This window comes from Panthera onca, chromosome A2 (assembly GCF_046562875.1).
Source record: "Panthera onca isolate mPanOnc1 chromosome A2, mPanOnc1 haplotype 2, whole genome shotgun sequence".
NCBI classification, from domain to species: domain Eukaryota; kingdom Metazoa; phylum Chordata; class Mammalia; order Carnivora; family Felidae; genus Panthera; species Panthera onca.
This window is the reverse complement of record NC_138340.1, coordinates 2,449,490-2,571,385: the sequence shown is the minus strand read 5'-3', so window position 1 is coordinate 2,571,385 and position 121,896 is coordinate 2,449,490. Positions and strand designations below refer to the sequence as shown.

General features: G+C 58.9%; 4 protein-coding genes across 19 annotated transcripts in view; all 4 read right to left on the bottom strand.

The window, feature by feature from the left end:
* Window positions 1–15,030: 15,030 nt before the first annotated feature.
* Window positions 15,031–63,141, bottom strand: CELF5 (CUGBP Elav-like family member 5). Of its 14 annotated transcripts, none has more exons than XM_081791207.1 (13): window positions 62,767–63,140; window positions 43,680–43,762; window positions 33,364–33,412; window positions 30,872–31,000; window positions 28,890–28,969; window positions 26,632–26,778; window positions 25,885–26,026; window positions 25,644–25,790; window positions 24,051–24,113; window positions 23,394–23,477; window positions 20,585–20,728; window positions 18,237–18,404; window positions 15,031–16,936 (listed from the first exon to the last, which is right to left on the bottom strand). In XM_081791207.1, exons 1-12 carry the CDS (start codon window positions 63,023–63,025, stop codon window positions 18,277–18,279), a joined length of 1,455 nt encoding a protein of 484 aa, XP_081647333.1. In that variant the 5' UTR covers window positions 63,026–63,140; the 3' UTR covers window positions 15,031–16,936; window positions 18,237–18,276. The 14 variants fall into 14 exon arrangements, with proteins under 14 accessions (XP_081647333.1, XP_081647332.1, XP_081647349.1 ...); XM_081791206.1 differs by having other exon boundaries at window positions 33,361–33,412; window positions 62,767–63,139; XM_081791223.1 differs by lacking the exon at window positions 23,394–23,477 and having other exon boundaries at window positions 62,767–63,141.
* A 13,832-nt stretch (window positions 63,142–76,973) lies between these two features.
* Window positions 76,974–92,631, bottom strand: NCLN (nicalin). Of its 2 annotated transcripts, none has more exons than XM_078443642.2 (15): window positions 92,321–92,631; window positions 87,780–87,970; window positions 86,867–87,011; window positions 86,100–86,194; window positions 83,357–83,437; window positions 81,388–81,491; window positions 80,966–81,054; window positions 80,719–80,858; window positions 80,279–80,457; window positions 78,851–78,938; window positions 78,719–78,757; window positions 78,447–78,610; window positions 77,405–77,458; window positions 77,228–77,306; window positions 76,974–77,103 (listed from the first exon to the last, which is right to left on the bottom strand). In XM_078443642.2, exons 1-15 carry the CDS (start codon window positions 92,502–92,504, stop codon window positions 77,044–77,046), a joined length of 1,692 nt encoding a protein of 563 aa, XP_078299768.1. In that variant the 5' UTR covers window positions 92,505–92,631; the 3' UTR covers window positions 76,974–77,043. The 2 variants fall into 2 exon arrangements, with proteins under 2 accessions (XP_078299768.1, XP_078299769.1); XM_078443643.2 differs by having other exon boundaries at window positions 78,447–78,607.
* Window positions 92,632–96,018: 3,387 nt separating this feature from the next.
* Window positions 96,019–98,990, bottom strand: S1PR4 (sphingosine-1-phosphate receptor 4). The gene has a single exon (XM_060629827.3). It carries the CDS (start codon window positions 98,770–98,772, stop codon window positions 97,615–97,617), a length of 1,158 nt encoding a protein of 385 aa, XP_060485810.1. The 5' UTR covers window positions 98,773–98,990; the 3' UTR covers window positions 96,019–97,614.
* A 6,944-nt stretch (window positions 98,991–105,934) lies between these two features.
* GNA15 (G protein subunit alpha 15) overlaps window positions 105,935–121,896 on the bottom strand; it is a 22,257-nt gene continuing 6,295 nt past the window's right edge. Inside the window, exons 2-8 of one of the 2 annotated variants that reach the window (XR_013554368.2) lie at window positions 121,179–121,363; window positions 116,290–116,444; window positions 115,275–115,403; window positions 112,050–112,179; window positions 110,807–110,960; window positions 107,966–108,320; window positions 105,935–107,249 (exon numbers count right to left, since the gene is read on the bottom strand). Coding sequence is in view for 1 of the 2 variants with exons in the window: in XM_078443644.2 (XP_078299770.1) it covers window positions 108,094–108,320; window positions 110,807–110,960; window positions 112,050–112,179; window positions 115,275–115,403; window positions 116,290–116,444; window positions 121,179–121,363 (980 nt within the window). In the remaining variant the exon portion in view is untranslated. Of the gene's footprint in view, window positions 107,250–107,406; window positions 108,321–110,806; window positions 110,961–112,049; window positions 112,180–115,274; window positions 115,404–116,289; window positions 116,445–121,178; window positions 121,364–121,896 lie in introns of those variants that run through there. The other variant, XM_078443644.2, reaches the window with a different exon arrangement.

Below are 121,896 nucleotides of genomic sequence, written 5' to 3'. Positions count from 1 at the left end.
TGGGGGGGGGGGGATCCCCACCAGCTGGGGCTTGTTTGCCTCCTGTCTCAGGTGCCTCACTACCTTTCACCCACTTAGGAGAAAGTCTTTACCCTAGTGGAGCTGAGCCCGACAGACGCCAAGCTCTGCCCTCTGGGTTGTGCGGACCCTCCCGCCGGCCCTGCCCGGCTTCCTGCGCCCAAGGGCGGTCGGCTCTTGTGTTTGGGGGCTCCTCGCGGGTGGGGCTGGGGCTGGCCTTGTTTGGGGTTCCCGGATGACCCAGCTTGGGGCTGAGCCCAGAGGCAGGTTGAGGAGAACATGGCGAATTTGACAGAATTTGCCCGGCTGGCTCGTGTTCTGGGCGGAGGCCCTGACTCTCAGTGTTTCCCTGCAGGCCGGTGAACCCCGGCCTCTTTCCTCTTCAGGATGTGTCCCCGGGTGACACCTGCCCTGGCTCCACATCCCCCCTGCCTCGGCCCTCCTACCTCTGTTGATAACACCGCAAGTTTGTACAAGAACGCTCTCAGTCTCACAAGGCCAGTGCAGCGTGACTTTCCGGGGACCCGGGAGCTGGGCGATGGGGACTCGGGACTCGCTGCCCTCACCTCTGATCTGGGGCCGCAGGCCTCTTCTCCCGTTCCCAGCTCTGCCCTTCACTTGCAGGGGGGACTTTGAACACGTCACCCCGTTATCTGCGTTTTCAAGTTCATTGTGAAGTTCCCGCCATTCTTTCCGCCACCCCCGGGTCCCCATCATCACTGGCCTGACGCTGTCCTAGCCTCCCCCCTGGTCTCTGGCTGCCACGTCAGCCCTGGAGGACTTCTCCCCCACAGAAGCCCAAGGGAGCTTTTAAAAATGTGAAACAGGCCTCCTCTGCCCACAGCCCTCCAGGGCTCCCACCTCCCTGGGGTGGAAGCCCAAGTCCTCCCTGGGCCCCCAGGGCCCTGCACAACCTGGTCCGCTCCCTCCCTGCCCTTCCCTCCTCCCTCTCTCCCCCTCCATAGCTGTGTTCCAGCCACACGGGCTTCCTTGCTGTTCCTTCAACAGGCCAGGCCCAGGCCTGCCCCACGGCCTTTGCATGGGCTGTTCCTGCTGCCTAGAATGATGGTCCCCCTTCTCGTCTAATGAATTCTGTCTCATTCAGGTCTCATCGGGTCTCAGAGCAGAGGTCACCTCTTCAGTGAAGCCCTCCTGGATTGCCCAGTCTTATCGAACGCCTCCGGATCCTTATAACCCTTTCTACATTCGTGGTTGTCTTACTTTGCACTGCCCCAAGGGGACAGGGATCTTTGTCTGGGTCACTGCTGTGCCCCCCCGCACGGGAAGGCGGTAGGTGTTTAATAAATGTTGGCTGAATGGGGAATGACACATAAAACCAACGTGTGCCGCTCCCCAGAAGCGTGGGGAAATCTGCCCTCGTGGATCCCAAGATGGCGACACCCTGACCTTGAGGAAGGCGCCCCCACTGCCCCCAACCCCGCCCAGGTCAGATGGACCTGAGAGGCAGCGGCTCGGAGGGGTCGCGGAGGTCACCAGGCGCCGTCTCCCCTCCCACCCCTCCCGCAAGGCCCGACTCTCCCCAGGGAGCGGCAGGGCCCCCGGCAGAGAAGCCTGAGACATCCAGGCCCCAAACCGTTTTCCCGGTGGCGGAGCCTGAGAACCAGAGAGGGGAAGCCACTGACCCGAGGTCACAGAGAACTTCCAGTTCAAACCCAGGGCTGTATGGCTGACGGAAGCTTTCAGAGTCTGGCTGTGGGTGATGGGCCAGCTCCTGGGGGGACTGAGAGACCGGCGAGCGGGACGGTGGAGCGGACAGCGGTGTGTTGGCCTAGTGGCCTCGGCCGTCCCCCCCCCCCCCACCCCGCTGGATCCCGTCTCCGGGTCCTGGTCACACTGCCTGGAAGCTTCTGGAAGGGTGCTCGGTCTTAGGGGTGGACGCCGCAAGGCATCCTCTCCCTCTCTGGGGTCAGGGGGGCCCAGAAGCGAGGCCAGGGTCGCCTTCGGTTCACCCACCTGGGGGCCCCCCTCGTCCCCCCGGCCCCCAGCCCTCTCTGCGCTCAGAACTTCGTGCCACAGGCCCCCGGGGCGCGGGGGGGGGGGAGGCGACAGGAGTCACGGCCGCGCCAACACCAGCTCTGCACCCTGGCTGGCTCCCCGCCGCCCGCCGTGCCCTCCGCGGCCACCAAACGGGAGCCTTCCGGGGCCAACTCCGGCAGGGTGCTCGCTCCGTGGTCCGGCCTCGGTTTCCCCGCTCTGACCACCTCGCCCCCTTCTGCGGACGCCCGGGGCGGGACGGCCCGGCCGCAGCCCCGCCGGACCGCCGGGCCCCCCGAGTCTCGGGTCTTGGGGAGGCCGTCGCCGCCCCCGCCCCGCGCCCCACTCACCATCCACCACATCTTGGCCGTCACGTCGTAGCACAGCTGCCACTTGACCGAGGTCTCTCCCGGCTTGCTGGACACGGGGGGCCCGGGCACCTCCATGCTCGGCCGGGGGCGAGGGCGGCCGGCGCGCGTCACTCAGAGCGCGGCGCGGGCTGGGCCGGCCGCCGGGGCTGGGGGTCAGGGGAGCCGGCTCCCATCGGGGCGTCGGAAGAGGCTGCGGCGGCCCCGGGGGGGGTGGGGGGGACGAGGATGCGCTAATCCGAGACCCGCCGGGCCATCCCCGCCGAGGGGCCACCCGCAGCCGGAGGAGGCCGCGCGCGCGCGTGTGTGTGCGCGCGTGTGTGCGCGCGCGTGTGGCGGCGACCCGCCCGAGCGTGGATTTGTGAATGAGGCTCCGACTGGGCATATGCCCCCCCCCCCACCCCCCGCCCGCCCCCGGAAGGCGTGTGTGGCTTGTCCGGGCTGCCCCCCGCCCCTCTGCCTCCCCCGTCGCCTCCGTCAGGGCAGAGCGCCCGGGGCCACGGGGAGCCCCCTCCCACCCGCCCACCGCCCCATCCCGGCCGCGCTGGGAACAGGCCCGAGGCCTGAGGCGGTGGGACCGCGGAGGGTACGTCTTGAGGGGCTGGAGGCGCCGTGGGGGACGAGGGTGCGCCCTGGATTTGGGGGGCGGCGAGGGCTGTTCAGCTCTGGCTGCGCGGATCTCTGAGCTCTCTCGGCCCAGTCGCTGTCCCTCTCTGGGCTCCCCGTCTGGAAGCGTCTGGAAGCGGGCAGGGAATCGCCGAGGTTGGGGGTCGGGGTGGGGGGGTGCAGAGAAGGGGCTGCTGTTCTCATGATTTCGGCTTTTCCTTCCTTGTCCCAGCCCCCGAGAAGAGGCGCGCCTGGGAGGTTCCTTCCGTTCCACAGCCTAATCGTGGCCGTGCATTTATGGAGCTCCGAGTGTGTGCCCCGTCTCCACGAGACCGTCAATGTTCTGTGTAAGTCTGTTGTCCCGGCCCCACACTGGGAGTGGGGGGGCGGGGGGCTGAAGGCAGACGGCAGGAAGGACTTCCCAGTGAGGGCTGCCCAGGCGCTCCGATGTGGCAGGGACAGGGGCTGGCTGGAAAGCGTTGGCTTTGGGTTTCCGGGTGGCCTGGCGGTGTCCCGGTCAGGACCCCGCGCAGGAAGCAGGCGGGGTTCAGCGGGTGCTGCACGTACATGGGGACCGAGGCTTGAGCCAAGCAGCACGGCACACGGGGAACGTGGCTGCCCAGGCTCACCCTCTCTACTCTGTCCCCCAACGACCTGGACCATTCTTCCTCACACGGGGCTCTGACTGGCCCTCTCATCTGCCTGCAACCCTCCGTGGTTCCCACTGTCCCCCAGTTCAGTCCCCAGGCCTGGCTTCCCTGCGTCCCCTCTGCCTGGTACACCCTTTGTTCTTTTATCACCTAGGGACTCCTATGCATCCTTCAAAACCCAGCCCGACATTCCCCACCTCCCCCTGAGGGTGAAAGTTAGAGACAAAGAGAAACAGAGATACAGAGACAAAGGGAGAGACAGAGATGGGGAGACAGAGATACAGTCATGAGAGAGTTAGAGAGAGAGAGAGAGAGAGAGAGAGACCGAGCCCTGCCCCGCCCACCATCTGGGTCACGCACTCTTAACTCCCACCCTGAGAGGCCTGGGTTCTCAGCCATATTTTCCTTCGTAAGAAGATGCCCATTGTGACCCACTCCCTCCGGTCCTCGGGCCCCACCCCGGGCACACAGATTGAGAATATCTGCGCCAGCTTGGGGGCCCGTGGAGGACAGGACGGGGAGCTGAGTCCCCGCCGGGACTCTGGCATCACCCAGGCGGGGGCCGTGCGTGCAGTGGGCTGTGATGGCTTCCAGAGACCCAATTATTGGGACCCTCGTCATTCGCAGCAGCCATTTCTTAACCACTGGCTCTGCTCCAGGCCGACGATCACACCCTCCCAAGGGCCGTGTGAGGCCAGGACTTTGGGTGTCCCTATTTTACAGACAGGGAAACTGAGGCTCAGAGAAGTCTGGTCAGGGGCCTAGGGACACACGGCGAGTAGAAGTCACCCCCGAGGCGTGGGAGGGCGGCACCTCCACCCAGCAACTTCCCTCCCCTCCTGTGGGCCTCAGCTCAGACGTCACCTCCAAAGGGAGGTGACCCCCCCCCCAACCCCGTTTAAAATCGCGCCCCCTCCCAGCTTCGCTGTTCTTTGTCGCGATTATTTCTTGTCTGTGTCCCCCAGTGGAGTGTCAGCTCCGGGAGGGCGAGGGCCTTCGCCCGTCTTGTTCCCCGCTCTGGCCTCAGTGTCGGGAACAGCACCTGGCACAGAGTCGCCGCTCAGCAATATATTTGTTGAAGGGATGAATGAGGGAATAAATAAGGGGTCAGGCCTTTGCCAACAATGGCGTTTCCTGCTGACTGTTACAAAAGGCATTTTCATCTTGCCGCAAAAGATACAGGTCTGGCAGGAGGGGTGGGGAGGGGCCAGGGGCCGGGCGAGGCCACGCCCCAGCCGTCTCACCCAGCGGAGGCCAGCGCAGCCCCGCCCAGCGGACGCGGTTCGCCCACATGCGGGCCCCCGCCCGTAACTATAATTTGCCTCAGTACCTTGTGGTCGCAGGAGACAATTACCCCACAGATGTGCGGTTGGAGTAAGGCATTCAGACGGCGGGTCAGAGCCCGGGCCTTGGCGGAAGGCAGATGTGGAAAGCCGTCTTCAAACAAGGAGGGGGGAGAGAGTGCGCGCGCGAGAAGCAGGGGGCGGGGGGGGGGGGGTGGAGAGAGACACAGAAGGTGAGGAACAGAGACACGCACACGGGGGACCGGAGGAGAGGGGGGAGTGAGAGAGAGACACACAGTAAGAGGCAGAGACGAGGAGAGACAGAGAGACAGCACGAAACAGAGAGAAAGACCGAAAGAAGGCCAGGAGACCGGCACACCCCGGCCGCCGCGGCAGGCTGGGGGGCTGCTGGGTCACATACCATCCGCTCCCAGCCCCACGGGCCTGGCTTCTCAGCTACAGTTTCTGCTCAAGGAAACTGAGACCCCTGAGGACCGGCCCAGACCCTCAGCAGCACCTGAGCTGGGCCAGGGCCTGGGCCTCTGCGAGCTCCCCTGCCCTGACGACCTATCCCCCCCATACCAAGGACACAGGGCCCAGGTCCACAAGCCTTTGCCCACTCTGTGCCTCAGTTTCCCCAACTGCCAAATGAGCAGGCTAGTTTAGGGAAGCCCTGCTCTCTTCTGTCATCCACGGACTACTCTCCCTATGTTGCCCACGTATTACTGAACATTTTTTTAAGTTTATGTATTTATTTTTGAAAGAGAGAGAGAGAGAAAGGGAGGGACAAAGGGAGAGAAAGGATCCCAAGCAGGCTCTGGGCTGTCAGCACAGGGCCCAATGTAGGGCTCGATCTTAGAAACCGTGAGATCATGACCTGAGCCAAAATCAAGAGCTGGGTGCTAACCAACTGAGCCACCCAGGCGCCACTGAACATTTTTCTTTCTTGTTTTTTAAGTTTATTTATTTATTTTTGAGGGAGAGAGACAGAGAGAGAGAGAGCGAGCATCCCAAGCAGGCTCCATGCTGTCAGTGCAGAATCTGATGCAGGGCTCAAACTCACAAACCATGAGATCATGACCTGAGCTGAACTCAAGAGTCAGACGTTTAACCCACTGAGCCACCCAGGCACCCCAAACACTTTTCTTTTGATCAAGCTATTTATATAAAAAAAGATGTAGATCTATTTTTCCTTCCCTTTTTATTTTCATTTTAGAGAGAGGGAGAGCAAGCAGGGGAGAGGGACAGAGGGAGAGAATCACGAGCAGGATTCACACTCAGCATGGAGCCTGACTGGGGGTTTGATCCCACAACCCTGGGATCACAAACTGAGCTGAAATCAAGAGTCGTACACTCAAACTGACTGAGCCACCCAGGCACCTCGAGACTTAGACGCATTTAAAGAAAAAAGGATAACTCACGACTCAGGCTGCCGTTGAGTCAAGGTCAGCTGTAAAGATAAATGTAACAAACACCTCAATCTTATCCAACTCTGACCTGAGAGCAAGCCTAAAGCCTGTTCTCTCTTCGTTAAGAAGATAACCAAACATTGGAGAGGTGTTACAGACAGGTCAAGAGCATCCAGGGGCTGTGGGGCAGGAGCAAATGATCTAACACAGGTGTAATCAGAATCCCAGAAGGAAAAAAAAAAAAAAAAAGAATCCCAGAAGAAGAAGACAAGAAGCTGAAGAATATTTTAAGAGAGAATGGCCAATAACCTTAAAAAATCAAAGACATTAAACCACAGATCCCATAGCTCAGAAAATACCAACAGAATAAATACCCACCCAAGCACATACTCAGGTGTCATATTCGAAAAGCATAAAATTAAAGATACAGAGAAAAATTTTGAAGGCGGCCAAGGACAAAAAGACACATTACATACAGAGGACCATCCATAACAATCACCGCAGATTTCTCATCTGAAACTGCACGGGCGAAAAGACAATGGACTGATATCTTGTGGATGGGAAAAGACTGTCAACCCAGAATTTTATACCCAACGAAAGTATCATTTGAAAATGAAGGAGAAAGGAAGGCTTTCTCAGCAAACAAAACAACTGGAAAAATTCGTGATTAGCAAAACACTCACGTTAAATATAAAGACAGATAAAGTGAAATGACAGGGGAAATGTATGAGAGAACACGAATTTAAAATATACTGGAGTGGATACATTAAAGCCAGACAAAGCAGACACGGTAGCAAGGTACATACACTGATGATGGGGTCAATCTGCCAATCCTGAAAGTGTGTGTTTTTACACACATACAATCAGCAAACGATCTCACAAAGGACAATTACAATACAGGAAATGAAAATGAATAGAGCTTAATGGAGAGTTTGGCGAACCTACAATTATACTTGGAGGCCTCCACACTATTCCCTCGACAATTGGGGAAAACGGACAGGAGGTCGGCAAGGCTGTGGAGGACCTGGGTAACGCTGTCAACCAGCTTGAAATGACACGGACAGAACATTCTATCCAACAACAGGACAGTGTGCATCCTTTCCAAGTTCATCTGGACCATTCCCCAAGAGAGACCCTATTCACCAAAATAGGGCATGAAAAGAACCTTAATAAATTTAAGAGAATTCAAGGCCATAACAAAACTATGTATCAATAACACGAAGACATGTGGAAAAAAAAAAAAAAAAAAAAAAAAACCTCTCCAAACAACCAACTTCTTAATAACCCAGATCAAAGAGGAAAGCATAAAACATGAGAAAATACTTTCAAATACAATTATTTATTTATTTTTGAGAGAGAGAGAGAGAATGAGTTGGGGAGGGGCAGAGAAAAGGGGAGAGAGATAATCCCAAGCAGACTTTGCACTGTCAATGCAGAGCCCTATGCGGAGCTCGAACTCATGAACTGTGAGATCATGACCTGAGCTGAAAACAAGAGCCAGATGTGTAACTGACTGCACCACCCCAGGTGCCCCGAGAAACTACTTTTAATTCAATGAAAATACAACATACCAACATTTATGGGATGCAGCCAAAACAGGACTTCAGTGAAAAATTATAGCAGTAAATGTTTATATCATAGATGGCGTGAATGTGCTTAATGCCATTAAGCTATATGCCTAAAAATGGTTCAAATGGTAAATTTTATGTCACACTTGCTTTACCACAATTGAAGGAAAAACACAAGAGGGAGAAAGTAGCCTGGCCATGAGAAGGAAACCATCACCCTTGCCATATTCTCTTGGTTGGGGCAAGAGGCAGGTCCTGCCCTTGCCCAAGGGATGGCATGATCCAAGGGCAGGTCTCAGGGGATCAGATGCGCACAGCACTCTTCTCCGCATGGGACAGACTTACCAGCTCAGGAACTTTCCCCCTGACCCTCGAACCCTACATGACCTTCCTGTTGGGTGGCCAGCTGGATTTCATCCTTTGCAATCACATGACTCAACGCTTGCTCGTTCCTTCCTGTAGCCCTTGTGCTGGCCCTTGACCCCTTACCCTCACCCTTCCAGACCCCCCTGAAATGCCACCTTCCATGGATTAGGACCTTCCATGACCACCAGAGGGCTCTTTTGTGTCTGCCTGGCTTTGTTCAGGCAAACTTCTTCCCTTCTCTGAGTCTCAATTTCCCCACCTGTAAAATGGGTCCGATGATGTTTTCTTCGCAGCTTTGTTGTGAGATTCAATGCGATGTCAGATGCCTCCTAGCCAGGGCTCTGGGCGTGAGACATTCATTTATTCATTCATCAGACTTTTATTGAGCACCTTCTGTATGCTAGGTCCTGTACTGAGCCCCGGGGAACACCGCAAGACTGAGGCAGACCCCAAGCCTGCCTTCAGGGAGCTCACAGTATGTTGGGGGAGATGGACATTAGATAATTGTCTATTGTCATATTTAAATGATAAAGGTGACAAATCCTGACGGGGGGGTTCTGGGGAGCTCTGGCCTCATCTAAGCCACACCACTGTTTGCCTGGAAGCCAACAGAAGCCTCCTCTTTTTACTCAGCTCCCCCTGCACTATTTTCTCCATCAGTCTCGTCCTGAGGAACATCCGCCTGGAGATGTCGGGCAGATTCTTGCATCAAGAGCTGGGCTCATTTGAGGCTTTGATGGAGGGCAGACAGGCAGAGAAAGAATAGGCCCTTGTTCCTGTTGGGCTGGCTGAGGGCCTGGGGTTCTTTCTGGATCCTGTCCCCAGAACCTCGCCACACAATCCACCCACCCACACAGGACCCTCCGGCCAGGCCCTGGATCTGTCCACGACCCCCGGTGCTGAAGCTCCGGCTGCACGCAGCGAACCCGGTGCTGGAGTGAAGTGCTTGGCAGGGAGTGAGCGCTCGAAACCTATCCCGGGGCTTCACCCAGGTGCCATTGGTCTGAGCCGGTCTCTATGCCCGGCACACTCCAACCTGCACTGTATAGACCTCCAAAGAGAGGCAGGCTCCCTTCTCTACAGGCGGTTACTGTACCTTTAAGGATCACTCGCTGCGTCACTCTTGACGTCACAATTACCCAGGGTCGATATAGACTGGCTCGAGTTCTGGCTGTGGATTGGCTGATGGACTCATGAATATGTAGATCACCTCCACCTCTACCTCACTCTGGTAGGCTCGGGGAAAGAGAGGGGGCGGGATGAAGGCGGGGCTGGGGCGGGGCAGGATGCTGGAGGTGCCAATTGGGAATTTTGTGCGTTTCGTTTCCTGTTGGACCCCCAGGACCTACACCGCGTGTAGCATACAGTAGGCGCTCAATAAATGCTGGCAATCCAGCAGGACTGATGTCTGAGAGTTCACTTTCCTGATTTGGAAGGAGGTTCTGTTTTGCCTTGTCACCTTACATTAAGTTGACAACGGCTGTTATTTATGTGCCTTAATTAATCTCCCTGATGGTCTCCACAGTCCTGGATGGGGCGCACTATCGTGAGTCCCATTTTGCAGATGAGGAAACTGAGGTTTGGAGAGAGAAAGAGGTTGCTCGAGGGCAGGCAGGCCCCGACTTGCACGTACTGAGAACCCAGAGGTGAGCGTCCCAGTCCGTGTCCTGGGGGTGGGGGTGGGGGGCCCGCAAGCCCCGTTCGACCACCATGCACCCTGCTTGCGTCCTCTCTGCAGTCCTGAGGCCAGCCAGGCCAAGGGCCCCCTGTTCCATCACTAGGACCTGGGAAATCCCTACCTGTCCACCTTAGCCACGGGTGTTCTCTGTGCTCAAGAGACTATGTGTGCCTCCATCCCAACCCGGCATCTCAGAAGCCAGGGCGGTGAGGAGAGAGAAGGGCTGGCAGCTGGACCACTGTCAACGTGGGGAGGAGCACGGCGAGGCGGGAGGTGGGGCTGATCCCGTTGACTTTAAGGGATAGGGTAGCCCTTGTACCCAGAAGAGAGTCCAGGGGTCCCCTCACCACCCCCTGCAGCCCGCGGAGCACTGCGTGACACACAGTGGGTGCTCAATAAATGCTTGGTGGCATTTCAAAGTGGTGACGCCAATCCTGGACGAAGGCGTGGGTCTCTGCTGCCCTCTGCTGGTGTCCTGGGAAGAAGGCTTCGGAAAGGAAACTCCAAGGGGATTGGTTTGACACCCGCATAGCGCTTGCTCTAAGCTTCCTTAACGTCAACTCATTCGTTCCCACAACAACCCTCAAAAGGTGGTGTCCGATTAGCCTCATTTTGCAGAGGGGGGACAGAGATCTGAGCTGAGGGACGGGCCACTGGTCTGACAAGTGTCATAGTTGGGATCCAAACCCTGGGCAGAAGGCATCCAGCCTTAACCACTATGCTTTTAGGACGTGTAGTTTTTACATTTTTATTAAAAAAATTTTTTTAATGTTTATATTTTGGAGAAAGAGAGACAGAGTGCGAGCAGGGGAGGGCCAGAGAGAGAGGGAGACACAGGATCCGAAGCAGGCTCCAGGCTCTGAGCCGTCAGCACAGAGCCCGATGTGGGGCTCGAACACGTGAACTGTGAGATCATGACCTGAGTCGAAGTCGGACGCTTAACTGACTGAGCCACCCAGGTGCCCCTCGTTTATGTCTTTCAATAAAATGTTATCATTTTCTCTCCAGATTCTTCTGAGGCTCATCCTGGGCATTTTGAAGCTTTTGCTGTGCTTGATGAGGTTTTGTTGATGTGTTAGCTATCATAGCTGCACAGTGACTTATCTTAACCTTAGTGGCTTAAGCCACTCATGATCCAAGTTTCTGTGGGTCAGGAATCTGGGGGTGCTCAGAGGAATTCTGGCTCAGGCCTCTCATGGGCTGCAGTCAATGGGGTGGCCGGGGCTGAGTCTCATCTGAAGGCTCGACGGTGGAAAGACCCACATCCAACCGCGTGTGGTCATTGGCAGGACTCAGTTCCTCACAGGCAGCTAGCCTTGGCCATGTGGGCATCCCCATAGGGCAGTGGAGCAGGTATGTGAAACATAGATACTGTCCCCAAAATGCCTCACATACCTGCCTCTTCCATTCTTTACAAAATATATTTAAAATGAGGGGCGCCTGGGAGGCTCAGTTGGTTGAATGTCCCGCTTCAGCTCAGGTCATGATCTCACAGTTTCTGAGTTTGAGCCCCACATCGGGCTCTGTGCTGACAGCTCAGAGCCTGGAGACTCCTTCGGATTCTGTGCCTCCCTCTCTCTCTGCCCCTCCCCCACTCTTCCTCTGGGTCACAGGGAAGCCAGCTGCCAGGTCACGAGCAGCCCCACGGAGAGGCCCACGTGGTGAGGAGCTGAGGCCTCCCACAAGCAGCCTCGAGAGGGCGTTGGCAAGAATGGCTCTTCCGGCCCCGGTCCAGCCTTCAGATAAGGCAGCCCCGGCAGGTCTGTGTTGACCACAACCTCGTGGGAGACCCTGAGCCACCCAGCGAAGTTACTCCTGGACTCCTGACCCACAGAAACTGTGACCTAATAAATGTGTATTGCTAAATTGGGGGTGGGGAGAGATTTGTTTTGAGTGACAGCGAACCAATACACCCTGGGTGTCACTTTGCCTATGCCCCTGGATGAACAGTGACATCACAGCAGGGCTCGGCCGCCCCAAGCATCCCCCTGTTCGCTCCACGGAGACAGCCAGCCGGAACGGCCGTATTGTAAGGCTGCAGGTTCCAAAACGTCCAACAACTCTGAGTTACACTTCAAAGCTTAAACTGGAGTATTATAACGACTTGTATTACAATCTCATACATTTGAATTTTAGCCACTACACATGGAAGTGAGATAGCCCAGTGGTTAAGAGACCAGCCAGAGAGCCAGGATTCGATTCCTGCTGTGCTGCCTCAGGCAGGTGCTTAATCTCTCTGGGCCTCAGTTTAGTAGCTCATAGAATGAGGCTATCATCGGGACATACCTCCCAAGGTGGTGGCAGGTGAAGTGAGTTAAGTCACATAAAACACAGCCCAGTGCTGTCCGGAAAGACACGGAGCGATTGAGACCTTGAAATGTGGCTTAACTTGGCTAAAGAAGTGAATCTATGATTTGGTAAATCAATTTAATTTTTTAAAATTTTATTTATTTTGAAACAGAGAGAGAGAAAGAGCGCTCATGCAAGCGGGGAAGGGGCAGAGAGAGGGAGAGACAGAATCCCAGGGAGGCTCCACGCTGTGGGTACAGAACCCAATGTGGGGCTTGAACTCATGAACACTGAGATCATGACCAGAGATGAGATCAAGAGTCCGACGCTTAACCAACTGCGCCATCCAGGTGCCCCTTGATTTAAATTGAAATAGCCAAGGGGTACCTAGGTGGCTTAGTCAGTTGAGTGTCCGACTTCAGCTCAGGTCGTGATCTTAGGGTTCAAGAGTTCGAGCCCCGTGTTGGGCTCGCTGCTGTCAGCACAGAGCCCGCTTCGGATCTTCTGTCTCCATCACTCTCTGCCCCTCCCCCGTTTGTGCTCCCTCTCTCTCAAAAATAAATAAATCTTAAATAAATTTAAATACCCACATGTGGCTAGCGGCTACTGTGGCGTATGGCTCAGGCTTGACACAATGCTTGGCAAATAGTAAGCGCTTAATAAATGCTGGGTAGGAATGTTATCCTGCCAAGTTATCTGCCAGGGTGCCGATTTCCATCCCATAGCAGCATGGAGGTCACCCAGGTGTCCTTCTCATACCTGACTCTGATCAAGAGCCTCTCCCCTGCTCAAAGCCCTTTTGTGACTCCTCACCGCCCTCAAGATGATGGCCCAGCTTTGCTAACCTCACCGTGGTTACGACTTTTGGCACACTCTGGAAGCACTTTTTCCTGCAGGGATGGGCACTTCTGGTTTTTGCCCACCTTTCTCCTCGACCAGGGGCTCGGGAGGATGGGGACAAGGTCTGGCACTGGGTAGATGCTTACTCACCAGAGGCTGTCTGGAACTGATTTTCTATCGCCTCTGCATCCGCTTCTCTACCCAGTGCCGCAGTCAAGTCTTAGCCAACCGTCCAACCGCCACAACATCTCGGCCTCTGAGCCTTTGCCTAGGCTGTTCCTTCCACCCAGAAAACCCTTCCAGGCGGACTCAGACTCCTCTTTCCAGCTCCCGCCCCGACTGGGCCTCGTTCTTTCTGCAGTGCTCCCTGTTTCTGAATTTCCTCAACTCCAAAATGGGATGCGTTATCGATAAGGTTAAAAGACAAGGCTACTTCCAGGTGCCTGGCAGGGTCTCAAGTGCCTCATTAGTGGGGGCATCAGCTGGGGGGGGGTGGCCGTCTCCACTATTCACGCCCCCGCCCAGCCAGACCCTGTCCCGGAGCCTGGCGTCCCCCAGCGAGGCCTCCCCAGGAGCGCGGCAGGCCCCTCCTTCAGGCCTCACCTCCGGAACACCACTGGGTCCTCAGCTGCATCGGTCCAATCGCGGGATTTGTCTCTACCGCGCAACTGGCGTGGGCGAGGGTGCAGAGAAGGCGGAGCCCCGGGCCAGGCTGGCGGGGCCGCCTCGGAGACTGGCCTGGTGGCGCCTCAGAGACCTCGACACCCAGCGACCCAGCAGGTCCCCGCGCTGTACCCAAGGGGACTCAAGCAGGAGCTTCCCCGCACACGCGCGAGTATTCACAGCGGCACGACTCACGATGGCCAAGAGGTGGCGACACCCCACGCATCCGACAGATGAATGGCTACGCGCGTCCACCGCGCACGCGCACGTCCACAGATGAGCGTGTCCACTGCGCACGCGCGCGCCACTCAGCTGTGTCCACTGCGCACGCGCACGTCCTTCGGCCGCGAGCAGGAGCGAGGCGCCCACACCCGCTGCCCGGCGTAAGGATCTCCGAACACACGACGCTCAGGGAGAGAACCGAACACGAGAGGCCACACGGGGTGTGAGTCCACATTTGTGAAATGTCCACAACAGGCTCATCCACGGACGGGAAGGGGGCTCGTGGGAACCAGGGGCTTGGGGGTGGGGGTGGGGTGACAATGGGGTTGCTTCCGCAGGTCAGAATGTCTTGGTATTAGAGGTCATGTCCGCACAACCTTGTGAATGCACTTAAGGCCGGGTTGTAAACTTACTTTAAAATAGGAAAAATGGTGGATTTTACGTTCCATACATTTTACTTCAATTTATTTTATTTTTTAAGTTTATTTAGTTATTTTGAGCGAGAGTGAGAAGGGGAGGGGCAGAGAGAGAGAGAGAGAGAGAGAGAGAGAGAATTCCAAGCAGTCTCGATGCCAGCGCAGAGCCTGACGCGGGGCTTGATGAGATCATGACCTGGGTTGAAACCAAGAGTCGGGCGCTCAACCGACTGAGCCACCCAGGTGCCCCGATTTTACTTAAGTTTAAAGAAAATGCATATTGTGTAGCGTCTCTCTCCTCCGCTGGGCCACCTCCACGAGGGCAGAAACCAGAGCCACCGGGTCTCCGGTCTGCTTCTGCGGCAGCCCTGGTGGCCAGGACAGGGATGGGCACACAGGAGGTGCTCAGTGTTTGCAGAATGAATGAGCGCGGGAACCCACGAACACAGGCACCTGACCTTCTGGAGGAGGAAAGGTTCCATTTCCTCAACTTCTGGAAGAATCCGATGGATTCTTCAGACCTCCCTTCTCGGAATATCTCCTCCCGCATCCCCTCACTTGAAACCTGGGTTTTTCTCTGGCCCCGGGGAAACTTGCTGGGGCCAGACGCGCGCGGGCTTTTGTGGACGAGAGAGGGAAAATCAGGGAGGACCCGGTCCTTTAGCAAGTAAAACTTTTATTAAATAAACTTTCAGTTTCTCCAGACCAAAGAGAGGCGTTTGGACATTAAGATGATGGTTGCAGCTTCTCACCTGAAACACAGCACAGTGCCAAGGACCTCTCCAGCCAGAAATGCAAACCCAGTCCACCCAAAGTTCCCTGTAAGTTCCTTTCTTGTCTTCCTTTTCTGTGTGTGTGTGTGTGTGTGTGTGTGTGTGTGTGTGTGTGTGTGGCGATTTGTCTCCAAAAGTCGGTTTGCAAGTTGAAACTTCATGAAATTACTCGTAGCAGAAATAAAGTACATCGTACAAATCACGTAGGTCTTCGATGTGGAGTATAAAAATGGTATTTACAGCCAGTAAACATGGACCAGAAGGACACAACGCCACTGCACGCCAGCAGGCTCTCCCAAGCAGGCCTGGCCGGGGCTGGGCAGGTGCCGGGGACGCGGACGAGGCCCCCTCGTGGCCCCTGAGCACACGCTTGCACACGCAGACGCACAGGACACAGGCACGCTAGAGTGTCTCGGAACAATTATCAAACTCTGGAATATCGAAACAAGTTGGTCATAAGATTTTTTTTTCTTTTCCTTTTTTTTTTTTTTTTTTTTTTTTTTGCTATGTGGTTTTTTTTTTTTTTTTCTGGGTCAGTCAACACATTTTGGTAGAAACAAAAGGGAAGGCTGTTTTTTCTTTACAAATTTTTTTTTTTTTTTTCTTGAGCTTACGAAGTTCTCTGGTGCCTCATTTGGCAAGAGGCCCCACTGGACGTCCAACGAACTTGACTCTGTGCTTCAAGATGGGTTTTCGCGGTTCGAGTAGCTATACAGAGGCGCCCCACAAGACCTCCCTCCCCGCCCCAACTAGGAAACAAAAATCCACTGTTGTCTGATTTTTTTTCCCCATTTTTTTTTCTCTTTTCTTCTTTGTATCTTCTCAGAAAGACCAAAATTCAAAAAAAAAAAAATTATTTGTAGAGGTATCTCTGGTAAAGGGGTGCTGGGCCAGAGCGGGTTGGGTTTGTCCAACGCGCGTGGCGATCTTGGTCATGAGATCGTGAACTCCAGGCTGGTGATCCGAAGGCAGGGAGGGCGGCTGCCTGCCCTTGGGAGGGGGCGCGAGGGGCAGGGGGGCTCCCCCGACCCTGTCTGCCCCTGACGGAAAGCTAAGGGCTATTGGTCACATGAGTAAGGCTATGACGGGGGTGGGGGTGGGAGGCCAGGGGGGGGGGGTCTCTTCTTTGCCTACATCGGGGAAGGCAGGGCCCTGGGGTGAGGGAGGGGGGTAGGGGTTCCAGAAGCTGCAGCTAAGACCAGGGACACTCGAGCTGGCCGAGCCCAAGGGCCTGCGAGAACGTCGGTGGCAGGGGCCCAATGTCCTGGAGGTATATCGCGTTGGCTGATGATTCCCAGTGCTTCTCCGTGCCCTGGTCTGACATGACAGCGGGAGGTGGGGACACACTGGGCTGCCCGGTCATCCTCAGCCCTTCTTATGTCCCTGCTGAGTGACCGGGCCAGGGTCACCTTCTCTTGGATGGAAGGAAGTCGGAAAAGTTTGGTCCCATGATCTATACTCAAAAAATATATATACTGTCTATAGCTCTATATATATATGCATATATATATATATAGGAAAAGTTGTGATTTAATTTGGGGAAGCCACCAAGGGTGGGGGCAGTGAAGCCCTCGGCCCCCAACTCAGGAGCCCCCCTCCCCAGCTGGGGCGGACCACGAAGCCCCCTTCCCACTCCGTGTGGCCCGCAGTAGTGTTTCACATTAGGGGGCGGGCGGGGGGCAAGGGGAGACGGGCGGGGGTGGGGCTGGTGTCCAAACTTGGTTGTAATTTACGGAAAAGTCCGGGGTCGGTTGGAAGCGGGAGGCCCTCCTGGGGTGGGAAGGCCTCTCACCTGGCGGAGAAGGGAGGGGCGTTAGGGTGCGGTGATGGGGGGCATGCAGGCCGACGACATCGCCCCCCACCCGCCCCCCTTGCCCTGGCCAGGCTGGGTTCCAGGAACCCAAGGGCCCCTGTCTGCTCAGAGAGAGTCCATTTCCAGGTTCAGAGGCCAGCGGTCCGCCTTGGAAAGGACTGGCCGCCGAGGCTGTTTCCTCATCTGGCAACCCCCGGGGGCAAACAGTTGTGTTTATTCTTGTCTCATCTTGTCTCCCCTGCTCCCTGCCACGAAGGCAGTTCTCCCCCAACCCCCGCCCCGTTTCTGGTCATTCACAGCTGTGTCCCCGAGCGCTGTCCCCAAACAGTGCCTAGCGCATAGTAGGTGCTCAGAAAGGATTTGCTGTCCCAGGGTGTTAAAGTGCATGGGTCGCCTGTTAGTTGTCTGATCCCGTGACCTTCGACTCTGCGGGTGCTGATTTGGCAGGGTCTGAAAAGCATGCGCAGCCCCTAACTGAGCATCTACTTCGCGCCAGACCCCAGGCGCGGCGCTTTGATGACGACGGCGCTCATGATTAAAAACAAAACAAAAACAAAATCAAAACAAATGATCAAGAGCTTTCCAGGTGGCGGGTCCTGGGCTCAGCTGGGAAAACACCGCGTCCCCGAGCGGATCCTCCCTGCTGCTTCTGGGGAGGCGACTTTCGTGAACCCATTTCACAGATGAGGCTCATCAAGGCTTGTGGTCAGTTATGTTTCCCTACTGGCCCCTTAGGCTCACTGTTCATTCCCCCAAAGAAGGTGCTTAGTTGTTGATAAAGTTGTTCTCTCTGGTGGCAAAATACACTCTTGGGGATTTGTTGGGGGGGGGTCTCTTTTGGGGGGGCATGCTGGTGAGCGGGGCAAACATTCCACTTTTTCGCCAGTTCACTGAACGCGGGTGACACCAAATGAGGAACTTGGACAGGGGTCCAGTTGGGAGAGTCACAGGACAGGACAGAAGCCCCTCCCTCGAAGCATGCCCCACCCCAGACCAAACCTGGCCTCTCAAGTGAACTTCTATTCATCCTTCAAAACCTGGAAGGATTCCCCAACCCCCCTCTACCCCGGTTCCACCCTCTGTCCCAGCCCTGATCAAAGGGGGGATTGGAGGGTGACTCTCTAGCTCTGTCCCCACCATCCCAACCTGGGGGCTCCTTGTGGTCTCCAGCGGCATCCCCCCTGGGGGTTGGGGAGGGCATGGAGAACGAGGGGGTGTTTGGCCAAGACGGGGGGTGGGGGGCGGGGGTGGGGGCGGGTGGGGCCGCCTGGCGGCTCACCTGGGCCAGGCCCGCAGCCTCCGGGCGGCTGTGGGCGCGGTCAGTAGGGGTGTCCCGGGTCTTTGGGCCGCTTCAGCTGCACTTTGAGTCTCTTCATGCCGATCTGAAAGCCGTTCATGGCCTGGATGGCGGTCTGCGCGCTGGCCGGGTTGTCAAAGCTCACGAAGCCTGTGGAGACCGGGGCGGAGCCGCGATGGTGGGCCACGTGGGCGTCCTCTGCTGGCTCCAGGGCGGCAGCCCAGGCTTCCCTGGGGTCCTGGGGGCGGGGGGGGGGGGGGGGGTGCGCTGGCAGGGGCAGATGGGGCAGTGGGGAGGGCTGGCCAGGCACGCACAGCAGCCCGGGCCTGGTCCTGTCCCCCTCTGCACTTGCTTCTGGGGATGGGAGGCTTGCTCCTTACCTGGGGTCTGCTGTGCTGAGACTTCCCGACTGGCGGTGGGGGACAGGTGAGGCCGCGTCCTCCCTCCCTCCCTGTCCTGAATGCTTGCCTCCATCTAGACCCCGGATGCTAAGCGTGTGGCCCCTCCAAGACCACTGTCCCTCTGGGGTCCTGACTGTGCATGGGACTCTTTCTCTCGCTCTCTCTCTGCGAATGTCCTGGGTCTCTCCTGTCTGTCCTTCTTTTCTCCCTCCCTCTGCCTTTTATCCCTCTTTCTCTATCTCTGTCTTTGTCTCTGACGGTCTCTCTACCCCTGTCTCCCCTGAGGCCATGAGAAACATTCCAGCCTCGGGTTCCTCAATCTTCCACCCCCCAGACCACCCTGCCCTACTCCTGGCCCCTCACCTCTTGGTCCTCGATGGTGTGGAGGCCACAGGGGCCGGTGGGCCCTCTGGGGCGAGGGTCTGCATGCACAAGCATTTGGAGGTGGGGGTCCCTGAGCTCCGTGTAGGAGGCCAGGTGGGAGGTCAGGCGGAGCTGGGGGCAGGGCTGAGCAGTCTTGCTGAGGCCCGTGGGGAGCCATGGGGGAATGAAGAGTTGGGGAGGGGTGACATCTTATCATCTCCCCTAACACCTGTCCCCCATCATATGGGTGAGGAAACTAAGGCTCAGAGAAGGCATGGGACCCCTCACTGTGGAAAGGGACTGAGTGTCCCCCCCCCCCCCCCCCCGCCATTTCCGTCTTCCTCCTGGAAGCAGGATGCAGAGGAGGCACCTAGGCACTGGCAGAGGGTCCTTCCTGGTGCGGCTGCTGGGCCACTCTGTGCCTCTCTCTCCTCCAAGGATACTGGGGCAAAGCTTCTTTTTTCTTTTTTGGAGATTTTTTATTTTTACATAATCTCTCCACCCGACGTGGGGCTTGAACTCACAACCCCAAGATCAAGAGTCACAGGCTGCAGCTCCTCTGAGCCAGCCAGGCACCTCTGGGGGCAAGTGTTCTATTTTACGGTTGGACACAGAGTATATACAGGAAGTGCTTAATAGGCAACAGTTAGCCTTTTGAATAACACAGGGTGGGATTAAGAGTCCCGAGTTTGGGGTCAAACAGACTGGTTCTAATTTAGGTTCTGTCTCTTTGCTGCTGTGTGAACTTGGACAAGTTGCAGTGCCTCTCTGAGCCTTAATTTCCTGTGTCCGGGGACAAGGAAGTCCTCCCAAGGCCTTGCACGACGTCCCCTCCCTGCCCTCCCCTCTTCCCTCTCTTCCCCTTGCTCACTCTGCTCCAGCCACATGGGTCTCCCCCTCGCTGTTGCTCCAACATGCCAGACAGGTCCTGCCCCAGGGCCTTTGCATGTGCTGTTCCCTGAAACCCTCTACCCCACATATCCCTTGGCTGGAAAATCTCCTCATTTGGGTCTCAGTTGAAACATCACCCCCTGCAGATCAGTTTCTATTTCCTTACTGATGGCGTTCTGCATTCCATCTATAGCCCCCTGGCCTATGTCCCGCTTTATTTCCAGCTCCTACCCAGAAACCTGTGCTTTTCAACGCCCTCATCGCTGACCACAGGCGGTTATTTAAATTTAGATTTAATTAAACATTCCGTTCTTTGGTTGAACTGCCACACTTAAGGTGGCTGGTAGCCATGTGTGGCTGACGGCTCGGGTGGCAGAGACGCGCAACATTCCCACCAGTGGAGAATATTCTGTTGGACGGCGCAGCGGGACTGTGAGCTTTCGAGGGCAGGAACTTTGTTGGTTTCCTTCACTGCCGTGTATCCGCACCCAGCACGGGGCCTGGCACACCGTAGGTGCTTCCTAAGCGCTCACCCTAATTCACAAATGTGATCCCTTTGGACCATACTTGTCTCATGGCTGACTGCGCCCTCCCTGGCCCCTGTTCCTTGGCAAGCGGAGTGGGGGACGGGGCGGGCGGGGGGGAGGGGGGGGGGTGCCTGCAACAGGGACTCACCAAAACATTTGCTCTGGTTGGTGGCCCGATCCATAAACACCTTGGAGGAGATGATATTGCCGAAGGGCAGGAACATCTGCGTCAGCTCCGTGTCTCCAAACTCCTGGGGGAGGTGGTAGATAAACAGGTTACAGCCTTCGGGACCTGCAGGTAGGGGAGAGAAAGACATAAAGCCCCCAAGGAGAGGAGGCGGACCCCCCGGGGGAGGGGCGCGGGACCGGAGCCCACATCCGGCATCTCCGGCGGTTGGAGGGCGGCGCCGTGACGTCAGCAGGGAGGGCGTGGTGACGGCGGGGAGGGGCGCGCGGCGTGTGCCCACGTTTGCCTGTCTAATCCCGCGCTTGGGGCCTGCGAACCTCCGGAGGTCCTCGGGCCCCGGATCATTTACAAAATTCAGCCGGTCCCTCCCCCCAAATCTGAGATAAATCCCTCAATGCCAGACCCTGGATAATCCCCAAATCCCAGACAACCTGAACCCCCTGAAAAACCCCTGAAACTCCAGACCGTTTACAACATGAGATGAATTGGGGGGGGGGGGGGGTGGTATACGGACACCCTGTACTATCTTTGCACTAATTCTGTAAATCTAAAACTGGTTTTAAAAGAAAATGTTCATTTTTTTTCCCCCTACAAGTCCGATGATCACAGAATACAGTACGACGACCAATTCCTGGTCCCAAACCCCAAATATCTAGATGTGTTTCAAAACTGTGGCTAATCCTCCAAACCTTGAATCATCTTCGAAACTCAGACGACACAAAAGTAAAATCAAGTAAAAGAAAAAAAAGAAAATTCTCTAGTCCCCGGACCCACATATCCCGAGACCGCCAGGTCATTTTAAAATGATATACTACACCACCCGGAAAGAACTTTTTAACGGCACAGCCACCTCTGCAAACCATCCCCTCTCCAAATAATCCCCAACGCATGACTCACGTAGAATCTGTAAATAATAATCCAATTAAAAAACCTTCATTGTCTGGAGTCCCGCACATTCTCCAAACCTGCCCCTAATCCCTTCCCCCACAGTCCCCACAAACCGAGGGAGAGTCCCCAAACCACCAGAATTCCCTTCACCCCGGACATGAGCACTCCCCGCCCTGGCAAATGTTAAATCCCAGATGACACATTCACATGCAAGCCCTCCTTCCTGATTGGGACCAGAGTTCTGATCATGCTTGTTTTTCAAATACAAGCGTGTTCCAAGGGGATCACGGCGACTGACGCGGATGGCACAGTTTGGACCGTGACACAAAGTTCACGTTTGCCTGGGTGCTATCTCATGTCCACGACACGGGACGTGAATGCAGAAGCCGCACCCAGCTGAGTGGGACCTCGCGGAAAACAGTGCGTGCGCACACCCCCCCCCCCCCCCACAGGTGGCTCCAACACCTACCACTTTCTCGGGCCCCCAAGCGCGTTGCGAGCCACACGCATCCCCATCTGGGGATCCGACTCCCCTTCTGACTTCAGACAAGCCTCTTTGTGTCACTTAACAGCACCTCACAGCTGCAGCCCTTCCTGTGTCCACCTCCACGCGCGAACGAACGTGAGGCCTTTTCCAAGACAAAGTGCCACATCTGTTGTATTTTTTTTGAGCCCGCTGACACGCATGCCGCCGTGCTGTCGTTTCTCTTAGGGTTCTGTCTTTTGTTTTGTTGTGTCACGGACGGAGCTTTTGAATGGTGCATCCTGACCCCATTCAAGCAGGAACCTTCTAGATTGTATTGCGAGCGTCTGCATGCTGGGCAGACGCTCCAGAACCCGCGGCTTGACCGCATCTGAACTAGCTGTTACCTCCTCGGCCCAGGGTTGGGGGAAGTTGGAGAAGGGAGACACCCAGGTCTGAGCCATCAGACCTGAGACACCTGGGCCCTTTCTGAAGCTCCCACCGGCCCTCCCTGGGGGGGGGAGTGTTGGGGGGGGGGAGGTTATTGAAAGTCATATCGGGGGTGCAGGGACTGCCAGACCCTCCTGTCTGCTGTCTGTGACTTTGACCACAGAGCCCCCTGGAGATAGAAAATCCGGGAACGGGTAGCAGCTGGTGGGCAGAGCTGGGGACCCCTCAGCCTAGGGCTCACCTCCAAAGCCCAGCGCCTGTACTCTGGCAATGCCTCCCCGCCTTTCACAGGCCAAGGGCAAGGGAGAAATGGGGCAGAGCCTCAAAGAACTCAGTCTGCGGGACTCCCCTGGCCATGGGAGTGTCTGGGGGCTTTTCTAGCTGGTCACCTCTCCCCCACCCTCACTAGCTGCATGACAAGAGAAAGGGCCTTGGGGTGCTGAGCCACACTCTGTGTCAGGACAGGCCCTGCCTACTTCCCAGTAGCGCCTCTTGACACGGATGGCTGCTTTTGCTGCAAGGGAGGAAACTGAGGCACAGGGCAGCGAGGCGCTTTCCTTATGATGGCACAGTCAGAACTGGGTGCATCTTAATCCCGGTTGTCTGACTCCAGAATCCACCTCCTCCCTCCTTCCACTTTACTGGGGAGGCCTCAGCTCACCCCAGATACCTCATCGCCACGGCCCCCCACCACCTCGAAACGAGTGTCCTTTCCAGAAATTCAGAGAACCATCCATCCCGTCTTGCGGAGGAAGGCTGGTGGGGGTGGGGTGGGAGGAGGGTCACCGCTAGTCCTAGGGGGGTCGAAGCTAGCACGGTTCCCACATTCCAGAAGAGGAACCCAGGTCTGTGTTGCCCGCGGGCCGCACTCTTAGAAAGCCGCGGTTCCCTGAGGTCTCGGGGTCCTGGAGGTGGAGGGGGCGGTCAGAGGGCTGGGCTGGCGCCCGGGGGAGGTCGCGGCCCCCTCACCTTCTCGCTGCTGCTGCTGCAGGAGGGGCGGCGGCTGGGGGACGCTGTGCGCGATGGGCGTGATGGCCGCGGTGGGGTACATGGCTGCGGAGACCGGGAGCGAGACACAGGGCGGAGGCAGGTGTAAGGCCGGTGGGCGGGGCGGCTCGAGGCGGGCGGGGGCGGGGCCACTATGGGGTGGGGCCACAGTTGCCTTGGGAGCGGAGAGGGGCGTGCCCACGACGGGGGGGGGGGCGGGCCCAGGGCGCGGGGAAGAATGGGGCGGAGCCATGATTCGACGGCGTGGGGGCAAGGCCTCCTAGCGGGAGGGGGCGTGGCCACAGCCGAGGCCGGGCCTGAAGGAGCGGCCAAGGCCACAGAAGATCCGAGTGGGTGGGGCCAGAGCTTGACCCCCAGGGCCACGGCTGAGGGCGGGGCCCTGGCAGGACCCAAGAGGCGGGGCCAGAAGCTGCAGGGGGCGGGGCCAAGACCTGGGATTGGGCCAGGGCCAGAGGTAGGAGGCGTGGCTAGGTGCAAGCGGGAAGGCCGAATGAGAGGGCGTCCGCCGAGGGGCGGCGCCAGAGGCGGGGTGTGGCTAGGGGCGTGGCTAGGCCAGGTGGAAAAGCCGGGGCCCAGGGGCGGGGCCCCGCCCGGACTGGGCTGGACTGCCCTCCGTACCTGTGTACTGCTGGACGCCGGAGAAGGCAGGATGGAGGGTCTCGGCCACGGTCGGGCTCTGAGCTGCGGGGCAAACGGAGGGACTGAGTGGGACGGGGGCAGCAGAAGTCTTCCAATTACCCCCGCAACTTCGGAGCCAAAAGGAGAGCAACATCCGCCCCAGCTTCACCTCCGCATTAACCTTTTACAGGTGTGGCCCCCATTTTACAGGTGGGAAAACTGAGGTTCAGAGAGGTGAAGCAACTGGCACGGGGCCACTCAGATAGATAATGGCGAAGTCGAACAGGACTCCAGAGAGGTTAACCATCACCCCCATCTCTCTGTCCCCATCTGGACCCTTTCCCTCTTCCCTTTTACTCTCTGGAATCTCCAGGACTTCAGGCCTCTGCTCCCCATCACCCCCATCCCTTTCCCTCTCTCGCACCCCCACATGTCACTCATCAGACACCCCTTGGATCCCTCATATGGCTGTGACCACCCACCACCCAACTGCCCCTGGGCGGGGGCGATGGTGGAGGTAAGGGGAGGGGAGAAGTTGTCCAGACCACTAGAGCTGGTGCCTCCGGGGGGAAATTCAGCCAAAAGATTCTGCTCGAATGGAGAGAGAGGCTGCTAGAGGACGGGGTGGTGGTGGGGTGTGCCCCTAAAGGGGTCACACGCACCAATCACTCTGTATTGATGGAGAAGTTTTGTATCTTGATTGTGGTGGTGGTTACCCAAATCTATACCTGTGATAAAATGGCACAGAATGCCCCCCCCAACACACCTACAACAAGCGAGGGCACGTACAAAGTGGCACACTCTGAGTAAGATCTCCAACTCCTGTTGAGTTCATTGTACCCCACCAACGTCAGTTTCCTGGTTTCAACAATGTGCTGTGGTTATGTAAGATGTTAGCATGGTGGGCGGGGGGGTGGGGGTGGGGGACTGGGTTGGAGGTACTGGGACCTCTCTGTACTATTTTTGAAACTCCCTGTGAGCTCCAATCATTTCAAAATAAAAATAAGTTCTCCTCAATGGTGGAAACACAGATACTGCCAGCTACTGGCAGATGCTTGCCTGGGGATTGTGGTCTAAGTAAGGGAAAGATGGGGCCCCTGCTTCACAAAGGCAGGGCCGAGCCTAGCTCAGGGCATGGTTAATACTGAATGAATGAATGAATGAATGAATGAATGAGACTACTGACGTCTTCCTAAACAGCAGTGATTAATAACTGAGATGGATGGTGCTGCTGTTCTCAGGACAGGTGACACGTTCAGCATTTTATATACTGAGTCCACTGTCCGTGCAACCTCATGAGATGTCTGATGTTATCTGCCCCATCTCCCGGGTGAGCAAACTGAGGCCCAGAGACTCACGGAAACTATTTAGGGCCACCAAACTGAAATCTGCACCCATAAATGCCTGGGTATAAAGTTCCCATGTTTACGCACCCTGCTACAGCCCCCTTCTCTGTGCCCACCGCTCACATCTGTCCAGCTGAGACCGCCTCTGTTTCCCAGGCACCAGGGCACAGGAACCCACGCTTGTCCCAGAGATGCCTTCCCGGCCCCACCCCCTCTCCTCGGCCCCTGGGGGAACCACTCACGTTACCTGGGTAGGGCACAAGGCCATTGGCATACACGGTCTCTAGGGCAGGGTGCCCCCCAGGGAAGGGCACGACGCCAGCGAAGCCATTGGTGATGGGAGCCACGAGCCCGGGCACAGCAGTGGAACCAAGCAGCGGGGGCGAGTGCAGTCCTGTGGGGCAGAGGAGCGCGATGGGGAGCCTGAGCCTGGCCCTGGCCCCGGCCCCGCCCTGCCCACCATCCTCAGGCCCCTGGCGGACTCTCACCAGAGGCAGGGGCGATGGGTGTGGCAGGCAGCCCGTTAAGGCTGACGGCGCCGATCTGCTGGATGTGGCAGGGTGAGAAGGCCACGCCAGGGCTCAGGTAGCTGCCCGACGTGGACAGGACCGTTGTCTGCTGCTGCATGAGCTGGGGGCGGAGAGGGAGTCAGCGTGCACAGTCGGGGTGGCACCTGCCCTGAGGTCATGACGCCCTGGGGGAGGCCTGGCCCTCTGGTAACTGGCGGGGGTGGGGGAGCGGTCAGCCTGGCTATCGTGGCTCAGGCCTCAGTTAGGAATTGTGGGGCTCAGCCTGGGATCGAGGGTCAGTCTAGGATCAGGGTTCAGTCTTCAGGTCAGGGCTGAGTCAGGAACTGGGGCTTGGTCCGGGATCGGGGATCAGCCAACACGGAAGTCAGCCAGGGTCGGGTCTCAGTTGGGAGTCAGCCTGGATTTAGAGGCTCCTTTTGGAGCTAAGCATGGGGTTGTGTCAGTCCAGAGTTGGGGTTCAGCTTGGGCCTGGGGCTCGGTTCGTGGCTGGAGGGCTCAGCTGGGGCTGGGGCTCAGGAATCAGCCTGGATGTGGGGACTCGGCCGTGGCCAGGATAGGACCCCGAGTCAGACAGACTGGGCAGGAGACGGGAAGAGGAGCAGAGAGGCAGCGGCCCTCGACAGAACGCAGAGAGAGAGAGAGAGACTGAGCTGAACCCCCAGAGTGGCCTTGGGAGACAGGCGTGCGTCTGCCGGGGTCACTCACAGCCTGGGCGTAGGCACTGTAGGGGCTGAAGGGCAGGGTGAGGGACGGCGTCAGGATGCCCAGCTGGCCCACCATCTGTTGCATGCGCCGGAGCGTCCGCTCCTTGTCCGTGTCGGCAAACTTGACCACCAGGCTGGAGGAGGCACCCTGCAGGGGCGGCGGCGAGCAGGGAGGGAAAGAAGGAGGCAGGTAGCCAGGACTCTGGGTTCCTGGAACCACGCCAGCCCAGGGCCTTGGCCGCGCGCGCGCGCAGGGTAGATGCCGGGAGGTCTCAGTCCCACCCATGGGCCCGCCGCCGCGGGACATGCACGTCGCAGCGAGAACAGCTCAGAGCTCGGCGTCCTGGGTCTCGCACTTGACCGTGCGGCCGCTTGTGCGCACAGGTGGGGCCTCTGGGCCCCGGGGGGTTGTGTCTGGGGCCCAGGAGAGGACCCGGACTATCAGCCACACTCTCAAAACTGGAGAAGCCGACTGCTGGAGAGGAACGACGGGGACCTATAACGCACTCACACCTGAGAACAGGTGAGACACCGACCATCAGAGAGGTTGCCCCCTGTGATGGCGAGCTCACTCCCTGAGACACCTCCTCACTGGTCAGCTCCCTGCAGGAGAAAGCCTGAATGAATCCTGCCACGCTAGGGACTAAAACTGATGCCCAAGTACCCAGAGAGCAAGGGACCAGAAGCTCTGACACTGCCCTGCCCTTCACACCTAGTTTTTGGGGGTTTACTTATTTATTTTGAGAGAGAGAGAGAGAGATGGAGAGACTGAGTGGTGGAAGGGCAGAGAGAGGGGGACAGAGAATCCCAAGCAGGCTCTGCGCTGACAGCACACACATGGGGCTCGAACTCACGAACGGTGGGGTCACGACCTGAGCCGAAATCAAGGGTCGGATGCTTAACCGACTGAGCCCCCCAGGCGCCCCCTGCACACCCATTTTGAGACCAGCTGAGAGCAGAGTTGGTTCTGGAAGGCCTGTCGTCCCCTGGCAGATTTGGACATTCACGTACAGTGATGGTGGCCCCCGGCACCTGCTTCCTAGAGGGCAGGGCCACTCCCAGAGCCCGGCTGGTCCTCCCCAGCCTCTCCCTGCGCCAGTCCTGCCCCCTGCCCATCCCCACCCTGGCCCAGGGGACGTGTCCAAACGACCTTCCCTCCCCTGTCAAAACTTTCCGTGGCTCGGGGCGCCTGGGAGGCGCAGTCGGTTGGGCGTCCGACTTCAGCCAGGTCACGATCTCTCGGTCCGTGAGTTCGAGCCCCGCGTCGGGCTCTGGGCTGATGGCTCGGAGCCTGGAGCCTGTTTCCGATTCTGTGTCTCCCTCTCTCTCTGCCCCTACCCCGTTCATGCTCTGTCTCTCTCTGTCCCAAAAATAAAAAAAAAAAACTTTCCGTGGCTCTCATCGCCCTAAGAAGCCGTGCTCCTCAGCTTTGGACCGCAGCCCCTCCAGCCGCCCCCCTGCTCCTCCACTGCCCCCCCATCCGTGTCGTCATCCCCCACGCCCCACACGTCCCCCTGCTGGCCTCGACAAAGCCAAACTACCTCTCGGGATCTCGCCCCTCCAGGACACCCTCTTGTACACCCACATGTTTACACACGCTCACACACACACACGCGCGTGCACATACTCACACGCATACCCACACACGTGCACACAAATGCCACCCACGCAGACCTACACGCTCACACACACGCATACACTTGCCCTCACATATTCCTGCAGATGCACACATACGCCCCTGCCCCCCCCACGCCCCCCAGGCACACTCACACATACACACGCATGCACTCAATACACACACGTGCCCCCACCCACGGACGTACTGCACCGTCGACTCGCACAAAAACACCCACTCGACACACTTACACGTGTGCCAGCACACACACGTATCCGCACATCTCACACGCACACAGCTCACGTGCACGTTAACAATCACCCACTGCCAGGCACACACACACGCACTCACACCCACGGGCATGTGCGCACACCCACGTATTCTCTCCCTCGCACACACGTGAACAGGCACACACGCGCTAGTCCACGCGCAGCCCCACACTCACTCGCACGGGCGCGTGCGCAGTCACCCTCGTGTGCGTGCACCCGCCCACGGCGCCATCAGAGGCGCGCTCCTCCTCCGCCTGTGCCTCGCTGACGACCAGCCAGAGGCCGAGGACGGCTGGGACGGGCGCGAGCGTTTCCGTCCCTGTCCCCTCCCCCCTCCCCCCTGCCCGCCCCAGGGCCCGGGACAGTCCTACTCACCGGCATGGTTTGGCTGCCGTGCAGCGCGTGGATGGCCGCCTGGGCCTCGGTGTGGGAGGAGAACTTCACAAAGGCACAGCCTGCCCCAAGAGAAGGAAGGAGAGTGCGTGAGGGCAACGGGGTCTTTCGGGGGGGGGGGGGGGCAGGGGCCGCAGGAGAGGGGACCGGGAGCCCTGGACGGCCAGTGTCAGACACAGGCAGCCGGAAGGCCGGACAGTCAGAACAGAGAGACAAGCAGTCATGTGTCCAGACAGACAGCTGGACAATAAAGGATCAGGCAACAAGACAAGCACACAGCCAGCCACAGAGGTCGACATCAGCCAGTTGGCCGTCCATTCACTCAGAAAGCCAGCCAGCCACACAGCTATTTGTCACACGCACAGTCAGACGGGTGTCGCGAAGCGGTGCACAGTCGGGGAGGCAGGCCCTGCCCGCTGGAACAAGGGAAGGGCACGGGCTTCGAGAACACCCACCAGCCCCTGGCACCATGAGATCCAGAGCTGAAATCAGATATGCAGAGTGATGGTGACAAACCTTCAGACACAGGCACAGAGATACAGTCCTGTGGGTACAGTCAGGCACAGATACATTCAGACCCAGACAGATATGCCCATGTCACCAGAGTTAGAGAGATGGGGACCAGAAAGGAAGGAAGGAAGGAAGGAAGGAAGGAAGGAACCAGACAGGGCAGACCCAGCTGGCTAGTCACACAGGACCAAATCAGAAATCGGGCAGACAGATAGCCAGGGACCACCAGACATAGGCAAATTCAGACACACAGTCATAAGGAGAGACCACTAGACATAATTCCGGAGACAATACTATGGAAGAGCCAGGCAGGTGGGGTGAGACAATGGAATGTTCTGGAATTAGAGAGTGGCAATGGTTGCACAATTTTTTGAATATACTGAAAAGCACTTCACTGTACGTTTTAAAAAAGAGGAGTTTTTACAGTATATGGATATCAATTTTTTAAAAAAGAGAGAGAGCCAAGCAAATAGGGACCATGGGATACATTCAGTCCTAGAAGATTAAAAGTTGCAAGAGCCAGAGACAGGCAGGCTGAGAGTTGGTGCCAGACAGATGGACTAAACGGGTAGAATCAGGTAGACAGACAAACACCACCAGACTCATGAAAACTCAGACAGCAATAGTCATTTAGACACTCAGGCATAAAGAATCAGAGCCTAAGAGAGGCAGGCGTCCATAGTCACATACAGCCACATGGGCAGACAGGGAAACATTGGAGACCATTAAAGTCTTTCCTGGATGGTACAGCCAGGATCAGGCCGACAGTCCACAGGAAACTGTCCCACAGAGCCAGGTGGACACAGGCAGCTTATCGGGACATGGCACACAGTTAGGACCCCGTGGGACTTGACAGCCCTGGTCACCCAGTCCGCGCCCCCAGCCGCCCTGCCCCACTGCCTTCAGGAGTCAGTCCCGGCCCATCAACTACCTGTAGGCCCCACCCCCAGGAGCCAACCCCGCCCCCTCACGTGCCTGGCCCCGCCCCCAGGAGCCAGTCCCGCGTTCTCAAGTGTCCAGCTCCACCCCCGGGAACCAACCCCGCCCTCTCACGTGCTCTCCTCCACCCCCGCCTCCTGGAGCCAGTGCCCACCCCTTCAAGTATCCTGCCCCGCCCCCAGGAGCCAGTCCCGCCCCCCCATGTGCCCGGCCCCGCCCCCGGAGCCAGTCCCGCCCCCTCAGGTGCCCAGCCCCACCTCCTCAAGTGCCCCGCCCCCGCCCCCAGGAGCCAGTCCCGCCCTCTCACGTGCCCGGCCCCGCCCCCGGAGCCAACTCCGCCCTCCCACGTGCCCGGCCCCGCCCCCGGAGCCAGTCCCGCCCCCCTCAAGTGCCCCGCCCCGCCCCCAGGAGCCAGTCCCGCCCCCTCAAGTGCCCAGCTCCGCCCCCAGGAGCTAGTCCCATCCCCACCTACGCGCCCAGCCTCGCCCCAGGGCCAGTCCCGGCTCGCCGGTCACCTTTGCTGCTGCCGTCAGGCCCGCGGAGCACGGTGCATTCGTCGATGACCCCAAAGGGCTGGAACAGCCGCAGCACGTCCTCTTCCGACTGCTGCTTGTTCAGCATCCCCACAAACAGCTTCCGGTCCCCTGTGGGCGGAGACGCCCCCTCAGCCGAGTCCTGGCCTCCGGGAGTTTCTCGGTCCCTCCAACCGAACGGAGGCAGCAGCGCCCGGGGGGGAGCACTGCCGGCCCCTGCTCTGCCTGTGAGCGGGAGGACACAGCCACGAGCTTCCCCGCGCCGGGTCTGTCCCCCCTCCCACGTGCGCTGCTCGGGCGCATCTCGGAGCCTTCGCTCACGCGGTGCGCCCCTCCTGGAATGTCCTCCCTTCAATCCTCAGGGCCACCGCTCACTGCTCCCACCCTCGGGCAAAGATGCTCTCTCCCTCCTTGCCTTCAGAGCACCCACACACAGTGCTGGCGTGAGAGCTGCCTGGCCTGGGCCCCTGTCTGTCTGTCTGTCTGCCATCTAGATTTGCCCGTGGCGGGTGAGCGCCGCTGGCTCCCGCATCCCCAAAAGGAGCCGGGCAGGTGGCTGCCGAATGAGTGAGGGCGTGTGTGTGCGCGCAGGACCGGGTGCCTGGAAGCCCGGAGCCCCCGTCTGGAGGGGTTGGGGTGGGTGCCCGGCTGCAGGCCTGGCTGGGCCAGCGTCTGGCTGCCGTATGAGGCACCAGAGTCCTGCTCCCTCCGGTAACTGCGCTGCCCCCCCTGTAATCAGGAACATGGCAGCTCCGTCTCCCAGGAATGCCGAGCTGGGTTACTCTGGAAACCTGTTCTCTGGCAGCTGTCACTCATGAGGGTGGGAGGGAAGGAGGGACAGACGCGGAGAGACTGAGAGTCAGGGAAAGAAACAGGTGAGAGAGAGAGAGAGAGAGAGACTGAGAGAGACAGTAAGAGACAAAGCGAGACACAGAGAGAGGAGTACGGAGAGAACCAGAGAGACAGAAGGAGAGAAAAAGATAAGGAGAGAGAAAGAGGTATGGAGAGGGAGAGAGGGTGAAACAGAGAGAGGAAGAAGGAGGAGAAGAAGAAGAGAGAGGAAGGGGAGGAGGAGGAGGAGGAGGGGAAGGAAGAAGTGAAAGAGGAGGGGGGAAGAGGAGGGGGTAGGGAAAGGGGGAGGAGGGGAAGGAGGAGAAGGAGGAGGAAAGGGAGGGGGAGGAGGGGAGGAGGAGGGAAGGAGGGGGGAGAGAAAGGGGGAGGAGGGGAAGGAGGAGAAGGAGGAGGAAAGGGAGGAGGAGGAGAGGAGAAGGATGGGGAGGGGAGGAGGGGGAGAGAAAGGGGGAGGAGGGGAAGGAGGAGAAGGAGGCGGAGAAGGAGGAGGAAGGGGAGGAGGAGGAAGAGGAGGAGGGGGAGGGGAGGAGGAGGGGAGGAGGGGGAGAAGGAGGGGAAGGAGGGGGGAGGGAAAGGAGGAGGAGGGGAAGGAGGAGAAGGAGGCAGAGAAGGAGGAGGAAGGAGAGGAGGAGGAAGAGGAGGAGGGGGAGGAGAGGAGGGGAGGAGGACGGGGAGGAAGTGAAAAAGGAGGAGGGGGAGAAGGAGGAGGAGGAGGGGGAGGAGAAGGGGAGGAGGGGGAGGAGGAGGGGAGGAGGAGGGGAGGAGGGGGAGGAGGAGGGGAAGAATTACTAAAAGAGTGAGAGAGAAGCGGAGAGATGGAGATACACAGACCCCCTCTCCAACCCCTGCCCTACACTCGCAGCCAGCTTGGAGAGTGTGAAAACAGGCCCCAACCCAGATGGGCTGTCCCAGGCTCCTACACGCACACAGGAGTCCTAACAGCCCTGCCCCGCACGCCACCCAGTCCACCTGAGATGGGGGGGGGGGGGGCGGGGAGGAAACTCTCCAAGAATGACTAGCCCCGATGCCACTGGGGACAGCCGAGCACGCCCCCGTGGGCAGGTCCCCAACACGGTCCAGACCCGCAGCCGGAGAACCCGCTCGCCCAGCCTCGAAGGTCAAGCACACACGCTCGAACACGCACGCCCACGCACAGACATGCGCACCGGCAGGCAGGCACCCCCACCACAGGAGCCGCAGAAACGCGCGTGCACATGTGCACGTGCTCACGCACATCTGTACACGGGCGTGCCAAGGCATGCGTGCTCACACGCACACGCACACGCACAGAAAAAGCGATTCCCCTCAGGGACCCCTTCAGGGATCCCATCCCCTCTGCGTCGGAAGACCCCCCGTTTTGCACCCTAGGGGAGGGGTGTATTTCAAGCTCTAGGGGGGCCGGCGGCGGGACCCAGCCAGACCCCCTACTCCTGACTCCTGGGCTTGGAAGGGAGGGCAGAGCCCCCCTGCTCGCCTGCCCCTGCCCTAGCTAGGGGACTCTGCCTCTCCCACCACCATTAGGCGTGTGAGCGGAGAGGTGACGGCTACATCCTTCTGATCAGAGATTCCCCTCCTTCCCCGGCTCCTCCGCCGACCCCCGGCCACGGACAGATGACAACTACCTCCGCGGCTTTCACTGTCCGCAGGTTTCACCTGGATCGGCCGCGCCATCTGTGGACAGAGAGGGGAGGAGGAGGAGGTCAAGGCTGGCAGTGCGGCGTGGCGGGGCGGGGGGAGGCTACGTCCGAGCCCCGCCGGGCACCCTGCCCCCCTCCCCGGGCTCAGCACCCCACCAGCTTCCAGCAGCAAACCAGCCAAACTAAACGGACACACAGTCCCAGGTACAGGGCTTCACTCACGCTGCCTGGAAAACTCTTACTTTACCTTCAAAACCCAGTTACAATATTTCTTGCTGCAGGAAGCCTCCTTGCCTTCCCAAGTGCTGTATGCTCCTTGGAAAGATGCCCAACTCCTCTGGTCCTGTGTGTGACGTGACCTTGCAGTTTCTGTCATCAAAGACTGGAGTCTATGTCCCCACCCTCTGCATCTGGACTTGGCCTTGTGACTTGCTCTGGCGAGTGGAGTGTGGTGGCGGGGAAGTGGGGGGAGTTCCAAGCCCCGGCCTCGGGAGACTTTGCAGCTTCCTCTTTTGGGACCCGCGCGCTGCCAGCTGGACAAGCCGAGGCAGGACAGGAGGACGGGAGACCTCAAGCACTGAGAGGCCCAATGACAGGCAGCCTGTGGGAGGAAGGCTGTCCTCTCCCGGCTTGCCCCGCAAGCCCTGACTGACTGCCACGGCACGAGTGACCCTGGAGAGACCAGCAGAAGAACCGCCCAGCTGAGCCCCGTCTGTGCTCGCCGACCCGTGGAATCATGACCAAATAAGACGGTTGAGTTGGTTTGTTACTGAGCACTAGCTGACTGCCACCAAGGCAACTCCTTTTAGCCAGCTCTCTGAGCCTTGGGTGGGAGGACTGTCGTACCTGAGTGGGCCAGCTTTCAATGTGGACTCGGTGTTCTGGACCCTCCTGTCCTCCACCTCCAGCACCGAAAATGATGTTCGATGGAAGAAATCCTCCTGTAAGCCCCACCCCCAAACTTACCCAGCCATGGGGAGGAGCTAATGTGGATATCTGAGAACCAACTCAAGGGATGTGGGAAGTGGGTGACATTTGCTTCTCCACTGGTCTGAGAATGGGATCCTCCTCCAAGCCTGGTGCTTCTGGCGAACTCTTACTCATCCTTCAAAACCCCGCTCAAAAGCCCCACGCAGGCAACCCTTCCTCCCTCTGCTTCGGGGCAGCGAGTGCCTGTGTCTTGCGTTCTCGCGGCCGCAGGGAGAACCAGAGAAGCTTGCCGAACTGAACGGACCAGGAGGAGGCGGCCAACACACAACAGCATAGAAGGCCACCAGGCCTGGGGTTGGAACACGTGCCCGTCCCAGACCCCCTCCAAGGTCAGACAGTCCCCACGGCCATTCGGAGAAGGTGCTTGGGGGACGTCAGCCCTCTGGTCACTGTGCAGCTGCCCAGCGAGCTGCAGCTTTCCCCAGGTTTTACAGATGTCAAAACCGAGGCCGGCAGAGGTTGTCTGTCCAAGGTCATGGTGGGTGAGTGAAGGCACTAAGCCTCCCTAGACTTCGACTCTAAGGATCTTTCTACCCAGTCCCGTGAGTAGAGACCCCTCTCCAACTGTGAACCCCCAGATCTCCTTCCCCTTCTCTTAGACCCCGAACTGCCCCACACCCCCAGTCTGAGTCCCCTCCCTCACCCTGCACCCTCTTTCCCTGCGCCCCCTCCCCCTCTCCAGCTTCCCTACCCTCTCTGAGCCCCTCCCCATTCTGCGCGCATATGGGCGGCCTCAATTTGAACTCAGCCTTGGGAGCCCCAGAAGCAGAGAGGCCTTCCAGTGTCCCCAGTTCCTGCCACCCACCCAGCCACATCCTCAGAGGGACCCTGACCACCTGGGAAAGGCTCTCCCTTCCCCCACCATGTCCACACACACACACACACACACACACACACACACACCCCGTGCCCTCTCCACCTGGGTACCACACCCAGCTAGCTGGAGGCGGGAGGAGAGATTTTGTTCAACCAGATGGGACCAGGTTCTGGGCTGCGGGCAGACTGAGGTTGTGAAGGGAGGTGGGGGGACAGGGGGCACCTGAGCTCCGGCCTCCTGTTCGCCCCCACCCCTCCCACCCCGCCTCCGCCGGCCCTCACCTCCCCCCCCCCCCCCCTGCCGCCCAGCACCTTGGGCAGATGAGGATGGGGTTGCCATGGCAACGCTGATTCACCACACGGAAGCTGGCAATTGTTGTTGCCATGGAAACCGCCTCTTAGGGGCGAGCCCAGCTCCTGCCTTGCACAAAAGAGATATTTAAATATAATCTTCTGGAGATGGATGCGCTGAGGGAGGGAGCGAGGTGGGGGGGCCACGGGGAGGGAACCTGTGCCCATCCCCGCACCCTCCACCCCCGCCCCACTCTCGTGGCCTGGATACCTGCGCCCCATCTCCCCTACCCCCCCACCAGCCCGGTTGCGGAGCCTGGGACCTTCCGCCTCCTGGGAGGCCCCTTCCCCCTCCTGGGTCAGCTCGGCGCGGGGCAGCCGCGGGGGTCTGGGTCTGGTCCCGAGAAGCCAGGCGGGCAGTCAGTCCCCTCCTCCCCGGTCCCCCACTCGAAAGCCGAGGCTCCGAGGCCTGGCCGTCCGCACCCCGCGGCCCGCCTTACCCACCGGCCTGGAGACGCGCGCCAGGCTGGCCTCGTGCCGCCGCCCGCCCGGCCCCGGGCGCACAGGCGCGCACACGCCGCACGCACGCACCGGCCCCGCGCCTCGCTCCCCGCGCCCGACGCCCGGCGGGCGCTGACGATCCGCCCGCCAGAGGCCGGGCCCTGCCGGCGTTGCCCGCGCGAGCCGGGAGGAGGCGTGCGGGGGGGGGGGGGGAGGGGGGGTTGGGGGGGGAGCTGGGTCTCCCCACACCCCTCCTGTCGCCCCTGCCCGCCCATCTGGCTCTGCCCACCTCCTTCCGGCTCCCTCTCTCCATCTGTCCCACCGAGGTCTCTGCCTAGTGCCCTCCCTCCCTCCTCCACCTTCTCTGGCTCCCCATCGCTGCGTCCCTTCCCTCCCCCGTCCCGTCCCCCTTTCATTTATTCCACAACATTCCCAGCGTGCCCCATGCCGAGTCAGGCTGCAACCCCAGGGAGGACCCCAGTAATCTGGCCCAAGGGGAGACACAGGCAGAGGCAGGCACTCCCAGACCTGAGAGGTCAGGATTGAGCCAGAGCTAGGGATCAACGGCTCCTGGAGACCCCAGAGCTCAGAGCAGTGAAGAGCCCAAGGCTACTGGGGCCGCACTGGAGATGGAATAGTGCAGTGGGTTTTGAAGTATGAGTAAGAGTTTTGGGGGGGGGGGGACACAGTTTCTGTAGGAGGAATACCTACACCCCCTGACTCATTCAATCTCCAAACAACTTTATGAGATGGAAACATTCGCGTTTTACAGATGGGCAAATCAGAAAGGGAGAGGAGAACGTCAGAAGCAGAGTCCGGGTCTCCTGATGGTTTCCTCAAGGTCCTCTTAGGATCCAGCCAACCCTTCAGCCAAGGGTCCTGTGGGCCGGGGCTCTGGGGGGGGCGTCTGTGTCTCTGGGGGCGGGGGGGGGCATACATCACGTAGCTGAGGTCCAGTCCTTGCTCTGCCCCCAGCTTTTGCTGGGTGACTTCAACGAAGTCATACGCCGTTGAGAAACCGGGGTCCCTGTGTCTGACCTGTGTGTGTTACAGATGGGGACACTGAGGCCACTGGGGGAGGGACTGCAGGAGGTGCCTCTGGTAGTCAGGCTGGGGCCCGGAAGACGGTCCTTTAGAAGACATGGGGGCCCGGGAGAGGCCCCAACCGGGTTGTTTCTGGGTAGTATGGAGGAGAAGAAAGCAAGGTGGGGCCCAAGCCACCATTACAGCCTCCCCTTCTCCCGCGGGGGCCCCCGCCAGCTTCTGTCAAACACCCAGAGCAAGCCTCTCTCCTGCTCTAGGCGCTGCTGTGGCTCCCTACTGCCCCGGGAGTCGCATCCTGGCATTCCTCCTCTGCCTTCCTCCTCTGCCTTCCTCCCATGCCCCCGGGACATCACTGCATCTCACCCCCCCCACACACACACCCCATCCTCAGTGCGAACAGGCCCCTCCGAGGCCACCTCTCCCCGAAGGCCACCTCTCCAAGTGCCTCTGCTTCAATGCTTTGTCCAGGCATCACCTTGATTGTGGCACACGCCCCAACACACACACATTGTCCCTCTTGGGTGACTTCCTAGGGGCAGGGGCCGAGGGGCTGTGCGCCCCTTCCGCACCAGAGGCCCGGCCCGGGGTCCCCAAATGGCAAGTGAAATGAAATGAGACAAAACCTATGGCTTCCAGACTCCCCAGAAAGTGAAACCCAGTCCCTGTCCCCGTGGGCAAAGAGCAAGCTGGACCCCTGCTGGGCCCAGCACCCCGTGCGGGGAGTAAGTCAAGAGCTTGTGCCCAGCTGTGTATACGCTTCAGGGGGAGAAGCCGGGCTTGGGAAGACGAGACTGGCCCAGAGTCCTGCAGGCTTGACTTGCCTGCGACAGTTCATTCATTCGTTCGTTCGTTCATTCATTCGTTCATCGTGGATGTGCCAGGCTCCTGTTGCCAGGCTCAGCAGCCGGCAGGTGTCACGCCCAGGGCCCTCAGTCCCATTCACACTTCTGCAATCCCATTCACAAATGAGGAAACTGAGGCCTGGGAAGGTCAAGCCACCGTGGGGCCCCTTGCGCCTTCTCAGGTTCGGCTTGGCTCTGAGCCAAGTCGTGGGATGTGGGAGGGGGTCTTGCGGGGGGGAGGTCACCTCAGAAACCCCTGTGTGCATAGAAGGGGTGTCAGGAGGGGTCCGTCGGGGGGATCCGCAGCCAGACGGACAAACCTATCCCTTTCCAGGGTGCACACAAGAACAGGGGGGCAGCCGGCAGAACTGGGGTGTCCTCCCCTCGAGACCTTCACGAAGAAAGGACGGATGGTGTCGTCTCTGATGGCACGGCCCCCGAGAGACCCAGCTGGACCCCCTGTCCCCACGGCCCCCCGTTCCAGGTCCAGGAACCCCATCCTGGGGTCGGACGGCCCAACGGAGAACATCAGCTCGATCTGCGGCATTTGCCCAGCGTGGACTCCCGGGTCCTGCGGTCCGTTCCGGGTCCTATTCTGGGCTTCTGTGATTAATTTAGGATCCTACTCCAGAATGCTGAGATTTGATTAAACCGCATCCCCCACGGACACCGCTGTCACACGCGACACGGGAACCCGTCTGCTGCAGAAGCGGCAGCGTGGTGTGGGGGGGGGGAGCACAGAGCCAGCGCAGGACCCGGCGCCCCCCCACCCTCCCCGTCACTCTTCCTGCAACCCGCGGAAGAGGCGTCAGCTCTGGCTCTGAAAGGCTGCCGGTGCCGCTGCCCTGGGGGGAGGAGGTTCACCCGCAAGTCAACCCCCTTCATGGCTTGGCAGGGGGGGTGTCGGCCACAGAGGCCGCAGGCCTAGGTCCTCGGGGGTCCGAACTCCCGAGTCGGCGCCCAAAGGAGACGCGGCACGTGTCCATCGGAGACAAAGCACGGCAGGATCTCTCTCGAAGGTAGAGATCTCTCCGGTCGGTAACGGCCCACCCACAGGACCGTGGCAAGTTGTGTGGGCCCGCTGTGGAATACTACACGGCCACGAAAAAGCACCAGCCACTGAGAGACCTGGTGCCGACAGGGGACACTGGATCTCAGCAGCAGCACAGTCAGTGACAGAAAAAAAGGCAGGTGGTAAAGACTACATATACTATGATTCCAGTCGCTTTAGGTAAAAAGCGAAACGGGAAAAGGTTACCCGGTCTTCTAGAGATATATTTATCAGCACGAAGACCGTGAGGAAAAACAGGGGTTGGTTACCGTGAATGTCAGGATGGTGATTCCTCCAACAGGAAGACAGGGGCTCAGGCGTGGGGACACGACAGGCATGGTTTCTGGGGACTGCTAGAGATCCTCCCTCCCCCCAACCACGAGCCCGTATCACAAAGAGACCCCCAGACTCCACAATCTAGACATACGATGACATTACATCATGTTGCTGGGTCTAGAACATTCTAGGTCTAGAATGCCCTGTCTAACGTGGTAGCTGATCCCTGGTCTAGAACATTCTACATCTGTGCTATCCAAAACAGTGGCTGGCTCCTAATCTAGGATATTCTAAGTCTGAACGCTCCCATACAGGAGGTGACCCCCAGTCTAGAACATTCTATATCTGCTGCCTAACACAGTAGTTATTCCCTGACCTAGAACATTCTAGGGGCACCTGGGCGGCTCAGTCGGCTGAGCGTCCAATCATGATCAGCTCGGGTCATGATCTCACAGTTTGTGGGTCCGAACCCCGCGTCAGGCTCTGTGCTGACAGCTGGGAGCCTGGAGCCTGCTTCGGCTTCTGTGTCGACTTCTCTCTCTCTCCGCCCCTCCCTTGCTGTGCTCGCTCTTTCTCCCAAAAATAAATAAATAAATGTTTTTTAAAAAGAACATTCTAGACTTGGGCTGCCCAATGTGGTAGCCACTAGCCACGTGTAGTGGTTTAAGTTTAAAACATTTTTTAACGTTTATTGATTTTTGAGAGAGAGAAAGAGAGAGACAGAGCATGAGCGGGGGAGGGGAAGAGAGAGAGGGAGACACAGAATCCGAAGCAGGCTCCAGGCTCCGAGCCATCAGCACGGAGCCCAATGCGGGGCTCGAACTCACGGACCTTGAGATCACGACCTGAGCTGAAGTCGGACACTTAACTGACTGAGCCACCCAGGCGCCCCCCAAGTTTATTTATTTTTAATTGGGGGGGGGGGAGAGGGTCACAGAGGGAGAGAGAGAATCCCAAGCAGACTCCATGCTCAGTGGGGAGCCCAGTGCGGGGCTTGAACCCGCGAACTGTGAGATCATGACCTGAGCCCAAATCAAGAGTCAGACACTGAGCTGACTGAGCCACCCAGACGCCCCCTCGTGGAAACATTTAAATGTTAGATGTGGCTCGCGTTCTAGACCAAGGCGCACTGCTCTGGAACCTTCGCTGCTCCTTATTCTCCTGATCAGTGGATGCCAGGAGCATCTCCCAGTCATGACAATCACAAGTGTCCCCAGACGTCACTCAGGGTCCCGCGGGGGCAGAATCGCCCCCCGGGCTGAGACCCCTCCTCTGACCTAACGTAAACTCCTCCACGAGACAGAGGAGGCTCCGCTGTGTCTCCCGCGCTCAGCAGCTCGCCTGGCACATTCCTACCTCCCGGCTCGGCCCACGCCGTCCCCACGCCACCCCTGTCTCCATCTGCCACAATCTTCCCCACCTCTCGAGACACGGCGTGGCTCAGATGCCCTCTCCTCCGAGAAGCCGCCTTGTTTGCCGCACGAAGTCACCAGTGCGGGGCCCCGGCACCCCCCCACCTAGGGCCACCGCGATGCTGTCCCGGCCGCCACACATTCGCTGCTCATTTGGTGCTCGCCCGTCAGAGTGGGTTGAACGGGGACTTCCCTGAAATATGTCCAAGTCCTAACCCCCAGAACCTGTGAATCTGGGAAAGGTGTCCTTACAGATGCGATTAACTCACGGATCTCGAGATGAGGTTTAGGGTGAGCCCTAGACCCATCGACAGGTGTCCTTATAAGAGAAAGAAAGGCGGAGGGGGAGGGGAGACGTATCAACACAGAGGGCGGCCACGTGGCCACAGAGGCAGAGATGGGGGTGATGCGTCCACAAGCTGGACAGCCACCGGGAGCTGGAGAGACGTGGAACACAGTTCCCCACAGCGTGGCCCTCCTGCCGCGTCGCTTTCAGACTTCTGGCTCCCAGAAGCGTGACAGCATAAATTTCGGTCGCTTTCAGCTCCCCAGTGCATGGCGCTTTGTTACAGTGGCCCCGGGTCACTAACCCGCCCCCCCCACCCCGCCCCGTTCACTCCGACCCGGAAAGCTTTGCTCCAAAAACATCCCGAACCTCCCATCTCTACCTCCGCTGTCCCTGCCCGAGCCACTTGCCCGAACGACCACAGCTCCCTGCGGTCCCTCTGGCCCCTGATGCTCAGAGAAGGTCCCTGAGCTCCCTGTCGAAACAGAACCCCCATCCTGAGTCTGAAAATCGCTCTGAAAGTTGTCCCCCCCCCCCCCGCCCCCGTCGCCTCTGGGCTCCGTGGTGTCCTCACCACCGGAAGTCCTTTCATTGGGTTGTTCGTTCAGGTGCTCAGTAAATGTCTGTTGAGTGAACCCATGGGTGTTGAGGACTCGAGGGGCCCCCACTCTAGGGAGAGACACCCCCCCCCCCGCCTTCTTCTGGCTTCCCTCCCGGCTGCTGATGGAGCCCAGAGCCCAGCTTGGGCCCCCAACACAGAGGGCGCTGCTTCCCAGGCCCCCAGGGCCTCAGGCGGTGGAGAGGGAGGCTGGCTTTGGCTCTCAGTGATTCCATCAGTAAAATGGGAGCAGAAGAGAGCTAAGAAGGACTGAGCTGGGGGCACTGCTAGAAATCTTAGCAGATCTCCAGGTGGGTACGGATTTCTCCGGACAGATGGTGCAGAGCCCCCAGCCAGAACCTGGTGCCACGCGCCAAGAAACGGTCCACCGGACACGGAAGGGCTGGGCGCCCACACAGGGTCGGCCGTCAAGTCCCCATTCTGCCGTTTGCTGGCTGCTCGACCTTGGACAAATCCACTACAAAACCGGTTTCTTCCCCTAGGTTCCCAGTGCCCCCAGAGGTTCCTGCCAAGGGGAGTGTGGCAGACAGCGTGTCGCTCCAAGACGAGGCGCGAGGTGGTGCCCTCCTTGCGCCCTGGGGGAAGCCGGCCGCCATGCTGTGAGGCTGCTCAAGTTGTCCCCCTTGAGAGGAACTGAGGCCTCTTGTCCACGGCTGCCCCAGGGGCCAGCACGGAGGCGGATCCCTGAGTCACAGTCAGGAGAGACTCTGAGCCACGACCGTGCCGCAGACCCATTCCCTAATTCCGGCCCCCCGGCCACTGGGACCACTAATGCTGGCTGTTTGAAGCCACCAGGTTGTGGAATAATTGTTAGGCCACAGGAGATAACTAGTGGGGTCCACAGAAACTCCACTGTGCCCCCGGGGGCCAGCCTGCGCGGATGCACCTGCCCTCCAGTCCCCAGTTGGTTCGGGGAGGTGATGGCAGAAGGTCCAATGGAGGGAGAACTGTGACTTCTCTTCTCGGATGTCACCTCCTCCGTGAAGCCTTCCGTGACCCCCTTCTCTACAGTTTCCTCCCTCCACCCCACCCCGTTATACTCTTCCGGTGCTGAAGATCAGAGAGGTTAAGTCACTGGCTCACTGCTGCTCAGCAAGGACTGCTTGCTGCCACATCTCCTCCACCCCTCTTGTCTTCACCCAAAAAGGGGCACTTTGTTCTTGACTATGAGGTTGAGGCCAGACCCTGGGCCATTTCTGGTGCTTGTTCAGACCCAAGTCAACCCATGCCATGATGGCATGTTCCCGGCAGGTGCACCCAATCAGCCCTGTTGCACCCAAATTCCCAGCACGTGTGTCTGCAGATGTCACCCAAGCAGCCCCCAGATGTCCCTGATGCTGAAGAGTCCACGAGAGTCCCAGAAGGAAGGGTGAACACCCCAGAGCCCATGGGATGCCAGGGGTCTCACTGTGCTTCCTTCGATTTCCAAGAACAGACGCTGCCTGGGGACCGGGCTCAGCTGGCTCAGGCCGACCACCCTGCCTGCACTGGGGACAGGGGCTTCCTGCCCACCCCAAGAAGGCAGGGCTGACAAGGGAGAGCCAGCGGAGACGGAGCCTGGGCCAGCCTCCCCTGGGGGTGGAAAAGCTGCCCAAACACCCCCTTCGTTAAGGGGCCGTAGCTCTATTTGCTCGTAAGGATGAGGGATAAGAAAATCCCTTTCCTTTTCATATTGAGAAGCAGGCAGCGTCTAAGCTCCTCCTGGAGGCCCTTAAGGCCCTTAGGACTTGCCCCGTCCCCTCGCTGCCCTCCCCTCCTCCCCCTGGCTCCCTCGCTCACTCTCTCCGGCCGCACAGGCCCCCTTGCTGTTCCTGCAACGTGCCAGGCACAATCCTGCCTCAAGGCTTCTGCACATGCTGTTCCCTTTCTCTGCTAATGCTTCCTCGTCCTTCAGGTCTCGGCACAATGACACTTGCACGCTGGGCCGGGCCTCTGGGCCGTGTGCAACCTGCACAACCACACACAACCGCTCTGGTGTGAAGCAGGCAACATGACAGGCAGTAGGCACTCGAGAAATGCTCTCTCTGGTCATTTCTGCCCCTCCGCACCTTATCCCTCTTTCTGAGTCCGGAGGCACGCGGGCCTCACCGCTGACCCCAGGCAGGGCCTCAGCCTTCCCCAGGGTGAGAGCGTCCCCTCCTTCCCCACACCCCAGACAGCACCCAGGACTCACCCCGGGCAAGGTCTTCTGTTCGTGCAGGGCAGTCTGAGCTTTGATGGCGGAGTCCCTGGCACAGTAGGTGAGAAAGGCACAGCCTGGAGGGGAGACAAATGGGGGCGTTAAGAGAAAAGGAGATCGCAGACCCAAGTTCACAGCAGCCTTAATCCCAACGGCCAAAAGGGGAAGGGAGCCAAGTGTCCACCAATGGATAAACGAACACAATGTGGTCCGTCCACACCCCGGAGTATCATTCCGCTTTGGAAAGGAAGGACGTCCTGCCACCTGGCACCACGTGGATAGACCCCGAGGACAGTATGCGGTGACAGGAGCCGGACACAGGACACGTCCCGCGTGACCCCCCGCGCAGGGGTCCCCAGAGGAGTCCCGTCCACAGGGACAGAGAGTGGATGGTGGGAGCCAGGGCTGGGGAGTCCGTGCTTCATGGGGACAGAGCCTCAGTCCGGGGAGATGGAAAGTTCTGGAGACGGGGGGTGGGGGCGGCTGCACGACAGTGTGAGTGTGCCTGATGCCGCTGAGCTGTGCGCTTGGAAAGGGTGAGGAGGGTGAATTTAATTGTATTTAACCACATTTTTTAAAAAATGGAAAAGAAGGAAAAATTGAGGTAGATTTTATGTTCTTTTTTACTACAAGCCCAAAATAAACAGGACACGGGAGCCAACGGTATTGGGGGGGGGGGGGGAGGACAATAGCCGTGGTCCAGCCGCCCCTCCCCCTCGGTGAGCTAGGGAAGGGGAGAGCAGAGTAGCTGCTAATTAAATCCGCGTCCGACGCCAGATGAACAGATAGGCAGAGCGCGGGGTGAGGGCCGGTGGGGCAGCGAGGCCGCGGCTGCCCGGGGAGGACGGTGCCCCAAGGATGCAGAAGGTGCTCCAGGACTGGGAGGAGGAGCACAGCGGCTCTGCCACGCACCTGCTTCGTGGCCTTGGGCCCGGCGCCGCCCCTCTCCGGGCCTCAGTTTCCCCGCTCCGCTCCGAGAGGATGGTCCCAGAGCGTACAAGGATGGGTCGGGGCGGGGGCGGGGCTAGAGGGGGCGTGGTGCGGCGGAGCCAATCAGGAGAGGACAGGGGGCGGGCCCTCCCTGAAGTGGTCCAGAGCGAGGGTGTGATTGGTTGGACGCCGTCCGGGCCGGGTGGGGGCTGGGGAGGGGTGCGAGGCGTGAGAACTGCAGAGACCAGAGACACAGAGAGAGACGGAGAGAGGCCCCCAGAGAAAGATCGATGAGACAGATCAATGGTGTTTTGAAAGAGGTCTGCCTGAGGCGGGGTGTGGGATGCAGGCAGGTGTCAGGTCCCCTGAGATGGACCCAGGGGGCCGGGCCTCAGCCCTGGACTCTGCCTCTAACCTCTGTGTACCTCACCTTCACTGCGTGTGAAACGAGACCATCGTCGTCTGCTCTGGCGCCGTGGACCCTGTGCCCACCACCCCCACCTCCCCCCCGGAGCCTCTCTGCCTCCTCCGACCCCTAGGTCCCCCTGTGCAGAGCCCCTGGGAACAGCCCCGTGGAGCCCAGTTGTGCTCCAGGCAGGAGCTAATTAAGGCCGCGTCCTTCCCTCTGGGATGTGGTCACCACGCTGCCATTCCCACCGGCTGGGCCGGTGGCTGGGGAGGGGTCTGCCTCAGGCCCGAGGGGTCCTCTGGTGCCCTGGGGAGCAGGGCTTTCTAGCGTATAAAAACCATTTGCGGTGAGCACGTAAAACGGTGAAGCCCCCGTGGAAGACGGTTTGGCCTTCCTCAGAAAAGTTAAACAGAATTATCGTAGGACCCCAGCAACTGCACGTCTGGGTCTCTACCCAAAAGAATTGAAAGCAGGGACTCGACAGATATTTCAAACAGACATTACGCATATTCACAGCAGTATTATTCACAACGGCCAAAAGGCGGCACCACCCAAGTGTCCATCAACAGATGAATGGAAAACACAATGGGGTCCATCCATACGCTGGAATATTATTCTGCCTTAAAAAGCGAGGAATTCTGACCCCCGCTGCAACGTGGATGAACCTTGAAGGATGTTATTACGCTCAGCGTAATAGGCCAGACACAGAAGGACAAGGACTGTCTGGTCCCACTCACAGGGGGTCCCTACTGGAGTCCCGTCCCCAGAGACAGAGAGTAGACGGTGGGAGCCAGGGGTGGGGCAGGGGGCGGGGAGCCCGTGCTTCAGGGAGCCAGTTTCCATTTGGGGAAATGAGAAATTCCAGAGACGGATGTTGGGGATGGTTACACAACAGCGTGAGCATGCCTGATGCCCCTGAGCCGTGCACTTAGACACGGTTAAGACGGCGAATTTAATCTTATGCGTATTTTACCCACAATAAAAAAAATTGTAATGGAGATATATTAAAAACAACCCCCCTCCCGTGGGGCGTCTGGGTGGCTCAGTCGGTTGAGCTCCTGACTTCGATTCAGGTCATGATCTCACAGCTCGTGAGTTCGAGCCCCACGTCGGGCTCTGTGCTGACAGCTCGGAGCCTGTTTCGGCTTCTGTGTCTACCTCTCTCTCTGCCCCTCCCCCACTTGTGCGCTCTCTCTCTCTCTCTCAAAAACAAACATTAAATATATATATATATATATATATATATATGCCAAAAAAGTGCAGAACTTAGATTATAAATCACGTAATATATAATAATTTTATAATTATAAAATCACGTAACCATTTTCCAGGTTGAGGAATAGAACACAGACGCTCCCAGAAGCCCGGGTGCTCCCATCCCATGACAATCTCCCCCAGAAGTCACTGCTACCTAGCTCTTGTGATAATCACGTCACTGTTCTTCATTATGGTTCCCTGCCGCGGGGGGGGGGGGGGGGGTCACTAATCAGTGTAGCTGAGCCCTTCCTGCCTTTGAACTTATATAAATGGAATCATAGCATATGTACACTTTGTATCTAGCTTCTGCCACTCAACGACAGGTGGTTGTGTGTATCAGGGGGTTAATTCCTTTTCCTGGCTTGTAGTGTTTTGCCCTGTGAATATACAGCAAGGCTATCCATTCTCTTGTGGATGGGCGTCGGGGCTGTCCGCTGTTAAAGGCTATCATGAATAAATGTGCTGTGGAGCGTTCTTGCACAGGTACTCTGATGCGCAAAGGCATATCCGGAAATGGAATTGCTGGTAACAAGGTAGGCTTATGTTTGGCTTTAATCGATTCTTTCAAACAGTTTGCCAAAGTGGGTTGTACCAGAGCATTCTCCAACCAGCGGGTCTGACAGTATTTATGCTTCGTTTTCCCCAACCCTTGGTTTTGCCAGCCTTTTAGATGTTAGTCATTATGGTGGGTGTATCATTGTATTTCATTGAGATTGGAACATACATTGCTATAGTTATTAAAAAAGCTGGGCACCTTGTGGCTTTGTAGGAGTTCTTTATGTGGTGTGTAAATAAAGAATACTTTGTATTCTTTTATGGTTACATCTGATGCACACACATCTTCTCCCAGCCCATGGCTGGTCTTTCTACTCCTTTTTTGGTGTTTCTATTTTCTGAATTTAATCCCCCAAGGTCTTCCGGGAAAGGAGAGGCGCTAAAACAACTAGCCTAGGGCCTGAGAGAAATTAGGCACAGCCAGAAAGAAATTGGACTGCAGGGAGATGTCAAATAGAGGCAAAACCCTTCCTCCTTGGGTCCTCTCTTGCCCGTGGGGCCTCATTTGCAGAACATGGAGTGTGCTGGTCCTGGGAGGGGAGGGTGGGACCCCCGAGCAACCTTCAAGGCCATGAGCCTGTGGGTCTGGAAGGTTTGCAGCCAGAGGGACGCAAACCAGATTGCGTGCCGCTGTCCTCGGTGCTGAAACGCTTCCCTGTTCTTTTGACCCGCTCTCTTCCTGGCCTCTTTCTCTGTTCTGGTTGGTGAAAATGTGTGATGTTTACCCCTTTCTGGCTAAATACAGCCTTGATTTCCAGTTCTTATTAGGGCTGAATTGTATTCCCCTCCCCAAAACTCATATGTTGCTGTCCTAAACTCCCCAGGACCTCAGAATAAGACCCATTTTGGAAATTGAGTCATTGCCGATGAAATTAGTTAACCTGGACCAGATTCTCCTTTAGTCTCAGAAGGAACCAACTCAACCAACACCTTGATCGCAGACTTCTGGCCTCCGGGGAGGTGAGCAAACACGTTTCTGTTTTTGAAGCCCCCTGGTTTGTGCTAGGTTGTTTCTGCAGCGCTCGCAAACTAATACAATCCCCAGTCAGCACAGACTTGGTAGTGATGTTAATAAAGCTCACTGACTTCTAATCCGAAGAAGCTTGTACTCCATAGCGACTACTTAGTCCTTACAACAAACCCACAAAGTAGCTGCTAGTATTGTCCTATTCTGCAGATGAGGGGCCAGGGCACAGAGTGGGGGTGTGACTTGCCCAAGGTCACACAGATGGGGAATGGAATATCCAGGCCCCATGGGCTGTGCTAACCACTGGGGTGCACTGCCTCGAGCTTGCATCTTTTCTAGAATTTTCCCCAAGGCCTAGGGGAGGGTCACAGGCACCTGACCTGCCTCTCCGTGAAAGGAACTTTAAGATAGTGCCAGGATCCAACGCTGGATCAAATGCCATGAGCCCCATTTCAACTGTTACATCCTGGTCCCAGAGGGACCTTCTGACAGAAGTCACAGCCCTTGCAAAGCCTACGCTGGATGAACCTCTCATCTCAATTCCAGCCCTGGCCACCCCTCCCCCCCCCCCACCGGCCTCATCAATGACAAGGGGGCCGGGTCTTGTGTCCAGCAGCTCTCTCCCACGCTGGCCAAGCCCTGCGTTCTTCCCAGAATGCTTGGCTCTTGACCATCCCTTCACACCCACATGCATTTTCAAAGCCTGGGCCAGGGTTGATCTGGGGGGTGGGGGGGATGGGGTCAAGGCCTGCAGATCTCTCTAGACCCAAGGGCAGAGCAGAGGCCAAATCGAGAGAATCACCGTATATATGAAAGTTTCCTAATAACTAGATCTTTCTCATCACAGCTCCTTTGGCAAAGGAGGGAGTTCCCCATCTCTGGAGGTAAGCACCAGTAGCTCCCCAGACAGGAAACCTCCTTGCCAGAGACTACTGAGAATCCCTGCTCGTGCTGAGATCCCCTGCTCTCTGCTCTCAGTTCTGAGCCTTTGGGGATCTCATGGCTCAAACCTGTAATAATGACAAGAGTCGATGTCCCCCCGAGCACCAGGAATCTTGCAGGGGCTCCCCACCCATTGCAACCCTTTGCATCCTCAGACTAGCCCAAGAGAATGGCATGATTGTATTCATTATTATCCCCGTTTCACAGATAGGGAAACTGAGACAGCACCTAGTGAGGAATGCGCTTGAGGTTAGTTACATCGCATCGGGGCCAGAGGCGGGATTTGAACCCCGGAGGACTAACTCCAGTCTGTGCCTCCTCTGCCAATATTCTCCCTCTTATAAAGATAACAGTAGTAGTCATAACAGCTGATTCACAGAGCACTTCGACAGGGTGGCCATTCCTGGGAACTTGGCTCCAGGACCCCTCCTCTCTGCAGGAGCCCTACCAGGTGGGTATTATGCAGAGGATGCAGGAAGCAGCAGGTAAGGGTTGAGCTGGAATTTGAACCCGGGAGGGGGGGGCTGGAATATGACATCATGGGCCTCCCTGCCATCCACTGTGCTTGGAGGCTTTGATCCCCAGGGTGTGGAACCACAGGGGCACCCAATCCTGCCATCGTCCCTGAAAGTCGAAGCCTTTCATATTTTAAGACAAAGGTGGCCTTAAGAGCATCTACGAAAAGACAATCGTACTCCACCTACAATCTAGTGTAGACACCGACTGTTTGTATCCAGATAGACTGAATCAGTAGGGGGCTACTTAAAGATACAGGCCGCCCAAACGTGGGGCCCTGGGGTAACTCCACAGAGCCTTCAAGAACAGTGCCCAACTTACAGACGAAAAGTCGGAGGGTCACAGTGGCCCAGGTCACCCACAGGTAGCGACACAGCTAGGACTTGAGCCCATACCCGCATGACCCCCTTGCACAGGACTCTTTCCCCAGCCCACAAGGACACTCCTCTCTCCAGCCTTGGAAATGCCGTCTCTGAGGAAGGGAGCAAAGGTGGCTGTATGGTCCCTCCATTGCAACCCGTCTCTGCTCCTTCTGTGCTCTGGGGACAATGCCCTGACTGAGTGACGCTGACAGCTCCCAGGCTGGGAAGAGGCACATCGACGCACCCCCATGTGTGGTCAGCATAGAGGGAGGACTAGAGCACAGGACAGAAGTCAAGGGGGGGCAGAGCTGAGGGCAACATGGGGCAGGGCAACGACTGAGCCCGGGCCAGGCGGGGCAGAGAGGAAAGACGGATGGGACACTCCAGGCAGGGCTCGGACGCCCTGGCCGTCCCTGGGAGGGTGTCGTGGATTGTCTTGTCCCCCCGGAAAAGTCACATGTGCATTCCACACCCTGTGCGGGGGACCCAACTTGGAAAAAGGGACCGTGCAGATGTAATTAAGGATCTGGAGATGAGGTAATGAGGTGGGTCCCAGATCCACCTGGAGGTCTGGGGGGCATCAGGGGAAGGACCCCCCCCCCCGGACTGACTAAAAATCCCCCAAAAGGCCCAGCAAGGAAGTGCCACCAGCACACAGAGCCAAGTCCTGGGCCAGACCCCCCCCCCCACCCCTTAGCTGGAATCCTCACTCCTGCTGGCAGTTATTTTTATCGCGCGTTACAGATGCGTGAACCCAGGCTCAGAGAGGCTTAGTGCTTTCCTGAGGTCACACAGCAAATCAGAAACAAGCCCTTCAGCTGAACCCAGACTCAGGGTTTGCAGCTGGGGGGCAGGGGGAGGTGGGAAAGAGCTTTTGAGTTTCAGAAAATCCCAGAGTGCAGGAAAGAGGCCTTAAGGGGCCTAAAGAAAAATTTGTTTGCAAATGAAATAGAACAACAGAAATTGTTGTTGTTTTTTTCCTTCTTACTGTTCACGGTCGTCATTTACGTGGGTCAATCTGGGATTTCTGTCACTTGCGCGGAGCTGGCCAGGTCTGGGGACCGGCCATGGCCACCCGCCTGGCTGCACCCCGTCCCCCTCCCCTGCACCCCACGCTCGGCATGTCCCCTCCCCCAACCCTGCCCCGCACGCGGCGGCTCTACCGCTCTTCCCGAGCCTGTGCCGGGCGCTCACCGCCTATCCTGTCCGGAGTCATTCTCCCCACGGGACAGGGAGCTCCCTGCGGGTGGGAGCCAAGCGTGCAGGCCACAGACGTGTCCCCAGAGCCCAGCACTGCGCCCAGCGCGCTGTGTGCGCAGCAAGCACTTGGGGGCAGCTCACGGCCTCCAGGCTGGTCCAGTGCCCATCCACGTCCTCCTGGAGCTGCGGTCCCCTCCACCCGGGTCCCCCCTCGCTGCCGCCACCGTCTTCCCCCCCCCCCCCCCAACAAATCAGCCCTGCCCCAGGGGCCACAAGAGGGCGCCCGTGAGCATTCCTCTGCCCCCAGCCTTCAGGGGCTCCCACCTCCCTGGGGGTAAAAGCCTCAGTCCTCTCCGTGGCCCCCAAGCAGGACCTGCCCTCCCCTACTCCTCTCTCCCCCTCGTTCACTCTTTCCCAGCCACACATGCCTCCTCTGTTCCTCCAACACTCCAGGCCCAGTCCTGCCCCAGGACCTTTGCATGGGCTGCTCCAGAATGCGCTCTGCCAGATCTCTGCACGGTTCACTCCCTTCCTTCAAGTCTTGGCTCAGATGTCACCTCCTTAGTGAAGGCTCCTTAAGCACCCTGTTTAAAGTGACGGCCCTCAACCATCCGCTCACCCTGCTCTGTTTTTCCAGGGCCCTTACATGCCGCATACAGGTTTCCCTCGCCATCCAAAAGCACAGCGTTCCTGTGAAACTTTCCGTAACCCCAAATGGCATAAAGCAAAGAAGCAATTACGACTGGTTTATGTGGAAAACTTTTGAAGATTCCCAGACCCCCGAATTGGCCTCTCTTAGGCTCTTCTGATAGGTTAGGACACATCTTGCTAATGGAGGCACAGAATTAAACGAGGCAAGGCCCAGACGCTTGCAGACACAGTTCAGAGCTCCGGCTGCAGGCATGCCCGAGTGTGGTCCCGGGGAAGGCGCCCCGTGGGGCTGCCCTCGCTGCTGGGGGCTCGCACTGCCTCCGTAAGCCTTCCCCGAGTGCAAAGCCAGCGCTGGGTGCTGTTTTAGCGTTTTGCCTTTTTTCACAAAAGCAAAAATCTCCTTCAGATTTCTTTCGGTTACCAAAAAAGGTACTCATGTAGGCCTTTCATGAGAGCAGAGGGACTAGCATAATACGACTTTCCAGGAGCAGAGGTTACCTGTATTATATTTATTTCTGTCTCCCCGCCTCCCCCAGCCCACTGAAATGTCCTGTCCACAAGGACAGTCAGTTTTTCATGTTTTTTTTTTTTTCCCCAGGGTTCCCAGGACCTAAATAGTGCCAGGTACACAGTAGGCGCTCAATGAATACTTGTGGACTGAATGGATGTGTTTTCAAACTGACCTGCTCACATGGAGACAATCTCTCTGAGGGCAGCGACATTCGATCCCTTTTAATCCTTCCCCTTTCCTCCCCCACGCCCAGCACGGGGCCGATTCAATATTTCCTGAACACCTATTATGTGCCAGCTGTACCGTGGAAACAGATGCAGGAAAGACCCCCTTGTTCGTCTCTGATCGCCAACAAGGACCGCACCACAACAGGGCGAATCCCTTTGCTCCCAAGCCCCCTGCATGCCAGGCGGCCCACCTTCTTGGCCTTTAACCTTGGCTCTGGGATCTAGCGGCTAAAGAGGGGCTCAAACCCTGCCCGATGCCCCCCTCTGCTGTGTGATCTTGGGTCACTTAACCTCTCTGAGCCTCCACTGCGGATTACGGAAGACATCTCCTTGTGCTGTGGGGCCACCCTTCAGCCACCACCTGCCCCCCCCCCACACCTTCTCTCCTCCCCCCATCCTCTTAGCCCCAGACTGTCCCCACTTTGCTAAGAACAGTGGGGCGGACAGCCTCTCCCGTATTCATCGCCCCTCCCCTCACTTACAAACCCACTGGCTCCTGTGCACAGGGCATGACTTCATGCGCATGGCTCACACCCCTGGACCCCTCACCCCAGCGCGTCATCTCTGGGGTGACCTTCTGCCTCCCTGGCCGGGCTCCTTAGCCTCCACTGCTGAAACCTCCTCTGCCCCAGACTTACACATCGGGGCTTCTCAGGCCTCGTCTGGACACACCCTCAGTCTCCTGCCCCCAGCCGTCTTGACTCCTCCCACAGACTCTCACCATTGCTGCACCACGGATCCATCCAGAAACCACCCACCCATCCACCTGTCCATCTGCCTGTCCACCCATTCACCTGTCCATCTGTCTATCCCTCCACCTGTCCATCCCGTCATCTGTTTTCCATCCATTTATCTACCCGCCTGTCCAGCCACCTATCCACACATCAATTCACCCGTCCACCTGTCCATCCATCCATCCACCCACCCACCCACTCACTTGTCCATCCATCTGTTCACCCACCCACCTGCTGTGTCCCAGGCACTGTTCTAGGCCCTGGGGACACAGAGGTGGACACAAAAGGCAAAAAGCTTCTACCCTCATGCTGTATTCACTCTAAGGGGGGGGGGGAAGGGAAAAACAAATAGCATAAACACAAAACCTATGAGGAGTCTTCATTTTCACAGGAAAAAGAGGAAAGCAGGGAAGAGGGGCTTGGAGTGCTGGAGGGTGGCTGTGATTATAAGTCATTTCTGCAGGGAGGCGGCACTGAGAAGGTGAAGGTTGAAAGGCAGGAGGAAGGAGGCATGTGCGTATCTGGGGGAAGAGGAACATCCACCAAGTAGGTGACATCTGAGCCAAGACCTGAAGGAAGTGAGAGAGTGAACTCTGCAGAGATTTGCGGGCACAGCATTCCAGGTAGCAGAGACAGCTGATGCAAAGGCCCTGGGGAAGGACCGACCTGAGGAGCAGCCAGGAGGCCCGTGTGGCTGCAGCAGAGTGAGCGAGGGGGCGAGAGGGAGGAGGGGCGGCCAGGGCGGGGATGGGGCTGTGTCCCCAAATTGCGGTAGAATGTACATAACGTAAAATGTGCCACCTCAACCGTCTCTCGGTGCGCTGGCAGCAGGCACGCTCACGCTGTCGTGCAGCCGCCCCCACCACCCGTCTCCAGAACTTTCCATGTCCCCAGACCGAGACTCTGTCCCCATGAAGCACGGACTCCCCGCCCCCTGCCCCACCCCTGGCTCCCACCGCCTGCTCTCTGTCTCTGTGGACGGGACGCCTCTAGGAGTGGGGTCACGCGGGACGCGTCCTTCTGTGTCCGGCTCCTGTCACCGCGCACAGTGACCTCCAGGTCCGTCCACGCGGCGGCAGGCGGGAGGACGTCCTCCCTCCCTGAGGCTGGGTCACATTCCGGCGTGTGGATGGACCACACCGTGTGTACTGACTTATCCACCAGGGGACACTCGGGGCGTTCCCACTTTGGTGCTGCTGTGAACACGGGCGTGCAAACAGCTCTCGGAGACTTTCAATTCTTCGGATCTGTCCTCGGAAGTGGAACGGTCGGGTCACACGGCAACTCCGCGTGAAGGTCCCTGAGGAACCGCCAGACGTCTCCCTCAGCCCTGCCCCTTCCCCCTCCCCACCCCCCGGCCACGCTCGCTCGCGGCTCGGACTCCTGCGCGTCCTGTCCTGCCGATACTCTACTCGTCTTCTGTTTTGTTTTACAACAGCCACCAAGAGGCACCTCACTGCGCTTCCTGCGTGTGGTTCCTGCACCCTCAGCCCCAGGACGCCCTCTCTGCACCCCCCCCGCCCCCCCCGCCCCCCATCACCTCCGTCCGTCTGTCGGTCCAGGCCAGCGCAGACATCCTGCCCACCGCTCAGAGCACTGGACTCCCTAGGGACACGCGCCAGGTTTCGATCCTGAATGTAGCAGGACTCAGGAAATAGTGGAGAGAGGGGGCAAGATAGGTGGGTGAAGAAATGAGCCCCAGCCCCAGCCATCCGCCTCGGGTCGCTCTAGGTGATGCCAGGTCCCTTCTGGCACGCGACGAATTTGCCGTGTGTCCGGGGGGAGGTCTTCCCCCCTCTCTGAGCCTCTGTCTCTCACTGTGCATGGGGTTGCTCTAGGGCCCCCAGCCACGGCGGAGGGGGGGGGGCGTCATCTGCAGAGGGTCAGGGACAAGGAGTCTCTCCCCTAGCGCTGGCCACACCTCCAGGCAGTTTGCTGTCCTCAGGAGGCCCTCAGAGGGAGCGGGTGCAGCCATGATGGAAGGAAGCTGCATCCCACACTCTAGGACGCTCTGTGCCTTAGCTTCCCCATCGAGAAAACGGAGAACCCAGAGTCCATGGTCTGCAGATTCTGAGCTCCGTATGGGATGCCGTCCTTCCCCTGCCCACTGCCTTCCAGGGCTCTCACCCCACTCGGAGTAAAACCCACGATCCTCTCCAAGACGCATGAGACCCTGAGCGACCTACCCTGTGTCCTCCCTGCCCTCCCTCCTTCCTCTCTCCCCTTGCCCTCTGTGCTCCAGCCACACAGGCCTCCTCACTGTTCCTCTCACAGGTCAAACTCATTCCGACCTCAGGGCCTTTGCGTGTGCTGTTTCCTCTCCTGGAATGCCTTTCCCCTGGCTTCAGAATCACAGCTTTCTCATCTGTCATTCAGGTCACCTGCTCAGAGAGGCCATCTTTGGCCACCCAAGCTATCACCTTCCAACACACATCTTACTTTTATTTTCTTCACGGCAACTCAATCCAATCTAAATCTTACTTGTTTGTTACCCAATTTATCATCAGTTCCCCTCTCCCCTGGAAGGGTTTGTGTCCCTAGACCCCAGGTCAGCGCCTGGCACATAACAGAGATATGGAAAACGATTGCTATCTGACTACCTGACCATGTACTGAGGACACCTGCAACATGAAGGACATCACTCAGAGTACGTGCATTAATCACATTATGTAAGTGAACTCCAATTTCTGCAACTACTCTGGAAGACAGCTTTCAATATTCCTTCTCTTCTACAAAGGAGAAGCCAAGACTCAGAAAAGATGAGGTGGCTTGTTCAAGATCACAGAGAAGCAAAAAAAAAAAAAAAAAAAAAAAGCACAACCAGGAACAGAAACCAAGCCTGTGAGACCACAGACCTGATGGGTCATTCATTCCCTTTCATCACGTGTGGAGGAAGGTGGCAAATGCTGGGAACGTAGCCATCCACCCATCCATCCCTCCGTCTTTCATCCATCCATCTGTCCATCTGTCCATCCCTCCATCCACCCATCCATCCATCCCTTCCTCTCTCCATCCCTCCCTCCATCCCTCCATCCAACTATCCATCCATCCATGCATCCCTCCATCCACCCATCCATCCATCCCTCCCTCTCTCCATCCCTCCCTCCCTCCATCCATCCATCCCTCCATCCATCTATCTATTCATCCCTCCCTCCCTCTATCCATCCGCTCATCCATCCACTCATCCATCCATCCATCCATCCATCCATCCATCCACCCCTCCCTCCCTCCCTCCATCCACTTATCCATCTGCCCATCCATCCATCCACCCATCCATCCATCCACCCACCCATCCATCCATCCACCCATCTATCCATCCCTCCCTCCCTCCATCTATCCATTCACTCATCCATCCATCCATCCACCCATCCACCCATCCATCCCTCCATCCACCCATCCATCCCTCCATCCATCCACCCATCCACTCACCCATCCACCCATCCATCCATCCCTCCATCCACCCATCCTTCCATCTATTCATCCCTCCCTCCCTCCATCCATCTATCCCTCCATCCACCCACCCATCCATCCCTCCATCCCTCCCTCCCTCCATCCATCCATCCCTCCATCCACCCATCCATCCATCCATCCATCCCTCCCTCCATCCATCCATCCACCCCTCCATCCATCCATCTATCCATCCATCCATCCATCCATCCATCCATCCCTCCATCCACCCATCCATCCCTCCATCCATTCCTCCCTCCCTCCACCCATCCATCCATCCATCCATCCATCCTTGCATCCATCTACTCACTTATCCATCTATCTGTCCATAGTGTAACCAGCCCACCCTCCCACATCCAACCATTCCCCATCCCCACCCCCAACCTCTCATTCCCTCGTGCCCTCATCCCTCCACATGTTCCACTTCCAAATGACAAACAAGACACAGTCCCTGCCCCCACAGAGCTTACATATCAGTGAAATCCCCATGACCCCAGGCCAACAGGACTATTGCCAGGTCAGTGTCTTCCCAACCCAGCAGCCCCTTCCTCTGGCACTGGTCGCCTTCAGTCCAAGGACAGCCAGTCTCCCTTGATGGCTCTCACCCTGACTCTTCACCTCCACAATCACATCTCTTTCTCTGCCTCCTCTACTCCTCTTCCAAAGTGGGTCAAGACTCAGTCTGGGAGGTGGAACGCCTAGCTATATTGCTGTGTGACTTGGGGCTGAGTGCTACGCCTCTCTGAGCCCCAACTCATCATGTGATCCATGTGAGGGAGGGGAACTTGGTCCTTTGAGAACATAGGTCTGCTTCTTTGCATTTCTAGTTTCCCCACAGTGTGGGCTCACCCCAAGGGGAAGCTTCCTCTTTTTCCATCCTTCTGAGTAAGAAGCAGGCATATCCTGAATGAGGCTGGGAGGCTGGAAAGGGGCTGGTAATGGCAGGTGAACAGACATGAAGTGCCCTTTCCACCCAAGTCTGAATTCCTCCCCTGCTCTAAATTCTTCCATGGCTCCCCAGTGCCCTCAGTCTGGGATCACAGGCCCTCCGGGGTTCAGCCCATGCTGACCCTCTGGCTTCACCTCCCAGGTCCCACCTAATTCCTTTCCTCCTCCAGGTGTGCCCTCCACACCTCCAGGCCTCTGTAAACCCTGCTCCCTCTGCCCACATGCATGAGGACGTCTGCCTAGCTGACTCACAGCCATGCCCATCCCAGGGCCAGGAACACAGTCCTTGTTTCGGCGAATAAACAAATGAAGCACTTCCTTCACCCGGCAGGCTCCTATTCTCCTTTCAAAGCCTCTGTTCTACAGCCCCTCGTCCACGCCGCCGGAGTTCCCAGGCAGAGCCCCAGATTCCTGTCCGGTTCCCTCAACCCTGCCTCCCTCCCTCCGACCCAGCCCTGACCACTCACTCTGAGTGCGAGTGCCTAGCTCTGCCTTGCCATCAGAGACCTTCGCATTTCTCGTGCCCAGTAGTGGCCCCAAAAGGCTTTCAGGAAGCGTTGGCCGAACGAACGAATGGGCGAGTAGGCATGGCCCTGCCTAATGGCCAGGCTCTCACCTGCCAATGTCAAGGGTGAAAGAGAGAGACAGGAGCCTGTGTCAGACACCCCAAGTGCCAGAGCCTCTCAGAAGAGCCCCCCGGGTAAGTCCCACAACAGAAGGGGACGCTGGGGCTCCCAAGACCCTTTGTTCCTTTCTCACCAGGGCAAACCCCCCACCCCCCTCGCCAGAAGTTTCCAGAGGTAGCACTGCTCTGGGCCTTTGCACATGCTTTTCTCTGTGCCAGGAACACCTGTCCCCACCAACGGATCCTTCTCACCCTGTAGGCGTCAGCCCAGTCCCACGATAAGCCCAGCTCCTCCTGACCAAGCATGTACTCTGTGCCCGGCTCGCGGTCCTCCCCTTCCCCACTGCTCTGAGCGTGAAAGCCCCGCTGTCTCCCGACCCTGTAGGCGAGAGCACGGTCTGCCAGTAAGACTAGAGAAACCAGATCATCTCAATGCCAAGCTCAGAACTGCTCTTTTATACTGACCACCTCCTCCAGGAAGCCCTCCTGGTCTCCACACCTGCAGGGGCTCCTCTGGGCTGTGTTCCCACCATCGCAGCCTGAACATCAATGCCTTTAACCTCCTCCTTCCTCACTGAGTCCCTCCTACCAGACTGGGCTTTGAAGGCAGGTCAGGTCTGGGCAGGGGAGGGTAATCTGTGTTGCCCAACATCATATCCTGGGTCTGGAACGGCGCCTGGCACACAGCAAGTGCTCAATGAATGTTGGTTATATGGGGAGATGCACTCGTGTCTTGTTCAACCCATCGTGAATCCACAGGGATGCCTGGTTGCACGGATTCCCATCTCCCCATGAACGCTGCACACAGTAGGTGCTTGGTCAACGCTCTCTGCCCGAAGGAGGGCAGACACGATGTCACAGTACGGCCTGTAAGGCCCCTGTTAAATCGGGGAAGAACGGGCAGCTGGGGAAACTGAGGCACGGGGAGGGGCACGCCCAGCTCAGAGTCAGGCGGCCGGCCCTGGCGGCCGGCCCCCAGCACCCCCCACGCGCGGTGCTCACAACTCCTCCCTCGGTGCCCCCGCCAGGCAGCCCTCCGTCTCCCTGGGGCTGGCGCGTCACCCTCGGAATCTCACGCCTCAGAGCTCAGCCTCCCCTCCTGCCGCGGAGTGAGCAGCTGGGGCTCCCATGGAAACCACAGGCCTCCACCCGGCCCCCCCACCTGCACCGGCCCCCCTCACAACCTCCGCTTTAAGACAAATATTGTCATTAACATGCAAATGCATATGTGATTACCATAAATGGGGGGCCTCTCGGCGGTGGCTGCCGAGCCCTATCGTGGGAGCCTGCCCCGGGCGGGGTGGGCACCGACGCTCCTTCGGCCCCCATCGGGAGAGAGAGGGACAGCCCGGCCACGCCAGGCACCCCCGTGGGCCCCCTCTGCCGGGGCTGTCCCCTGGCCGGAGCCAGGTGGGGGGACATGGGGACACCGGCTGGTGGGAGCCCCCCAGTTCGGCCCGAGCTCCTGGCTGGGCTCCCTTTCTGGTCTGAGTGAGGAAGCGGCCTTGCAGCCTCCCTGCTCCCCCTTCTCCGTGGCTCTCCCTGACTCCCCCTCCCTGCCTCTCCCTGGGTGTGTGTGGTGGTGGGGGGGGGGCTCCACTTGCCTCGGTTTCTCTCTCTGTCTGTGTGTCTGTCTCCTTTCCTGCTCTTGCTGTGTCTCTCGTGGTCTCTCCTTGTGTCTCTAAATCATTTCTCTGTCTGTCTCCATCCCTTATCTTAAAAACAAAACAAGCCAGCGCCCAAAGGCCTGCCCTCTTGCTGAGGACCCTGTCTTTCCCATCCTGCCCCCTACCCCGACACTCAGGTCCCAGAGCCCCCCCCTCCCCCGGCACGGCTGGACCTCCCACCTGTCACTTGGTGTCACGGGGACCCCACAGGCCATCAGGCATCGGGGTGCCTCATGCCACAGCCCCTTCCTCCCCAACACCATCTTTGAGGGGGGGCCGACTCTTGTCTGGGGGGGGACCTGTCACCCCTCCATCACACAGATGTACTTTTGTATTCCCTGGGTTGGAGGGGACACAGGTGGGAGACAGTGAGGGCCCAGGCTCTGGTGGGTGTTTGGGAGCCAGTACTGACCCCTCCCGGCCTCAGTTTCCCTTCCATGTGAAATGCGCTGATGCTCGCAAGCCCACCCCAGTGGCCATCCCTTCGGTGGGGGACTGAACAGGCCCCAGGTATGACAGTTAAGGATGAGATGATGGTCAGGACAGGGATGATGATGACCCATGCTGCTGTCCCTTTTAGCACCCCCGGTGTCCGTCGTCATGGGATCCCCTAGCATTCGGGAGCCCAGAAGGCTCTGGGGCTGGGGGGGGGGAATCTCTCCCCCCACCCTCACCCCCGCCGGGGCCACACCCCCAGCCCTCGCTGCTCTCAGCCAGCGCCAACAGCAGGCATCCTGTACCCATTGGCTCCCCAGAAATGAAACCAGGGAAGTGTTGGCAGGAGGCGCCTGAACACCCCCTGTACTTCCCATTCATCACTCCGCCTCCCTTTGGCTGAGACCCAGAGAGGGGCAGCCACTGGCCAAAGGTCACACAGCGGAGCCATCATCCTAGCTGCTGGCCCTTGAGACCCCCTCACCTCCAGCTCCCTCCCACAGGTGAGGCCCAGCCAGGCCCAGCACAGGGGGTGTCAGGAGAGAGATCCGGTGTTGGAGGATGGGCGGGAGGAGACGTCCCCCTCCCCACCCCCTGCAGCCGGGGGCCCCTGGGAAGTGGAGGGTGGGAGCTGGGTGTCACGGACACCCGACTGCCTAATTGTCACCCTTCTGGGAAAGACCCCGAGACGCCCCTAAGCCTAACAATCCCCAGCCAGGAAAAAAAATAACCCGACATTCAAGAGGCCCTGCTTTGTGGACAGTGGGGGAAACTGAGGCTCCGGCCCAGGCGGAAACCCAGCCACAGTCCGTCCCTTCCCCTGGTGGGGGTGGGGGGGTGTCCAGGGGAGATTTAAAAATGAGCAAAGGGAGGAGGGCCACCCGGTGTGTGCACCCCCTGCACCCCATCAGCTTCCCTCACTCAGAGCCCACCAACAGCCTATCAGTCCAACATTTGGGGGGGCACGTGGACACCCCCTCCAGCCCCCATCAGAATCTTTCTAGAAATGGGCCCTTCGGCCGTACCGGGGGCGGGGGGCTTGTGCAAAGCGCCCTCCATGCAGCCATGGACCCCTTAGCTTGACTCATGGGCAAATGGGAGCCCTCTGCCCTCCTAGTTCACATAGAGGAATTCGATTTTCCAAGCTCCCCCCCCCTTTTTTTTTTTTTTTTTTTTTTTTTTGGTGATGGTTGGATTTGAAAAGAGGTGGGGGATGGGAGGGGTTTCTTTCCTCCCCCTAGGATACCAGCTGGAGGGTCTAGCTACAGTGACAGGCCCTGGGTCCATCCCACCAGACTCTCCCTATGGCCTGCCCGGGGCCATCATCCACCCATTCATTCATTCATTCACTCATTCATTCATCCATCCATCCATCCATCCATCCAACAAGCATGTATTCATGCTTCCCATGGCAGCCACAGAGAAGAAGGGGGACAACGGGGTCTGAAATAGGTCATGAGCCCCGCTCCATCCCCAAGGAGCCTCCAGGGTCCTGCCAGCGGTGTCCAGCACAAAGCCTTCACTGTCCCCACCCTCGGTCACCGACACCTGATGGGAGAGCCGTCAAAGCCACCGTCATTCAGACACTGGGCCCATGATCTGAGCCCAGGGCTGGGGCCACAGTCCCTGGGCGCCTCCTCCCGGCATCCCATCTGAGGGAGAATCAGGTGGGAGGGAGGTGGGCAGGCCTCCCCACCCCTCCTGCCTCCCCCACTGTGCTCCCGGGTCGCCCACGCCTCCCCGTCCACCTTAGGATCTGGGCTCTGCCAGATGGACGGTCCAGGCTCATCGTCTTTGGCCTCAGACCTCAACACATTGCTAACAGGCTAGGCCAGTTTTAACTTGAGCCAAAGGTGGAGGCAGGGAGGGGGAGGGCAGAGAAATGGAGGGGGGATGCTGATCCAAACAGAGAGGATGGGCGGCGGGGGTGGGGGGGAGGGCAAACCATAGCATTTTAACCACCCAGGGCTGGGGAGGCTGGCGCCCCCCGCCCCACTAGCCTGGCTCAGCTCCCTGATACCCCCACCCCGCTTTCTTTGTAGTTACCGATTAGCCCGGGGTCCTGGGCATCCGTGTCCCCTGCGGCTGGCCGGACCTGCCCCGCTGGCCTGGCTTTGTGAAAATGACCAAAGCAATGGAGTCCAGAGGTGCAAACTTCCCCGACGGGGCCTGGGGAGGCCGAATGAATGAGGGGGTGGGCAGGGAGGGGTGGCGAGGTCCGGGCAGCTCCTCCAGCAAAGGGGCAGGAAAGAGTGGGTGAGGGAGGGAGGAAGGGGTGGGGGTCCAGGGGGAACGGGAGGGAGAGGCAGAGAGAGAGAGAGAGAGAGAGAGAGAGAGAGAGAGAAGGATGCTGGGGGGGGGAGAGGATGGGAGGTAGAGGGAGATGGGAGAGGAGAGAAAAGGAAAGAGAGAGGGAGAGGGAGAGGGAGAGAGAGAGAGAGAGAGAGAGGATGCCGGAAGGTGGGGAGGGAGGGAGAGGGGGCGGAGGAGGGGAGGGGGCCAGCTCGAATCTGTCAGCTGCACCCCCAGAGGGGGGAGGAGGGGTAGGTGGAAAAGGGGGAGAGCAATGATGCCGTGGCGGCGGCGAGCGGAGGGAGGAGGTGAGGAGGGGAGGGCTGGGGGAGAGAAGATGCCGGAAGGTGGGGTGGGGAGGCCGAGGGAGGAGAGCGGAGGGCGGGGAGGGGGCCGGGGCGCCCACCTTTGTGCATGCCCGTGTAGGGGTCTTTGAGCACCGTGAGCTCGTAGATGCGGCCGAACTGCTCGAAGAGCGGCTTGAGGTCCTTCTCGTCCAGGTTGCGCGGGATCTGGCCCACGAAGAGCTTGATGGCGTCCAGGTCCTTCATGCCGTCGGGCTGCCCCCCGGGGGGCTCGGGCCCGCTGCTGCCCACGGGCGAGGGCCGCGTCTGCAGGAGCTGCTGCTGCTGCCGGCGCGCCTCGCTCTCCGTCAGGCGGGCCATGGCGGGCGCGGGCGGGCGGCGGGCGCGGGACCGAGCCGGCGGCGGCGGCGGCGGCGGCGGCGGCGGCGGCGGGCGGCGGGCGGCGGGCGGACTCGCAGCTGGAGCGACGGACGCCGCCTCCCGCCTCCCTCCCGCCCCGTCCCCGCGCCCTCCTCCCTCCTCCTCCGCGCGCCCGCTCGCTCCAGCATCAGGACCACAAAAGGGCGGCTCCGCAGCGGCCCCTGGCGGCCGGAGCGCGCGTCGACGCGGCGGCGCCTCCCGCGCCCCGTGCGGGCGGGGGGGGGGGACCGAGGCCGGGGTGGGGGGTGGGGGGTGGGGGGTGGGGGGGGCCCCCCCCGGCCGGCGCCCAGGGGCACCCGCGGCACCCACCGCCACCAACAGGAAGAACGCAAGGGTGGCGCGCGGTCCTGTGGGGTGCCTCCCGGGCGCTTACCCTGTCCTCGGCGCTGGTAAGCGCCTAACTCGGTAACGATGGTGATAGTTAAGAGTATCGTAATAATAGTAATTAAAGTGATAATACCGGCAGCAAAACATAAAGGAACGCTTTATATATACATACACACACATACACGCATGTATATGTATATATACCTATATGGATAGATGCATAGATGCATCGATGTATATACACACATATATGAATTTTTAAAAAATGTTGATATATATAATTTTTTATATCTATTTATATTTATATATATGTATAAAATTATTGCCAAGTGAGCTAACATACCATGCGTACGGTGTGCTCTAGGCTTTGGGAGTAGATTCCCATGAGTCGTCACTTACATCCAGCACCTGGTGCTCATCCCAAGCAGTGTCCTCCTCGATGCCCATCACCCACTGCCCCCTCTCCCCCATCAATCCTCAGTTGGTTCTCCGTATTTAAGAGCCTCTTATGGTTTGACTCCCTCTCAGTTCGTATCTGTTTTGTTTTTTTTTTTCCTTCCCCTCCCGCATGGTCTCCTGCTAAGTTTCTCAAGTTCCACATATAAGGGCAAACGTATATCTGCCTTTCTCTTACTGACTTATTGCGCTCAGCAGAACACCCTCCAGTTCCATCCACGTTGCGCACATGGCAAGATTCCGTTCTTTTTCTTTGCTGAGTAATATTCCCTTGTAGAATATACACCTGAGTAGAAATAGCCATCATCCTCCGGGGATTTGGCAGCAAAAAACTCCCAAAAACCAAAAAACCAAACAAAACCAAAAACCCCAAAGAACAAAGATGTAAAAAAAAAAAAAAAGAAGAAGAAGAAGAAACAGCAACCGTTGTGTTTTTATCAACGGTAACCAGAAATAACGTTTGTTCCCCTCATACTTGCCGTGTGTGCACATACTATTCAAAATATTTCAAAGGATAGTGACACAAATTTGGACCGAGTGCTCTATGGGCATCATGACACCCGGCCTTAAAACGCTTCAAAGATGTCCCCAAATTAAAGGCAGAGTCATCTCCACAGCCCACAAGGCCCTGCGGGACCTGCCCCGTCCCCTCCCTGCCTTTCCCTCCTCCCTCTCTCCCCCTTGCCCGTTTTGCTGCAGCCACATGGGCCTCCTGGCTGTTCCTCCCACACGCCAGGCCCACTGCTGCCCCAGGGCCTTTGCACAGGCTGTGCCCTCTGGCGTGCCCTCTCCCAGATGGTGCATGGCTCACTCTTTCATTCCTCATCACCTTCTCTCTCCACCTTATCTAAAGTCATTCGGCCCCCATCACACGCTTCCTCAGGCTTGCTTTTTCCTCCATAGCATTTGCACCCATTTTAACTTAATTCTAATATGCTATATATTTAATTGTTTATTAATAAACCACATAGCTCTCTCCAGGTGCCAGGCTCTGTGCTAGGTGTTCGACATGTACAAACTCATTTAATCCACACAACAAACCCTTGGGTGGGTACACATAAACGGATTCTTACAGACTGTAGTCAGAGTCAGTAGACGACGTGACTCTTGACCTCGGGGTTGTGAGTTCGAGCCCCACGTCGGGTGTAGAGATGACTTAAAAATGAATTAGATAAATAAACTTAAAAAAAACCACTCAGTGTAATATTTAAAAGATCAAAATGCAAAAAATACAAGGGACACGATATCAAAAATTTAAATAAAGGCAGAATTAGTATTCCTGAGTTTTCCCGTTGACTCAGCATGGCAGTGTTACTGATCCCTGATTTTAATTTTTAATTTATTGTATTTTTATTCATTTTAAATTTAAAATGTTATTTCAAAACCAAGACGGTATCAGTGACAATGTCATGCTGAGCCAAAGGAAAAAATCAGTAATACTGATTCTATTTAAAATGTCGACATTCGGGGCACCTGGATGGTTCAGTCGGTTAAGCGTCTGACTCTTGATTTCAGCTCAGGTCATAGTCTTGAGGTTTGTGGGATCGAGCCCCGTACCGGGCTCTGTGCTGACAGCACGGAGCCTGCTTGGGATTCTCTCTCTCTCTCTCTCTCTCTCTCTCTCTCCCTTCCTCTCTGCCCCTCCCGCGCACGCTCTCTCTCTCTCAAAATAAATCATTAAAAAATAAAATGTTGACATTCTGTTCGTTATGGATTTGTTGTTCATCAGTGTTGATTTTTAAAACTGCATGAAAATAATCCCTACCTTGATGACTGAGTTTCCTGCACCCCCTTAAACTGCTCCGCAGGTGAGCTCACCCCGGTCCCTCCCTGCGCAACCAACCCTCAGAGCAGCCGTAAGACGGAAGTAATGTTTCTATACTCACTTGGCACAGGGGAAACTGAGGCTCAGAGAGGTCGAGTCGCTGGTGCAAGGCCACGCACAAAGAGCGCCGGGACTTGAACCCGGCCGGCCGACCCCGGAGCCGGCAACTTCCCACGACCCCGCACCGTCTTCCTCCAGCTACAGGTGGCTAAGCCTCAAGTTCCTTTTTCGCCAAGTGACACCCCAGAGCGAACGGGGTGAAGTCCCTGGCGTGGATTCAGCGAGCTCATGGGTGAGGCTCCGTACAGCGCCTGGAACATTCTCAGCCCCCCCCCCCCCCCCCCCGCCTCCATAAACGGCTGCTGTCAGGACCATTACTGGCAGGGACCTGCCCGCCCCCAGACTGGAGCAGGACATCAGGCTTGGCTAGGAAGCGGGCGTGGGAGGGGTCACGGGTCCTCTTACAGCCTCCAGCCCTTGGTCCTGCCCAGCCCCCCCCCCCCCTCCCCCCCCCCCCCCGTTCCCGCTCAGCCCCAGGATGGGCTCGTGGAGCCGAGCTGGAGGCAGGCACCGTCTCCATGGAGATCTGAGCCTGATGCCGGAAGCCCTGTGGGCCTCTGATGTGCCAGGAGAGTGGGGAAAGGACAGAAATTAAACCCAGCAGGCCCCCTGTGAGCCAGAGATGCCTTTTCCTCACTCGCTTACTTCTACCCCAAACAAAGGGGTGGGGAAGGCGCTAGAGAGAGCCCAGCCCGGCTCCACACTGACCTTGGGGACGTTAAACCCAGCATCCCACCGTCTGAACGATACCCGTCCCTGGAGCTCATTCCCTGACCCGGGTGGGGTCAGAAAGCAGCCTGTGCACCTGGAAACATCTGGAGCCCACACGGCCGATGCTGCAATTTGTGAGACCCGGTCACAATCGGCATCCTACCGGTTGGGACGGTACTGAAGAAGCCGGGGGGGGGGGGGCGGCGGGAGCAGAGCCCGGGGTTGGGGCGGGGGGGAGTTGGGGGTTGGGGGAGGCTTCCAGCAAGTCCCTCGGCTCCCCGGTCTTGGGGGCCCGTGCCTGCCAAGACAGGTGTCAGAATGTCCTCATCATGGCACCGCGTGGACCGACATGCCGTGGACACCTGGGTGGCCTCCGCCTCCCGGCCATTGTGAATCCTCTGCTGGGAACAGGGGTGTGCAAAGCATCCGTTCACGTCCCAGCAATCGGCTCTTTGGGGTATAAACCCGGAAGCTGAATCGATGGGTCAGATGGCGACTCTATCTTTAACGTTGTGAGGACCCGCCACACTGTTTTCCACCGCGGCTGCCTCGTCTCACATTCCCCCAGCCGGGAGCGAGGGCTCCGATCTCCCCACATCCTCGCTGACACCTGTTATTCTGTTATTTCCTCTTTTTTTTTTTCTTTTTTTAAGTAGCAGCCACGTTGGTGGGTGTGAGATGCACAAGCACTATTTACGTGACATTTTCCTTGTTATCAGTCACCTCTTGAAAAAAAAAAAAAAACCTCAAATAAATTTATCGTAAAGGCGAATTTACATTGTTGCCTTTGAAAGGAACGAGGTTCAGGGGCGCCTGGGGGGCTCAGTCGGTTAAGCGTCTGACTTCAGCTCAGGTCATGGTTTCACAGCTCGTGGGTTCGAGCCCCGCGTCGGGCTCTGTGCCGACAGCTCAGGGCCTGGAGCCTGCTTCGGATTCTGTGTCTCCCTCTCCCCCCCCACCCGCCCCCACTTCGCTCATGCTGTCTCTCTCTCTCTCTCAAAAATAAACATTAAACATTTTTTAAATAAAAATAAAAATAAAAAATAAAAGAAATAAGGTTTATTAGATATGCGGGTAGCAGGTTTCAACTGGACACTGACGCTTTCACTCTGCATGAGAAGCGTTACAGACCCGTTAGCCCTGGAGAGACTTCCTGTGACTTAAAAGGAACAGCAAGTGGGCTTGGAAAAGGTGGGCCTTTCTCACGCTACGGTTTTTCCATCCATCTCTGAAAATCCCAGTGGGGTTTCCCCACATTTTGGGAAACGCTGCTTTAGGGGACAGGGCTCTAACCCTGATAAAGAGCGGTTTGGGCTGTGTGGCCTTGGGTGAGTCACCTCAACTCTCTGGGCCCCAGCTCCATTATCAATAAATCGCGGGGAGGGGCAGTGACAGTTCTGTGAAGGGAATCTGTGAGGCTCAAGGGATGCCACGGATGGGGAGTGGGGTGAGCCCCCCAGTCCCGAAATAACAGTGCCCAAGAAACACCGAGTTTCTACACTCCCTACAAATTTACTTAAATCCTGATTCTTGCCATCCTTCCCCTGGCTGGTGGGAAGCCCCTGGGACTGACTTTCTTGTGTCAAAACCCCTTCCTCCCCGAGCATGGAGGAGGTGGCCCTGGGCACCCCCTCCAGGCCGTGTGTGCCCCGAGAACTCCCCCCCACCTCTGCTTAGGATCCTTCCCGAGAGCAACTGGAAGGAGGCACTTTGTAAACTGTAAGGAGACGTCAAGAAGGACTTGGGAGGCACAGCAGGAACGTTCTGGGGGCAGGAAAGCCAAGCCCAGAGAATAATGCCGAGGCCAAGAGTGGGATCGACACCAGCGACCACTGTATCAGCTAGCTATAGCTGTGTAACAAACTTACAACCAACTCACTGGCCCGGAACACGTGTCTCCTGCTCGTGGCTTCCCTGGGCCAGTACTTGGAGCACAGCGAACCACTGGGTTCGCTCCCCAGTCCCACGAAGCTGCAATCGAGGGCTCAGCCTGGCGGCATCCAGAGCGCAAGGTGTCTCCATGCTCGGGGCTTTGCTGTCCACGCTTTCTTGCTCGGCCCCCGGTGCCACCCGCATTCCTCACCACACAGCCCCCCTCCAGGGCCGTGTGTCTCGGGGCCCGCAGGACAATCTGCTCCTGTCGGCTAAGGCGGAGTCTTTCCTGGAAAGGGCGTGTGCCCACCTGGGCATCCTGCCCAAAATGTGGGTTCTGACCCTGCCCGTGGAGGGAAATGGCGGGTCAGCGGGCAGAGTGGGGCCTCTGCCCTTTGGTGGTCTCCGTACGGCCAGCCTGAGTGCCTCCCTGGGTGATGGTCAGCTTGAACGTGTCCCTTTGGACCCTGATGCCTCTTGGCCCTGCTCTGCCCTCCACGCCCTCCAGCCCCTCACTGCTCAGGCTGCCTACCGTTCTTCTAGCACATTCCAGAGGATCTAGGGGCTGGTGATGTGTCCGCTGGGCACATACATCGCATCTCTACTCATCCCAGATGCCTCCTGCCTCCACACATCCACACAGAGCAGAGGTGTCTGGTCCTCACCGGCCCGCCTCAACTGTCCTCCCTTGTGCTGGGAAGGAGCTACCCCTTCCCTCCTGCGGGAACCCCGATCTCCGCTGGGGTTCTCCCAAGTCCCTGATCCCTGCCCTGTGGCCCCTGGGATGGAAAATGATTCCTCCTTGGGTCAACCTCTCGATGCCCCCTCTCAACAAACTCTACTCGGCCCAGTGAGCCTGGGAGGAGGGGGTATGGCCTCCCTCCGCCTCCCCAGGTGGGGCTCTGCCCTCCGGCCACCGTGCATGTGGCCAGGCATGGACGCCTGCCCCGGAGGGTCAGTGAATTCTTCCTGTGGGAATTTGAGGCTGAGAGCGAGGGGAGCCCTCCATGGGACTGAGTGAGTGCCTGTCAGAACCGGTTGGGGTCGTCTCCTGTAGGATTCCGTGCGTGTGAAATGTTCAGAACAGCAAGTCCGGAGACGGACAGCGGACCGTGGCTACCAGAGGCTGGCGGAGCGACTGTCGATGGGGACCAGTGTCTTTTAGGGTGATGGAATATTCTGGAATTAGGCATGACGGATGCACAACTCTGTGCGTGTACTACAAACCACAGCCAAGGATGCTTTAAAAGGGTGAGTTTTGTGGGAAGCCATCAAAATCTGGGGAGAAAGCAGGCAAAAAACCTCTTTGACCTCGGCCACAGCAACTTCGTACTCAACACGTCTCTGGAGGGAAGGCAAACCAAAGCAAGAATGAACTACTGGGACCTCATCCAAATAAAAAGCTTCTGCACAGCGAAGGAAACAATCGGCAAAACTAAAAGGCGACTGACGGAATGGGAAAAGATATTTGCAAATGACACGTCAGATAAAGGGTTGGTATCCAAGATCTATAAAGAACTTATCAAACTCAACACCCAAAAAAACCCAAATAATCCAGTGAAGAAATGGGCGAAAGACATGAATAGACACTTCTCCAAGGAAGACATCCAGATGGCCATCAACACATGAAAAAATGCTCAACATGACTCATCATCAGGGAAATACGAATGAAAACCACCATGAGATAACCCCTCACACCTGTCAGAATGGCCAACAGTAACAACTCAGGCAACAACAGATGTTGGCGAGGATGCGGAGAGAGAGGATCTCTTTTTCACTGCTGGTGGGAATGCAAGCTGGTGCGGCCACTCTGGAAAACAGTATGGAGGTTCCTCAAATAATTAAAAATGGAACTACCCTACGACCCAGCCATTGCACTACTAGGCATTTACCCAAGGGATACAGGCGTGCTGTTTCGAAGGGACACATGCACCCCCCGTGTTTATAGCAGCACTATCGACAGTAGCCAAAGGATGAAAAGAGCCCAAATGGCCATCGATGGATGAATGGATAAAGAAGATGTGTAACACACACACACACACACACACACACACACACACACACACACCGGAGTATTACTCGGCAATCAAAAAGAATGAAATCTTGCCACTTGCCACTACGTGGATGGACCTGGGGGGTATTATGCGAAGCGAAATTAGTCAGAGAAAGACAAATATCATCGGACTTCACTCATATAAGGACTTTAAGAGACAAAACAGGTGAACATAAGGGAAGGGCAACAAAAATAACATAAAAACAAGAAAGGGACAAAACAGAAGAGACTCATAAATATGGAGAACAAACTGAGGGTTACTGGAGGGGTGGTGGGTGGGGGGATGGGCTACGTGGGGGAGGGGGATTAAGGAATCTACTCCTGAAATCATTGTTGCACTAGATGCTAACTAACTTGGATGTAAATTAAAACAATAAATTTTTAAAAAGTTTACTTAAAAATACAAAGCAAAAAAAAAAAAATGTAGGAGGGATGGGGTGAGGGGCACCCGCCCTCCGTGGCCATCAGAGTGTCACCCAGACCGGAGGGTGGCCTTTGAGGAGCACCGGGGTCCGCACACAGAACCTCCCCACAACTTAGGGGTCACCAAGGGAAGAAACCCTAGATGACACATTAGCCACGCCACCAGGGTTCACGCCCCGGGCGGGACATGGCACCCGGGTTTCACTTCTGTCTGTGGTATCCCCGTGCCCTCCCCCAACACAGAAGCTGAACCCCATCCTGTGGACACACCAGAAAGCCAGGACTGTGGGGGCTGTTCTACAGAAGAGTGGCCAGGACCCCTAAAAGTGCCAAGATCCTAAGACACAAAGGTGGGGAGTGCTCCAGGGGTAAAGGAGGCTAGAGAGACAGAATCCCGGAAGGCGGGCGTGATCCGGAACGTTCTTTACCACGGAGGATGCTGGTGGGGACAATGACCAATGCTGGAGTCAGTCTGTCGTCTTTATTGGTGTCCACTTTCTGAGCTGGGCGGGTGCTCTGTGAGGAGGGCACTTTAGGAAACGCATTTGGGTTTAGGAGCGGGGTGAGGGGACAGACAGGGAGAGGGAGAAACGCAGGAAGCAGATGTGAAATGTCAGCGTTTGCAGACTGCACGGAGGCTTTAAAAACTTCCGGGTGTTTCTAGAACGTTTCCGTAAATCTGAAATGATGTCCAGATAAAAAGTTAGGACACAGGGGCGCCTGGGTGGCTCGGTCGGTGGAGCGTCCGACTTCGGCTCAGGTCATGATCTCACGGTTTGTGAGTTTGAGCCCCGCGTCGGGCTCTGGGCTGACAACTCAGAGCCTGGAGCTTGCATCGGACTCTGTGTCTCCCTCTCTCTCCGCCCCTCCCCTGCTCACAGGCTGTCTCCCTCAAAAATAAACATTAAAAAAAATTTTTTTTTAAAGTTAGGAAACAGAAAGCAAATGTTTGGGAAGCACGGGGTTAGCACCCCCATCTGTCCCTTTAGAGCCGTGCCCGCCAGGAGCCTCTCTCTCTGTCTCTCTCTCTGTCTCTCTCTCTCTCGTGCCTTCTTCCCAGAGATCTCTCTGGTCCTCGGGCCGGCCCCTGGAGTCCTGGGCCACGACGGGTGGAGACATCTCTGCAGCCCCTTGGAACCACGTGTCCTCAGCAGCCGGCTCACCCCTCCCCGGGCCTCCGGACGGATCAGAAGCAGGAGCGTCTCTCAGAGGCCGCGAGTGTGTGCTCAGTGCCAAACAACCACGGCTCCACCTTGCTCTCTGGACAGTCTCTCCACGGAGGTGGGGGATCGCAGGCTCTTCCTGGAGAGGGCTGGGGGGCAAACATCTTGGGCTTGGGGGGGGGGGCACAGGGTCCCCCCACTCCCCGCTCAGCTCCAGTGCCCATGATACGTAACGAGCGGAGCGTGGCCACATGCAAGTGAAACTTGATTTACAGCCACGGGTAGCCGGCCTAGGCCGCGGGCCCCAGCGTGCTGACCTCCGGGTGCATGTGCTCCCCCCAGGGCTCCGAAAGGCACCCGGGAGGGTTTGTGATGGCCGAAGGTTGGGGAAAGCTATGTGTCCGTCAGCAGGAAAGTGGGTCCCTCCAGGCAGCTTCCCGGGACGGAATATTAGACGGCGACCAAAAAGGGACGTGCGTGTGTAAGAGGACGCCAGACCAGGACACTTTGATGCTGTTGGTGTGAAATGTTGAAGCCGCACACACGACACGGCTGAAAAGCGTCCGGGTCTCTGAAGAACAAGAAGGATACAGGCTGGGGACGGTGACTCCAGGGAGACCGAGGTGGCTTGGAAGGAGGTTCACTTGTGTTTTACTGCCTCAAAACAAAGGCCCCGGGGGTAGAGGTCAAAGCCACGTGTGACCCCCGTGGGGTCCTCACGGAGGCTGCAGGATGCTTGTTGGATTTCACCTTCGCCCAAATCATTTGCTGCCGCTGCCCAGGGCTAATGACACTTCACTTATCCACACCGAGGAGGCCCACGGAACAAAGTCACCTTCCCGACCATCCTCCGGGAGCCAGTGACCTTTCCAAACGCAAGCCGGGCCCCATCCCTCCTCCCCTCGGCCCACCTCCTCCCCACATTCCCCAACACGTTGGGAGTAAGAGGCAGAGGCCCTGCCGATTTGCTGGAGGCCCCGCAGGGCCCTCCCCGCCTCCCTCTCTCCCCATGGCTCACACTGCTCCTCCCACACACCAGGCACCGTCCTGCCCCGGGGCCTTTGCACAGGCTGTGCCGGATGCCTGGACCACCGTCCCTAATTTCCACACGGCTTAATCCTTGTCATTCCGACTTTACTCAACGGCCTAGTTTAGGGCCTCTCACCGTCCAGTCCCCATCTGTTCTTTCCTTAGTCACCCGTCTTCCCAGCAGACAGCGAGCCTCAGGGTGTGGCTGGGAGAGCGTCTCCCTCCGTGTCTCCCCCGGCCCAGCGTGGCACCTGGCACATGGCAGGTGGGCAAGGACTGGTTGACTCCACAGCCTAATGACACTAGTCCGCAGTGACATGATGGGCCGTCGCCTGGGGACGAAGAGGGCACTGAGACGGGTGGCGACGGGGAGGGAGGGACCGTTCCAGAGCACTCGTACGTTCACACGTGAGGTGGTGTTGACACTGCGTCTTGGTACCTCACACCACACACTCCGAGAAACCAGGCTGAGCCTTGAACAACACGCGTTTGAACCGAGTGGGTCCCCTTGCACGTGCCTCTTTTACAGCACAGCGCTGGGATCTGTCTCCTCTTCCTCGTGATCGTGATTAGTTAACCTTCTCTCCCCAGCTTACTTTGAGAATACAGCAGATAAAACACATAACATGCACATATCCCAGCAGGTAGCACGCATAACACACAGATCAGATCAGGTAACACACAACGTACAGAGATCGCAGCAGGGAACACGGCTAACACACACACATCACAGCAAGGAACACACGTAACACACGTATCGCAGCCGGTAACTCGTAACACACTAACTTGTGTTCATCGGCTGCTGGCATCATTGCTCAGGCTTCTGGTCGAGTGGAGGCTATCAGTTGTCAAGCTCTGGGAAGTCAAAAGTTGTATGCAGAGTTTCGACAGCGTCCCTAACACCCATGTCAAGGGTCAACCGTATTTAAAACTTATGCGATTTTCAAAATTTCATATACACCACACACTCTAGGAAACAGGACGGAAAAAACTCCAGCTACAGTGGTTGGTGGCTTGTTTTCCTGGTTTCTTTTTTTAAAATTAATTATTTATTTATGTTGATTTTTGAGAGAGGCAGAGCACAAGCAGGGGAGGGGCAGGGAGGGAGCGGGACACAGATCTGAAGGTGAGCTGTCAGCACAGAGCCTGACGCGGGGCTCGAACCCACGAACCGTGCAATCGTGACCTGAGCTCGAGTCGGACGCTCAACCGACTGCGCCACCCCACCCGGGCGCCCCCGTTTTCCCGTTTTCAGGCTCAACCGACTGCGCCACCCCACCCGGGCGCCCCCGTTTTCCCGTTTTCAGGCCATGGAACTTTGTGTGTAAAAAGGAAAAGGAAAAACCCGTGTACGTTAACACGAGTAGATGACCGTCTGGCTTCTCCCTCTGAACCGTGCGGAGTTTTACCTGGGTCCGTGGGGGGGGGGGGGGCGGGGGCGGGGGAGGGCCGAGGGGAAGGGAGATGGTCCCAAGGCTGGGGCTGGGGGTCCCTGGGGAAACCCGGCCAGTCCCCGCTCCAGGCCCAGCCCACCACGGCGGTGGCCCCTCCCCTCGGGCGCCGGTATCCCCTCCCCCTCCCCCGCCCCGTCCAGCCCATCCTTCCGCCTGGACCTGCGCGGTCCTCGGGTCCCTCGTCCTCCCCGCAGCGGCCACGGGAGGGCGCCCGCGAGCACACCACCAAGCGAAGGATCCCCTCCGGGACTCCCCGCAGCCCGTCTACACCACCTGCCGGCGGCTCGGAGCTCTGAGACTGCGCGCAGGCTGTCCTCTCCCACATCAGAACACCAGCCCGAGAACACCTTGTTTGTTCTCACTGAACACCACAGAGGACACACGGATGCCGTCAACCGGCCGACAGATCTGGGTGGAGCCGAGCAGGGTAAGCCTGGGGGGCAGGCACCTGGCGAGAGCTCCCAGGCCTGGAGCAGAGACCCGGGCCCTGTAAACCCAAAGTGGAGCGTTGCACCCGAGCGCCGCAGTGGCTGTGCTCCGGCCCGGACCGCCCTGGAGACTGGTTTGGGACTGGGGGCCAGGGGAGGCGGGATGATGGGGGCAGCCTGCATACAGCCCCCTGCCCCCCCCAGCCCCGATTCACACCCAAGAGAGCCTCAGCACGTGACCTTCTCTGGAAAGAGGGTCTTTGCATATTTATCAGCAGAGAGGTTGTGGTACTGCCCCAGGGGTGGGGGCCTGAGAGCGGGAGAGAAGCAGACGGAATGTGCAGGCACAGCTGAAGCCACACGCCTACAAGCCAAGGGACCCGAGAGAGCCAGGAACAGACTGTCGGGGACCCAGGAGCCAGCCCTGTCCACGCCCTGCCCCTGACTTCTGGCCTCCAGAGCTGGGAGACCAGAAACTTGCTCAGGGTGCCCGGTTGGGGTACAGCTGCCCCAGGAATCAAACACACCCCGTGATCCCACTGGACAGCGAGTGGGTTTCCACCCTCAGCTGGAAGCTGGGGGGCAGGAAGGACCGACCCCGCTCACCTGGCCCCAGGCCCCTCAAGGAGCACAAAACACCTTAGAAGCACCTCCCGGACAGGACACGAGAGGCGGATCATTCGATATGGCTTTATTTTCTGATCGTCCAAGTCCGTCCCCAACCAGCCTGAGCTCTGAACAGTTAGCAGTCCTGACGGCCGCCCCAGCAGGAGGGACACCCACTGGGCAGGCACACGTGGGGAAGACGGGCCAACACCGGTCCTCGAGTCCTGCCCCCAGAGGTGGCCGGGCTGGCTGGGCACTCGGTAAACAGTCTCTGGGGGAGACAGGCCACCCAGCAGGGCAAGGGGGGGGGGGAGGGGGGGCAGAGGCAGGAGAGCCTGTAGACCCCACACCTGCCCCTCCCTGTGCCTGGGGGGCTGGGACAGGGACGGTCTGGCTTGGCGAAGGCAGGAGGCCCAAGGTGGAGACGGAGACACAGCCCCCAGGAGCCCGTCCCTGCAGTGGGTGGTGAGCTGGCTTCTGGGGAGGGCTGGCTGGGGGTGGGGGCACGTGGGAGGGAGCGGTCCCCCTGCTCTCCAGACCCTCCGTTAAGGCCTCCCTGGGGGCTGAGGCAGGTGCCCAGAGCCTCCCTCATCCTGACCCTCCCCTCGGCACAGAACACCTCACTGATTATATTGCTAATGAATCGGTTCGCCTGGGTCTCCCTGAGATCAATCTCAGCAGCACTGGAGGCCCCCTCCACACCCTTCCCTTCCAAGGAGCCTGATTTGTGGGGTTCAGGCCCAGACCTTCCTCTCCAGGTCCCAGGTCCTGGGAAGGGCAGCAGCCCCGTGGGCCCCACAGCCACGTCTTCTCCAGCAAACGCTCTCCTCGATCCCCAGCCTGGATGCCGTCCTCAGACACAGGGGCACCGGATGCCCCCAGAACACAGCCTCCGCTCCACAGGTGAGGAGACCGAGGCCCAGAGAGCCCAAGGGAAGGGGCAGAGGGCTAGGGTGCCTCCTCTCTCCACGCCTGTCTCCCGCCCCAGGGGCGTCGGGGCAGCCGAGTCCCCAAGGGACAGGCTCAAGTGCCCCGGGCACGGCGGGAGGGCAGAGGCTGTGACAAGCCAGGGGCTCGGGGGACACGTGCTCCAAGGCCGCACCCGAGGCGAGAGGCCAGGGTGGGGGGACCCAGCCTCCGAGGGATGGGCTGGTGCTGCCCGGCAGACAAGAGGCTGAGCACCCACATCACCAGGCGGACGGGGCGGTGTGAGGCCAGACAGGGCCAGAGAGGGGCGGCCCCCTGCCCCTCAGCCTGCAGTCGCCGGTCAGCGTTGCGGGCAAAAGGAGGGACGTGCCGGGCGCCTTTCTGGTCATCCTGCAGCCCGTGAACCCTGAGGGCTGGGGGATCGCCTCCGGGGCGGGGGGCTCGTCCGCAGACTTGTCCCCAAGTCCAGGGCCCGGCCCCGGGGCCTCCACCAAATGCTCCTCCCAGAGAGTTCACGGGACAGAAAAGAAAGAACCCCCCAAGTCCTCAAGAGCAACACGGAAAAGCTCTGTAATTCGGGGTGCCGGCCGGCTGTGGCGTGGGGAGGGGTGGCAGGCGGGGGCGTCACTGCGCCTTGGCCTTCACGAGCAGTCTCTGAACGGTTCTGTACAGGAGGTCGAAGTGCTGTAGGGGGGGCGTGAGTGAGAGCTGGGCCCAAGGGCTGCCTGGGGGTCACGTCCTGCTAGGCAGGGTGGGGGGAGCACGCAGCTGGCTGGGTGAGCCCCCTCCCGGCCCTCCCCCGGCTCACCTGGACCGCCGTGTAGGCCATCCCGAGGTAGGCGCCGATGCAGACGGCCAACAGCAGGTCGAAGATGGCTGGCTTGACCCTGAGGGAGACCGGGGCGTCGGCGGGGTCAGGGGAGGGTGCGGGCTGCCTCCGTGTCCCTGGACCGCACGCCACGGGCAGTGACCCAGGGCAGCTCACCTGTAGGCATTCATCACCTGCTTCAGCTGGTCATAGAAGACAAACTCGGGGTCCCTGAGGAGAGAGCACTTCCTCAGCAGGGTCACCCAGCAGCGGGGCCACGTTCTGTGTCCCCCAGAAACCAGACTGCCTGGAGGGCCCGTGGGCCCAGAACGGGGGAGGGAGCACACGTGTGTGTGTGTGTGTGTGTGTGTGTGTGTGTGCGCGCGCGTGCGCACGCGTGCTTGGGCAAAGCTGCCACTCACCCTCCTGGGGAAGAACTATTCTTTATCCTGAAGTAACCTCTTTCCTATTGCTTTTCTGGGTGTCAGAACACTCTTTAAAAATGGAGTAGGGTGACTGCTAGGAATTTACTGGTCTGGAAAGCATTTCCATAGAGAGAGGGCAAGGTGGTCTGGGAATCAGAGGCCCTGGCTCCACAGCCGTGGGTCCACTCTGAGCCTCGGTTTCTTCTTCCGCCCAAGGGTTCTGACTCTCAGGCACACCATGAGTTGGGAGAAGGTAAAAAGCCAGCAAAGGGCACCAAGCAGTGTGGGGAGATCTCCTGGCTGTGGACACCTGCAGGTTCCCTCCTGCCACAAGGCCCTGAGGTGCCAGCTTGGCCCACGTGGGGGGCTCCGAGCAGAAAAAAAGACAAAACCCAGGTGGCCCGTGGTGGGGAGGAGCATCCTGAGGGCAGACCGGGGACCGGGGGTACGAGTCACGACACCAGAGCACGAAAGGGCCAGAGGGCGGTGGGGATACAAGGCTGCCCAATTAGACACAGGACATCAGTTACGTTCGGATTTTAAATAAAGAAAAATCTGCCGTCAGTATAAGTATATCCCAAACGCTACAGGAGACATACTTACGCTAAACAAGAACGCGTAAATAAGCATTTACGTGGAATCGCATTTAACTGGCCACCTGTACTTTGAACTTCTTGTTTTATTTCCGTCCACTGTTTCCATCTGCTCTGGAAGCCCCCGGGGCGCCTGCTGAGGGGGGAGCCGCAGCCCACGCGGCTGTTGGGGGGGGGGGGGGGCGGGTAGACGCGCCTCACCGCTTGTCCGCCTTGATGTGGTGCTGCTTCACCTCCTTCAGGTAGCGGCTCAGGTAGTGCTCCAAGGTGCTGAGGAACGTGCCGTCCTTGTCCACCAGCTGGGCCGCGCGGGGCTGGTTGGTGAGCCAGTCCATCACCGAGTCGAGCTGCTCCTGCTGGATCTGCTGCGGGGCACGGGCCGCGGTCACGGGACCCCGCCCCCGCCCCCCGGCCCCGCCCCCTCCTCCTCCCCCCCCCCCGCCCCGCCCCGCCCCGCCCCGCCCGGCCGTTACCATCTGCTCCGTGAAGACCGGCATGTCTGGGGGGGTGCCCTGTGGAGACAGTGGGGGGGGACGCACCTTGAGTCTGGCCGCCCGGCGGGGCGGGCCGGGAGCTGGCGGGCGCGGTGGGGGGGGGGGGCTCACCTTCTCGGTCAGGTTGTAGATGACTCGGGTCAGGGCCTCCGCGATGAGCCTGGTGTTGCGGGTCAGGGTTTTAGAGTCGACCCGGGACCTTAGGGCAGGTGTGAAGAAAACACACGTATGTGTCTGGAATCAGCATCAGTTGAAACCACCAGAAAAAGAGTGGTCGTATTTCCAACGATGATAAAAACAAAAAAGGCCACAGCCGCCTCCTCGGGCAGGGCGGGCGCCTCCCCAGCATCTGCCTGGAATGATGAGGGGCTCTGGGCCTCAGTTTCCTCATCGGGAACGTGGGGGTGGCCAGGGGGGACCCGCCCCCGCGGTTGTGGCGGACCTCACTGATGTGACGTCCTGGGTCGGGTGAACACGTCCCCACATTCACGCCCACCCAGAGCCTGGGGACAGGCCCTGCCTGAGAAGCGGGGCCTCCACGGACGTGACCAGTGAAGGCGAGGTCGCGCTGGAGGGGATGAGCCCTGGGTCCTTACACGAAGGGGGGAAATCGCACAGACTGTGACACAGAGACACCCTCCTGAGGCCGCGCAGGCAACACACAGACCCGGAAAAGGATCTCTGGTGCAAAACACCGCCAAGCCGAGTGTGTAACCCCCCCCCCCCCCCCCCCCCCCCCCGGGAAGGTGGAGGGATTAGCCAGGGCCCAGCCCCTTCCCTCCCGCTCTCTCCGCCCGGAACGCCCTTCTCTGGACGCTCCTCGACTGTAGCACCGCCTCCTCCAGGAAGCCTCCCTGATGCCCCAGGAACAGTCAACACCCCGCCCACACCTGCTCTCTCTCTAGGCCTCACCCACTGCCTGGCAGGGCCTCCTCGAGGACCAGCTTCTCATCCCCCAGCAGACATGTTCAGCAACAGGCTGGGCCCAGCCCCAAGGCCACCATAAAACCCTGGCCCCACTGAGGGCCGACAGGCCACAGGGAGCCACGAACGAGAAGTGAAGTCAAAAATGGCAGAAGCCAGAGGTGCACAGGGTCTTGAAGACAGATGGTGAGGAAGAAAGGGGTGGGGAGGGCTCCCCAAGGAGACACGAGACAGGGCACCACTCGCCAGGCCTCAGCACGGCCGTGCAAAGGCCCAGGGACAGATGTTGCAGCATGTGGGAAGCAGGGTAGACCGAGGTGCCCAGCGTCTGAAAGTCACGCGTGGGGTCTGGACATCACATGTGGGGGCCAGGGGACCCCAAACCACTCACGCAGCCTCCCCATCACTAACGAGGAACACTCAGTAATCCGACCCCAGGCCCCCGGCCCCCCACTGTTCCTAGGGTCCTCAGCCAACGCTGGCCCCTTCCCGACCACCCACGTTTTGGGTTCATTCCCTCCATCCAGGCACCTGCACCTACAGTGTCGCCCCTCAAAGATCGCTCACAACCGGGCATGGACGGAGGGGAGGCTTCGCGGCCGCGCCCACACTCACCTCACATCCATGATGCTGCTGCGCTGGCCGTCGCGGTGGCTCTCCAGATGGGACAGGGTGAAGGCAGGCAGCCGGCGGATGGCAAAGCGCTCGTGCTCCCAGGCCAGGATGTCCTCCGCCAGGTTGATTTTCTTGTGCACCATTGAGAACCGCACCTCCGGGAACTGGTGGGCGGCCACCTGTGCGGGGGCGGGGCCCATCAGGGCGACACCCCCGCCCCGGATGCCGGCCGGTCTCCGCGGAGGGGGGCCCGCGCCAGCTCAGACCACGGACGTTCACGCAGGGCCTTGGGAGCCAAGAGGGTTCCCGGCTCCCTAGTCCTCGGGCGCCAGCATGCACAAAGCGCCCGATCACCAGCCTGCCGGACGCGCCCGCGAGGCAACGAGCGCGCGCGGGGCCAGAGACCCCAGGCAGCAGCGGGCACGCGCTCCGGCACCTACCGTCTCCAGCTCCCGCAGGAAGGCGTGCTGCAGCGTCCCCTCCCTGGGCGGCTTGGACACGTGCAGGTGCAGGCTGTCCCCGCGGCCCACGGTGTCCAGGCACAGAACGAAGGCCACGTTGTCCTGGAGCAGGCTGGAGTCTGCGTGGCAGCAAGAGCGGTTGGGAGGGGCGGGAGGGGCGGGAGGGGCGGGGCCTCTCTGCGGGCCCGGCCCCCCACCCCCGCCCCCGCCCCCCGGGGCCGCTCACCCGTGTGGTCCAGGTTATCTTCCAGCCAGCGCTTGGTTCCCTGGTAGTTGAACTTGCCCCCTCCAGACGCAAAGAACAGGAGGTTGTACCTGGCAGCATGGGGAGAGCGGGTGTCGGCTGTGGAGGGGAGACCGGGCCCCCGAGGAGGAGCTGGTCTCCCACAGGCACTGAGTCCTGACCCCTCAGAGCAGGGTGTCCCTGTCCCAGCACCGTGGACGCTCTGTGGGGCGACCCGGGCTCCGTGGGGGGCGAGCGGCATCCCCGGACCCACCCACTCAGTGCCAGACGGCCCCAGACGGGACCCGGTGTCCCTGGGGTGCAGGACGTGGGTGGGGCTCAGCTCCAGGCCCGGCGCCCGGGGGGACCTCGGCGCGGTTACTCCTGGGGGCGTGCGCGGCCCCTCCCGCCCAGCTGTCACGTACGCGGCGTGGGTGCGCTTGTAGGTGTAGAGCCTGGAGAAGAGGCGGGCGAGCTCCAGCAGCACAGAGATGCCGCTCCCGTTCGAGTCCGCACCGTGGGACAGCCACTGCGGGCAGGAGGGACACGAGGCCGCAGGTCACTTCGCCACCCCTGCCCTGGCAGCCGGAGCCCGGCACCCTGCCTCTGGGCCACGCCTCGCTCCCCGCTCCAGCCCTGCTCGCCAAGACTCTGCCCCACGGGGGCGGCCTGGTCGGAGCACCTGCCCCACGAACACGGCCCCCCTTCCTGCCCCCCCACCTGTGCTACTGGGGGGCAGGAGGGCGGTGCAGGCGCCGCCCCCCCCAAGCTGTGAAAGGCCTCGACTCATCCGCATTCTGTAATCTGAAGGAACACTCCCAACAACACGGTAATCAGATAAAAAAAAAAAAATTGGATTCTATCATAGGGCTTGGGGACCCCCCAGGTTACAGTCTGTAGCCAACATATCACATATTGATACATTAAAATTCAGGGGAAAAGGTAACAGGACGCTCAGGGAAGGAACCAGATACCAGAGGCCACATGGCGTGTGAGGCCACGTGTGTGAAACGTCTAGAACAGGCTCATCCACAGACAGGAAGGGGGCTCGTGGGATCTGGGGAGCGATGGGGAGTGACCGCTGATGGGGATGGGGCTACTTTTGGGGTGACAGAATGTTCTGGAAGTGGACGGTGATGGTTTTCACAACTCTGAGTGTCCCACTCTGTACTAAAACATTTGCTTTAAAAGAACAATTTTTAAATGAATTACATCTCACAGAAGGCAGGCAGGCAGACTTCAAGGCAGGGGGCGGGGGATTAAAAACAAAATAATCTAAAAGGCTGCAGATGAGGCGGGAGGGAAAATGACGACGAGGCTGAGCATCCTGAGGGGACAGCTCAGGCCTTGCCTCTGGGCCCTGGCGGGTCCAGGCATCCGGGACCGCCGGCCTCCCAGGTGGGGTGGCCCTTGGAACGGCTGCTCCCCATTGCCATGGTCACACGGCCAGGACCTCACGCCGGGCTGCCACTGGCAACCTCTTCGCTTTGGACAGTTTTTCTTTCAAAGCAAGACTTTCCTGATGAAGCCACAGGCACTGTTCACAAGCTGGTGAGAGTGAGCAGTGACCGTGACCTCGCTGTGCAGGGGGCTCAGACAGCTCGGCAGGGGGTGAGGGGGTGGGGGAGGCGTGCAGGGCAGCAGAACTCAGCAGGCCCGACACTTCCCTCCTCAGAGGACCGCTGGCGAGGCTGGCCCTCAGCGGCGTCTGAAACTGGACTCGGGGCTCCCACCAGCCTCACCTGCCGGGGGCTCGTGTCCCGGAGCTGTCCGTGCAGACACGAGGTTTGCGCCGAGGACCCGCTCCCCTCCTGGGGTCTGGGGTCTCCACCCGAGCCTGGCGGAGGGGCCTGCTGACCGACCCCCGGTGAGAACCTGGCGCTGGGTCTCTACGCCCCCTGGAGACCACACCTCACGTGTCGGTTTGGGGGAATTAAGCACATCCTGAGGGACACGCTGGGAGAGGATTCTGGAAGCTTAGCCCGGTGTCCCTGTGCCGTCCCCCACCCCGTGCCTACGCCCTGAGATTATTTGCTTCTCATCCTTTATAAAAACCACGGCCTTGGGGTCCTCCCAGCACACCCCCACCCCTGGGAATCTTTGCACACATCCCTGCTCCTGGCAGGGGTCCTGAGGACCCTGGCACGGACACCCTGGGCTCGATTTCTGGCCACCCATCTCTCGCGGGACCCTGGCCGCAAGACCTGCCTCAGGTTAGCCCGTGTCTGCTCCACGATGCCACCCGTGCCAGGGATCCTCCTGGGCCTCAGAGGGCGGGTGCGGCTGCTGTGACCCCAGCCACACTGCACAGAAACGCTCCACCTCTGAGCTAGGCTGGAGCAGGGCTGGGGGTGGGGGTGCCCGGGCCCCTCCCCAAAGTGCCCGCATACGTACGGGGGCCACTCCGAAGGCATCATAATGGGCCACGATGACGATGGTGGGCAGGTCTTCTCCACCCAGCCCGGTCAGCCGCCCCTGCAGAGAGAGAGACAGTCTGTGAAGGGCACACTGGCGGGGGGGGGGGGGGGGGGGCAACGGCCAGAAACATTTCCGGCTGCCCCCGTGGGGTGGGGCAGTCTCTCGAGCCCTGCCGGCTCCGACACGGACAATACGTGAACCAATGGCTGTGGCCGGGCGCCAATAAAACTTTATTTACACAAGAAGTCACGAGGGCCACAGCACGCCGACCACTGCTCTCTCTGTCGTGCTTCCCCAACTGGAGACCCGACCCATCTTTCGAAGGCTGAGCCCCGAGCCACCGTCAGGGCAGGAGCAGAGCTCTGCTGATGAGACACAGCCAGTTCAGAACGTGGCCACAGGAGCCCATCGGGGTCCGGGGTCCAGGTCCCGGCGCCCCAGCTGGAGACCCAGCACGTGTGGACCGGCCCTCGCTGAAGTCACGGGGGTGACAAAGCAGAACCACCTCTTGTCAGCAAAGGCCTCAGCCTCCACTCCTCCCGTCCAAGGCTAGTCCCGGGGTGCAGAGAGGTCGGACGGGGTGGCCCAGGGTCTTTGCCAGCACACGGCTGAGGCCGTTTTTCTGATCCTGCCAGCTAGAGGGCGAGCTCTGCGAGGGCCTTAGCCACGTCAGATGGGAAGCGGCCGCTGGCGAGCCCTCCTGGCTGCCGTCCACGGGGAGCCGGCCGAGACCCGGGACAACAGCTCGGGTGTGGGTCCCCGCCCGAGACCACGGGCACACTGCCGACCGTGCGGGCTCAGGCCTCTCGAGACAGGCCGATCCCAGCACCGGCTGTGTGAGCCAGCGGGGGTCAGGGAGAGTAGGGGGGCAGCCGAGCGCCCCCGCTTCCTCCATGCCCCCCGCTTCGACCCAGATAACAGGGATGGCAGAGGGCTCAGGGCACTGCAGAGGTTTCTAGAACCACAGGCCAGGACCGCCAGGCTGGCAGGCTGAAAGAGACTCCTGAAAGGCAAGAACCCACCAGACCCCGGGCGGCTCCGCTGCTATTAACCCCCCGGTACCCGGACTGGCTGCTGCTCAGCCCCACCTCCGGGAGCCCGTTGCAAGGACCCTGCCGCGATCCTTGGCATGATTCTCACGGTATTCCTCCTCTAATTTCACCCGCTGCGTAGACGGGGCAGCGCCGTCCCCACGTCCTGAATCGGCCTGCCCAGCCCCCTGCACCCGGTCCCTGCGGGCGGCCCACCCCGCCCGGAGCCCCGACTCCCCTCGCCGCTATAGACCTGCCAGTCTGGCGTCCTCGAGGGTCCCTGCGCGGACAGGGAGGAGCCATTTTTTGCAGGCGTGGCTGCCCCGGCAGAGCCCGTCTCCCGCTGGGCCGAAGTGCCCGCCTGCCACCCTCGGACCTCCCCCGACTGCAGGGGAGTTCTTCCAGGAAGGAAGGGCATCCCGCCCGCTGCTGCCTCCCACACACAGCAGGGCTCAGGGTGCTCACGGAGAAAGCAGGTTAAACTCCCGAGGCGGACTCGCTTAGTTCTCGAGAGAGGAGGGCTAGCCGCACCCCAACTCGCACTGAGCCCGCACGCCGGCACCAGGGGCTGGCCGAGTAGCCTTGCGCCGTCTGGAGTGAGCCACTGGGGACTCAGGCCCGCCTGGCCCAGACAGAGGCCGGGGCGACCAGCACGCTCGGCTCAAGTGCTCGCTGAGGGCCTACTGTGCACAGGCGCCTGGCCAGGCTCCCAGGACACCACACAGGCCGAGATGACACGGTCTCAGCTCCTCCGGCGCCGGGGCCGGTAGGAAAGAAAGAGTGACACGCAGGCTCCGAGCGTGTCAGATGGGACGAACCCTGGACACGAAGTAAAGCCAGGCCTGGGTCAGGCCTGCCACGGGACGACTCCGGCTCCCGGGTTAAAACTATATGTGGGTTCTCAGGCCGACAGGCTGCCATCGGGCACTCAGCCCCTGGCCATGCACTTGCCCCATCTGTGCTCCTTGCCCTGTGCCTTTGCTTCCGGGGCCTCTGTGAGGGTCCCCCAGGCGGTCTCCAGGGAGACCTCCTCACTGGGGTGGGGGACACGACGGACACGATGACACCATGAAAAGAAGACAGTCCCCACTTTGTGCTTTTCCACTGCCAGCCCTCCCCCTCGCCACCTCCCCACCCTGGGTCCACGCAACTGCCAGAGCTTTCCGTCCAGGCCCCCCACGGCTGCCGACAGAGCTGACCCTCGACACGGGGGAGAGCAGAGCAGCCGAGTCAGGGTTTCCTCCGGCCTACACGCTTGCTTCCACCCCCACGGGAGGTGATTACGGGCTGAACTCCTTCATGTTTGGCCTGCCGCTTTAATTGCCTACTTCAACACCCAGAGCTCAGCTCTCTCCCAGCTCAGCTAAGCTGTGGACAACGGGGGGTGTGTGTCCCCAGAAGGTTCTGAGGATGCAGCCTTGGAGGTATCACGATATGAAAAGAAAAGGCCACAGCGGGAAGGGGAGCTCTCTGCGAGGCAGGGACAGCCAGTGCAAAGGTCCTGAGGCAGGATGAAGAGACCTGATGTATGGCTGGGGCTGGCAATGGGAGGCAGGAGATGGGCTGGTGGGGAGATCTGACCCGATTTCCCCATCAGAGGCTCCCTCCGTGGGGAACAGGTGGGGCTGAGCTCAGAGAGCAGGATGCCCCGCTCCCCAGGTCTTAGTGTGGCAGGCAGGGCCACTCACCTCCACACTGGTGATGAGCCAGTCGCTCACGGCCTTGCTCTGGACCCCGCTGGTGACCATCTGGAAGCCGTTGGCAGTGGCAGTGTGGAGCAGCACTGAGAACAGGTCGGGGAGCGTCAGCCCCAGGCCCGGGGGGCTCCCGCACCAGAGCCGGGATCCTTGTGGCCCCAGCACCCCAGACGGCGGGGGTTCAGTCCAAGGCCAGCTGGACACAGGCCCGCCCCTGTGAACCGGGGCGCCGCGCGAGGACTGGGCAGGGCAAAGAGCCTGGCAGGGAAGACACTCGTGCCCTGGCACCGGTCACACCCGCCACCCGCACGGCTGAGAAGGGAGTAGCAGGCAGGTCCCTTCCCCGGCGTCTCTGACGGCTTCACCTGCCCCGCGCCAAGCTCGTGGACGCCCCCGATCCACGGAACAGAAGAACGGGTTTCCTCCCTCCCCAAGGACGCTGCCACCCCTTCCCGACAGACTCCAGCGTGATATGGTGGCAAGGACAGAACCCTCGGCGGGTGGAACAGGTGTCTGTGTTTCCCATAAGCCATCAGAGGCTGAACGTGGGAAACGCCTCCCCAAGTCAGTGGTTCTCCGGCTTCTGTTTGCACAGGAACCAGGGGCGGGGCGGGGGGCGCGGAACGGCAGGGTCTTGGCCTCCAGCCCCAGGTCTGTGGCACAGCCGGTGCGTGCAGGGCCGTGCGCTCGCTGTGAGACGCGGCCCCTCAACAGGCCAGGACCCCACACGCCAGCCCCGTCCTGCAGCCCAAGCCTACCTTCGGCAGCGGAGGCGGAGCCCTGGGCGGCAGACGCGGCCTGCGTCTGCTCGTAGATAGACAGCAGGGCCTCGTCCTCCACGGCAAAGTACACAGGGACCACGGTCTCCATGGCCAGCATCTCAGGCTCGGTCTCCATGAATTGCTGTGGAGGAGAGGCTTGCTTAGGGGGCTTCTGGCCTGCGGGGGGGGGGGGCGGGGGCAGGGGGCAGTGGCCGTCCCGGGAGCACAGGCAGCCTCCCATGAGGCTGGCTGATAAGGCCAGGATCACACCGGAGAGGACAGGATGGGATGGGGGGGTGGGCGCAGACGGGACAAGGGCGGAGGGCTGAGAGAGGGTGGCAACGCCATGGGCGCCCAGGCGGTACCCGCCAGGGAGAAAGCAGGCTGGGAGGACAGAGAGGGAGCCGGCCAGGTCTGGGGTCAGATCTGGCGTCACTGTGGGCCGGCCCCAGCCCCAACGGCCATCACATCCTCAGATGTCGGCACCCTGGCTGACGGCAGGGACCCGCACACAGCGAGCACAAGGTGCCCGCACACGAGGTGCACCGGCCGTGCCACGGTCCTGGGGCCGGAGGCCGAGACTCTGCCGATCTGCAGCCCCCGCCCACCCCCGAGCTAGGCTTCGGTAAGGCTGAGCCCCCTCCACAGCCCCACCCCCGCATCTCATCTGCAAAAGCCTCTTCATCCGTGGAGTTTCACGGGGACCTGTGAGACCCCGTTAATTCAAAGCAGGTCGCCGCCTCGGCACTGTGGGGGTGGCAGCAGCATCCCCAGCCCACCCCCCGGATGCCAGGGGCTCCCCAATCACAGGTGTGTCCCCTTAAGGACAGGATCACCCCGGGGTGGCAGGGGCCACGATGAAGAGGCAAAGAGGCAGCAGCCCACTCCCTGAAGGGCAGAGGGCACTCACCCGGATGACGTCCTGGGGCACGGCGGCCATGGCTCGCGGCAGGATGATGACCACGGCGCCGGCCGACTGCCTCAGGGCCTTCTGGTACTGCTCGTAGGAGAAGTCCAGCAGCCGCATGAGCACGCAGCGGCGACTCAGCACGTCCGCGTCGATGGTGCGGGCCTCTGTGTTGAGCACTGCGTTCCGAGTGCCTGCAGGAGGGCGGGCAGGGCCTCCCTCAGTGGGGCACCGGGACCCCCACCTGGAAACCACGGACTCGAGGGCCCCCACGGTCTCACCCCCTACGTGTCCCACAGCGGCCACAGGCACGGCAGACACGGGCAAGACCACGTCCGCCAAGGCCTGAGCCTCACCGCCCACAGGTGCAGCACGAGTCACAGGGCCCCTAAGGACCACTTAAGAGCTAAGACCCTCCTCCCTGGGTGCCGTGGGGGATGGGGCAGCATTCCTGGACACACCCACTCAGTGCCGGGGGCTCAGGTGTCCCCAGACACGGCCCAGAGTCCCCCCGGGACAGGACTGCCCCAGATCGGAGCCTCCGCTCTACAGCCGAGGGCCATCTCTCACTCTCTTCTGAGAGCTGAAGAAAGTTCCAGAAAATCAGGGAGAGAGCTAGAGACGGAGCTTCCAGGCAACTGAATCCCCCCCACCCTCCATCCAAGAAGAGGTGGGTTGGAACCGGGATGGTGGAGAGCTTTTCTGGGGTGAACAGGGGTCTCCCCCAGACACAGGCACCTGAACCCTGAGCCCTGAGAGGGCCGCACTGGAGAAAACCGGCCAGAAGCCACACGGACGCTAAATGCCTGCATGTGGACAAGCGCTAACATCTACGTAACTTCCCACAGCGGCACTGTCCCCATGCGTGGTGCATGGCAGGCCCTCAGGGGCCGTTTGCCTCCCAAGCACGGTGGGAAAGGGGACTTAGGCAGCTCCCCAGAAAAAATCCCAATTTTTACATCAAATCACTCAAAGAGCAAAAAGAAGCATCCATTGCAAAATGCCTCAAGAGCTGCAGACCAACCCAGGCTGCCCAAAACAAGCAACCATGTTATATGCGGGGCGGGGCGGGGCAGGGGAGGGCAGGGGGGAGGCTGGGTGTGGCCCCGGGGCCTCCCATCCCAGACCCGGACAGTGGATGCTCAAAGTCAGGACGGGGAGCCCGGCCTTGCCATCCGAAGGTCAGAGCTGCGGGGGCAGGTGTCCACACGGACGCTCGGCTACGAACGCCCCAAGCTCAGAGCCAGCCCCCCGGCCCCCACCTGTGCTTTCCGGGAACGCGGCCTCCGGAGAAGGCAGGCAGACCAGGGAAGGGGCTGGTCAGGGGAAAGGGGACAGCGTCCCAGGAGGGAAAGGGAAGGCCATCTTGGGAGCAGGGGGCCTGTGACCAAGGCACGAAGGTGACCCACGTCCCCAGGGCCGGGGGTGGGGCGCTCCCTCCAGGGGCCTTTTCCCTGACTCAGACTGGCCGTGGGAGCCCCAGGAGGGCCGGGCAGGGCGAGGGCAGCAAGACCTTCAGGTCGTCCTCAAAGCGCTGGGAGTCCGGGAAGGCCCCTCCCCCGTGCCCCACACTCGGCCTCCCAGGCCCGGTGCTCCCTCACGGAGCGGGACTCCACCTTCCCGGGGGAGGATCCCAGAAGGGAAGCGGGGAGAGCAGAGGCGGGTGGACACGGGCCCCCAACCGCCCCCCCGGGCCCCGAGGGCCCCAGGGGCAGAGACCCTCTTCGCCGACGTGAAGCTGAGGCCGGCGCAGCTGCCCCCTCCACGGACCCCGGACAGGAAGAGGTCGGGCTCGGTGGGCGCCACGACCGGGCAGGACGGAAGCCGCCAGTTCTCTCGCCAGGACCAGGCCCGAGCAGGGGTCGCAGACTGCTCTATCAAAGGGCCGGGAGGTCACGCCTCTCACCTTGTGGGCCACACCAGCCCCGCCTCAAGTACTCAGTTCTGCACGCCAGCCAGCGGCCACGGCTGTGTGCCAATAAAACTTTATTTACCACGAGGGGTGGAGGGGCCTGACGGGGTGCTCGCGTGGCCACCTCTCCCAGGGCCTCGCCTCAGCCTAGGGGATCAAGTGAGGCAGGTATGAGCAGGCCGCTAAGCGCGGCAAGGCGCACATGCAAGGCTGTTAAAGCGACCTGTCACCCCGGGAGGGCCAGTCTTCCAGGAGGCGGTGGCGGGGTCACACCCACGGCCTTGTACCTGACGGGATTACCCTCAGCCCAGCTGGCACTTCGGCACAAAGAGCACACCCCTTTCCTTCCCAGCAGCCGGCCGGCCGGCCTGCATTTCTCAAGAGGAGAGAACAGGAAGTGAGGAAAGGAGGCAGAGTCGGAGCGAGGTTTGCACCAGGAGGCGGGGAGCCCGCAGGCACGGAGGGGGTGCTGAAGACACAGGGGAGACGGCAATCGGCGATGACCTACAGGCCGGCGCTCAGAGACCACGCTGGCCGCCAGAGGGCCAGGGCTCCCTCCGGTCCCACCAGAACAACGGCACCAACAATCCCTCCAGCGTCTCCCCAGGTGGACACAGCCCGGTGTGAGGGGCACGGGGTCAAGAGGGTGCGTGACCGCCACACACCGGGCCTCTGCCTCCTTGGGCTGCACACCAGCAGCTCTCGGCTGAGACGGGGGGGCACCCCCCGGGCTCACCCCCAGAGCCCAAGGTCTTTACGGACGCCACACGGGGGAAGATGTCAAGCCACGAAAAGGAATGGGAGGGAATCCCAGGAGGAGGAGGGGCAATGAACCCAGGGAAGGGAGGACAGAGGAAAAGAAAGCCGGACGGAGACCCACCCGGCCTCCGGTTGTCTCAGGTTCCAGGCTCTGCGCCTTCTGGAGCACAGGTTCCTCTGGCGGCCGCCAGCCACCCTTGGCTGATTCGCTTTATTACAACTGACACAACACTGCAAACTCCCATCCTCCCTTGCCTGGACCACATCCCCAGTGCCCAGTGGCCACCTGTGGCTCGTGGCTCCCACGTTAAACAGCAAAGACACACAAGACAGAAAGTTCCACCAGACGCCGCTGGTAAAGGCCCTTCACCCACGCAAACGTGGAACGTTCCACGAAAACATGCCCAGGGCATCAGGGGCTCCGGGCCTTCCGTCCCACCCCTCCAGAGCCTGGGGCCTCAGGTCAAGATCATCACTGTAACCCACTCAGGTCAGCCCCCTGGCACCGAAGCCATGCAGGGCAGGGTCGTTCTCTGGGGGTGGGGGCGCGCATTCTGGGCACTGAGGGCCGGTGAGTGGCATCCCTGGCCTCACCCACTGGATGCCAGGGGCACCCCCACTTGGGGCAACCACAAAGTCATCACCCAGCGTCCCCTGGGTTGACAGCCACTGTTCTAAACAGAAATGGCCTAACTTTGGGGGTGAGGACGGATCTGAGAGGATGTCTGGACACGTCTGCAGGGCCCGGGGTTCCCCAAGGGCTGGGCTGGGGATCCGTGGGGCTCAGGCTAGGACTGAGATGTTCTAACAGGAGGAGACAGTCCAAGAGGAGACTGGGTCAGAGGCGAGGACAATCAGAACGGGGGAGGAAGCTCTCTATGGAGAGATCAGACTTGCACTTGCAGGGGCCTAAGGCACCAAGCTGGAAGAAAAACCCAGAGGCCAGAAGGTTCTGGAACACCAGATACAGCTACAGTCCAGTAGAGATGAGGGAGTTTAGAATTGAGGCTTAGGGGCTGGGATCAGGACCTTGAGAGGAAGGAGAAGGGGCAGGAGGGGGACCCAAAGAGCTGTGCTCGTTCCAGGGCCAGGAGGTCTGGGACAGAGGACCCCGCAGGGTCAGAGGCAATCCAGGATTCCTGGACAGAGGGAGCAAGTACGGTACCAGGGTGAGGAGGCTGGGCGAAGGGGGGGTGTGTGCACCGAAGGAAGGGACAAGACACGGGGTCTAAGGGACCCCACAAGCCCACAGGCATGGGGACTGAAATGGGAAGGAGTGGGGGCCGGGGGCCTTGGCTAAGGAATCTGGCTCATAGGTCAGAGCTCCTGAGACCCGAGGGGACAATACTGGCACTGAGCAGAAAACAGTGGGGGTACCTGGGCCGTGCAGGGTCAGGGCTGGTTGGAACTGCCCATCGAGGGGCTCCGCCTGGCAGAAACCAAGCCAGGAGGCTCACCTCCAAATCCGCCCCCAAAGCGGGAGCTCTGGGCACCGGGACACGGCCCAGTGAGGATGGGCACCGGGGTGGTGTCCCGGGAAGGGGGCCTCGGCAGTGCGACTCCGGCCCAGCTGGGAATCCGAGGGTCCAGGAGCAGAGGGAGCTTGGCCTGAGGGTCGGAGCCCCGGGTTCTGGGGCCCGCTGCCCTTGCCAGGGGCCAGCGGAGCCCGCGCTGAGGGCTCCAGGGGCACGGGACGGACAGAGCTGGGCGCCACGCAGGGGTCCACGTACGCAGGCTCTGACTCGTCTGCGGCTCGGCTAAGGCTAAGGGTCGGGTGGCCTAAGCGAGGTCTGCGGGCTGCACTGCAGCTGGCCAGGCCGGCGCGGCGGGTGCCCGGGCTCCGGGGAGCCCGGCGAGGCCGGGGTGCACGCACCGTAGGGCTGCCCCTGCAGGTCGTACTGCTGCATGCGGTACACGGTGAACTCGTGCGCCGCGTCGGCGGCCGGCAGCGGCGGCGCCACGAGCAGCAGCACGGCGGGCAGGAAGACGATGAAGCCGAGCGGCAGGCACGACGCCTTCAGCATGTTCTCCAGCACCTCGCCCGCTTCTTCCAGCATCCTGGCCGGCGGCGGGGCCGCGCGGGGCGGCGGCGGGGACGGGACAGCGGCAGCGGCGGCGGCGGCGGCAGCGGCGGCGGCGGCGGCTCCCGCGGACTCACCTCAGCATGGGTAGCCGCCGGGGTCCTGCGGGCGCCGCGCCGGGCAGCCCGCGCCTGCTCCGGGGTCCTGCGGGCACCGCCACGGGCCGCCCCGCTCGCCGCGCTGCCTCCGGGGAGTTGTAGTCCTCCTGGCGCGCGCGGAGCCTCCTGGGAGTGGTAGGCCCACTCTGTTACTTCCCAACGGAGGACGCCGCGGTGGACTGTTGGGCTAGAACTGATGGCGTGTCACGTCAACTCCGAGTCCCGAAATACGGAGACTTTAAAAACAACTGTTTGCGGTCGAACTTTCTCCAACCCTGTCTCTTGTGGGGGGACAAGGGGGGCGGCGAGAGCCGCGGGGCAGGACGTGACCTTCCGACCCGGAAGGAAGTTGGAATAAGAGACGAGAGGGGCCAGCCCAGTGCGCGCAGTCTCCTGGGAATTGTAGTCCGGTTAAACAGGCGCAGGGCTCATGGGAGCCGTAGTCTTCCTGGCAGAAGTCAGAAAAATCCCTTAAAACAACCAAGGCACGTAGATGTTAGACTCCGCGAGGGCAAAGACTTTTGTCCGCTTCGTGCGTTGGTGTATCCCCAGAATTTAGTGCGAGGCCTGGCATACAGTGGGTTGGCTCTACAGTTTGGGGATGAATGAATGAAACAAGAAGAAAGAAATCATGATAGAAGTCTCCTAAAGGGATGGTGCAGTGGGTTATGGGACTTGTAGTCTGGATCCTGGAGTTTGTGCAGGGTCGGTGATAGGATGATTTCTACTTAGGCTTATTCGTATTTGGGGCATATTCATAGTAAAAAAAAAAAAAAAAAAAAATTCTTTTGAAGTTCGTTGTTCATATTTTTAACTGGGTGTCCCGTATTTGCTTTTTTCGAATCTGGCAACCTTAAGATCTCACTGTCTGCCTGCGAGGGGTCTTAAGGAACATCCATAACTCATACCCCCTGTGTGAGGGTACAGATGGGAAGACTGAGGCCACAGGGTGCCGAACAAGAAGGCCCTGCCCCCCAGTGAGTTGACATCCAGGCTTCAATACGGCTCCTGGAGGACTTGGGGGACCCCTCCCCCCCCTTCTGCCCCAGGTGCGAGGCGACATGTGTGCTGACTGATAGAATTCTGGACTCAAGTCTCAGTGCCGACCCACCCTTCCCAGCTGTGTGACCTTGGGCAGATTGCTTCACCTCGCAGAACCTCAGTTTCCTCAGCCACCCGATATGATGACAAATAATCAGATGCCCTTTTCCCAACCACCCCCCTGCCAGGGGTAAGAATTCAGTAAGATGGTCCCCGGGGGAACTGACTCAGAAAGAGCTCAGCACACATTAAGGGCTCGGTAAGCGCTGGCGTGAGAATGCACCAGCTCGTGCAGCCTCCCGGCTGCTGCCTCTCCTATCCCTCCACCCCACCCTCCTGCAAGGCTAACACCTTCCTGCCTGGCGTTTGTCACCCCTAACCAGAGTGGGACCTTTGGGGGTGCAGGCACCAGGGTGTCTGTGGGCGGAACCCCAATGCCCAGAGTAGAGCCTGACACACTGGTTAAGTGAATGAATGAATGAGTGGAATGAACGGGAAGTGAGAGCTCCAATGCCCCCCCCCCACCCCGAAACTCATTCTGGCCCATGTGCCTTTCGTCCCTGCTTCTGCCATGTGCCCCCGTTCTTCCGGGTCAGGCTATGAACGCACAAGATACGCACACACTCACCCAGAGACAGCCGGAGAAAGGGGCCTGAACTTGGCTCGGAAGACGAGGCCTGGGCCCTGGAGCGGCTCACGCCGCCTCCTCCCCTGAGCCATAGTTTTCCTGCCTGGGAAATGGAGAGGTTCAGGTAATCCCTAACAAGCAGGGATCGAGACGCCACCTGCCTGCCACCCCAGCTCTGCCCCTTCTGAGGCGTGTGGCCTTGGGTACATCCCCTAAGCTCTCTGGTCCTCAGCTTCTCCATCTTTAAAATGGGGCTGATGGTGGCATTTGCCTCCTAGAGGGTTTCTGAGGGCCCAGCGAGTCGATGAACGAGGGAGGAGAGCAGCGTGTCAGGCACTGAGTAATATATATGAGGCTTTGTTCCTACTGCCGTTCATTTAAAAACACGCACATGATCGTTTGAGGGCCTCTGTAGGCCTCACCTTATCAGCATGTCCGGAAGTCAGGGGCCATCAATATCCTCGTTTTACAGGAGGAAGCCGAGGCCCGTGGTGTGTGGCAAAGCCGGAAAATGATAGCAGGTTACAGACGGCAGAAGTCAGGATTCTTGGGGACAGTACTGCTGTCTTGGGGACAGTACTGCTGTGGCCACGAGTCACACAGTACTGCTGTCTTGGGGACAGTCAGCGGGGAGGCCTGGGGTGGGGAAGAGGGAGAGGAAGAGGTTTCTGAGGCTCCGAGGGAGGCGTGCTGTCGGGTCCAGTTGTCTCGGAGCTCTGGTCACACCAGTGACCCAGACAATGCCACCGTCTCCCCCCCCCCCCCCCAGAGCTGACAGTCCAGGGGAGGAGACATATGAGTGACCAGAAGCGGGCACAGCCGCCGTCAGTGTGGGACGCGCAAGCAGCTGTGGGAGCTGAGAGGCGACCTAGGCAGGAGGGGAAATCAGGGCAGACTCCCTGGAGGAGGCGGTCCTAACGCTGATACCGAAGGGGCAGTGGGGCCGGCTCACACGGGCCCAGAGCACGGGCTCGCAGGTTCAAGGTGGATGGCCCAGGCTCCACTCACCGCAGATTCCACCAAGACCCTGCCACCACCCAGCCCGGTTGCTGCCATCACCCGTAAACGTGCCAATAAGAGTCGGAAAGATATAAGAATATCCCAGTTTATTGTGCACCCGGACACATGCCTGGAGTTTCTGTGCAACAGAAATCTCTGTGATGATGGAAATGTCCTGCATCTACACCACCCCGGACAGTGGCCACGAGCCACACGTCACTATGGAGTGCTTAAAACGTGCCTGGCGCGACCGGACGTTATGGGCTGAACTGTGCCCCCCTCAGAGCTCACGTCTGAGTCCTCAGAATGAGACTGTGTTTGGAGACAGTGTCTTTACAGAGGCGATCACGTTAAAAATGAGGTCGTTCGGTGTCCTTAGAGAAAGAAGGCCTTTGGGCACGGACACCCAGGGAGAGCGCCACGTGGAGGCAGAGCTCGGGAGGACGCTTCCACGGGCCGGGGGGGGGGGTCACGGAAGATTCCAGCAAACCACCAGAATCTAGGAGAGAGCATGGTACGGATTCCACCTCGGAGCCCCAGAGGCACCAGCCCCGCCGGCTTCTTGCTCGCAGCTTTCCAGCCTCCAGAACCACGAGAGAACGAGTGTGTATAAAGCCCCTCAGGCTGTGCCACCGACACGTGGCACCTCCAGCCGACCGAGGCACCGAGAAAGTGAATTTCAAAATTTCATTTCATTTTCGTTAACTGTAAACAGCCGCCCCCCGGGCGCCACGGCTAGCCGAAGTTTCCAGTCGCCTCACCCCTCCTCGTGCACAGGGGAAACCGAGGTCAGAGAAGAGCTGTCCTGTGCCCGCGCGGCAGGCAGGTGCTGCCCCCAGGAACGTGGCAAGACAGAGGCAGGAAGATTTGCAGGCAGGGGCTTGCCTGGAAGGAGGGAGAGAGAGGGAGCTTCCTACCAGCTGAAAGTGGCCCGCGTTGAGGGCCGTAGCCCTGCGCTGTCCAATGTGCTGGCTGCGGGTGTCACGGGCCGTTCAAACCCAAACCGAGTTCGGTTGCCCGTGGCGCTGACCACTTACCAAGTGCTCAACAGCCACGGGGGCTCCTGGAATGGGCCGCGCCTTCCTACCGCGTGCCCTGGCGAGCGCCTCCTCCCAGGGTCCCATCCGTGATGGGCCCATGTCACAGGAGGGAAGGACAAGGCAGTTAGTGCTAAAGGGAACCCCAGGGGCGCCCGCGTGGCTTGGTCGGTTGAACATCCGGCCCTTGATCTCAGCTCAGGTCTGGATCTCGGGGTCACGGGTTCGAGCCCCCCCCCCCCCCGTTAGGTTCCATGCTGGGCGTGGAGCCTACTTTAAAAAAAAAAAAAGTCAGAAGATGGAAAAGAGAAAGCTATTAGGGCTGTAGAAGTATGAGAGAAGTAAACTTTAAAAACTAATAATAATAAATAACGGGAATTCTAGAGGAGTGGGCAATTCCCTGAGGTCGGGAGGGCCAGGTTAGCCCCCAGATGGGGCCCCCACAGGGGGCAGAGGCCAGAGGCGGGGAAGAGACTGGGGGGGCCCAAGATGAGGGATGGGGCAGGGAAAGGGGAAGTGAGCGGGAGGGGCGGGGGCCCCACCTGGCAGCCCCAGAGGCCCTCACGGTTGCACACGCGCGCGCACACACACACACACACACATACACACACACACAGAGGAGTCTGTGCACGAGCAGACAGGCCAGCCCACACTGTCGGCACGCCCCGGTCTGTGCCCGCCTCCCTCCCTCACACACACTCTCATCCACACCCTGCCACTCCCCCTCACAACCACACCCCAGGTCCACACAGCCCCACGGCCCTCCCTGGCCACGGGCACACCTCCTCGCACGCCGCTCGCTGGCCCACAGCCCCACGCCGTCGTCCCTCTGCCCACACGTGAATGAGAGGGAGGCCGGGACAAACCATCACTGAGCTTCCGTGTTGCCAGGACATCAGCCCCGCAGCCGCCCCCTCGAAGCCCGGGAGCCCCCCCCCCCCCCGAGGCCGGGGGGCGGGGCCGGGACTCCCCAGAATCACCCGGGAGCTGGGGGCATACACAGCAGAGACGCTCATGCCCTCTCCGGGACCCTCCCCGCCCCCGTGAGCAGTCACCTCCTCCAGGGCGGCCACGGGACACCTGCTCGGCATCAGCAGGCCCAGGCGCCGTGGGGAGGACCACGGGGCCTCGGGACGCACCCCCGCTGGCCGCCCTGTTCCCGCCTGTCCGTCAGGACCCCCTGCTCCCTGCGCACTCCCGGCACCCCCCCTCCCCCGCCCCCCGCCGGCCCACCCCTCCCGGGGGTCCCGCGGGCCCAGAGAAGCACCCGCGCGGGCAGCGGCTCAGATGCTCCGCACGCTGGAGATGCTGGTCAGGGGCTCTCGCATCCGAAAGCTGAGCGACCGGGAGCCCCGAAAGCTGTCCCTTGGCCTCAGCGAGCTGTCCGTGGTGGAGGCCTCAGAGTGGGCCTCGGCGGCCTTGGCCAGGCAGTCCCCGGGCCCCCGCAGGCCCAGCCTGAGACACCCGCAGCAGAGGAAGCCCAGCACGGCCTGGCACACCTCGCGGCTGCGGAAGGAGTAGATGAGGGGGTTGACCGCGGAGTTGAGCACGGCCAGCGTCAGGATCCAGTCCATGCCCCGCAGGTACTCCTGTGCCCAGTCGTGGGAGCTGAAGACGTCGGCCAGCAGCAGCCCGAAGAGCGGGCCCCAGCACACCAGGAAGGCCGCCAGGATCATGAGCACCGTCTCGAGCAGCCGGCGGGCCTTGCGGCGGGCCAGCACCCGGGAGGCCTTCTGCCCGTTGGCCTGCACCACCCGGAAGATGGCCCCGTAGAGCACCATGATGGCGGCCAGGATGCAGGCGAAGACCGCCACGCAGAAGAGGATGTACTCCTTGGCGTAGAGCGGGAGCAGGCTGGAGCAGCGCCGGAAGGAGCACACGCAGTTCCAGCCGAGCAGCGGCAGCAGGCCCAGGAGGATGGCCAGCAGCCAGCACAGCCCGATGAAGCCGTAGACGCGGCCCGTCTTGCCGGCCCCGCTCCTGGCCACCGGCCGCACCATGGTGGCGAAGCGCTCGGCCGCCGTGAAGAGCAGGCTGAAGGTGGAGGCGGCCAGCGCCATGAACAGCAGGCCCTCGCGCAGGAACCACTGGGTGGGCGCCAGGAGGAAGGTGCGGGCGCCCGACAGCAGCACGTTGGCCAGGTAGGCCGCGCCGGTGAGCAGGTCGCTGAGCGTGATGTTCACCAGGCAGTAGTACACCCAGCGCCGGGACCGCATGCGGCTCACGATGGCCAGCAGCACCAGCAGGTTCTCCAGCACCACCAGGCAGCTCACGGCCACGAAGAGCCCCCGCAGGACGCCCAGGCCGCCCTCCTCGGGCCCGCCGCGCCCCGCCAGCCGGCCCGAGTGGTTGTAGTGCAGCGCGATGAGCCGGCTGTGCCCGCCGGCCGCCAGCTGCTGGCAGGACTCGGGGGCCCCGGCCGGGGACCCCGAGCCGTTCATGGCGGTCCCCTGGGACGGACTGAGGCCCCGGGGTGGCTCACCCCCGGGGCAGGGTGGAGCCACTCGCCGGGCCTCGGTTTCCTGTTATTTGAAATTTCCTGTTATGTTCGAGGTACCCCCCGCCCCAGGCCGGGGGTGAGGCCGGGGACAGGGAGGGGCATCCCAACGGTCGGCTCCCACCCCGGCTCCGGGAGGGTGCTGCGGTTGCCCCCTGCCGCGAGACCCTATCTGTGCCCCCCCCCCCCGTGGTGTGCCCCACTCCCCCCCCCCTCCCGAGAGCCCAGGGAGGGGCGAGGGCCCCAGAGGGGAGGGGAAATGGGCCCCTTTCCCGGGCTGGGCGGCTCCCCTGCCCCCCCAAGCTACCCCCTCCAGGACCCCGTCATTCTCCTCAACCGCTCCAAGCCTGCCTGGCACACAGTAGGTGCTTAATAAGTGTGTTAAGTGGCTGTGCACACAGGAGCGCCCCCAGATACCTCGTGGAAGGCATAGGCACATTTTGTTGCCATGACAGAGCCAGGCCCGGCCTGTGGTACGCTGTCCACAGAAGGGGAAACTGAGGCCAGCCGTCCCCAGTCGCCCAGGAGAACACGCAGCGGGAGGTAAACACCCAGACAGGCGCACGCGTAGGTCTCGGCCAGGACCCTCGGGATTGCCTCTCCTGTGCCTGAGCTGGGGCTGCTCCCCTCACCCCTGGATGGGGAGGGGCGGGGCTCATAGGAAAAGTGGGAGCTCACCCCCTCGTGTCTATCCTGACCCAGTCAGGCCGACTCACCTGGAGATGCTGAGGACTGGGGCATGCGCACCAGGTGGGGGAGGGGCGGGGGTGGGGCACGAGTCCAGCCGGGTCCTGGGGAATCCGAGTCGGGGAGGCGTAGCTACAAGGGGCTCCAACATCCCCATAAGTCTTGGCGGTCACGATGAGACTGGGGCCGAGGGCGGACCAGCCTGCACCCCTTCCCTTTGTTCAGTGTTCAGCCCTGGGAGCAGGGCAGGTACCGGGAGCCGCAGACAGAGGTGCTGCCTGGGGACTCAGGAGCATCTTCTCACTGGAGGTGACCAAGCAGAAACAGGTCTGAGGAGGAGGTTGTGGGAACAAGGGCTGCCCAGACAGTGGGGGTGTGAGGCTGGGGCAGGGGGACACGCCAGGGAGCACCCCCGAAGAGCTGAGCACTGAGCCTCAGCCTCAACTTCACAAGGAACCACCAAACTCAGGCACATTCACAGAGACACGCTGTGTGTCCTGATGCTGAGCCTGGACCTTGAAATGGTCCCTGATCCTGCATTGAGCCCTGATCCTGGACTGAGCCCTGATCCTAGACCGAGCCCTGATCCAAGTCTCAGCCCTGATCTCGGACTGAGCCCTGATCTCAGGCTCAGCCCTAAGCCAAATTGAGCCTTGAGCCCAGGCTCAGCCATGATCCTGGGCTTAACCCTGATCTTGGACCGAGCCCTGATCCCGGACTGAGCCCTGATCCTGGACTGAGCCCTGAGCCCAGGCTCAGCCCTAATCCTAGACTGATCCCTGATCCCTGGCTGAACCCTGACCTTGGCTGAGTGGGTGACCATAGACTGACCACAACCCTGACTCTGGCTGACACCTGGCCCAGAGCTGAACTCTGATCTCAAGCTGAGCCCCAATTCTAGTTGAGCCGGGCCTCCGCCTAAGCCCCACTCCAGCTGCAACTCGGACCCCGGTCTCAGAGAGCGAATTCAGGACTAAAGTAAATGTTATGAGAGAGCAGAGTTTGACTAACAAGGCCAAGCTATCCAACAATGACCTTCTGCCACGAATTACCTGCCGCCTAGTGGAAGGCCCTATGCACACCGTACCTTATTTAATCTCATGATTATCCCCATGCTACAAAAGAGCCATCCCCCCTCTAGAAACCTGCCCAAAGTATGCATGCAAATGGTTATTCATTGTTGTTGGTAAATGCAAAATATTACAAGCAGCCCCAACGTCTGCCCCCAAGAAAGAGGCCGATGAGCGACGCTGCACGTAGCGTGGAGCGCCACACGGCTGTGAGCGTGAGTGAGTGGATGGGCGTGGCCTCCAGGACGTATGGTTAAGGGGGTGGGGGCGGGGCGGGGGATACAAAAGGCTATACGTAGGGCGCTACCTTCTGCAAAGCGAAGAAGGGGAAATAAGGCCCCGATCTGCTTGCTTTTGCAAAAGACACACAGGACAGATAAACCAGGAACCCGTGAAATTGGTTCCCTGCGGGGGGTAGGGGGGCGGGTAGAGTTGAAATAAATGGACAGCGGTGGGACTGACACCCTATGAGCATTCCTCATAGTTTTCAAGCTCTGAGTACACTTGCCATAGTTTACAATGAAATTAACTCAGCAAGGGTGCAGGGGAAAAGCTCCAGGATATGGATCAGAAACAGAAAACAGGTGAAACGAACTGTGTTTCAGATGAAAACCATGACCGCCCAGAAATAGAGGAGAACCAGCCCGTGCAACCTTTGGGCACGACACTTTTTCTAAAGACGAAAGGAACTGACCAAAAAAAAAAAAAAAAAAAGTCGTTGTTTAGTACATTTGTTTTCAGGACTGGCAGGGTGTAGTCATTCTGAAAGTCTCATGTGTATTATGGGACTGAGCAAAGTAGCGAGGGTACTGATGTTAGTAAGAAGCAGGTCTTGGGGCGCCTGGGTGGCTCAGTCGGTTGAGCGTCCGACTTCGGCTCGGGTCACGATCTCAGGGTCCGTGAGTTCGAGCCCCGCGTCGGGCTCTGTGCGGACAGCTCGGAGCCCGGAGCCTGCTTCGGATTCTGTGTGTCTCTCTCTCTGCCCCTCCCCTGTTCACGCTCTGTCTCTGTCTCAAGAATAAATAAACATTAAAAAAAGAAGAAGAAGAAGAAGAAGAAGCAGGTGTTCACAGAGGAGCATATAAGACGTCAACATGGGTAGGAGAGCACAGGAAACAACCTCGGAGGGAACGTATCAGCGAGGACCGTGACGATTTACTTTATTTCATTTTTTTAAGTTTCTTTATCTTGAGCGAGACAGAGAGAGAGAATCCCAAGCAGCCTCCACACCATCAGCACAGAGCCCAATGTGGGGCTTGAACTCACGAACAGTGAGATCATGACCTGAGCCGAAACCAAGAGTCAGATGCTTAACCTACTGAGCCACCCTGGCGCCCCGGGCCCCGTGATGATTTAGACAAAAATCTATTTCATAACTCTGTCCACTGAGACCAGCCAATAACAACAGTTGCATCTAGCCCCTAGATCAGATCTTGGCTTTTGAATATCGCCTCCAGGGCTCCTGGGAGAAATGGCTGATTCCGGGAGTGGGGCAGGGAGAGTGCCACGCGAGCCTGGAAGTTCATGGTGGGCCAGGAAGTCAGGACGGGGACCTGTCAGAGACACAGGGGCCAGCCTGACAGGGCGGCTGCTGGCCCAGCCTGGAGCGATCTGGGCATCGGTACTGAGCGACCTTAAAATTGAGAGAGACTCAAAGTAGTGGTTGGGCGCCAGGGGGGCGGGGGGGGGGGGACAGCCAGTGTTCGATGGGGACAGAGTTCAGTTTCACAAGAGATGGACGGCTGCACAGCATTGGGGATGGTTTAACGCCACTGAACCGGGCATTGGAAGTGGTTGAGATGGTCAATTTTATGTTCAAGTGCGGTTTATCCCAATAAAACCAATTAGGGGAAAGAAAAAAAAAAAAAAAAAAAAAAGAAGACTCTCTCCATATCCTGCAGCTCCACCGGTAAACGTCCCCCCGATAACGGAGTCAGAACAGTCATCTCTTTGTGACCTCTCCAGCAACAACTGGCCCAGGCAAGAGTCGACACTGGGAGTTAAATGACTGCGTGGGGTCCCTGGGAGCAGGGCATTTGCATAATCTCAAAGTATCTTCCCACGGATCACTTTTTCTTCTTTTCTTTCTTTTTTTTCTTAACGTTTATTCATTTTTGAGACATGGAGACAGAGCATGAGCGGGGAAGGGGCAGAGAGAGAGAGAGAGAGAGGGAGACACAGAACCCGAGGCAGGCTCCGGGCTCTGAGCCGTCGGCACAGAGCCCGACGCGGGGCTCGAACCCACTGACCGCGAGATCGTGACCTGAGCCCAAGTCGGGCGCTTAACCGACCGAGCCACCCAGGCGTCACCCAGGTGACGGGGACTGGTCACTGCTCGGATATTCCCGCCAGGGGTGTGTGCCAGCAGACAGACTCGCCCTGAGGCACATCCCACAGAATAACTGACCTGTACACTTTCCAAGGTCTGTTCATTGACAACGGGTGGCGTTTTGGAGGAAAGGTTTGTGATGTGTCCGACTCACTCTCAAACTAGTTGGGAAAATGGAGGAAAAGATTTTCTATCCAACATATCATATATTCTTAGACAACGTGTATGGAGAGATCCCAAGCAAGAGGTTAACCACGGGCGGATCCAGCTCTGGGAGTTAGACTTTTTCTGCGAGGGGCCAAATAGTAACTATTTTCAGCTTTGTGGGCCAGACAGTCTCTGTCACAATGACTCAACTCTGCGGGGGGCGCCTGGGGGGGCGGGGGGGCTCTGTCGGTTGAGCGTCCGACTTCGGCTCAGGTCATGATCTCGCGGTCCGTGGGTTCGAGCCCCATGTGGGGTCTGTGCTGACAGCTCGGAGCCTGGAGGCTGCTTCACATTCTGTGTCTCCCCGTCTCCCGGCCCCTCCCTTGCTCGTGCTCTGTCTCTCTCTGTCTCTCAATTTAAACAAACAAAAAAACAAAAAAACAAAAAAAACAACCAATTACCCAACGCTGCTGTTGTAGCAGAAGTGGGCGGGGACAATATGTAAATGAATTGGCCACGTGCCGGTAAAACTCCATTTGCCAAAACAGGCTCAGCACAGGTCGTTGGTGAGTCCCTGACCTATAGATAAAGGGTTCACGGGAGTTCACTGTCCTCGTTTCGCAACTTGTTGCCTCACTTTGTGGTCAGGTTGTGGTCCCTGAATATCACTTCCCATGAAAAGGAAGCAGGGCTCCTTGGAGAAATGGCCGGGTGCAGGGTGCAGGGTTGGGGCTGGGCGAGCGTGGGAGGAGCTAACGGCGGCTGTCTGTGCCCGGCTAAGAACTCTTCGGGGCAGCTGGGGACGTGTCCTTCTGTGTCTGGCTCCTGTCACCGCGCACAGTGGCCTCCAGATCCGTCCACGTGGTGGCAGGTGGCAAGATATCCTAACTCTTTAAAAAAGCTTATGTATTTATTGAGAGAGAGAGACAGTGAGCAGGAGAGGGATAGAGAGGGGAGGAGAGAATCCCAAGGTCGATCCCACGAACCACGAGATCACGACCTGAGCTGAAATCAAGACTCAGACGCTCCACCCCCTGAGCCACCCAGACGCCCCGGGACGTCTTAACTTTTTAAGGCTGGACGGTCCTGCAGCGTGTGTATGGGCCGCATCGAGTTTCTCCTTCATCCATCACTGGACTCGGGGGCTGCTTCCGCGTCCCGCCTGCTGTGAATAACGCTGCTGGGAACACGGGTGTGCGAATATCGCTTCAAGACCCTTTCAGTTCTTCTGAGTGGTTTTTAAATAGAGTATTCCAGGCAATAGATGCAGAGAAAACGAAAGCATTAGGCTATCGCCCCGCTCTAGCCGTGGCCAATGCTGTGTCTAAGGAATGTTCTCCAGTGGCCGCTACGACCATTAGGAGAAAGGCTCATGGGGAAATTCGTGATGGACGAATCGGACTGATGCCCCCTCTGTCCAGGGATCAGCGTTAAGACAAAAGAGAGAGAGTGAACTTGACGTTCGGCTACGCGTCTCCTGGAGAGGGACGTGGACACGGGGACTGGCACGACGAGAATCAAGCAAGCGTTCTGTGTCCTCGGGGGGGCTTACAGCGGCGTCCTGAAAGTCCACTCACGTTTCCAGACAGATCAGCTTGAGGCGTCCCGGGGAATGGGGAGGGAGTACGTTAGTCGACGCCTGGGAGGCCACTCGCCCAGTCGGGAGGCTGGGATACGGGACAAATGACCTGGTTTCTTCGACAGATCAATGGCAGCGAGAAAAAGGTCGTTGGATGTGTACAGATGAAAAGAGTTTGTCCCCGAAGTGGCCAAACACCACGCGTGGGCTTTGTCTGTGAGAAAACGCCTGCGGGATCTGACCGTCCGCGAGCAGACGTGACGCCCCCGTGGGCCCAGTCCGGCGACACGCTGAGCGGGTCCCAGCATCGCTCCCGAGGGAGTCTTGCCAAAAATGCACGGGGTCAGTCAAATCAAGAGCAAATACCAGACAAACCCGGGCTTTGGGAACCGAACAGAACCCTTCCCAGGGGCCGTGAGGGACAAAGACGAGCCACCCCGGAATGAGGGCACAGAGCCAACACAGCACGATCAGGGATCCTGGACCAGGAAAGGGGCGTCCACGGAAGGCTGGCCAATTTGGAACAAAGTCCACGGGCTAGCTAGACTTTGGAGGCGGGAGGCCTTCTGTCTCAGAAGGGGGCCCTCAAGTGCGTGATGATGAAACGGCGCGAGGTCAAGGGTAATCAGAGTCACCACGAGGCAGGTGTGGTGGGGCCAGGAGGAGGGAGGGCCGGAAATGGGCCAGCCAGGAAGGGTCAATGCCAACTGACTGCATACGGATGGGGGTTTTCGGTCCCGGGCTCGGGCTCAGCTTACACTTTCTGCCCATGACACTTTCAGGGGCCTGTGCGAATCTCTTTCATTCCTTTTTGAAATTAGAAGAAGGAAACAAATACAACCATCATGAATATGTAACAGTGAGCCCCCTCTGGATTTCACTGGTCTTTCTACCAACACAGTTGTTAAGAAAACAGCTTTTAAGGGGCACGTGATGGCTCAGTCGGTTAAGTATCTGACTTCGGCTCAGGTCATGATTTCATGGTTCGTGGGTTCGAGTGCCGCGTCGGGCTCTGTGCTGACAGCTCGGAGCCCGGAGCCTGCTTCGGATTCTGAGTCTCCCTCTTTCTCTGCCCCTCCCCCATGCACGCACGGTCTCTCTCTCTCTCTCTCTCTCCTTCTCAAAAATAAACATTAAATTTTTTTTTAACAAGAAAACAATTTTTAACAGTTGCTTCTGGAGGACGAGACCTATGAAAGCAATAACGTCTTGAGCCCACAGAAGTCCCAGCGCGGCTTTGCCTCACCTCCCTGTTTTCGTAGGTTTGGTATTTTCCACGATCAGAAAAAAAAAAAAAAAAAAGGTTTTCAAAGGGTTGGGCGACCCCTCAGCCAGGGACCCGACGCCCACAGCGGTGTCACACCGGTCTTCCTGCTACGATGAGGGGCAAGTGGCCCTTTGCTTCTGTGGTCCTGCCCCCTGAAGCCCGCCAGCTCAGCCTAATCTCGAGGAAAGCTCCAGGCAAACCTCCACCGAGGGACGATCCCCGAAATACCTGCAGGGAGATCTGGAGTCCTCGCCCCCGATAGCTGGGCACGTGACGTCATTGTGACCTCACGTGACCACATTTCCTCATCGGAAATAGGGTCTTTGCGGGTGTAATCAAGTTGAGGCGAGGTCATTAGGGTGGGCCCCCATTCAGTACGACCGCTGTCCCCTCTGAGGGGGGAAAACGTGGACACACACGGGAGAAGGGGCCACATGAAGAGAGGCGGAGATACAGGAGGGACTGAGCCAAGGCCAAGGGGCGCCTGGAGCCCCCAGAAGCTGGAAGGCGCGGGAAGGGAAGGATCCAGCCCTGGGGTCTTTGGAGGGAGAGAGCCCTGCCACACCTTGACTTCTGCCCTCTAGAACTGGGAGTAAAAATCTGCCATGAAGTCACAAAGTGTGTGGCACTTTATTTTGTGGTCCCGGGAAACCAAGGCAATCCCTGCCCAGCGTGCTTGAAAACTGCCAAGCTCATGAAAATCAAGCCAGGGGCTTCTATCTGTCTGCCAGATGCGATGCTCCCCGATTCATGAATCTCTGAATAAAACCAAGAAGTTCTTTAAAATTACCAAACATGGGCAACTCAGTCGGTTGAGCGCCCGACTCTTGATTTCAGCTCAGCTCGGGATCTCAGGGTCGTGAGATTGAGCCCCGCATCGGGCTCCACCAACAGTGTGGAGCGTGGGTAAGATTCTCTCTCCCTCTGCCCCTCTCCCCTCCCCCCTCTCTAAAATAAAATTAAAAGTTAGAAAAATTTTAAAGTACCATATTAACGTAAGATGCGAACAGTAGGGGACACTGAGTGTGGTTTCGTAAGGCAACTCTGTACTTAGCTGCACAATTTTTCTGTAAATGGGACTATTCCGAAACATAAAGTTTATAGGTTTAAAAGTAAAAGGCAAAAAGCGTTGGATGAATCCGTTTCTCGGCTCTGCCATCTCGCAGGCTGGAGCCTTCGTCAGATGATTCCGTGTCTCTGTGCCTCGGTTTCCTCATCGGAAAGCAGAGGTGGGCTGGCTTGTGACCCGCCGGGCCCTGAGGGTGGCGGGAGACCGCGGTCCCGGGTAAGTGGAGCCATCGACGTCTGAACCTTCACCTTCATCCGAGGTGGGTGGGGGCTCCTGGAATTTTGGGGTAACAACACAGGGTGGGCTGACGCGTCCCACACGTCCACACGATCGCTTCCCTCCTGCTCCGTGGTGCCACCCCGCCTGGGACAGGCGCCCCGAGAAGGGGCTGCATAGTGATAAACAGGACGACCCTAAGAAACCACAGCTGTCCAGAATGTCGTTTCTTTAATGTCCTGCGAGGGGCGCCACAGAAGGGGAGGGAATAAATACAGAAGGGATGTTGCGGTGCGCCCGGCCCCCAGCCTGGGAAGCGGGGGGATGCCTGTGGGCCTCAGGTTCCCTCGTCTGTAAACAGGGCAGGACACGCTGTGAGCCTCAGATCGTGAAAGGGACAGCGTTTTCCGGGGCGCTTTTCCAGCCGGGAACAGGAAGTCCCCGCGCCACCCAGGCCTCAGCGGGTCGGTGCCGCTTCCTGTCCGCTAGGGGGCGCCAGAGTCCGGTCCCTCGATGGAAGGCCCACTCCCGCATCACGGGGCTGGGGCAGCACCTCCGCGGAGGTCCCGGCCTCTGCCCAGGAGAGATCCTACATCCTCTGCTCGCCCCACTTTTCCCCCCACCCTGGCATCCCAAGTGGCCCTTGCCCTCCCTTTCCGAGGAGGTAAACTGAGTCAAGGGGGGGGGGGGGGGCGGCAAACCCAGGGGCTGTCCTAGCGAGGGGCAGAGACAGGAGGGGGACGACGACCCGCCGCCGTCAACCTCTGACTCACTCACAGCCCTTCGGCCACCTGGACCTGGGGCCCAGCGACAAGCGGCATCTGGGCTCCCTGAGCACCGGTCCGCCCGCAGGTCCCGCCTGCCACGCGCGGGTCTGAGCCCGGGGGCAGCGGGGCCTGGCTCACAGCAGGTTGATCTCGTCCAGGTAGCGGGCCAGGACCGAGTCCCGCACGTCCTTGAAGACCTTGCGGATGTTCTGCGTGTCCGTGGCGCACGTGTAGTGGCTGAAGAGTCGCCGGGAGCGCGGACCCTTCCTGCCCTCGTCGGCGCTGTCCACGCAGCTGGCGTACATTCTAGTGTACATGTCCAGGATGAACTTCTTGGCTGCCTCCACGTCCTGCTTCGGGCCTGGGGGAGGGGAGGGGGGGATGCGCAGTCAGGGCACGGGGCTCGTGGGGCAGGAGGGAGAGTCTCCTGGGTCAAGGAGGGGATCTGGAGACCCTGCTCCACGCATGGACATCAACGGGGCTGCAGGCGCCCCAGGAACCACGCGCCGTGGTGCAGGCCGGCGCCATCTTTGGTTTTTCTAGAGGGTCACATGACTATCAGGTCCAGCCAATGGGATCATCGAGGATGGACTCAGGTGAGTCACATGACCTGGAACGGACCAATAAGACTTGGCCCTGGGACTTCAGGCAGAACTGGGTTAAAGAAGGAAACCCTCTCACTTGGCTGGGCTTGCGGCTAAGGGGATGGGAGCCTAGAGCTGCAGAGAAAGACATTCCTGAGAGGTGCAGAGGGGTAAGCCGAGGCCAAGAGAAGGGGAGGGGTGGCCACCCTGGTGAGGCACCTGCCATGCTCAGTCTCTCTCTCTCTCTCCCAAGCACAATGTGGGCAAGGGCTTCTAGAACCCAAGCCCTGGTTCTCCTACTTACTCGTTGGGTTGCCTTATATGTTAGTCCATGTTAGCGCTGTGAGCCTCAGTTTCCCCATTTGTAAAATGGGGATCCTAACAGTCCCAAGCCTCCCAGAGTCGTGAGGATTCAATGCACTCATGTGGAGGGCTCTGTGCTCCATAATCAGAATGTTATTCTGATTCTTCCAGACAGGCAGGGTACCCAGTGGTTAAGGCTGGTGGCTCCGGGTCCGGACAGCCTGGGTTCGAATCCTGCCTCTGCCACCCGCTGGCCGTGTGACTTTTGGCAAGCGATTGCGCCTCTCTGTGCCTCAGTTTCCCCACCTCTATAGCGGTGAGGAGGAAGAGCTCCGCTGCACAGGACTTTTTAACGAGGATCAAATGAGTCCACACGTGAGGGCGCCTCTGGCAGCGTTAGACACTTTAGCCGCTGTTGTAATCACAAACGTTATTCAGTACAGAACAGGCAAGGACTGAGACCCGGAAGTCGGCAGAGTACTGCAGCCCCTTTGGCTGGGAGAAAAAGGTGAGTCATGAGCGTTTCCTTTGACATGAAGGAAAACAGTCCCTCAAAACTATCCACTTTATCCCCCTCCCCCCCGACTCTCCAGACCATGTTCCCATTCCCAAGGCCGCCCAGCCGGGAAGGGAACAAGGGGCGTCCGCCATGCTGGGACAAGTTGCCATCTGTCTCTCGGGCCCCTAAGTCTTCCGGGTAGGATTGGCTGAGATTGGCCTCGTGGGCTGCGAGACCTGACAAGGCCAAGCGTCACGCCCGTGGTGATGTCACCGGGCTTAAGACCTTCATCTGCCACGGTGCTTGTGTACTGGGGTGAACAGTGTTCCCCCAGATCCACGTCCCCCCAGAACCTCAGAATATGACCAAGTCACCTCATTTGGAAATAAGGTCTTTTCAGATGTAATTGGTTAGCTTGAGCCATAGAATGAGACGGCTGTGACCATCCGGGACCTCTGAGGCCACCACGTCGGGAGCAGAGGCTTCCCCCCACCCCACCCCCCGGGCTGACGTCTGGCTACCCTGAGACAGCCATGCTGCGTCCTCGCAGTGGCCCTGGGCGGAAAGTGCTAGCCAATACACCCCTTCCCGGGACCCTCCGAAACCCCACCTCCCCTCTGCGGGATACACTGACCTGTGCCCGACTCCCCCGTAATCCTCTCTAGGCGGCCAGGCCCTCGCCCCTCCGTCTGCGCTGACGGCTCGCCCCCAAACCCGCTCAGTGGGGTCGTCCTGTCCTGATTCACGCGCAATTGCCGAGACGCTGCACAAACCTGTTAGCTACAAGCACCGCAGGAGAGAGGGCTGCTGTGTCTGTGAAGACGTTGTGTTCTGGAAGGACTTGTTCGAAGGTCAGGCACCTATTTCCTTGGTATTCTGCTAACCGAGGGGGCGCCTGTGTGGCTCAGTCGGTTGGGCGTCCGACTTCAACTCAGGTCATGATTTTGCAGCTCGTAAGTTCGAGCCCCACCTCGGGCCCCCCACTTTCAGTGTGGAGCCCTCTTCGGATCCTCTGTCTGCCTCTCTCTGCTCTCTCTTTCTCTCTCTTAAAAGTAACAATTAAAACAATTATTCTGCTATCTGATTAGACATAGATGCAGTGACTATGAACGACTCAAAAAAAGAAGTCTCGAAAACCTAGGCAGAGTCTGGAAAAGGTTGACACCCTCCGGGTGTGGCTCATGACGATGAGCTTGACAGCAGACCATGTGCAGAGAATCTGTAACACCTGCCTCTTTAGAACCCCTGCTTGAAGCAGGTGCTTCGGGAATGATGGCTGCCATCTCCCCCCCACACACACAGAGGGGGAAACTGAGGCTCACGGCTTGGGTCTGGAACCCAGGTCTGTGTGATTCCCTTTGAAACTCCACTGACTCCAGCTGGGGCAGGGTGTGGACCAGCATCTCTCCTGGGAGCTGCTCGTTGGAGCCGAAGGGCTTAGAGAGTTCTAGAACCACTCACCCTGGAAACTGGGGAAGTAGGTAGCCAAGTGGGAGGTGGAGATCTTCTCCTCTAGGATGTCAGTTTTGTTGAGGAAGAGGATGACGGACGTGCTTTTGAACCAGGGCAGTTCCAGGATAGTGCCGAACAGGGCCAGGCTCTCCTTCATTCGGTTCTGTTCGGGGGGGGGAACAGGCAGACCATGGCTCCAACACGACGGCCACCTTGGTCCAGACACGAGCCCTCCCCCACGTGGAGAGGGGGCTGCCAGCCTACCGTCCGGGAGCTCAGGGCTCCCCGATTCCCGGCTGTGTCGGAGGGGGTGGCCCACGCTTTTGTGTGGCCCGTACTGCTTTGACTAATGTCCCCAAGTTGACGCCCCTCTGGAACCACAGAATGGGACCATACTTGGAAATAGGGTCTTTGAAGATGTAATTAGTTAAGAAGAGGTCCTTCTAGATTGTCGCGTCTGGTGGCAGGTGTCCTTTTAAAGAGGGGATGTTTGGACCCAGATACGTGGGGAAAAGTCCATGGGACCACAGGAGGCGGAGATGCGTAACGGGTGCACAGAACAAGGGACCCCAAGGGTGGCCAGTGACCCCCAGAAGCGGAGAGCGCCTGGGACGGTCTCCCCCGCAGGCTCAGGAGGACCGAGCCTGGCCAACGTGCGGATCCGGGGTGTGTGGCCTCGGGCGCTGGGAGAAAAGTCTCCGTGGCTCCGGCCCCCCCGGGCTGTGGTACTTTGTTAGGACAGCCCAGCAAACTAGGACGCCTCGTGTGGCTGCCTTGGAGCAAGCTCTGTGGCAGAACGACCTCAAATTCGTTGTGTGATTCGGTCTGAAAGTCAAGACGATAGCCTCTGACCCCCGGATCCCCAAACTGTCCGTGTGGAACCATAACCCCTAAAAGCCCAGATGTCGGAAATGGGCCGGGTCTTAATTAGGAGAAGAGCTCACAAAAGAGTGTTGTCCAGCCTTTCGGAATAAAAGCAGGACACTGCCCCTGAGGCAATGACCCATTTTCCCAGGCCAGCTGCCTTGCGCTTCCTGGGGGGGGCTGCGTCCAGGGGCTCCGGTGTCCCTTTGTGTGTGTGCGTATCTGTGTCTCGGGACGCAGCGCTCTGACCACGCAAGAGTGGGGGGCGGGATTCAGAGCCACGCCAGACACACCCGGACCCCATCAAGCGTGGCCATGGGCTGTCCTGCTCGGCTGCACGCCTGGGGGCCAGCAGGAGGCGGTGCCCCGCACCCACGGAGGACCTCACCTCTTGGTTGTTCTCCTCTAGACACTGGTCATACTCGCTGAGCGAGGCCAGGTAGATGAGGGCGATCACGTTCTCAAAGCAGTGGATCCATTTCTTCCTTTCCGACCTCTGGCCCCCGACGTCCACGATCCTGCCAGGAGCCATCCCGGGTCAGAACTCAGACCCCATCAGGGCCCCGTGACACGGCACCCCAGACAGCTGGGACACGTCAAGACCAATATTAATAGCAGCCAGAATCTGTGCCAGCTACTGGGCCAATGCCCCTTGTGTGTTATTTGCCTTTCACCCACCCCGCAAGGTGGGTGTTACTATTTTGCCCATTTACACACGAGGAAACTGAGGCACGGGAGGGGGACATTTTCCCGGGCTTCTGCCCCGGGCTGCCTGATTTCTGCCCCCGTGTTAGAGGACAGAGGGTCAGACACATCCGGAATCTGCCCTGGTTCTGGCTGGCTGGGGGGGGGAGGGGGGCGGCTAGGGGGGGCAAAGCGCAGAAGAGCTCCAGAACTCAGTTTCCCCATCTGTGAAATGCGGCCACACGATCCTGGCTGGACAACGCCATCCCCTCGGTGTGTGGCCCAGGGTGAAAGCCCAGCCTCCACCCCTCCCCCCCCCCCCCACACACACACCACAACAAAGCCTGAGCCCTCCCGCCTTCCTGTTCTCTCTCTAAGAAATGTGGGTCACTGATAACAAGCCCTGCGTCATTTCCCCGGGGATGGGACTGTTACACAGGCAGCCAACAGGAAATGCCAGAAGCCTCGGAGCAAGAAGGGACTTGCCCCTTTGTATGGACGGGAAGCCAAGGCTAGTGCCTGTGGCTCCTGATCCGACAGACCAAGCAACCCCTCTTGTGCCTCTTCAGACCCCCTCCAACCCCAGAGCGGGATAGGGGTGCAGTGGCTACAAGTGGAGCTTAGCGGACTGAGATATATGTGGGGTAGGTTACTTGCCAGCCTCCCATCTCCTAATCGGATCCCTCTGATCCTTAACCCCACTGATTAGCTCTCTCCTCACCTAGGAACACACTCAAGGGTTCTCACTTAATAATCAGCACCTCAGCCCAGCCTTTCCTGTGACTTCCCCAACCTCTACCTTCATTCCTAAACTTTTACCAATCTATCCACCCATCTATCCATCCGTCCATCGTCCATCCATCCAACCATTGAACCATCCATCCATCCATCCAACCACCCACATACTCTTCCGTCCATCCATCCACCCATCTATCCATCCGTCCATCCATCCATCCATCCAACCATTGAACCATCCATCCAACCACCCACATACTCTTCCATCCATCCATCCATCTATCCATCCATCCAACCACCCACATACTCTTCTGTCCATCCATCCATCCATCCATCCATCCATCCAACCATTGAACCATCCATCCATCCAACCACCCACATATTCTTCTGTCCATCCATCCATCTATCCATCCATCCATCCATCCATCCAACCATTGAACCATCCATCCATCCATCCATCCATCTATCCATCCATCCAACCATTGAACCATCCATCCATCCAACCACCCACATATTCTTCCATCCATCCATCCATCCATCCATCCATCCATCTATCCATCCATCCAACCATTGAACCATCCATCCATCCAACTACCCACATATTCTTCCATCCATCCATCCATCCATCCATCCATCCATCTATCCATCTATCCATCCATCCAACCATTGAACCATCCATCCATCCATCCAACCACCCACATACTCTTCCGTCCATCCATCTATCCATCCATCCATCCATCCATCCATCCATCTATCCATCCATCAAACCATTGAACCATCCATCCATCCATCCAACCACCCACATACTCTTCTGTCCATCCATCCATCCATCCATCCATCCATCCAACCACCCACATACTCTTCTGTCCATCCATCCATCCATCCATCCATCCATCTATCCATCCACCCAACCATTGAACCAACCATCCATCCAACCACCCACATACTCTTGCGTCCATCCACCCACCCGTTCACCCACCCTCCACACACCTATACATACATACACTCACCCATCCATCCACTCATTTATCCTTCCATCTTTCCAACTCTCCTCCCACATTCACTAACTTCCACTCTGATCTTGAGCTGATCATCGCTAGCAAAGCAGGGGAATCAAACTCAGCGCCTAGCCTTGTGGGGCTCTCCGTCAGGGGAGGAGACTGGTGGCAAACAGATAAATTATGAGCCTTCCTGGTGAGGACTATTGCAAAGGCCAGAGGAGCACGTTTGGGGTATCAATTCAGGACAGTGTGAGACTCAGTATGGGTGAGGTGAGCACAACCCCTGTGTCCAGTCCTCACCCCGCACCCTCCACAGCTCCCTGCCATCAGCCCACAGACACGGAGCTTGTTAAGGTCACTGATGACCCTCTAAATGCCAATCCCAGAAGTCGCTTTTCCTGGTGTACTCTTCCCGACCTCATCTTTAGTCTTCGACGCTGGCCGTCACTCTGCCTGGACCCCTTGCTGCGCTGGCCACTCACGCCTCTGCCTTCCAGCTCAGGCCTGTGTGTGTCTAGCCACCTCCCAGATGCCCCAGATCCCTCAGACTCAACGTGCCCCAAAGGACATCATTGTCTAGTCTAACACCCCCACGCTGCCACCACCACCGTGACCTGACATTTACCCCATCACCCAGATTCTCTGCTCCTTGGGCTCATCTGGTCCTGCCCATTCTACGTCGGAAACAATTTTTGCTCCATCCCCTCATTTCCATCCCCGCGACCACTGCCCTGGCCCTTACCAGCGCTTCCTGCCTGGATCATGGCTCCCGCCCACTCCTGAGTCCCCTGACCTCCAGCCTCACCCCATCAGGGGGATCACCCTCTGAGCTTCCCCAGGCCCAAATCGATCCCTCTGGAAAACCGCTGACCACACAGTCTCCGTCTCCTCCTACCCAGCAGCCCTTCAAGTTATCCGACTGAACTCCTATTCAACCTTCAATGCCCCAATACCAATGTCCCCTCCTTCAGGAAGACCTGCCCTCCTGGACCTCTGGTGGCCTCATTCTGGGCTCTTCCAGGTCCCACACCTGACTGCATGGGGACTCCAGGTGTCTAGATCCAGCTCAGCCTCCTTCAGCCTGGAAGCCGCTTGAGGACCGGTACTGGGAAACTCCTATTCATCCTTCAGGGCCCCAGTTCCTTTGCCCCCTCCTACAGGAAGCTTTCCCCAGCTCCGGGCCGTGGGCTCACCGCAGGTTGGTCTTCTGCACGGAGAAGCAGTACTCATTGATGCCGGTGGTGGGCATGCGGCTCCGGAGCACGTCCTGTGCTGTGGGGATGTAGTCCTCCTCGGTGATGCGCTCCAGGTGGGACAGGTAGCTGTGGAGTGAGGAGCCCTGAGGCCTAGTCTCGCAGCCTCCCTTTGTTTCTCAGACCCCCCTCCAAAGCCCAGAGACGACCCCGCGGGGGGAGGGGAGCTGCTGGGGAGGGGCCGGACCTCTGGGTCTGCAAGGAGCCTGGGAGCATCACCCTGAGGCTGAGGGAGCACGGGGCGAAGCAGCCTCACCCTCAGAACAGCAGGACTTCAAGGACAGCGTGAACTCAAGGACAGTGTCACCGGGGGAGGGGTGTCACCTTGGGAGAGCTGTCACCCCCAGGAGTGACGCTGTCCCAAGAAAAGTGATGGCCTGGGGGCGCCTGGGTGGCGCAGTCGGTTAAGCGTCCGACTTCAGCCAGGTCACGATCTCGCGGTCCGTGAGTTCGAGCCCCGCGTCAGGCTCTGGGCTGATGGCTCGGAGCCTGGAGCCTGTTTCCGATTCTGTGTCTCCCTCTCTCTCTGCCCCTCCCCCGTTCATGCTCTGTCTCTCTCTGTCCCAAAAATAAATAAAAAATGTTGAAAAAAAAAAAAAAAAAAAGAAAAGTGATGGCCTGGGAACAGGCTGCAGCTGTCAAATCGCCCTCAACGCCCAGCATCGTGCCCAGGGAGTGTCACTGCGTGGTGATGAGCACTGTCCCCCCAGGAACGATGTCACCCTAGGAGCTGTGTCCCCCCAGGAACGACGTCACCCTAGGAGCTGTGTCCCCCCAGGAACGACGTCACCCTAGGAGCTGTGTCCCCCCAGGAACGACGTCACCCGGGAGCAAGACCATCCACAGCACCTCCCGCAGTGGGAGCCAACCAGCCTGGGCCCCTTCTGTCCCGGGACGAGTTCGCCACCGGCTGCATCTGGGCCCCACACCTGCCGCCCCCGAGCCCCGCACTCACTACACGGCCGAGTCCAGCAGGTGAAACTCCCGGCGACGCTCATAACAGGCCCGGATGCCGGCGTCCCTCCACAGCCACTGCATGGCCACGGCGCAGCGCTTCTCGAAAGTGGTCACTTTGTAGGGGTCCTGGCTCATGACCAGACTGGCGTGGTGCTGGGGAGGGAGGGACGGGGCGAGTCAGACATCCCCGCCAGCCACTGTGCCCCTCTGCGACGGAACGCCCCCCCCCCCCTCGCCTCTGCTCCTTCCTTCGCGCCCCACTTTGTCCCCAGATGGAGGGCAGAGGGGCAGCAGAGAAGGCACGTGCAGGGACATCAGTTCTGCATCTTTGACGCTCATGAGGCAAGTCACTACAGGTGCCCTCACGACAGACGGGTAGCGTGATGAAACAATGCGTGCAGGTCCCGCGGGGAGGTCGAGGCACACGCAGCCGGAGCCGTGCGCCCGCCGGCCCCTCGTGCTGCCCCTCCCCTGCCTCCACCCGTCCTCCTTTCCTTCCAGCAGGGACGGCGGCTCAGACTTCCGCCTTGGCCCGTGCACGTGGGTGCGTGTGTCCGCGTGGGCACGTGCGTGTATGCTCGTGGGGGTGTGTGTGTGCCTCTGTGCCTGGGAGTGTGACCACGAGGGCCACCACTTCTACTGAGGTCCTCGCCAGGGCCACCCAAGAGGGAAAGGAAACGAAAGGCGTCAGGTTTGGAAAGGAGTATGTCGCACGGTGGTTACTCGCCGAGAGCATGGCTGCACGTAGAAAGTCCAACACAGTCTAGCGATGAGCTGTCAGAATAAACTAGTTACCTTGGCGAGATCAACAGACACACATCCGATGTGTGGCTTATATATTAACCACTAACTGGTGGACGTTTTCAAGAATTTAAATCCCATTTACAGTATCAAAAAAAAAAAAAAAAAAAAAGATCTCAAATACCTAGGAATAAATCTAACAACACACGTGAAATCTCGCCACGCTGAAATATACAAACATCACGAAGAAAAAAATTGTTTACTAAATGTTTATTTGTGCGAGCCGGCGCACGCGTGCGAGCGGAGGAGGGGTGAGGCGGGGGGAGAGATGATCCAAAGTAGGCTCTGCGGGGCACCTGAGTGGCGCAGTCGGTTAAGCGCCCGGCTCTTGATTTCACCTCAGGTCATGATCTCACGGTCTGTGAGTTCGATCCCCGCATCGGGCTCTGTGCTGGCAGCATGGAGCCTGCTTGGGATTCTCTCTCTCCCTCTCTCTCTCTCTCTGCCCCTTCCCTGCTCATGCTCTCTAAATAAAGAAAGAAAAAAAGAAAACATTAAAAAACAACAACATAGGGGGCTCTGCACTGTCAGCACAGAGCCCGATGTGGGGCTCGAACTCGTGAACCTTGAGATCGTGACCTGAGTCAAAGTCGGACGTTTAACCGACTGAGCCACCCAGACGTCCCGCTAAGGAAAAAATGTAAAGGATCTAAATAATTGGAAGGCTATGCTGTGTTCGTGGATTGAAAGACTCAGCATTTTTAAGCTACCAGTTCTCCCCAAATTAATCTACAGATTCCATGCAATTCTACCAAAATCCCAGAAAGGCGTGTGTGCGCGTAAAAACTGACAAGATAATTCTAAACTTAATGTAGAAATGCAAAAGGGCCCGGAGCAGCCGACGCCATTCTGGAGGACAAAGTGGAAGGATTTCCACTCGCAGGCTCCGAGACTACGTATTAGGAAGCTGCAATCACTAACATGAAATGATGTTCACTCAAAGGCAGAGGTATTGACCAACAGAACAGAACAGCGAGCGTTAACAGATCCAGGCACATCTGAACACCCGATTGATCACAAAGACGAGACTGTGGTACGGTGGGAAAAATGTTAAGGGGCACTGCCACCATTGAATAGCTGCACCAGGAGGATAAAAAAGGAAAGAAACGTGATCACACCCTACACAGGAATCAATTCCAGGTACAATGTAAATCTAAGTCTGAAACAATAAAGCTCCACTTAAAAGATAGCAATAGATGGGCACCTGGGGGGCTCAGTCGGTTGAGCATCCTACTCTTGGTTTCAGCTCAGGTCGTGATCTCCCGGTTCGTGGGTTCAAGCCTCGTGTCCAGCTCCATGCTGACAGCACAGAGCCTGCTTGGGATTCTCTCTCTCTCTCCCTCTCTCTCTGCCCCTCCCCTGCTCCCATGAGCATACTTTCTCTCTCTTGCTTTCTCAAGAATACATAAATAAAACTTTAAAAAACAAGTAAGTAAAAAAAGTTAAAGATAGCGATAGAGAATTTCATCATGACCTTGAGGGGGAAAAACATCTCTTAAGCTGGCTACCAAAAACAAACAAACAAACAAACAAACAAACAAACACAAAAAGCAAAAATCCAACAACACACCAGTAAGCAGAAGACTGACATAATGGACTTCATTAAAATTAAGAGCTATTCATCCGGACACCATGCAAACAATTAAGATGCAAGGTATGGATGGGGAGAAAATATTTACAAAATACACAACAAAGTGCTCTCTTCCAGAACATACAAAGAATCTGCTATAAATCAGTAAGAAAAAAAAAAGGGCAAAAACAAAGCCAAAAACAAAAATGGGCGAAAGATTTGAACAGTTGTTTCACAAAATGGTATATCCAAATGTCCGATAAACCTGTGAAGAGGTGTGCAGCCTCCTTCTTAAAAAAATTTTTTTTTAACGTTTATTTATTTTTGAGAGAGAGAGAGACAGAGCATGAACGGGGGAGGGTCAGAGAGAGAGGGAGACACAGAATCTGAAACAGGCTCCAGACTCTGAGCAGTCAGCACAGAGCCTGACGCGGGGCTCGAACTCACAGACCGTGAGATCATGACCTGAGCCGAAGTCGGACGCTTAACCGACTGAGCCACCCAGGCACCCCCAGCCTCCTTCTTAATCAGGGAAATGCAAATCAGAACCACAATGAAATACCTCCAAGAACCCACCAGAATGGCTAAAACGAGCCGACAGCATCCAATGTTGGCAAGGATGAGTGGCAACTGGAACTCTTCATGTACTGCTGGCAGGAGTGTGAAATAGTCAAGTGCTTGGAGACGGTCTGGTGTCTCCTCCTAATCTAATCTACTTTATGATCCAAATCTACTTCTACACAGATACCCAACAGAGATGTGTAGGTTTTCATGAAACACGTATGATAGAAATGAACAAACCACAACTATGCCCCCAAAGATGGAAGAAGTACAGACATACTGAGCAGTGTCAGAAGCCAGACATGCGAGAACGTTCTGTATAATTCCATGTATGAGAAGTTCAAAAATAGATAACCCCAATATAGCTGCTGGTTACTCCTGGGGGGTAGTGATTTGGGGAAGGAGCCTCTGGGGACACGTTCTGCTTCTCGTCCTGGGCAGCGATTACACACGGGCACTTACGTTGTGATGGCTTCACTGAGCTTGTGAACTGGCTTCTTCAGCACGTGTGTTAGAGCTCAGTTAAAACCGCTATTCTAGGGGCACCTGGGTGGCTCAGTCAGTTAAGCATCCGACTTTGGCTCAGGTCACGATCTCACGGTTTGTGAGTTCGAGCCCCGCGTCAGGCTCTGTGCTGACAGTTCAGATTCTGTGTCTCCCGCGATCTGCTCCTCCCCTGCTTGTTCTCTCTCTCTCTCTCTCTCTCTCTCTCTCAAAAATAAATAAATATTTTTTTAAAACCCACAAGTGCTGGCGAGGCTGTGGAGAAATTGGAGCCCTCGTGTGCTGTTGGGGGGAATGCAAACAAGTGTGGAGGGTCCTCAAAAAAATTAAAATAGAACTACCCTATGATCCAGCAATGCGACTTCTGAGCGTTTACCCGAAAGAATTGAAATCAGGATCTTGAAAAGATACTAACATCCTGTGTTCACTGCAGCACGAGTCACAATAGCCAAGGCGTGGAAACAACCTAAATGTCCATCAAGAGAATGTGGTGCATGTGCGCACACACACACACACACACACACACGGCTATGGCTGAGCCTTAAAAAAAGAAGGGGAATCCGCAATAGGTAACGACATGAATGAATCTGGGGGACATCACGTTAAGTGAAATAAGCCAGGCACAGAAGGACGAACACTGCATGACCCCACTTGCGTGAGGCTTCTAGAAAAAGCAAACTCATGGACACGGACAGCGGCATGGGGCTGGGGCAGGGAGATCTGGGCATCTGCCACTCGAGGCCGTAACCTTCTAGTTCCTCAGGAGGACCACGTGCGAGAGGCCTGCCGGGAACCGTACCGCACTGTGCACACCCCCACTGGTGACGAGGGTGGAGAGCGTGGGAGGTGTTCCTGTGACACGTGCACACAGAGCTGCCCGCCCCGAAGCCGGACTCTGTCGCCGGTCGATGGTATTAACATTGCTACAGCAAAGCGGGTGCTGGTTTGGGACCCCCCACCCCAGGCCACCCCTGTCATCGCAGGGCCCACAGGACAGCACGAGAGGGGGGCTGATGCCGAGTTGCCTGGAATGCACGGAAACTCCTGGGGTAGAGTTGACAAGACCTGGGGACCCAAGAAACACGGCCCTGTCCCAGGTGTCCAAAGGGACATGGCCCTGAACGGAGGGTTCTATGAGACACGGCCCAGACCTGTGGTTCTGAGGGGACATAGTCTTGATCTGGAGGGTCCGAGGGGACATGGTCCCACCAGGGTGGGGGTGTCTGAGGGGACTCGGCCTGACAGGGTGGGGGCGTCTGAGGGGACGCGGTCCTGCCCCGGAAGTTGTGAGGGGAAGATGTGTTGGGCTTTGGGGTCAGAGGGCACGCATCCTGCCCCGGGGGTCCTAGTGGACACAGCCTGGGCCCGGGGGGTCGGAAGGGACGGGTCCCACCCCCAGTGCCACAGGGCCACCAGCACGCGGCCCCGGCCCGAGCCCCCCGCTCGCTCACCCTGCTCTCGGGCCTGCTGAACGGAATCTGCAGCCAGTCCATGGCCTCGATCATGGCCTGCATGGACACGAAGATGTTCTGGTAGATGAGGGGCCGGAAGCCCTTGCGCTCCTCCTCCGAGTAGCCCGCCCCGTGGATGATGCGCATCTGCTTGATGAACGTGCTCTTCCCGCTCTCGCCGGGGCCTGGGGGGGGGGGGGGAGGGGACACCAGCAGCTCAGTCCCAGGGGCTCCCGCCACCCGCCACCCCGGGGCTCCAACCCCGCTCCGGAACCCTGGGCGAGCGCCTTCCCCTTGCGTGCCTCAGTTTCCCCTGCTGTCAGAGCCTGCCTGCGAGGAGAAACGAGTGCCCCGTAAGAGGCCCCGGGGGGGGGGGTCAGCCAACCAGGGCGCGAGGGGCCAGCCAGCCGGCAGCCTGTGTCCGCTGCCCAGCAGGTTTTCAGTTTGCACGACAGCTTTCACGACTCAAATGCTTTCTGTGCTTGTGGGTTTGACATTTTTAAACGATTGAAAGGAATTAAAAAAAAAAAAAAACACGAGTATTTCATCACATGTGGAGCTGGTCTGGAATTCCTGTTTCGGCGTCCCTAAATAAAGTTTTATTGGCACACAGTCACGGCCATTTGTGTCCCCATGGCCTCTGGCTGTTTGCTCGCTCCGGCAGCAGAAGCGGGCAGTCCGAGAGGGTCTGGCCTGCGGGGCCGAAAATACTGAGGAA

What these genes read in the sequence shown, in the direction of transcription:
- NCLN (XM_078443642.2), bottom strand. Translation starts at nt 92,504, where the DNA reads ATGCTGGAAGAAGCGGGCGAGGTGCTGGAGAACATGCTGAAGGCGTCG. An exon ending in CTCCGCCTCCGCTGCCGAAG is followed by an intron (nt 86,195 to 86,866) that starts GTAGGCTTGGGC and finishes ACCTGTTCTCAG; the next exon opens with TGCTGCTCCACACTGCCACT. An exon ending in CGGTCTTCACGGAGCAGATG is followed by an intron (nt 78,611 to 78,718) that starts GTAACGGCCGGG and finishes CGTGCCCCGCAG; the next exon opens with CAGATCCAGCAGGAGCAGCT.
- S1PR4 (XM_060629827.3), bottom strand. Translation starts at nt 98,772, where the DNA reads ATGAACGGCTCGGGGTCCCCGGCCGGGGCCCCCGAGTCCTGCCAGCAG.
- CELF5 (XM_081791206.1), bottom strand. Translation starts at nt 63,025, where the DNA reads ATGGCCCGCCTGACGGAGAGCGAGGCGCGCCGGCAGCAGCAGCAGCTC. An exon ending in ACAGTGCCTACGCCCAGGCT is followed by an intron (nt 26,027 to 26,631) that starts GTGAGTGACCCC and finishes CTCCGCCCCCAG; the next exon opens with CTCATGCAGCAGCAGACAAC. An exon ending in TGGCCTTGTGCCCTACCCAG is followed by an intron (nt 24,114 to 25,643) that starts GTAACGTGAGTG and finishes TTTGCCCCGCAG; the next exon opens with CTCAGAGCCCGACCGTGGCC.